At 38.4% G+C, this 143087-nt stretch overlaps 7 protein-coding genes across 13 annotated transcripts; 6 read left to right on the top strand and 1 right to left on the bottom strand.

The window, feature by feature from the left end:
- Positions 1–37604: 37604 nt before the first annotated feature.
- Positions 37605–43527, top strand: LOC138875531 (uncharacterized). The gene is made up of 6 exons (XM_070154367.1): positions 37605–37739; positions 37914–38259; positions 41322–42139; positions 42230–42373; positions 42485–42623; positions 42899–43527. Exons 1-6 carry the CDS (start codon positions 37605–37607, stop codon positions 43525–43527), a joined length of 2211 nt encoding a protein of 736 aa, XP_070010468.1.
- A 13313-nt stretch (positions 43528–56840) lies between these two features.
- LOC138875530 (secreted RxLR effector protein 161-like) lies at positions 56841–57146 on the top strand. Its single transcript, XM_070154366.1, has one exon. It carries the CDS (start codon positions 56841–56843, stop codon positions 57144–57146), a length of 306 nt encoding a protein of 101 aa, XP_070010467.1.
- An 8834-nt stretch (positions 57147–65980) lies between these two features.
- Positions 65981–67081, top strand: LOC138868065 (uncharacterized). The gene has a single exon (XM_009794098.2). It carries the CDS (start codon positions 65981–65983, stop codon positions 67079–67081), a length of 1101 nt encoding a protein of 366 aa, XP_009792400.2.
- On the top strand, positions 67078–68571 carry LOC104239463 (uncharacterized). The gene has a single exon (XM_070154365.1). It carries the CDS (start codon positions 67078–67080, stop codon positions 68569–68571), a length of 1494 nt encoding a protein of 497 aa, XP_070010466.1.
- Positions 68572–76420: 7849 nt separating this feature from the next.
- Positions 76421–85456, top strand: LOC104239464 (uncharacterized). 7 transcript variants are annotated; one of them, XM_070152805.1, is made up of 12 exons: positions 76421–76623; positions 76709–76762; positions 77511–77579; positions 77657–77937; positions 78024–78287; positions 78372–78632; positions 78713–79292; positions 81675–81881; positions 81961–82053; positions 82122–82220; positions 82303–82666; positions 85188–85456. In XM_070152805.1, the coding sequence occupies exons 4-7, from the start codon at positions 77907–77909 to the stop codon at positions 78877–78879; spliced, it is 723 nt and encodes a 240-aa protein (XP_070008906.1). In that variant the 5' UTR covers positions 76421–76623; positions 76709–76762; positions 77511–77579; positions 77657–77906; the 3' UTR covers positions 78880–79292; positions 81675–81881; positions 81961–82053; positions 82122–82220; positions 82303–82666; positions 85188–85456. The 7 variants fall into 7 exon arrangements, with proteins under 7 accessions (XP_070008906.1, XP_070008903.1, XP_070008905.1 ...); XM_070152802.1 differs by having other exon boundaries at positions 76694–76762; XM_070152804.1 differs by lacking the exon at positions 77511–77579 and adding an exon at positions 76890–76968 and having other exon boundaries at positions 76694–76762.
- Positions 85457–94308: 8852 nt separating this feature from the next.
- On the top strand, positions 94309–95615 carry LOC138875529 (uncharacterized). Its single transcript, XM_070154364.1, has 5 exons — positions 94309–94635; positions 94769–94960; positions 95028–95207; positions 95259–95456; positions 95499–95615. The coding sequence occupies exons 1-5, from the start codon at positions 94309–94311 to the stop codon at positions 95613–95615; spliced, it is 1014 nt and encodes a 337-aa protein (XP_070010465.1).
- Positions 95616–100307: 4692 nt separating this feature from the next.
- LOC138875528 (uncharacterized) lies at positions 100308–102402 on the bottom strand. Its single transcript, XM_070154363.1, has 4 exons — positions 101654–102402; positions 100599–100780; positions 100408–100481; positions 100308–100313 (listed from the first exon to the last, which is right to left on the bottom strand). Exons 1-4 carry the CDS (start codon positions 102400–102402, stop codon positions 100308–100310), a joined length of 1011 nt encoding a protein of 336 aa, XP_070010464.1.
- Positions 102403–143087: the final 40685 nt, after the last annotated feature.

Genomic DNA, 143087 nt, shown 5'->3' with positions numbered 1-143087 from the left:
ATTTCTCAAGGATAATTTTCACATGGTATATTAAACATATTTCAATGACTCAAATAAATAGACCATTTTGTGGATCCTACTTATTAATCATAATGCTCAATCCATGAATAGATATAATTTCACATGTACAAATTTACTAAGAATTTTTCATGAGTTCAAATAAACAAACCACTTCAGTGGTAACTATTTATTACTCATAAAATTCTCAATTTACAAGTGAATATATATTTAGCTCATAAAATTATTTTATGGTAGACCATAGCTTAAAAGTCATACCAACATTATAAAACTCATACAACATACCGTCATATTTCACTTAATTAGAACCTCCAATCAGAGAACAAAATTCTTCATCGAAAATCCAAACTAGTAATCACGTAGGGCATGAAAATATAAACTTAAATTTGAGAAATTTTTTATGCACAAACATGCCAAACGCTCCAATCATTAGTCATCCAGGATATCAAATAGAGAAATTTTACTTTCTTACAAAATAATTATATCATTACACAATATGAATTATACCTTGTAAGACCTAGTCAATAAAATCTTACACCTCTATTATTGAATTTAATACAACAACACGTTTATTTGCTAATAGTCAATGTGTAAACCTATTATATGACTAGTATTTAATCATGGGGACCATAGGGAGTCATCCTCAACACCATTGAATTAAAAAGGAATTAAAATTATTAAGAAATAATTTCCAAAAAATAAAAAAAACGTCCAAAACACAGTCCAAACGACCTCAAAACGCCGAAAAATACCATGATTCACTTTAGTGAGTTTTTCTCACCATGGCGTTTCCGATGGACCCGCCAAATTTCAGCTCAATCGGAGTCCGTCAAGTTCGCTGACCTCCAAAAATTCCGGCTATTCGGTCAAAAACAGGTTTTGCGTTTTTCTAGGGTTTACCCCAAAAAATTCAGATAATCTCAATCAAATATCAATAAGAAAACATATATCTCATGATTATAAGAATAATCCATAAATTATGCACAGTTAATTCACAAAACAGCAGTGCAGTTTTTCAGAAAACCACATATATATGTAATTCAAAAAATGCACATAAACACCATATTCTTGTTTCATGAAAAACTTAGTTATCTAATTAGATGTGAGTGAGCTCTGATACCAATTGATGGATTATTATATGCAGCGGAAGCAATCCCAGTATCAAAATCACATGTAATTTAGACAACTAGCATAAACGGGATTTCACGGGTTACCTCTTGAAGCGTGAACATATCTCTTCTACCACGTGAGCCTTCAGTTCCATAACTTCTCAATGGAATCTCCATCACCCGCACAATCGTGATCCTCGAACGTTCCACGGTCTTCTACTGTGTTACCCAAATAATACCCGAAAATAGCAATTTCGTGTGGGCGAAATTTCTAGGAAAACTTGGCTGAAAATTTCAGCCACCATGTACCTCATCCCTCTAGGTGGAAAACCTTATGTATTTATAGCACAAGTTTTAAGGGTTAAGACCCTTTTCCAAAACCTGTTAGGTTTTCTTTTCCACCAGAAAAAGGATTCCTTTATTTCCTATTATTTAGGCACAGTAGGGACCACAGAATTTAATTAGCAAGGCTTTCAATTATGCAATTAATTTGTAATTTTCGAAATTAATATCCACCATAATTAATTACGAATTATTCCACTAAAAATTCGTAATTACACTCCTTATTCAATTTCGAAATTCATCCATTAAATCTTATTTAACTCCCCATGTTAAGATTCAGATACGAATCAATTAAATTAAATTACTGACGATTTAATTTATTGATTATTTCCTTTAGACTTTCGCTTAACTTATTTCATGTGTCGGATACAAAATCCACCGGTCGGGTTTACACATGAAAACTTATAAGCTTTCATAAAGGTATATCATCAATCTCTAAACCGAGACATGGATTCCATCAACTAACTATTACTTCGCCAATGTATATTATTATTATCCAATTTACCAGGCATATTGACCCACGAAAGAATCTCGCCTTTTAATAAATCAAAACAATAATAATATACACAGCTAATAATAATTATATCAAGATTAAGAGTATAAGTACATTTAATGGCTAGAGAGTTTATTTTATTAAGTCAGTATAAAATACTTATCTCTACCTGGTCCGTTCAATACATACAAAATGTACTAGCACAAGAAGTTGGAATTAAACCATTCCCATAATCAAGATTAATTATATTTAATCTTGTGCTACAATCATTCCTGATGGTTTGTCCAATTCCATCATTAGATTGTGAACTCAAACTTTATACTTATAAGAACCGATGATTTAATCTTCCGTGTATAAGCTAAACTCTATACACTAAATCATCTACTATATAAGCAAAGGACACGGACTATTATATGATCTATTTAAAACTTTATTAAAACTGAATAAACAATTATTTCATAATAAATACTATATCTAAACCAAACTCATTGTTAATAGTATATATCCCAACAACTTCCATCTAAACAAAAAGATTAACAAGAAATCAGATAGCAACCAATATGTGGTAGTGCAGTGTACAGCGGATTTACTTATCAGAAGTCCATCAAAATTCAGTGTTCAACCATTTAGTGTAGTAGACACATGTTTGTGGGCATATAACTCCATTGGGTGAACATTGACTAATCCTAGGGCAAGCACCACATGGAATTGAAGCCATTGGCCCTATTGTTTTCGGACCAGTCCCTAAAGCAACTCCGCTTGCAGTTCGATAACAAACTAATCCAACAGGAATAGAATGATATTCTCCCAATTCAGTGCTCTTCACCTCTATAATAGCATTGTCTAGAACCATAGAGTTCAATATTTCCACGATTTGCTGACTTGTGCACTCAACAACTTTCCTTTTCTTCAAGAAGTTGTGGATTCCCTCCACCGTAGCAACTTTCAGCAACTCTATGACCTTGAGGCACGTGTCTCTAAGAACGGTGATGAATTCCTTATCAAGATTTCCCTCAGAGTACCATGAACCACCAGTCAGTTCCTCCGAACATTCAAACTCAACAGCCATGTAATGCTTCTTTCCCTTATTTTGGATATTCACAACTTGTTTTATCAACTTCTTTTTCACGAGTGCGGTCAGGGATTTATCCACAAGAGTTGGTGGGAGGTTTGCCTCCTTTTTCACCTCTGCCACCCAGATGCCCAGATTCTTTTTATTTTTGACCAGACTGAGCACTACACGTTCAGCATCTGGAAGTCCCTGAGTAGGTGAATCCAAGTCTGGTCTTTTCCGCTTCATGGCGGCTGCTTCCCTTGATCGACTCATCTTTGTGAGCATAAAAAGAGCAAATAAAGAGATGAATTTTAGCTTGATTTTTATCACATTAAAGTAGCATGGAGAAAACAACAATTCCAGTTCAGACTCATGTAGTAACTAGGAGTTAGAGCAAAATCAATTCTCTCTGAATAGTCAGTCATGCAACCAAGATCCTAAAACAACAAATGCATAAACACTCTACTCGCATTTCTTATTTCAACCAAAAATACATAGTAAGACAGACTTTTTTTAATGACCGAGAAATCAGTCTGTGGTAGATGACCATCGTATCTCTTGGATATATCAGATATGGTTTAGATGTGTATCTTTTAAATATATTAGATAAGGATTTAGATTACATTGTAAATTCAAATTCCTATAAGTCATAGGTCAGTTATGTTGCGGAAGCCAAATGTATATAGTGTGAATAAGTCACAACTACTATACCAAAAATTATGACAGCCACCAAATAATAAATAAGACAATAAAGCAACAATAAAGGGAACACCAGAATTTACGAGGTTCGGCTAATTTTGCCTACTCCTCGGACACAACCAATATTTTATTCCACTCCAAAAATACAAGTGAAATAATACTAAAGAGAGAAGATACAAATGCCTTAAACAGATGAGAAGGCAAATGAGAGGTGTGTTTAAATCCTAAACATTAAGCCTTCTTTTATAGGGGAAAAATTCCCCCCAAACTTAACTCCCAACCAATGTGGGACTTTGGCATTTTGTCAAACTTCAACAAATCTCCACCTTGGAAAAATTCCACATTTTCAATTCTCTCTCAATAACAAATTTTGGTTGTGTCTTCATCTTCAATCTTCAGTGTTCAACAATGTTGATCAAATCCAAACAATGTTGAAACTTGACCGCAGTCACCACCTTTGTCAGCATATCAGCAGGATTCTCTGTAGTATGAATTTTCTTCACCGTGACTCCACCTTCTTCTATGATTTCTCGTACGAAATGATACCGAACATCAATGTGCTTCGTCCTTGCATGATAAACTTGGTTCTTCGCTAATTGAATAGCACTTTGACTATCACAAAAAATTGTGATACCTTTTTGTTCAACACCAAGCTCCTTTAGCAATCCTTGAAGCCAAATTGCCTCCTTCACAGCCTCTGTAATAGCCATGTACTCTGCCTCTGTTGTAGACAAAGCAACTGTTGACTGCAAAGTAGACTTCCAACTAACTGGTGCCTTTGCAAAAGTAAACACATAACCAGTAGTTGATCTTCGTTTGTCCAGATCACCCGCAAAATCTGAGTCACAATATCCAACTACAGACTGATTGTCTTCCTGCTCAAAAACTAACCCGACATCTACAGTATTATGAATATACCGTAGAATCCACTTCACAGCTTGCCAATGCTCCTTCCCTGGATTGTGCATATATCTGCTAATAACTCCAACAGCTTGTGAAATGTCAGGCCTTGTGCAAACCATTGCATACATCAAGCTACCAACAACATTTGCGTATGGTACCTTTGACATATACTCTCGTTCAGCTTCATCCATTGGCGACATATTAGTACTTAGCTTAAAATGGGGAGCAAGTGGAGTACTAACTGGCTTAGTCTTGTCATCTATGCCAAAACGTTGTAGTACTCTTTTCAAATATTCTTTCTGAGATAAACAGAGTTTCTTTGAACGTCTATCTCTTATTATCTCCATGCCAAGAATTTTCTTTGCCTCACCCAAATCCTTCATCTCGAACTCCTTCTTCAGTTGAATTTTCAACTTATCAATTTCTTCCGAATTCTTGGAAGCTATCAACATATCATCAACATATAGGAGAAGATATACAAGCTTGTGCAAATACACACAATGATCATATTTGCTTCTCTTGTACCCTTGCCGCAACATAAACTTGTCAAATCGCTTGTACCATTGTCTAGAAGATTGTTTCAATCCGTACAACGATTTTTCAAGTTTGCACACCATATTTTCTTTTCCAGCAACTTTGAATCCTTCTGGCTGAGTCATGTAGATTTCCTCCTCCAAGTTTCCATGTAAAAACGCAGTTTTTACATCCATCTGAACTAGTTCCAAATCCAATTGTGCTACCAAAGCCAACATAATTCTAATGGAGGAATGTTTTACAACTGGAGAAAACACTTCATTGTAATCAATTCCCTCCTTTTGAGCATATCCTTTGGCCACCAATCTTGCTTTGTAGCGAACATCTACTTGGTTAGGAAATCCTTCCTTCTTTGCAAATACCCATTTGCACCCAATTGCTTTCTTTCCCTTCGGGAGATTGGCCAATCTCCATGTATGATTCTGATGAAGGGACTGTATTTCATCATTCATGGCAATCCTCCACTTATCTTCTTCTGAACTTTGGACAGCGTCTTTATAAGTAGTAGGAACATCATCAGCTACAATTGAGGTTGCACAAGCAACCGTCTCTATGAGACGAACAGGTTTCGTTATTGTTCTTTTTGGCCTGCTGGTTGCTATTGATTCAAGTTGTTGTTGAGGTTCCTGAGTTGGAATCTCCTCTACTGGCTCTCCTTCCAGAGGGTAATCTTCATTTGTTTCCTCCTCTGCTTCTTGTGTAGGAAAAATAAATTTTCCCTCAAACTCCACCTGCTTAGAAGCACCTTTATTTTGTTTGGTGTCTTCTGTTACCTTATTTACCATAGCAGATTCATCAAAGGTAACATCTCTGCTGAATATTACTTTCTTTGTCATAGGACACCATAAGCGATATCCTTTGACTCCAGAAGTAATTCCCATAAAAATAGCCTTCTTTGCCCTTGGATCCAATTTTGACTCCGTCACATGATAATATGCAGTTGAGCCAAACACGTGCAAAGAGTTATAATCTACAGCAGGTTTTCCGTACCATTTTTCAAATGGTGTCTTGCCATCAATAGCAGCAGATGGTAGACGATTAATGAGGTGGCATGCATATGTAATTGCCTCAGCCCAAAATTCTTTGCCCAAGCCAGCATTGGACAACATACACCGTACCTTCTCCAGCAAGGTCCGGTTCATACGTTCTGCCACTCCATTCTGTTGTGGTGTATGTCTAACAGTGAAGTGTCGGACGATGCCATCATTTTCACAGACCTTATTGAAATGATCATTTTTGTATTCACCTCCATTGTCTGTGCGAATACACTTGATCCTCCTGCCTGTTTGATTTTCCACCATCGTCTTCCATTTGAGAAAAATTCCTAGCACTTCATCTTTGTTTTTCATTGTATACACCCACACTCTTCGAGAAAAATCATCAACAAAGGTTACAAAATAGTGCTTCCCACCCAATGAAGGTGTTTTGGAAGGACCCCAAACATCAGAGTGTACATAATCCAAAATGCCTTTAGTATTATGGATCGCTGTACCAAATTTAACCCTTGTCTGTTTCCCTTTGACACAATGCTCACAAAACTCCAAGTTGCAAGCCTTGACTCCTTTTAACAATCCTTGATCTGATAGAGTTTTCAAGGATTTTCCTCCAGCATGTCCCAAGCGCATGTGCCATAGCTTGGTTGCTTCTGCCTCTTTGTCGTCACTGGATGTCACTGTCGCTGTCCCAATAACTGTACTGCCACAATAGCGGTACATATTATTATTCTTCCGATTAGCCTTCATTACCACTAGTGCACCGGAACATACTCTCATCACTCCATTTTCTGCAATGATTTTAAACCCTTTTGATTCCAGGGCTCCCACAGAGATGAGATTCTTCTTCAAATCCGGTACATATCGAACATCTGTTAATGTTCTGATCATTCCATCATGGTTCCTTAATCGTATTGAACCAATGCCATATGAGGTAAGAGGGGTTGTTATCCGCTGTGTGGACGACTCCATATTCTCCTTCTTGAAATTCCACGAACCAGTCCCTGTTGGGACACATATGATAGCTACAAGCCGAGTCCATCAACCATATGTCTGATGATGTTGATGACTCTGTTGTAACTAATGAGAAATCTGAATCATCACAATCAGCTACATTTGAATCCATAATGGCCTTTCCATTGTTATGTTTGGCCTTATTCTTCAACTTCGGACAGTCTTTCTTCCAGTGCCCTTTTTCTCGACAAAAGGCACATTCATCTTTGTTGGGTCTGGATCTTGACTTGGATCTTCCCTTCTTTGTCCCCGTTTGACTTTGAGGATGACCCCTCACAAATAGTGCTTCTCCTTCTCCGCCCTTCTGTTTTTCTCGCTTTCTTTGTTCATAGCTGTACAAAGCCGAACAAACTTCTCTAAGAGAAACTTCGTCATTTCCATGGAGTAGAGTAGTTTCAAGGTGCTCGTACTCATCAGGAAGTGACGCCAACAACATCAAGGCCAAGTCACCATCATCATAAGTTGTATCCATATTTTGCAAATCTGTGACCAACTTATTGAAACTGGTGATATGTTCATTCATCGTGGTACCAGGAACATAGGTGAAGTGAAACAGTCTCTTCTTCATGTACAATTTATTTTGACTATTTTTCTTCAAAAATTTATCCTCCAGTGCTTTCCATAATTTACTTGCAGAAGTTTCCTTTGTGTATGGATATTTCTGCTCTCTAGCAAGGTAGGATCGAATGGTACCGCAAGCAACACGATTGAGAATCTTCCAATCTTCTTCTCCAATAACATCTGGTTTCTTTTCTTCAATGGCCAGATCTAGCCCTTGTTGAAAAAGGACATCTAGAACCTCGCCTTGCCACATCCCAAAATGCCCGGACCCGTCAAAAATTTCTACCGCAAATTTCGCATTTGACACAATTCTTGTCATAAGCGAAGATGCCAATGATGACGTATTGTTGACACTTGATGTAGATTCTTCTTGTTTATTGTCTCCCATATTTGACACAAATATTATTTAATAGCTGACGACACAAATCAAGATTATTTCCTTTCTGATGTAGAAGATCAGACTAAGCTGCAACCACAGAGCATACTCAGACAGAACCTTGACTCAGTTACCAAGATAAATCTTTTCTGATGTGGAAGATCAGACTATGCTGCAACCACAGAGCATACTTAGACAGTACCTTGGCTCTGATACCAATTGTTGCGGAAGCCAAATGTATATAGTGTGAATAAGTCACAACTACTATACCAAAAATTATGACAGCCACCAAATAATAAATAAGACAATAAAGCAACAATAAAGGGAACACCAGAATTTACGAGGTTCGGCTAATTTTGCCTACTCCTCGGACACAACCAATATTTTATTCCACTCCAAAAATACAAGTGAAATAATACTAAAGAGAGAAGATACAAATGCCTTAAACAGATGAGAAGGCAAATGAGAGGTGTGTTTAAATCCTAAACATTAAGCCTTCTTTTATAGGGGAAAAATCCCCCCAAACTTAACTCCCAACCAATGTGGGACTTTGGCATTTTGTCAAACTTCAACAAGTTAGGCTACTGCGGTACATTTGTTGCTACATATAAACTATCTACAGCCTTGGTGAAAACTCAACCAAAAAGGCTTTACATTTTCACTTCTGCTTCAATCTTAATTTGGTATCAAGAGCCAATTTTTTCTTTTTTTTTCCTGGCACCATGACTATTTCTCCCAGTCCACTGCTAATTCCGCTACAGTTCAGCCATCTTCTTCCACATCAACACACCTTTCTATTATTGATTCCAAATCTCAAACTGTGAGTCCTCCTAGTTTACCAATAAAACTTGATCGGGACAACTATTACCTTTGGCAATCCACTATTTACACTGTGTTTGAAGCCTTCGATTTAGAGGCTCATCTTGACGGATCTGACATTCCTTCCCCCACCATTGCTACATCAAATGCAATAACTTCCGAACCTACAGCTAATCCAGCTTTCAAAGCATGGAAGAAAAGAGACAAAGTTCTCCTCCTTTGGCTCAAAACCACCATTTCCCAGTTCATCCTACCACATTTCATGCACATCCGTACCACTCATAAGGCTTGGTCCTACCTTTCCAACCTTTATCAATCCCAATCACGTGCCCGAGTTATGAAACTTCGCCATCAACTTCAAACCACGACTAAGGGCTCTTCCTCTGTCATGGAATACGTTGACAAGAAACGCACAATTTCCCATAGCCTAGCCCGTGCTGCACGTCCTATCACGGACGAAGAACTAATGAGCTCTATTTTGTTCGGTCAAAACTCTTCATATGGCCCTTTTCGCTCAGCTATTAATGCTCAACTTGAAACCCTCACAACTGATTCTCTTCTTGGTTTACTTCTCCAGGAAGAGGAAAAACTTGCAGAGGAACACAAAGCTTTTCAACTTCAGGCCAATGTCCTCTCTCGCCAATATCCTAGCCGTCCTCCATCCATCGGACAATCCAACCAGCAGTCACGACCAAACAATGGCCAAAGATCCTTTACTCGGACAAATAACAACCTTTCTCGTCCTAATAGTCGTTTCTCTCCTCGCATTATATGTCAGATTTGTGAGAAGCCTAATCACCATGCCCGAAATTGCTACAATTGTAGCAACATTGATGCCTATCCTCCAAACAGATCCTCTAACCACCCACAAGCCAATATGGTCACTCCCTCAGCTAATACAATTTCTCCTTCTGCTATTGTTGACAATTCATGGTTCATTGATTCCAGTGCATCTAATCATGTTACGTCAGATTTATCTCAACTCTCTATTCATACGGGCTATGATGGTGACGAGCAACTTGCTGTAGGTAATGGCCATAAAATGCCTATTCATAACATGGGCTCCTCTGTCCTTCCATGTCCAAATCACCCTCTCCATCTCAATGGCATTCTCCATGTTCCTTCCATCACCAAAAATTTATTAAGTGTCTCTCAATTCACTAGAGATAATAATGTTATTATGGAATTTCACCCTTTTTGTTGTCTTGTGAAGGATCTTCAGGGAAAAATATTGCTTCGAGGGACAATTGATCATGGCTTATACCGTCTGAATGGTGGGGTTCCTGTTGTCTCCTCCAAGTCCTCCTCACCCATGGCTCCTTGCACTTTTATCTGTTCTCGTGCATCGCTCTAAGCGTGGCATGAACGTCTTGGTCATCCTCATGAGCAGCTTTTACGTCGTTTAGTATCTACTTTTGGTCTGCCATTATCGTCAAATAAAATGTCCAGTATCTGTGGATCATGTCAATTAGGAAAAAGCCATAGGCTCCATTTGCCTTCTTCGTCAAGTCGTAGTTCATCTCCCTTTGATTTGGTGTACTCTGATGTGTGGGGACCTACTCCGCATCTCTCAATTAATGGAAATAAGTATTTTGTTCAATTTCTTGATGACGCCACAAAATTCATTTGGATATTTTTCTTGGAGACTAAATCTCAAGTTCTTGATGTCCTCAAATACTTTCATAAAATGGTTGAAACTCAATTTGGCAAGAAAATAAAAAATTTGCAAACTGATTGGGTGGGGAGTATCGCAATATGTCTTCCTATGCTCAATCTATTGGCATTAATCATCGTCTCTCTTGTTCCCATACACATGAACAAAATGGGGCTCCTGAAAGACGCAACCGCACCATTGTTGAAAAAGGGCTCACTCTGCTTGCTCATTCATGTCTTCCCTTCCAGTACTGGGAACATGCTTTTGCCACTGCTACATACTTAAATAACATAACAATCACTCCTATATTATCCTTCAAGTCGTCCTACCAAGCTTTATACCACCGTCCGCCAGACTACCTCCTTCTCCGAAAATTTGGTTGTCTGTGCTATCCTTTTCTTCGTCCTTATAATAATCATAAATTTGACTTTCGTTCTCTTCCATGTGTCTTCTTAGGTTACAGTTCGAAGCACAAAGGTTACTTGTGTCACTATCCTCCCACCAATCGGACATACAATGCTCGCCATGTAATATTTGATGAAAACAAATTTCCTTTTCCTCACTACAACACCCCCACTTCCAGTTCCAATGAAGATTCACAGCTACCATCCTTAACAATTTTACAGTCCATTTCAAATTCCATTGACTCAAATATCAACTCACCATCTCATATCCTTCCTCCACATCCCCCCTCTCCCCTCACAATACCTACTGAAGCATTGCCCACAACTTCTCCACCAGTAGCTTCCCTAACAGCTTCTCCCGTGCCAAACACCACAAATACCTCTACTGTTATCTCAACTCATCTTCCTCTACCGAACCCTCTTCCCACATATTTCCGGCCAGCAACCTCCTCTACTCACCATATGACTACACGAGCTCAAACAAATTCACTTAAACCTAAAGCTCTTGTTGCATCTCATCACCCTATTCCAGCCTCATCTTCGCTCCCCAATGAGCCAAAAACTTACAAGCAAGCTGCTTCCTCCCCTGAGTGGCTTCGTGCCATGGATACAGAATATCAAGCACTGCTCCGTAACCGCACCTGGACACTCACTCCTTGTCCCCCCAATGTAAATGTGGTAAGTTGCAAATGGGTGTATCGTATTAAGCATCGAGCCGATGGCTCCATTGAAAGGTACAAAGCTCGCCTAGTTGCAAAAGGCTTTCATCAAGAAGAAGGTGTTGACTTTCATGATACTTTTAGCCCTGTTGTGAAACCTTCTACTATTTGGCTTGTCCTCTCTCATGCCATATCTAAAGGGTGGGTTCTCAAGCAATTGTATGTCAATAATGCATTCCTAAATGGTGATCTTCGGAGGTTGTTTATATGACTCAACCGCCGGATTTGTTGATAAGTCTCGACCAAATTTTGTATGTCGGCTCTCTAAAGCTTTATACGATCTCAAACAAGCACCCCGTGCTTGGTTTCTCAAGCTCAAAACCTTTCTCATCTCACATGGGTATACATCTTGTTACTCAGATTCATCCCTCTTTGTTCGACATACTATATCTTCTACTACCTACCTCTTGGTCTATGTTGATGATATTATAATAACGGGTAGTGACCCCTCATATTTATCCTCATTCACCAAAGCACTTGACCTTCAGTTCTCCCTTAAAGATCTAGGACATCTCTCTTTTTTCTTGGGTGTTGAAGTTAATCGTATAGGCTCTGGGATACACCTTTCTCAAGCTAATTACATTCGTGACCTACTCACTCGAGCCAAGATGACCGACTGCAAACCTTCTCCTTCTCCAGCGGGCAGCACTATCCAATTAAGCAAACATGGTGAAACCTTTGCTGATCCTTCTGTATATCGGAGCATTGTTGGTGCTCTCCAATATGTGACCATCACCCGACCAGAAATATCCTTTTCTGTGAGTCGTGTATGTCAATATATGCACAATCCTACAATGGATCATTGGAAAGCAGTGAAAAAAATTCTTCGTTATTTGAAAGGTACCCTTACATATGGCCTCTCCATCGCACCATCCACTTCTTCCTCTGTGCATGTTTACTGTGATGCGGGATGGGCTGCTGATCCTGATGATCGACGTTCTCATCATGGTTTCGCTGTATATTATGGGTCTAATCTCATCAGTTGGTCATCGCGGAAACAACAAGTAGTGGCTCGCTCTAGTACCGAAGTCGAATATCGTGCCATTGCTTTTGCCGCATCTGAAGTATCCTGGCTAACCAGTCTGCTTAAGGAGCTCCAGTTACCTTGCCCTCCTGCTCCAGTAGTTTTTTGTGACAATATTAGTGCTATTTATCTCACAAGCCAATCCTGTTTTTCATCAGCGGTCGAAACACATTGAAATTGACTACCATTTTGTCCGAGAAAAGGTTGATCGTGGCCAACTTTCTGTTCGGTACATTCCTTCCACAGATCAAACAGCTAATATATTTACCAAGGCTCTAAGCTCCTCTCGATTTTCTCAGTTACGGTCCAAGCTCAATGTCTCTAAACTCGACATGAGCATGTCGGGGTGTTAGATGACCATCGTATCTCTTGGATATATCAGATATGGTTTAGATGTGTATCTTTTAAATATATTAGATAAGGATTTAGATTACATTGTAAATTCAAATTCCTATAAGTCATAGGTTAGTTAGGCTACTGCGGTACATTTGTTTCTATATATAAATTATCTACAGCCTTGGTGAAAACTCAACCAAAAAGGCTTTACATTTTCACTTTTGCTTCAATCTTAATTGTCTGGACCAACTCCAGCCTTCGAAACTCCGGGATAATGGGTCACCCCTCTACTGTTCTCCACTTAAATATCAGACTTAGTTCTCATGGCACAGGAATTGAACTTGCCCTTGGCCATTGCCACTTGAACTAAGGGGCTTGAATTTGTGACTAAGTCACAACTCCCTCAACCAACCTTTGTCACTTGAATTAAGAAATTTAAATTATTACTTCTGAGAATATTACATTCGAATTTTCCAATAACAAATTGTGACGCCCAAATGCCTAATTTCGATTTTCATTTTGGTTTCTCAGCAACTACAAATTTCTATCCCAAAATTACGCATCATATTCAACCTTTCATTCTTCATTCCTACACCATGAAATATTGGGATCTGGTTGCACGCCACAACAATATTATATTTGGATCGGGTTGCACGCTGCAACAATATTATATTTTGATCGGGTTGCACGCCGCAACAATATTATATTTTGATCGGGTTGCACGCTGCAATAGTGATATATGATTTGGATGGGGTTGCGCGCCGCAACAATAAAGGATAAAAGTGGATATTGATTTGTTCTATTTCCTTATTCCTTTTGCTGCGAATTTTAAATTGTTCTTTACGTTTTCCTCCTGAGTTACTGTTGGCAAATAATATTCCCCCACAGCATGTCCCCTTCCCATCTTTAACTGATAGTTTCCTTTATTATTACTTGCTCTCTCTCTCTCTCTCTCTCTCTCTCTCTCTCTCTCTCTCTCTATATATATATATATATATATATATATATATATATATATATATATATATATATATATATATATATATATATATATGTATATATATGTATATATACTGCACAAGTTTAGTTGGTAGTCTTGTCCTAGCCTCGTCACTACTTCGCCGGGGTTAGGCTAGGCACTTACCAGCACATGAGGTCGGTTGTACTTATACTATACTCTGCACTGTGTGCAGATCCCAGAGCAACAACTTTTGGGCCTTAGCTTGGGTGGCTGCCTTCAGTCCATACGGAGATCCAAGGTAGTCCTGCAGGCGTTCGCAGGCCCTGACGGCTCCCTCTATCTTTTCTTTCTGTTTCACTCATGTAATTCAAAAACAGTGTTGCATTTATTTTTCGGACCTTGTTTGTAGAATTCTTAGACCGTCTGTGGAGTTGTGACACCAGTCTTTGGTAGTTTTTGTTTAAGAAATCATGTTGGAATTATTTAAATGGTTTAATTGTCTCTTCCGCTTGTTTTAAATTTTCACTGTTTATAAACTGTTGATTCACATTTGTTAAAGAGTTAAAATGGGAAAAATGTAATTTGTTCAAATGGTCGGCTTGCCTAGCTTTCACTAGTAGGCGCCATCACGACTCCCGAGGGTGGAAATTCCGGGTCGTGACACTCCATCTCTTCCATCTCCCCCTCCGACGACCACCACAAAAATTAGAAACCACAATTCAAATCAAGAGTTGTCAGATCGTTTAGAAGTAACACTGTGCGGTGATGGTCATAAGAGATAATGTACAGATAATGAGACCTTTAGCATACAGTACAAAGCCCAAAACAAATTCGAATTCATTGACAAAGATAATTCGAAGACAAAAAAAAATCAAAGTTATTGACCAAGATAATTCGAAGACAAAGAAATAAAATCTCAAGAGAAAGCAAAGCAACAGTGAGTCATAAATCTTGACGTGCTCTGCTATGAGATTAACACCAAAAAGTTATAAATTTTCAATTTCATTTTGCCTGAATATTGTGGCACCCAAATTGACGGAGCGGACAACGGTCCTCATAAGCCTCCACTAGTTGTATAATCTCTAATAGCAGCTCCGGCAACATATTCGACCATGATGATGTCGCATCACCAGAATCCAATTGACGGCACTGTCATTTTCAGCTGCTAATTTGTTCGAATCGCTAAAAAATCGAATAGTTGCTAATTTTCTGAATATTATTATAATTAGACGGTGGGTCCAACGAAGAAGACAACAGGCATGGCAAAAAAAAAGAAAAAAATTATAATTTTTGACATATGCACTTACATATACACTTTTAAAACTATTTTATAGTGTTACGCATTTTTTTGCGTGCAAATCACGCGTGTGATACGTACTAAAAAAGGTGTGTCTTTGTTATACTATAGAAATGTTGAGTGTGTAAGCTAATTTTTGTCCGCAAAAAGTATGTAACAGGGATTTGGTCCATAATTCAGGGAGTAACTTATGTATTTTGCCACAAATTTATTCCTCCGAAAATATTCCTCAATTCTTTATGATACCCACATGGTATATACTCCCTCCATTTCAATTTAGATGAGGTAGTTTGACTCGGCACGAAGTTTAAGAAAAAATGAAGACTTTTAAAACTTGTGATCTTAAAAGCTTAAAGGGTAAAAATTTTGTGGGACCATGACATTTGTGTAATTATAAAAACTTCTCATTAATGATAAAATGGGTAAAATAAAGAGTTTAAAGTTGAATTATTTCTAATTGTAGAAATGTGTCATTCTTTTTTAAACAGACTAATAAGAAAAGTGTGTCATTTAAATTGAAACAGAGAGAGTATCATGTACTGATAGAGTATCACATAGGATGGTTTCAGTCCTTCAAAAAAGAAATACTCCTCTCAATCCTCAATGACACTCACATGGTGTATATCACATACCGACAAGGTATCGTAGAAGACTGGTTTATTCCTTTTAAAAAAATAGTCCAGTCCTCTATGATACCAAATTGATACTCCTTCCGTTTCAATTTATGTGAACTCATTTGATTGGGTACAGAGTTTAAGAAAAGAGAGAAGACTTTTGAATTTGTGGTGTAAAATGAGGCACATATATTTTGTGTGACTATAAATTATTGCATAAAAGTAAATTGTTTCCAAATAAGGAAATGGGTCATTCTTTTTGGCATGGACCAAAAAAAAAATAGGTTCATATAAATTAAAACGGAGGGAGTATATATTATATACTGATAGAGTATCATAAAGGACTGGTTCATTCCTTAAAAAAAATATGCATTTGTCTTATTCGCTAGTTTAGTTTAATTTCAACATAAAATTCAAAAATCTACCCAAAATCTCCACCAAATTTATTTAAAATTTAGTCACAACCTCCGGTCAACACTTCAAACGTACTCCAGTCAAAATCACATCAAAATAACTACAAACTCTACAGACTTAGTTTATGAGTTAAAGCTCAAGATTCTTCAATAGTGGATTTAATTTTTTATTTATTTATAATAAAGCTTTGAAAATCTACGTTAACACCATAACCTACACATCAAAGAATAACACCTAATGAATTTAAGTGTAAAACACTTCAAACATACATGAGTACTCAAATCTGATATTTTGATCTCATTTACATGAAGTTTCATTTTTTTTTAATTCAGATCTGAAATTGTATCCACTATTTTGAATTGTTTCTCTACTGAATAATTGGTAGAGACTCGCTAAGAATTTTCTCCTACTCAGTCTCTCATCTATGGAAGATAGAATTTCAGAATATTTATTAATTAAGATTATAGCTCCAACAAATAAATAGATACACACAAAATTCAAATAAATAAAAGCATTTGAGCAGATTTAAACATAAGAAAGAAAAATACAATGGATCCGTGAACTGGTTCAGAACTCACTCCTTCGCATGGATTAGAGAACCAATATGTGCTCCGTTTGAATACATATTTTTTTGGTTCTGTGGGTGGATTGGGTTATAATTATGGATTAGATCGGTATAAATTGAAATTAAATTAAAAAAGGATTTAGACACAGGCACCCACAAAAATAAAACTATTTATTTTTGTTTACCCATTTATTTTTCTACCATAAACTAATTATATTTCCTACCCATAGTAGATTTTGTGGGGAATTTTTTCTTTATTCTCTAATTCTTTTTTATTTCTATGCTTCTTTTCTTTTCTTTTTTCTCGTTTTTTTCTTATTTTTTTCTTTTTTCCTTTTCTAATTTCATTTAGCTTCTTTTTTTTATATTCTTTTTGTCTTTATAATGTCATTTCATTTACTGTTTTCACTATTTTTATTATTATTTTTTATATATTATTACTAAAGAAAAATTAAATTGTGTACCAATTAAATGTAGCTAATACAACAACAAAAAATATTAACTAACATATGATACCAGTATAGTATATAGCTATACTAACAGGGTATACAATTGTACGTAAAGTGTTAAAAAAAATTAATTCAATTATTAAACCGAAATAATATCAGTTGTCAATAAAAATTTCAAAAAATTCTAAAAGGATCTAATTGTAAGAATATACCGTTACATTATATATAATACTATAATATTTATTTTTTTGCATTTTCAATTTGCCCCTCACGTTGGGTAAAAGCTTAAAGCAACTTAAAAGGGAAAAGGCAAGTGAATTTACGTGTAATAAGTATACTATTATAGTATATTGTATATTATTATAGTATACTATAATAATATATTGTATACTATAATAGTATACTGTTGCAATATAACTATATACTCCTATAGTATATTGTATATTATAGTAGTATATTGTTAGGTAACTGTGTTCTTCTTCGATTAATATAATATACCGTCGCAGTATATTGTAAACTATAGTAGTATACTATTTCAGTATAGCTATATACTCCTACAACATATTGTATACCGTACGGTATACTGTAGCTGTGTTCTTCTTGGATTTTCAATTGAAAATTTCGATCTCAATCACCTCAAATCAGCTCCAACTGCTATCAAATTTCAGTATAAACTTCCAGAAGGTACTTTAAGCAATATTTAACAATACCCACTTTGAATATGGGTAAGGTAATAAACAATAGTTGCAATTTGTATAACTTTCTTAGCATAAAAGAACAAAAATAAATTTAAGGATATAAGTTCCATGTTTTGCACTCATCAAACACAAAAGGACAAACTTAATAAAAAAAAAGGTGAAAAAAACAAGAAAGTGATAAAGAAAAACATGAGTGGGGGAAGGGGTTTCACAGCTGAATGGATGATCAGATTCCTAAGGGAATTTTGATAATGCAGTCAAGTGTTACCAAAAGTACTGAACTCTAAGAATAGAAAGATGAAATCTAAACTCTAAGGATGAGCAGCTAACAATCAAGCAATCTAAATTGGAATATACTTGGGAAATAAACTTCAATATGTTGATAACTTCTTTTAGATATTCTGAACAGAAACGAACATCCGTCCTCATCGTTCATACAAATTCACTTGCTCAATTTGGCAAAGAAAGGGGGAGGTTCAAATATCTAGGTCAATGAATAACATGTTTTATGAAAAAATCGGGTAAATAGTTTGGGCCCCATAGGTAGGAGTAGTAAATAGTTTGGGTCTGAGCATTAAAGGGTAAATAGTTTAGGATTAATGGGTATAAAGTGAGATTTTCTCAATTTAAAATAGTTAAAATAGCACGGTCTAGCCAGTTTTCGGACTGGTCATTAAAAAATAGCCAGCGTTTGTCAAGTCATTGAAAAATAGCCATTATTTTGATGCAACAGAGACCGGTGCAGCATAATATACTGGAGTTCGGTGCACCTGTGTATGAACTTCCAACATATTATGCTGGACCGGTATATTTTGCTGGCTCCAATATATTATGTTGGACCGATATATTATACTGGAACTCCAGTATATTATGCTGAAGTATTTTTTCGGATTTTGAATAGCGTTTTCGTTCATATTTATCTTTACATGAAAAGTGGCTAAATTTTGATTATTTTTGAAACTGTGACTATTTTTAAATGATCACTTGTAAATCTGGATATTTTTCAATTTCTCCCTTTAAAATAGGTAATGTGGGTAAAAGTTTTGGGTCGGATAGGTAAATAACGTAGATATCCCCACATTAAAATATAAGTAATTTAAAAAACTTAATTCGAAAATTCAAAAAATTAAATGAAAATTGAACTAATTTCATTTAAGTAAAAAAGTTTCGAATTAATTGTGAATTCACTTTTTGACCTTAAAGTTCTATTTTGTGTTTTATATTTTATTTTTAACCTAAACCTCTCTCCCTAAACACAATCTCGTGTTTTGTGAATTCCCCCGACCGGCAAAGGGCGACGGCATCAGCAATTCGGATTCGGCGACTCCTCTTCTTTCCTCTGTATGTCTCTCTCTTCTTTCCTCTCTTATGTAGTATTATTTTTGTTTTAATTTGCTTCATCCTCGTTTGTTTTAATTTAATATAGTGAATCATTCTTCTATAACTGTCGGCTATGAGTGAATTGGTCAATTCAACACCAATCACAAAAAGAGTTACAGCAAGAGAGCAATAAGAAAACAACAATATTCCGGCAAGGGAATCGACAGTAAGAAGTAAATACGTTCCGACAAGGAAATCATCTATAACCAAACTTGTTCCAACATTTAACTTCACAAAAGAAACCTCAGCTAGAATCAATACTCAACCATAAGCAATTTCCATGAGATTAATCATAACTCTTGCCCAACACAGAGAATCAATAACTTAAGCATTTATAGTACTTATTAAGAACACAATAATTTCAATTTAAGACTCACGGACATGCTTGACACCAACGTATAGATACTCGTCACCATACCTATACGTCGTACTCAACAAATAACACATAGCAAATAGGACACAACTCCTAATCCCTCAAGCTAAGGCTAGACCAAACACTTACCTCAAACTTCCACGGCCAACTCAAACCTCAAATACCGCTTTTCCTTTAGAATTCGCCTCCAAATAACTCGTATCTAGTCCAAATTGATTTAACAACATCAATAAGTGCTAATAATTCAATCCCAAGGCCAAATTATAGGTTTTCTATCATTTTTCCCAAAAAGTCAAAACTCGACCCCGGGCCCGCTTGTTCAAAATACAAGGTTCGGACCAAAATCCGATCACTCATTTATCCACGAGCCCGAATATGTAATTAGTTTCGGAATCCGACCCCAAATCGAGGTCCAAATTCCAATTATTCAAAAAGTCATAACTATACCCCAAATCCCCAATTTTCTACCCTTAAGAACATGATTAAGCCTAGAAATCTAATGAGTGTTAATGGAAATTGAAGAAAACGAGTTTAAGAATATATACCTATGGTTTTTTGGTGAAATCCCTCTTCAAAAATTTCCCAAGTTCGAGTTTAAGTGAAAGAGATGAAAATTTTGAAAAATCTCGTAATTGGTCTGTTTTTAAAAGATTGGGGAAAAATAGGCTATGCGTTCGCGACAAAGCCTATGCGTTCGCATAGGTTTCCCCTCCCCTGCCTTTCGCGTTCACATCACAAGGGATGCGTTCGCATAGAGTTAAAACTACCCAGCCCCCTGACCCATTCCTACTCTATGCGTTCGTAACTGACCGGGTGTGTTCGCGTAGAGTAAATTCCCAAAGCTCCGCATTCGTACAGTGTTACCAAACCCCCTTCCCCATTTGTGCATTGCGTTCACATGGGTTACCATGCGTTCGCATAGAGTAAAGACTCAGACACCAGATACAACAAAGAAACATCATATTTTTCTAAGCCTTAACCACTCTGACACCTATCCAATACTCATCCAAGCCCTCGGGGCTCCAAACCAAACATGCACACCAACCTAAAAATATCATACAGACTTGCTCATGCATTCAAATCACCAAAATAACTATGAATTTAGCATCAAAATTATGAAATCACTTAAGAACATCAAAATTTCCAATTTTCTCAAATACGGTCCGACTCACGTCATTTCAAGTCCGTTTCTTACCAAATTTCACAGACTCAACTTAAATCACATATAAGACCTGTACCGGGCTCCAAAACTATAATACGGGCCCGATACCATCAAATTTCAAACACATTTCATTTCCAAAAACTCATAATTATTCCAGAAAATAATTTTATTTAAAAATTCATTTCTCGGGCTTGGGATCTCGGAATTTGATGCTGGGCATACGCCTAAGTCCCATATATTTCTACGGACCCTCCGGGACCATCAAGTCACGGGTCCGGGACCGTTTACCTAAAATGTTGATCAAAGTCAACTTAAATTCATTTTAAAGGCAAAATTCATTACTTTTTACAGATTTTCACATAATGGCTTTCCGGCTACGTTCTCACACTACACACACAAATCGAGGTTAGTAAAGAGGAGGCTTCTAAGGACTCGAAATGCAGAACTTACTTGTAAATCAAGTGATGACCTTTTGGGTCATCATATCCTCCACCTCTAAAAACAATCGTTCGTCCTCGAACGGACATACGAAGGAAGTACCTAAGTCGGGGAAAAGATGGGGATAACGGCTCCGCATATCGGACTCGGACTCCAAGGTTGATGCCTCAGCAGGCTGACCTCTCCACTGAATACGAACCGAAGGAAAACTCTTCGATCTTAACTTACGAACCTGCTGGTCTAGATTAGTTGTCGGCTCCTCCTCATAGGACAAGTCCTTGCCCAACTGGATAGTGCTAAAATCTAACACTTGGGATGGATTGCCGTGATACTTCCGAAGCATGTACACATGAAACAATGGATGCACGGCTAATAAGCTCGGAGGCAATGCAAGTCTGTAAGCCATCTCTCCTACTCGATCAAGAATCTTAAACGGGCCAATGAACCTAAGGATAAGCTTGCCCTTCTTTCCAAATCTCATCACGCCCTTCATAAGCGATACCCGCTCACTAACTATGAATGCCAAATCACGAACCTTGAGGTTAGCATAACTTTTTTGCCTGGGCTGAGCTGTACAGAACCTATCCTGAATAATCCTGACCTTGTCCAAGGCATCCTGCACTAGAAACGTACCCAACAACCGAGCCTCTCCTGGCTCAAACCATCCAACTGGCGACCGACACCGCCTACCATAAAATGCCTCATAAGGAGCCACCTGGACACTCGAGTGGTAGCTGTTGTTGTAGGCAAACTCTTCTAAAGGCAAAAACTGGTCCCACGAGCCTCCAAAGTCAATGACACAAGCTCAGAGCATATCCTCCAAAATCTGAATGGTCCGCTCGGACTGCCCGTCCGTCTGAGGATGGAATGCTGTGCTCAACTCGACCCATGTGCCCAACTCACGCTAAACTGCTCTCCAGAAATGCAAGGTAAACTGCTTACCTAGGTCCAAAATGATAGACACGGGTACACCATGAAGACGAACAACCTCCCGGATATAGATTTCATCTAACCTCTCAAAATAATAGGAGACTGCCACATGAATGAAATGCGCTGACTTGGTCAGCCTATCAACAATAACCCACACTGCATCGAACTTCCTCTAAGTCTGTGGGAGTCCAACAACAAAGTCCATAGTGATACGCTCCCACTTCTACTCGGGAAGCTCAATCCTCTAAAACAAACCACCAGGTCTCTGATGCTCGTACTTCACCTGCTGACAGTTCAAACACCGAGCCACATATGCAACAATATCCTTCTTCATCCTTCTCCACCAATAATGCTCAAATTCTGATACATCTTAGCGACGCCCGGATGAATAGAGTACCGGGACCTATAGGCCTCCTCTAAAATCAACTCCCAAAGTCCATCCACATTAGGCATACAAATACGACCCTGCATTCTCAAAACTCCATCGTCTCCTAATGTAACCTGCTTAGCACTACTGTGTTGCACCGTGTCTCTGAGGACACACAAATGAGGATCATCATACCGCCGATCTTGGCTCCATTAAAGAAGAACGAGTGACTGTGCAAGCTAACACACGGCTGGGCTCAGAAACATCGAACCTCATGAACTGATTTGCCAAAGCCTGAACATCCAAAGCAAGCGATCTTTCACCGACCAGAATATAAGCAAGACTGCCCATATTGGCTGACTTCCTACTCAAAGCATCAGCCACTACATTGGCCTTTCTCGAATGATATAAGATAGTGATATCATAGTCTTTCAACAGCTCCAACCACTTTCTCTACCTCAAATTTAGCTCTTTCTGCTTGAACAAGTACTGCAGAATCTTGTGATCCGTGAACACCTCACATGCCACGCCATATAGTTAATGCCTCCAAATTTTCAATGCGTGAACAATGGCTACTAACTCCAAATCATGGACCAGATAGTTCTTCTCATGAATCTTCAACTGCTGCGAAGCATAGGCAATGACCTTGTCATCCTGCATCAATACCGCACCAAGTCCAATACGAGATGTGTCATAATAAACTGTATATGGCCCTGAACCTGCGGGCAAAACCAACACCGGCGCCGTAGTCAAAGCTGTCTTGAGCTTCTGGAAGCTCACCTAACACTCGTCCGACCACCTGAACTGGGCACCCTTCTGGGTCAACCTGGTCATCGGGGTTGCAATAGACAAAAATCCCTCCACAAACCGACGATAGTAGCCTGCCAAACCCAAGAAACTCCGGATCTCTATAGCTGATGCGGGTTTAGGCCAATTCTTGACTGCCTTTATCTTCTTCGGATCAACCTGAATACCCTCTACTGATACAACATGACCTAGGAATGCAACTGAACTCAACCAGAACTCGCACTTCGAAAACTTGGCAAACAACTGACTCTCCCTTAAAGTCTAAAGAACCACTCTAAGATGCTGCTCGTGCTCCTCCAGGCTACAGGAATAGATCAAAATATAATCAATGAAGGCTATCACGAACGAATCCAAGTAAGGTCTGAACACTCGGTTCATCAAATCCATAAAAGCTGTTGGGGCATTTGTCAACCCGAATAACATCACCAAGAACTCGTAATGCCCGTACTGAGTGCGGAAAGATGTCTTAGGGATATGCCCTAATCCTCAACTAATGGTAGCTAAATCTCAAGTCAATCTTCGAAAATACCTTGGCACCCTGAAGATGATCAAACAAATCATCAATCCTCAGCAATGGATACTTATTCTTGATTGTAACCTTATTCAATTGTCGGTAATCTATACACATTCGCATCGATCCGTCCTTCTTCTTAACAAACAACATAGGCGCACCCCAATGTGAGACACTAGGTCTAATGAAACCTTTTTCAAGCAAGTCTTGCAACTGCTCTTTCAATTCTTTCAACTCAGGCGGGGCCATACGATACGACGGAATAGAAATTGGCTTGGTGCTCAGAGCCAAATCAATGCAGAAGTCAATATCCTTGTTGGGTGGCATACCTAGTAGGTCTAAAGGAAATACCTCAAGAACTCACGCACAACAAGCATAGAATCAATAGAAGAAACCTCGGCACTAGAATCACGAACATACGCCAAATAGGTCAAACACCCCTTCTCGACCATACGCCGAGCCTTCATATATAAGATAACACTACGAGTAGAATGACCAGAATTCCCTCTCCATTTTAAACGAGGTAAACCCAGCAAGGCTAAGGTCACAGTTTTAGCATGACAATCCAAGATAGCGTGGTAAGATGGTAACTAGTCCATCCCCAATATGACATCAAAATCAACCATGTACAGAAGTAACAAATCTACACGAGTCTCAAGACCCCCAATCACAACTATACACGAACGATGGACTCGATCTACCACAATAGAATTACCCACCAGTGTAGACACATATACAGGAGCACTCAAATAATTCCTAGGCATGACCAGATATGGTGCACAATAAAATGACACATAGGAGTATGTAGACCTTGGATCAAATAGAACTGAAGCATCTCTACTACAAATTAGAACAGTACCTGTGATAACTGCATCGGAAGCTTCAGCCTCAGTCCTGGCTAGAAGAGCATAACATCAGGGCTGAGCCCTTCCACCCTGAACTACATCTCTGGGCTGGCCTGCTGCTGGCTGGCCTCCACTTCTAGCTGCCTGACCTCCACCTCTAGAACCTCTACCCCCACCCCTAGCTAGCGGAGCGGGCGGTGGAACAACTGGCGCCTGAACCATAGCACGGGAACCCTCTTGCTACGACTGAATACCTATTAATCTCGGACAGGCCCTCCGGATATGACCATACTCACTGCACTCAAAGCATCCACCTAAATGCTACGACTGAGCAAATTGAGACTGACCCTGGCGACCTGAATGACCACCCCAAAAACTCTGGAGTGGCAGTGCACTCATAGGAGCTGGTGGTGCACTGTAGGGCTGCTGATCAGAATACTGCATATGAGAACCACGGCCACCTGAAGCGCCGTGAGAAACCTGAAGTGCTGACTGAAAAGGCCTAGGAGGATGGCCTCTACCATACGAATCCCTGCCTCTAAACGAGGCACCACTAAATCTGCTTGAATGACAAGGCCTCTTGTCGGACCCCTGACCACCCCCTGCGACAGAACCATCTCAACTCTCCTGGCCACATTGGCCGCCTCCTAAAAAGAAATCTCACTCCCCGTCTCCTTAGCCATCTGAAGTCGAATAGGCTGAATGAGTCCCTCAATGAACCTCCCCACCCTCTCTCTCTCGGTGGGAAGTATGATAAGAGCATGACGGGCCAAGTTGATGAATCTGGTCTCGTACTGAGTAACAGTCATAGAACCCTACTGGAGACGCTCATACTGCCTCCGATAGATCTCTCTTTGAGTGATCGGGAGAAACTTCTCCAGAAATAGTTGAGTAAACTTCTCTCAAGTCAAAGCTGGTGATCCGGTTGGTCTAGCCAAACAATAATCTCTCCACCAAGTCTTGGCGGATCTAGATAGGTAGAAAGTAACAAAGTCGACCCCATTGGTCTTCACTATCCCCATGTTCCTGAGAACCTCATGACAGTTGTCTAGATAATCTGGGGATCCTCAGAAAATGCACCGCTGAAAGTAGTAGTGAAGAGCTTGGTGAACCTGTCCAATCTCCACAAAGCATCGGCAGACATAGCTGTTCCATCACCGATCTGAGCTACCACACCCGACTGTACTGCTCCAACTGGCTGAGCTGCTAGAGTCTGAAACTGGGGAGCCATCTGTTCTGGAGTGCGAGTAGCAGGAGTGAGGGATCCTCCTCCAGCCTGAGAGACGGCTAGTGCTACAGGAAGCAAACCTGCCCGGGTGACGCTCTCCAAAAGGCCCACTAGATGGACCACAGTATCCTGGAGTACTGGGGTAGCAATGAACCCCTCTGGGACCTGAGCTGGGCCCACCGGAACTGCCTGGGCCAGAACCTCATCATCAAAGTCAACTCGAGGCTTCGCCACTGGAGCTACTGCTCTGGGTTGAGCTCTGCCCCTACCTCGGCCTCTAGCATTGCCTCGACCTCGCCCTCTGCCCCTCGTAGGAGCTGCTGTCGGGGCTCAAGCTGCTGATCGATGGATGAGGAAGCGCGTGTTCTCGCCATCTGCGAAAGAACAGAGTAGAAATTCAATTAACATTGAGAAACCAAACCGCACGACAAGAAAAAATAAATGGGAAGTTTTTCCTAACTCTGTAGCCTCTGGGGAAAAAATACAGACGTCTCCGTACCGATCTCTTAGACTCTACTAAGCTTTTCTATGAATTGTGAGACCCATGTAACCTAGAGCTCCGATACCAACTTGTCACGACTCGGATTTCCTACCCTTGGGAATCGTGATGGCGCCTATTAGTGAAAGCTAGACAAGCCAACCATTTGAACAAATTACCTTTTCCCATTTTAACTCTTTAACAAATGTGAATCAACAGTTTATAAACAGCGGAAATTTAAAACAAGCGGAAGAAAAAATTAAACCATTTAAATAATTCCAACATGATTTCTTAAACAAAAACTACCCAAGACTGGTGTCACAACTCCACGGACGGTCTAAAAATTCTACAAACAATGTCCGAAAAATAAATGCAACACTATTTTTGAATTACATGAGTGAAATAAGAAGAAAAGATAGAGGGAGATGCCAGGGCCTGCGAACACCTGCAAGACTACCATGGATCTCCGTATGGACTGAAGGTAGCCACCCAAGCTAAGGTCCAAAAGTTGTTGCTCCGGGATCTGCACACAGTGTAGAGTATAGTATCAGCACAACCGATCTCATGTGCTGGTAAGTGCCTAGCCTAACCCCGGCGAAGTAGTGACGAGGCTAGGACAAGACTACCAACTAAACTCGTGCAGTTAAAGCATATATATATATATATATATCAAGTAATAATAAAGGAAACTATCAGTTAAAGATGGGAAGGGGACATGCTGTGGGGGAATATCATTTGCCAACAGTAACTCAGGAGGAAAACATAAAGAATAATTTAAAATTCGCAGCAGAAGGAATAAGGAAATAGAACAAATCAATATCCACGTTTATCCTTTATTGTTGCGACGCGCAACCCGATCCAAATCATATATCACTGTTGCGGCGTGCAACCCGAATCCAAATATAATATTGTTGCGGTGTGCAACCCGATCCAAATATAATATTATTGCGGCGTGCAATCCGATCCCAATATACAATTCAACACCATTCACAAAAAGAGTCCCAGCAAGGGAGCAATAAGGAAACAACAATATCCCGACAAGGGAATCGACAGTAAGAAGTAAATACGTCCCGGCAAAGGAATCAACTATAACCAAACTTGTTCCAATATTTAACATCACAAAAGAAACCTCATCTAGAACCAATACTCAACCATAAGCAATTTTCACGAGATTAATCATAGCTCTTGCCCAACACAGAGAATCAACAACTTACGCATTTGTAGTACTTATTAAGAACACAACGATTTCAATTTAAGACTCACGGGTATGCTTTACACCAATGTATAGATACTCGTCACCATGCCTATACGTCGTACTTAACAAATAACACATAGCAAATAGGACACAACTCTTAATCCCTCAAGCTAAGGTTAGACCAAACACTTACCTCAAACTTTCACGACCAACTCAAGCCTCAAACACCGCTTTTCCTTTAGAATTCACCTCCAAATAACCTGTATCTAGTTCAAATTGATTTAACAACATCAATAAGTGCTAAACAATTCAATCCCAAGGCTAAATTATAGGTTTTCTATCATTTTTCCAAAAATTCAAAAATCGACCCCGGGCCCGCTTGATCAAAACACAAGGTTCGGACCAAAACCCGATCACCCATTCACCCACGAGCCCGAGTATGTAATTAGTTTCTGAATCCGACCCCAAATCGAGGTCTAACTTCCAATTATTCAAAAAGCCCTAACTCTACCCCAATTTTCTACCCTTAAGAACATGATTTAAGCCTAGAAATCTAATTGGTGTTAATGGAAATTGAAGAAAACGAGTTTAAGAATACATACATATGGTTTTGTGCTTCAAAAATTGCTCAAGTTCAAGTTTAAGTGAAAAAGTTATGAAAATTTTGAAGAATCCCGTAATTGGTCTGTTTTTAAAAGACTGGGCAAAAATAGGGTATGTGTTCGCGACAAAGCCTCTGCGTTCGCATAGGTTTCCCCTCCCCTGCCCTTCGCGTCCCCATCACAAGGGATGTGTTCGCATAGAGTTAAAACTACCCAGTCCCCAGACCCATTCCTACTCTATGCATTTGTAACTGACCTGGTGTGTTCGCGTAGAGTAAATTCCCAAAGCTCCGCATTTGCACCCAAGTCTGTGCGTTCACACAGTGTTACCCAGCCCCCTTCCCCGTTTGTGCATTGCGTTCGCATGGGTTACCATGCGTCGCATAGAGTAATGACTCAGACACCAGATATAGCAAAGAAACATCAGATTTTCCAAGTCTTAACCACTCCGACACCTATCCAATACTCACCCGAGACCTCGAGGCTCCAAATGCACACCAACTTAAAAACATCATACGGACTTGCTCGTGCATTCAAATCACAAAAATAACATCAACAACTATGAATTTAGCATCAAAATCATGAAATCACTTAAGAACATCAAATTTTTCAATTTTCTCAAATACGGTCCGATTCACGTCATTTCAAGTCCGTTTCTTACCAAATTTTACAGACTCAACTTAAATCACATATAAGACCTGTATCGGGCTCCAAAACTAGAATACGGGCCCGATACCATCAAATTTCAAATACATTTCATTTCAAAAAACTCATAATTATTCCAGAAAATAATTTTCTTTAAAAATTCATTTCTCGGGCTTGGGACCTCGGAATTCAATTCCAGGCATATGCCCAAGTCCCACATTTTCCTATGGACCCTCCGGGACTGTTAAATCACGTGTCCGGATCCATTTACCCAAAATGTTGAGTGAAGTCAACTTAAATTTATTTTAAAGGCAAAATTCATCATTTTTCATAGATTTTCACATAATGGCTTTCCGACTACGTGCCCGAACTGCACACACAAATCGAGGTGAGGAAAGAGGAGGCTTCTAAGGAATCAGAATGCAGGACTTACTCGTAAATCAAGTAATGACCTTTTGGGTCATCACATCGAGTTGAAGAAGACGAGGCTATATGTGTAATTTTATATTATAATTATAAGTATAATTATAATTATTATTTTAAGTTAATGACACGTGTCACGACCTTATTGGTGCGTGACATTAAACATAATTTAGTAAATTGGTCAAGAAAATAAGGTGTGTCTTAGCTACACTTCGAAAAGGTTGAGTGTATAAAGTAATTTTCCTCTGCAAAAAGTATGTAATAGGGATTTGGTCCATAGTTCAGGGGGTAATTTATGTATTTTTCCTAAATATGTCTTCTATAATACCTAGTCAGTATACGATATATACCATGTTAGTATCATAAAGGACTGAGTATTTTTCTGCAAGGAATGAACCAGGCCTCTTTGACACCTTGTAAGTATATGATGTATACCATGTGGGTATCATAAAGGACTAATGAGTATTTTTTACTCGTAAAAATAAACTAGTTCTCTATGATACCCTATTAGTATATGATACATAAATACCATATGGGTAACATAGTATACTATAATAATATACTTCAATTGCTACTAATATATTATTTTTGATATATTATATGCTAGAATAAGTTATTTTCTAATAATTAATATAGAAAAATTTAAAATAAATAAAAAATATGTCCTATATCAGTTATCTTTTTTATGATATAGTGAAAAAGAAAAAGAAAAAAAACAAAAATATAGAAGCCACAAAAGGTGTATAGAATTAGATTATGAAAAATAATAGGAAATAAAAAATATTATCTAATAATAATAATAAATGAAATAAGAAAAAAAATAAAAGGAGCAAACGACAAGACCAAAACATGGATAATGTATAAGTTATTCTAATAATTGTAAGAATTGAACCTACGAATTTGCCAATTATGAGTTGCGCGCTTTAACCTACGAAAACCAAAAAGACTCAGCGAGTGAAATAGGTTTTGGTATTCCTTCTCGAGCTTCTATTTCTTCCGTTAAAGGAGGTTAAGATAAAAAGAAAATGAGAAAAAATACAAAAGATATCAACTATATTATAAAAATGGTGAACAAATACATACTATATCGTTTATCTTTTCTTATTGTATAGAAAAAAAGGAGCAAAAAAAAGTGAATGAAATTAGATTACGGAGAAAAAAAAGTTAAACGGTATTTGAAAAGGAACAAGCAATAAAGAAAATTAACAGAAGGAAAGAAAAGGGAAAAAAAATAAAGCAGTCAAAATTGAATATGGAATTATATTATGATGAAAAAAAGAAAATAAATAATAATATGACTTAGGAAAATAAATAAATAAGCAAAAGGATAAAAAAAAGGAAAAAACAAGAGAAAAGAAAAAAAAATAAAGGAAAAAAACAAGAAAAAGGAAAAGAAGAAAAGAAAGAAAAGAAGAAAAAGAAAAGAAGGGAGAGAAATAAAATAGAAAAGGACAAAAAGAGGCTACCCAGAAAAGTTACAATAGATAAAAAGGGTAATTAGTTTTGTGGGGTCCATCCCATAAATTTAAGAAGACCTTTCTTTCTTTGTTAGTTTTTTCAAAGTTGGCAGCAACTTTTTCTTCTGCATTGTCAAAAAGGGTAGACTGCAAAAGAAAAATGTCAAGTATAGTAGGCGAGACTCTGTCTATAAAAGGAGAGCTTCGGCTTTCATTTCTATACACCAAAAATCTCCGACAAACATCTGAGTGAGAGAGAGCAAGGTATTCCATAGACTATAAAAAAATAGTCTGTGAAGAAAAATAGAGTGTGAGATATTATAGTGGGTGGAAAAAGCAAAAAAGTATTTTTTCTTTTGAGGGTGTAGTGGTCTTAGGAGTATTTGTACTTGTTACTACACAGTATAAAATTCCTTGCTATAGTGATATTAGTCGCTCTTCTTGGCCGTGGTTTTTCCCTTATTCAGAAGGGTTTCCACGTAAAATATTGGAGTCATTTTTGCTGCATTTTTATTCTTGCTGAGTTAACCATAACTTAGTGGTCCGCGTTTATCACTAATACCGTGAATATTATTTTTACGGGGTTTATTCCCAACAAGTGGTATCAGAGCCAGGTTGTGACTGAGTATGCTATGTGGTTGCAGCACAATCTGAACTTCCACATCAGAAAAGAATTACTTTGGTCTCTTAATAAATAGTATTTGTATTTGTAATAAACGATGAAAGCCAACACTAGTAGAATGGTTACTTCGAGTGGCACAAATTATGCCATTTGGAAGGGCAAAATGGAAGATTTGCTCTATGTCAAGAATTTTCATCAACCTGTCTTCGCTACTATAAATCCTGATAATAAATCAGATGAAGAGTGTAATTTGTTACATAGGCAGGTTTGCGGCTTTATTAGACAGTGGGTTGACGATAATATTTTGAACCATATTTCTGGGGAGATACATGCTTGGACCCTATGGGAGCACCTTGAAAGTCTGTATGCTCGGAAAACTGGAAACAACAAGATGTTCTAATAAAGCATAGTTGGGTTTAAAATACCATGATGGTTCCGCGATGACAGACCATCTGAATAATTTTCAGGGGATCATGAACCAGTTATCTGCTATGAGCATTAAATTTGATGAATAAATTCAAGGACTGTTTCTACTTACTTCCCTACCAGATTCTTGGGAAATTCTTAGAACTTCATTATCAAATTCTGCTCCGGATGGTGTGATCTCTATGGATCTTGCTAAGAGTAGCCTTTTAAATGAAGAGATGAGAAGAAAATCTCAAGGTTCCTCTTCATCAGATGTCTTGGTGACTGACTCTAGGGGGGAGAAGCAAGAATCATGGTTCTCAAAATAGAGAACATAATAAAAGCAAATCCAGAAGCAGACTTAAAGATATTGAATGTTATCATTGCGGGAAGAAAGGGCACACAAAGAAGTTCTGCCGAATTTTGAAAAAGGAGAATAGAGATAAGTAAGAACAGAATGAAGATGGAAATCGTGTGGCCACCGTCACTACAGAAGATCTTGTTACTGTCCTTGATGCGGATCTGATAAATATTTCTTGTGATGAGTCAAGCTGGGTTGTGGACAGTGGTGCCGCATCTCATGTGACATCAAGGAAGAAATTTTTCTCATCCTATACTCAGGGTGACTTTGGAACTTTGAGTATGGGTAATGATACATTGTATCTAGGGTGGCTGGTGTTGGAACAATTTGTTTTGAAACTAGTATTGGAACTAAACTAGTTTTAAATAATATAAAGCATGCACTTGATGTTCGTTTGCACTTGATCTCTGTAACGATTTTGGAAACTAGTATTGGAACTAAACTAGTTTTAAATAATGTAAAGCATGCACCTGATGTTCGTTTGCACTTGATCTCTGTTGGTGTTTTGGATGATGAGGGATATGTCAGTACCAATGGTGCTGGAAAGTAGAAGCTCACTAGGGGTTCCATGATTGTGGCTCGTGGGGAAAAGCATCGTGGTCTATACTGGACTACGACCTCTACCTGTGTTGATATGGTGGATGCGGTTGAGAGCAATAACTCTTTACCGTTATGGCATAAGAGGCTTAGCCATATTAGCAAGAAAGGACTAAATGTTTTGGCCAAGAAGAAATTGTTGTCAAATTTTGAAAGTGCAAATTTAGAAAAATGTGAGCACTGTTTGGCTGGAAAACAAAAAAGAGTTTCTTTCTAGTCTCATCCTCCTTTAAGAATGACAGAGTTGCTTGAGTTGGTGAATTCAAATTTATGTGGTCCAATGAAGACAAGGACTTTGGGTGGTGCAACCATTATTGATGACTGCTCAAGGAAACTTTGGGTCTACATCTTGAAGACTAAAGACCATGTGTTGGGTGTCTTTAAGTAGTTTCAGGCTTCAGTTGAAAGAGAAACTGGAAAAAAGCTAAAGTGTATTCGTACTGATAACGGTGGTGAATATTGTGGACCGTTTGACGAATACTACAAGCAACAGGGTATCAGACACTGGAAGACTCCTCTTAAGACTCCTCAGCTTAATGGTTTAGCAGAAAGGATGAATAGGACCTTGATGGAAAGAGTCAGATGTTTGCTTTCTGAAGGAAAGTTGCCGAATTGCTTTTGGGGTGAGGCTTTGTTGACCGCCACACATGTTATTAATCTATCCCCTGTGGTTGCTTTGCAAAGTGATGTTCCAAATAGAGTTTGGTATAACAAGGATGTTTCCTATGACCACTTGAAAGTGTTTGGTTGCAAAGCTTTTGTACATGTACCTAAAGATGAAAGGTCAAAATTAACTGCCAAGACAAGGCAGTGCATCTTCATTGGTTATGGCCTTGATGAGTTTGGTTACAGGCTATATAATCCAATTGAGAAGAAGGTCGTGAGAAGCCGTGATGTTATCTTCATGGAGGATCAAACCATTGAAGATATTAACAAAGCGGAGAAGCTAAAATCTCCGAGTTCTGAAGGTTTAGTTAATCTTGATCAAATTCCTCATACAAATGCGGATGACGTTGGTGGGCTCAATAATGATGGTGATGCCTGTAACGACCCGACTGATCGTTTTACTTTTTAGAACCCCGTCCCCCTAAATAAAATTTCCCGCGCTTTCTTTAACTAATTTATGACCTGCAGGGATGGTTGGTTCGGGATTTGGAAGAGTTTGGGTTGAAATAGGCTCATTTGATTCCTTAAGATTTTCTTAAAAGGCTAAGTTTGACTTTGGTCAATATTTTTAGCAAACGGACCCGAAATTATGTTTTGATGGTCCCGGAGGGTCCGTAGAAAATATGGGACATGGACATATGCCCAGAATCGAATTCCGAGGTCCCTAGCCCGAGTAATGAATTTTTATTAGAAATTGTTAAACTAAAATTCTAAGGATTTAAAGAAATTAACTAATGATTGATCACGTTGGTATCGGGCACGTATGTTGGTTCCGGAGCCCAGTACAGGTCCAATATAATATTTAAGACTTGCCCGCAAAATTTGGTGTCAATCTGAGTAGTATAAGTACGTTTCGGCACGTTAGAAGTGAATTGAAGAACTTGAAGTTCATAAGTTTGATCCAATTGGTTTTAGGGAGTGATTCTTAGATTTAGCATTGTTTCGGGCATTCCGAAGGTTTGATCGGGTCCATTTCATGATTTCAAACTTGTCGGTATGTTCGGGCGGGGCTCGGGATCCCCGAGCGTCAATTCGATGAGGCTCGAGTGAAGTTGGAAAATTTGAGAAGAGCTGAAGCTTCAGGTTGCTGTCATAACCGCACCTCTAGTTGGTCAGCCGTAGGTGAGAGACCGCAGAAACAGTCGTCCTCTCGTAGATGAGGCCAAGGCAGGCTAAGCCAAAGCCGCAGAAGCGGCTGCACAGAAGCGGCTTCAAGACTGCAGAAGCCGTCCCAGCTCTCCTGGCCAATTCTGCAGATGCAGCCTTCCCCTTGCAGAAGCGGGACCGCAGATGTGGAAATCACTGAAGCAGTGAGCTTCATTTAATACGGGCTCTAAGCCATTTTGGCCATTTTTCACTCACCCATTGGGCGATTTTGGAGCTCTTGAGAGAGGACTTTCACGTAGCATCTTGAGGTAAGTGTATCCTACCTATTTCTAGTTTAATACTTAAATCTTGGGTAGATTAACACACAAAAATTAAGGTAAAATCATAGGGTTAGAGCAAAACATATGGTTTTAATAAAAGTTAGATTTAACCACGTAATTTGTTATGAAATGAATTAGAAATCATATATTATTGATCCTTTGGTTATAAAGAATAATTTTCTTCGAAAAATTTCGGAATCTGGGCACGTGGCCCTAGGGTCGGATTTTAGGAAACTTATGTTTAAGGTTGGGAAATTACTTTAGTAATTAAAATGCGAACTCTTGAGCTTGTATTGACTAGTTCCTACCTCGTTTAAATAGTTTCAGATCGTTTAATAGTTTCGGCACGTTCTTGGTATTGGAAGTACACTTTGGAGCGAGGTGAGTCTCCTATCTAACCTTGTAATAGGGAGTTGTCCCCATAGGTGATATAATCAAATAACTTGCCATTAAATGCTGGGGCTACGTACGCACTAGGTGACGAGAGTCCGTGCGTAACTACTATTATGCTAAGTCCGGGTAATCTATGACCCAAAGGCATGCTTTATGTGATATTCTTGTAACTTTATGTTTAATTTGGATTATTTAAAACATGTTGATTATGGTAAATAAGACTAGTAAGAGGAATATTATCTTTCTTTGCCTTTTTAAAGAGAAGTTGACATTTCTGTGAGTAATTGCTCCCCAGATATATATTCTTGTCTGCTTGCTGTTGTGTTTTATTATATTTGACTGCGTCGCATGTCTGATTCATGAGCGGGGTAATAGATGCATCTATGGTTCGCGCCGTTCGACCCTCGACAGTGCACAATTTATTTTTATGTTGGATCGGGTCGTACGACCTAGACACTACTTGCGCATGCTTTTATTCAGTATTTTTCTGTGGATTGAGCTTTGTTATATGCCCTGAAATGTAATTAGCCATATGTGATATTATCTAGGAAAGGACCTATTATTTCTTGCTATAAACTGTTAATTATTTGTACTCTCCATGCTCAGTATAATTCATTTCTCATATTATTTGACTCTAGTAAGTGTCAAATCGACCTCTCGTCTCTACTTCTTCTAGATTAGACAGGATACTTATTGGGTACATATTATTTATGTACATATACTACACTTCTGTACTTAATTGTACAGGATCTGAGGCAGGTACATCTGGTTACCAGTCCGGGGCGCATTCTTAATCAGTGTCCGAAACTTTCACGGTAAGCTGCTCCCTTCCTATGCCGTTCAGCAGCATGATGGAGTCTCTCTTTATTTTGGTTGTCTATTCTATTTCAGACAGTAGGATAGATTTGTTCTTTTGTATATTCTACTAGTTGCCCATAAACTTGTGACATCAGGTCTTGGCACACACATTGGTAGACTATTCTTTTGGGGATTGTATAACTATTTTTGTACATTACTAATTATCACATGCTTTCAACTTCAAATTTAGTAATTTATGTACTTGTTTTAGTAAAGTGAAAATGAAAACTTATTAATACTTACGCGTTGGCTTGCCTGACAAGGCTGTTGGGAGCCATCATGACCTATAATGGAATTGGGTCGTGACAATGCCTAGAACCATATTTCAGATCAGCATATTGATGGTGATGGTGATAACAATGCTAATGCTGATGATGTAAATGCTCCTACTCACGAAGCTGTGGACGAGTTAGATATTCCACTCAGGAGGTCTTCTAGACCTCGTACTCCTTCCTCCTGTTATTCACCCAATGAGTATGTATTACTCACTGATGGGGGAGAACCTGAATGTTATGCGGAGCCTATAGAAGATGAACACAAGGATCAATGGATTGAAGCCATACAAGATGAGATGAAATCTCTACATGAGAACCATACTTATGAGTTGGTGAAATTGCCTAAGGGCATGAGAGCTTTGAAGAACAAGTGGGTATTCAAAGTTAAAGCTGAAGAACATAGTTTGAATCCCAGATATAAAACTAGATTGGTTGTCAAAGGATTTGGTCAAAGGAAAGGTATTGACTTTGACGAAATATTTTCTCCTGTAGTGAAAATGTCCTCCATTCGGACAGGTCTTGGTTTGACTGCCAGTCTTGATTTGGAGATTGAGCAGATGGATGTGAAGATTGCTTTTCTTCACGGTCTTAGAAGAGGAGATTTATATGGAATAACCTGAAGGCTTCAAGGCAAAAGGTAAAGAAAATCTTGTATACAAACTTAAAAAGAGTCTATATGGAGTGAAACAAGCTCCCGGACAGTGGTACAGGAAGTTTGAGTCTGTTATGGGGGAGCAAGGCTACAAAAAGACTTCTTCAGATCACTGTGTGTTTGTACAAAGATTTTCTGATGATGATTTTATCATCCTCTTGCTATATGTGGATGATATGTTGATTGTGGGCATGAATGCTTCCAAGATTGACGAGTTGAAGAAACAGTTGAATAAGTCTTTTGCAATGAAAGACTTGGGTCATGCTAAGTAGATTTTGGGCATGAGAATTACTCGTTCGAGAAACGAAAGAAAGTTTTACTTGTCATAGGAGAAGTACATAGAACGTGTACTGGAGCGCTTCAATATGAAAAGTGCTAAGTTGGTTCGCACACCCCTTCCTGGTCATCTGAAGTTGAGTAAGAAGATGTGTCCTACAATAACGGAGGAAAAAAAGAGAATGGCCAAGATTCCTTACTCCTCTGCTGTTGGAATTTTGATGTATGCAATGGTATGCACTCGACCAGATATTGCTCATGTAGTCGGTGTTGTTAGCAGATTTCTCGAAAATCCAGAAAAAGAGTATTGGGAAGCTGTAAAATAGATACTCAAGTTTCTAAGAGGAAGCTCACGTGAATACTTATGTTTTGGAGGATCAAATCCAATTCTGAAGGGCTATACAGATTCTGCTATGGCAGGTGACCTTGATAACAGAAAATCCACTACTGGATATTTGTTTACTTTTTCAGGGGGAGTTATATCATGACAGTCGAAGTTGCAGAAGTGTGTCACACTATCTACAACTAAAGCGGAGTATATTGCGGCTACTGAAGCTGGCAAAGAGATGATATGGCTCAAGAGATTTCTTCAAGAACTTGGATTACGACGGATGGAGTATGTAGTCTATTACGACAATCAGAGTGCAATAGACCTGAGAAAAAACTCCATGTACCATGCGAGAACAAAATACATCGACGTCAGATATCATTGGATTCGTGAGCAAGTGGAGAACAAATCACTTCAAGTCAAAAAGATTCACACGAGTGAAAATCCTGCAGATATGTTGACAAAAGTAGTACCAAGAGACAAGTTCGAGCTTTGCAAAGAACTTGTCGGCATGCGCTCAATCTAAAATCTTCGGTGTTACCTCCTCCAGGTGAATGAGACTGGAGGGGGAGATTTGTGGGGTCCATCCCATAAATTTAAGAAGAATTTTCTTCCTTTGTTGGTTTTTTCAAAGTTGACAGCAATTTTTTCTTCTGCATTGTCAAAAAGGGTAGGCTGCAAAAGAAAAATATCAAGTGTAGTAGGCGAGGCTCTGCCTATAAAAGGAGAGCTTCGGCTCTCATTTCTATACACCAAAAACCTCAGACAATACATTTGAGTGAGAGAGAGAGAACAAGGTATTCCATAGATTATAAGAAAATAGTATGTGAAGAAAAATAGAGTGTGAGAGATATTATAGCGAGGTGGAAAAAACAAAAGAGTGTTTTTTCTTTTGAGGGTGTAGTAGTCTTAGGAGTATTTGTACTCGTTACTACACTGTGTAAAATTCCTTGCTATAGTGATATCAGTCGTTCTTATTGGCCTTGGTTTTTCCCTTATTAAGAAGGGTTTCCACGTAAAATCTTGGTGTCATTTTTGCTGCATTTTTATTCTTGCTGATTTAACCATAACTTAGTGGTCCGCGTTTATCACGAATACCGTGAATATTATTTTTACGGCGTTTATTCCCAACAGTTTGATGGGTAAAAAAGTAAATAGCTAGGCAAGAGGAATTAGCTTGATTTTTATGGGTAATTATAGAGAGTTTTCCCTAATGCAAGCCTAGGTTAAAATATACTTTAAATTATTTAATTACATCAATTAAAAAAAATTAAAAGTTTACGTAGTATTTGCATTTTGTTCCTTTTTATTTGATACTGCCTGCCATCTTCATTAAAGCACTATCTGGACTCCAAACATTAGTTAGGCGATGTTCCTTTGTATACTAAACCAAGGCATCCACTGCCAATCAAGTTGGCTTCGTCAAAGTTGTTTGTCCCTCGAACAACTTCATAGTAAGAGATCCTCTTATGGGATTGGCCAATCAAATCTGATATAGCAAGTTGTCTATTTCTTTTTCGGTATTTCAGCAGCCAAACCATGAAAATGGTTGTGACTACTAATGCTACTGCAATTAATACAAGAACAAAAGTTAAAGCCCTTCTCTTCTTTCTACTCTTCGGGCTATTGATTATACATTTCACCACGGTGATTTGAGATGTTCCACACAATTTGGTGTTACCCATGAAAGAGTTAGCTGTCAAGTTGCAAAACGTCCTCCACTTGGAATTTTACCAGTGAGGCAGTAGAAGACACATTAAGATAGGTGAGTTGTTTAAGATTCACCAAAGACTCAGGAATCATACCAGAAAGGTTATTTCTAGATAGATCCTAGCTAAGCATGCTAGAGCAACCATGTCTCCGAATGATTCAGGTATAGAACCTTCAAAATTATTCATCGACAATGAAAGATTCACCAAATTCTGTAGTTGTCCAATTGTGCTTGGAATTTGTCTTATGAATTGATTTCTTGATAAATCTAAATCACTAAGACTCCTCAAAATTGGAGGACAAACTCAAAACTGATCATATACCCCTATTAGTACTCCAACAGGGATTTCACCTGTGATGCCATTTACGAAGGCAAGGAACCTTTCAAAAGAATGGACTGTAAGTTATTTTTCTTACGTGTGTGTGGCCCAATAGGTTTAAGGCCCATAATTAATATTTAATTAATTATCAAATTTCATCCGTCCGATTGGTTACTTGATGGGTACCAGATTAAGTGACAACCTCTATAAATTGGTCCTCTCCTCACTCATTAGGGTTACCGTATTTTTATTCCCTCTTCCATCACTAAAGTCGGCAGTAACGTAAAGTTAGGGCAAGGGGCGAGAAACCGATTACCGATTAACGCTTCCGCTTCAAGATAATAGATTCCGCTTCATGTATGTTTTCTATAACAATTTTGTATAAGATTATCATGTTCAAGATCCTGGTGTAAATTAAATTTATGCTTACATGTGGTATCATGAGCCTGGGATTTGAATTGATAATCTTCGATAAAGAATGTAATGCTAAACACATATATGTAATATGTGTGCCACCTTATTACTGTAGCCATGGAAGAAAATTAATGCGCACAATTATTTTCTGTTTTTGTGTTTTATATCCGTTTTCGGACTTCACGTTCTTTGTGCAATTAATAATACAACACTATACTAAGAATTAAAATACTAGTCTCTGTTGGTTTGGTGTTGAAGTGTCGAGATATATTTATTTATATCTTTATCCTTTTCAAATGTGATGTAGCATTGAATGAAGTTATGTTGATTAAAATTACGAAAAATACTGATGATGGTTACTACTTTTAAGTAATTTGGGGCCATGATCTTTATAAATTAAATAAAAGGAGTATTTGATGTTGAATCCCTATACTGCCTATTTGCCTAATGTTAATGTCTATGCAATTGTCTGTTTGATCTCCTTTAGAGTTTCAGTACTATCTAAGGATTAAATATTAGGTGTTTGATCTCCATTAGAGTTTCACTGCCATCTAAGGATTAAATATTAGATAGTTAATGTTATTAGCAGAAAGTGCTTAATTAATGTATATTTTGAAATTATGTAGTTTGTTAGTCACCAAAGGGATCAAACAACATTGTTTAAAATATTCACATGCATAAAATTTCTTGATGCTTATTTTATGTGTGCATTTATGTTTATATAGTTTATTAGTCACCAAAGTGGCCAAACTAGTATGTTCATAAGAAGTTTGCATACATAAAATTATAGTTTATCCATGAAATTAATGAAATGCCTATGATTGAAAATAAATGGATAAATTAATTTTCACTATTGCTAGAACTTAAAGATTTACCCAAAGGTGAATCAATTATTCTATGATTAGTGAATATGATGAGGTAAATTAATATTCTTAGTCAAATATATATTTTCTGTCCAAAGATGGCATATATATTTGGTTAAAAATATTTAATTACCTACTAAAGACTAAACGACACTTAAATTATGATAGTATGTCGTAGTATTTACCCAAAGGAGAATTTTGATATGCTTTAACTGTTTTGTTGAATCCATATTGATTTGTGAGCATGTATTATCTATTTTGTAGCTATCCCTTTTCATTCGCTTGCTTCGTCTGTTACTGTGTTCAACGGATTGAACTTCTCTGAATGGCGTAAACAAGTCCAGTTCCACTTAGGTGTGATGGATCTTGACTTGGGTCTGCTAAATGATAAACCCGTTGCCATTACTAATTCGAGCAGTGCGGATGAGAAGTCTTTCTATAAAATATGGGAACGCTCTAACAGGCTAAGCCTTATGTTTATGCGAATGAATATTGCCAACAATATTAAGAGTACTATTCCACAAACAGAAAGTGCCAGGGAATACCTGAAGTTTGTGGAAGAACGTTTTCGTTCTACAGATAAGTCTCTCGCTGGTACACTAATGGTTGAACTCACGACCATGAAGTTTGATGGGTCGTGTAGTATGCAAAATCATATCATCGAGATGACTAACATTGCAGCAAGACTTCAGACCTTAGGGATGAAAGTGAATGATTCTTTCTTGGTTCAGTTTATTCTGAACTCGTTGCCTCCTGAGTATGGACCTTTTCAAATTAACTATAACACTATTAAAGATAAGTGGAATGTTAGTGAATTGTCCAGTATACTTATTCAGGAGGAGTCAAGACTGAAGAAACAAGGGAGTCATTCAATTAACCTCATGGGTCAAGGAGCTGGTAAAGGACTTAAAGTGAAGGCCAATAAGTTCAAGAAGAAAAAAGCACCCGCTAAAGCTCAACATGATGCTAACAAGGAAAATAAGGCAGATACATGTCGTTTCTGTAACAAGGAAAGACACTATCAGAAAGATTTCCTAAAACGTAAAGCATTGTTTGAAAAGAAAGGTACAATTAGTGCTTTTGTATGTCTCGAATCAAATTTAGTAGAAGTTCCTAATAATACTTGATGTCTTGATTCTGATGCAACTGCTCATGTATCTACTATGTTGCAGGGATTCCTTACGATCCAAACTACAAATCCAAATAAGGATTTCTTGTTCATGGGAAATCGTATGAAGGCTCCAATCGAAGGCATATGGACTTATTGTTTGATCCTAGAGACTGGACGTCACCTTGATCTATTACAGACTCTTTATGTACCTTCAGTTTCTAGGAATTTGATTTCTCTTTCAAGACTTGATGTTTCTGGATTTGGTTTAAAGTTTGGAAATAGATGTTTCAATTTATATAAGAATGCTATTTTTTAGGGTTCTGGTTTTCTTAGTGATGGTTTATATAAATTGAAACTCGATATTGGTTTTTCTGAATCCCTTCTTACTGTTCAATATAATGTTGGAATTAAACGTAGTTCACTAAATGAAAGTTCTACTTACTTGTGGCATAGACGTTTGGGCCATATATACAAAGAAAGGTTAGAAAGATTAGTAAAGAATGAGATTCTTCCAAATCTAAATTTTACTAATCTTACTTTATGTTTGGATTGCATTAAGGGAAAATAAACCAAGCATAGTAAGAAAGGTGCCACAAGAAGCACCCAACTTCTTGAAATTATATACACCGATATTTGTGGACCCTTGGATGTTCCATCTTTGGTGGAGAGAAATATTTTATCACTTTTATCGATGATTTTTAATGTTATGGATACATCTATTTGCTGAAAGAAAAATCTCAAGCAACAGATGCTCTCAAGGTATTTATTAATGAGGTTGAAAGGCAATTAGATAGAAAGGTGAAAATCATTAGGTCAGATAAATGTGGTGAATATTATGGAAAATATAATGAATCAGGACAATGTCCAGGTCCATTTGCAAAGTTCCTCGAGGAACGTGACATATGTGCACAATATACTATGCCAGGAACACCTCAACAAAATGGTGTGGCAGAAAGGCGTAATCAAAAACTTATGGATATGGTTAGGAGCATGATAAGTAATTCCTCATTACCCAAATCATTGTGGATGTATGCTCTTAAAACCGTTGTATATTTATTAAATAGGGTTCCTAGTAAGGCAGTTCCAAAGACCCCTTTTGAACTGTGGACAGGAAAGAAACCTAGTTTAAGGCACCTGCATGTTTGGGGTTGCCTAGCGGAAGCTAGAGTTTATAATCCACAAGAAAAGAAATTAGATTCTCGAATAGTAAGTGGTTACTTTATTGGTTACCCAGAGAAATCTAAAGGGTATGTGTTTTACTGTCCAAACCATAGTTCGAGAATTGTTGAAACCGGTAATGCAAGATTCATTGAGAATGGTGAAGTTAGTGGGAGTGTTGAAAAGCAGTGTGGAAATTAAAGAGGTGAGGGTCAATATTCTATTACCCAGAAATATGCCTACTTCCACATAAATACCAAATATTATTCCAGTTGTTGAAGAACACTTTGACAGCACTGTTGCGACCAAAACACTCACGCAAGTGTACGCGATCGACAAGTAATATAGTAGTAAGTAAAGTATCGTTCCCACGCGGAATTGTGATCAACTTATCGATTGATGTAGACTCAAACAATTATCAATTCAAGCTAAATTATCACAAAATATATAAAGAACCAATTTACAACTTACTTAATAATTGCACAATAATTCAACACAAAATTACTACACCAATTTCACAATATGTTTATAACAATTTGGATAAATATATTCCCGGGTCATGGACTTGCTAGAAATTATGCTACTATTTTAGCTTAAAATGGATTTATTGAATTATCCGGGTTATTGATTATAGGGTTAATAATATTCATAAGAATCTTTCGAGTTCTTATGCATCTATTCAAGTTAAACTAATACCTATATGTCTATGGTATTAATATTAGCAAGAATGCATTTACAACTCCTATTTTTCAACCAAACAAGGCAATTAAGTATATGTCTATCTTAATTGCGAATTCTTCACCCGATGCCCGAGATTCAAAACTTGTTCTATTTGATTCTATATGCAACCAAGAATTTCCTTTTTCAAGTTTAACTCAAGATTCGTAAATAATATTTCACTGTTAGCTACGCAGTAAAATAATTAGAAGCAGAATCAAATAAACAACCCATAACAATAAATTCAATATCTTCAATCTAAGCTTCAAATAACATAATTATCTAACATCCATGACCCAAGAATACTAGAGTTTTTAGCTACTCATAATCATACAAAAATCAACAATAAAAGTTTTAAACATAATATTAACAAGCAAATAGAAGAAAGTTTAGAAGAACTCTTTGAATCCTTGCTCCAAAATGATGTTTGTCCTTCTCTTTCTTAGTTCCAAGCTTGATCTTCAATGGCTTTTCTCTCAAGGATGAATAGTATTTTTCCACTTACTTCCCTCAAAATCTGATTATCCTCCATAATGGAACTTTTACTTTATGGTAGTTTAGTGGATTACTCCCAAATTGACCAATTTACCCATCAATAATTGCTTTTCCGGACAGGACTAGTGCGGGAGCGCATGACCAGCGCACATCCCGTGCATATCGAGTTTCTTTCTGTCCAAATCACTGAACTAGCGCGGGAGCGCATGACCAGCGCATGACCCGCGCTAGTGGGGTTTTCTCTTGTTAAGATGTTGCTGCTCAACTTTTCGTCATTTGACTCCATTTTTCACTTGATTATCATCATAAATACTCATTTGTTTATTGAACTCATGTGAGACATTAAAGTCATGATTAGAGCCAATTTTTGCATTATTTGAACATTTACAATAGTAAACCATCCTTAAGTTGAGCTAAAACATAGGCTATATTGAATAATTTAGCCTATTATCAACACCTCACACTTAGCTTATTGCTAGTCCTCGAGCAATCCACTATATTCTTTTTAGAGAATTCTTCACTCAACCATTTCCCCTCACGCATTACACCTAGAACATTGTACATACTTAACACCTAGCAGTGAACAATCCTAGCCTTAAAGTTACTCTCAAGTGCTATGCAATATTCAAACTTCCTCAACTTACTCTTCACAGAAGTCAAGATTTGCTTTTTTGTCACAAGTCATATGCCCTCAGCATCATGCCAACAAGAAATATTTGGTAATTACTCCGCACATTCAAGTCATATACTTATAATAATCAATTAAAGCACTCACTCTCACAATAGAAGTCACATGCATGCAATGGATACCATAAGTTTGCCCGTAATATAAATCTCTACTAATTTAGGTTAGCTCGACTCAAAATCAATTAGGACTTTTTCATGGTTGTAATGTGGGCTAAGGGACGGGTAGGATGTATTTAGGAATAGTGACTCAACCCCTAAGCACTTTAACACATCACACGAGCAATTTTCAGCGCAAATTCTTCAACCCATTTCTCATTCATACACAATATCATCCCACAAATATGCCCTTCTTCTTTAAGCACTCTATTAATTCATTCCCTCTAGCTAGAGCAAAACACAATGTAATCATCTTTTTTTTTCTTGTCACTCAATTTCTGCTAGTGGTGTATTCGTTTACAACATAAGTGCACCTCTCATCCTTTTATTGGTTCCACTCAAAAACCACCCCACACTTATTTCCTTCTTACTTCTTTTAGCGCTCTTCTCACAATTAAAGTGCTTTAAGAGGTAAAATGATCAAAACACTGTCAATTAAGAACGAAAGGGTATAGGCTTGTAATGCGGGTGCCAAACAAAAAGTCTGAAGGCTCAAAAGGGTTAACTAGGGACAAATTTTATTTGTAATAAGCAATTAAGCTCAAAAAGGTCAAAGAAAGCCTAACATCATTTTTCAAACTGAGCATCACCTCAAATTTCGCTTCAACTCACATACTGGGCAAATTCTTGACACAAGTACAATACATGGACTACACAAATACTCACCACACATGGCATATGACTCATTCCAGATCAACTCATCAAGACACTCCATTACGAGCATTCAATTCAGTACAAGCATTCAAATTAAGGCACTTTCAGTGAGATTCAACAATTAGGACTAAGCGTTACACTCTATGGTCTATTGTGTTCAGGTGTGTCAACGCTATGGGTTTACTTTTCTATAGCTTATAATTCCTTATTTTAGTCTACAAATTAAAAATATAAAAACAGAAATTATAAACTACCTATGCCCAGTTCAAGATAAACCCTTGGAAAAGAACCGTGGCTTAAAGAAAAACCAAGGGGGATTTGTTATACTACCTAAAAATAAAAAATAAAAAGAAAAATCTTTTTGTTGTTTTTTATAAGCTCAGTCCCTCAAGAACTCCTATCTAAAAGAATCCGTCATCGGGCCGCACCAATATAACTACTAAAAAAAATGTTTAAGAACAGACAACAATTACTCCAACAATACTAAATCACCAAAACATTTAAAAACAAAAGTGAAATAGTCACGCAATTCCAAAACATTATATATTGTACCACACCACCAAAACATTCCAACAATCCAAAACAATTGAAACAACCTAAAAATCCATAATAATTACTACCATCCAAAACATTTAAGAACAGTTAAACATATGTTTAAGGGAATCCTCCACCCCACACTTAAAGCGAGACATGTCCCTATGTCTTTCATTATAAACAAGAGATGAAGCAGAGATACTTCCCCGAGGAGTCACTCCTGGTCGGAGACAGAATCGGTATCCACATTGCATGCCCGACCAATTGCACAAAGCCAACCCAAGAGCCAGCTTTCCGTTTTCTTCTGCCAATCTTGCATTTCATCAACACGTCTCCCCAGAACTGTCACTGATGTTTTAATTTCAGTGATTTCCTGCTCCATGCGGTCTATCCTTTGTCCCCGACTAGCCCTAGACGGTCCTGCTGCATCAAAAGCTTGTGGTTGTGCAGGTGGTGCATCTTCTCCCATCTCCACATCGTCAGCTCCTTCTTGTTGGTCCTCTCCTTCCTCATCGTCACTGTCATCAGAATCAGGAGCAACCAATTCAGCTGGATGTAAAACTTCCTTACCTGTGGTGACCATTTTAGTTGTGAAAGGATTGACTTTAGCTAGTCGTCCATCTGCAGCAAGATTGTTTGGTACATTGGCTCGAAGGCATAGTAGGGTGACAAGATATGGTTAATACAACCCGTAGCATTGAATTCTAACCCTCTGGAACATTTCTTTATGTATCAACAATGGCACATCAAACCATGCCCTATTCATGAAACACCATATTAAGCAAGCTCGAGGGATGTTTACTTCAGACAAATTCTTGGAAGGCAAGAGACGGCTGTTGATGAAGTACAACCAACATTTGGCCTCGAACTTCAGGGCATTAGTGTGGAACTTGTTCCCATATTTATACCATTGGATATCTGCATCCGGGCGACAAATTATGTCGGTGAACGTGGACCATAGTATTAGCTTGCTGTTATATGCCTGGAACATATCCATGTAATCTTCCTCCACTGGGGGTAGCCTGTACACATCCCGAATTGTTTCTATAGATGCATTGACTTGTCGCTTTCGGACTGTAACATTGTAGTTATCATGTTCTGGAAGGTTGGCATAATATTCCCTCACTAGCATTACATTCGCCGCGATTGGCTCCTCGAAGAATATGTCAAGCCCACGCCTCCTCAACTCGTTTGCTGTGTTGGGACAATTAATAGCCAAAGCATTTGCATCCATTTCTTGTTCAGGCACTATTGTTTTCTCCTCCTTTTTGTTAAATCTGTCCTGCGCCTTGGCTAACACAAACTTTTGACTATTGAATGACCTAGTATCAACTGATTTTCTGGGCCGTCCACCAACATTTGCTGTAGCTGGGGGTTTACGAGGGTCCATGGTACCTGCAAGTAGTTTAGAGTTAGCCCTATTCACTTGGGTAACCAAACCGGGCTACATAGACTTCACCACATAGTTGGTCACATCACTTCCTCCAAAGAGGCATTTTTTCAAACACATTGTGAGCATGTTGAGTTTCAAGCTTTTTCCAACCCTATGTCACAATGTATTCACCATCAACCAACCCAATTACTACTTTACACCACCATACTCCTAATTTTTCACTTCCTCAACCCAACCAAACATCAAACATATGTTTAAATCTTCTATAAATGCTACATTCTAATGTTAAATAAGAAAAAATTTAAGAAACTATCCTAAAAATATACAATCTTGACAACCACATAATAATGTTACATAATAAAACTAAACAAGGAAAAAAATGAAGACATTATACTAAATATATGCAAAGAAATTGAAAATCGAACAAAAAAATAGAAAATTAAAATTATGTTCACCATAAAAACGAAATTAATCTGAAAATAAAAAAATTAACTAATAAGAAGAAGATGAAGAAGACATACCTTAGAGGAGATGGGGTATGGAGTTAATGAAGAGGTGGGGAGATTTGATGAAGAAGAAGAAGAAGAAGAAGAAGAAAAAGATTAGGGTTTTTAGGTTGTGGGGGGGGGGTATTATTAAGTTAAAGAAGTAAAAAAAAATTTTAAAACGAAGTTATCCGTGACTAGCGCGGGTCGTGCGCTGGTTATGCGCTCCCGCGCTAGTCATTTTTCCCCGAGACAGACTAAAACCCGATTAGCGCGGGCTATGCGCTAGTCATGCGCTCCCGCGCTAATCACTGAAGGTCAGGGCAGACGGAAACCCGATTAGCGCGGGCTATGCGCTAGTCATGCACTCCCGCGCTAATCACTGAACGTTTCTCTTGTGTTTTTTTTTAACATATAGCCTCTCAAGAAGGCCAAGTTATAAATTCTCATTTACAAACTATATTTACAATACATTTGTGGGTTTCCTCCCACACATCGCCTGATTTAATGTCGCGGCACGACGCCATATTGCATTATACATCAATTAAATCTACTGAGGTTTTGTGACGTTGAATGTCACCACCTCAATAGTGTTTAATTCGTTGCCATTTACCAAGAACGTGTCTATTGAATTAATGTTTCGCAATTCAACTGTTCCATGAGGAGTTACACTTACTACAACAAAAGGGCCTGCCCAACGGGACTTAAGCTTTCCAGGAAAGAGCTTTAGCCTTGAGTTGAACAAGAGAACTTCTTGACCCGGCTCAAATTCACGATATTGGATGTGTTTGTCGTGCCACTTCTTGGTCTTTTCTTTATATAACTTGGCATTTTCATAAACATGCAACCGAAACTCATCAAGTTCATTGAGTTGTAGCAGTCTTTTTTCTCCAGCTAAGTCCATATTCATATTTAGCTTTTTGATTGCCCAATAAGCTTTATGTTCTATCTCAACAGGCAAATGACATGCTTTTCCATAAACCAACCTGTATGGAGAAGTACCTATTGGAGTCTTGTATGCAGTTCGGTAAGCCCACAATGCATCTTCTAACTTACCGGACCAATCTTTCCTATTTGCGCTCACAGTTTTCTCCAAAATCTGTTTTACCTCCCTGTTTGACACTTCAACTTGACCACTCGTTTGAGGGTGATATGCAGTAGCAACCTTGTGTCTTACACCATATTTTGCTAGAACATTTTTCAACAATTTGTTGCAAAAGTGTGTTCCTCCATCACTTATCAACACCCTTGGAGTTCCAAAGCGTGTGAAAATGTGCTTCTTCACAAAACTTACCACTACATTCGCATCATTAGTAGGAAGAGCAATGGCTTCAACCCACTTAGACACATAATCCACTGCAATCAAAATATATCTGTGCCCATTGGAATACGGAAATAGTCCCATGAAATCTATTCCCCAGACATCAAAGAGCTCTACTGCCAAAATATTTTGTAAAGGCATCTCGTGCTTCTTCGTGATCGTTCCGGTTCTTTGGCACTTGTCACAATTTTTAACAAAAGCATGTGCATCATTAAATAATTTTGGCCAGTAAAAACCTGATTGCAAAACCTTTTGTGCAGTTCTGTCTCCACCATGATGACCTCCATAAAGAGAAAAATGACAGTCATGCAATATTGCATTCATCTCCTCCTCAGGGACACACCTTCTTACCAATTGATCTGCACATTGCTTGTATATAAAAGGCTAGTCCCACATCTAGAATCTCACATCATGTAAGAACCTTTTTCTATGGTCAGCTGTGAATTCTGTGGAGTCACCCCACTTGCAATGAAATTCACATAATCAGCATACCACGGGGTTTCATCCGAAGTGATGGCTAGCAAATATTCGTCAGGGAATGTTTCTTTGATTGACTCTCCTTCAGTGACATGGCCTCTATTTTCCAGCCTGGATAAATGATCTGCAACTTGATTCTCTGTTCTCTTTCGATCTCGAATCTCCAAATCAAATTCCTGCAAAAGAAGAACCCATCGAATTAACCTTGGCTTGACATCTTTCTTTGCAAATAAATACCTTATAGCTGAGTGATCTATGTAAACTATGACTTTGGTCCCCACTAGATAGGACCTAAACTTATCAAATGCCCATAGTACTGCGAGCAACTCTTTTTCAGTAACAGTGTAATTCATTTGAGATGGATTAAGAGTTCTACTCGCATAGTGAATGGAACAAAATATTTTCTCTTTCCGCTGCCCCAAAACAGCTCCAATGGCTATATCACTTGCATCACACATCAATTCAAATGGAAGTTTCCAATCTGGAGAAATGATAATCGATGCAGTAACTAATCTTCGTTTCAGCTCATCAAATGCTTTCAGACAAGCATCATCAAACTTGAAATATATATCTTTCTAAAGAAGCCGGCACAAAGGAGATGAGATTTTTGAAAAATCCTTGATGAAACAACGGTAAAAACCCGCATGGGCTAAGAAACCGCGAATGCCTCTAACTGATGTCGGTGGAGGTAATTTTTCAATTGCTTCCACCTTTGCTTTATCCACCTGCAATCCATTCTTGGACACTTTATGCCCTAGGACTATGCCTTCTCGTACCATGAAATGACATTTTTCCCAATTTAGTACCAAATTTGTTTCTTTACACCTAGCAAGGACCTTATCAAGATTCATTAAACATTCATCAAAAGAACATCCAAATACAGAAAAATCATCCATAAATACTTCCACAAATCTTTCAACCATATCAGTGAAAATAGCCATCATACACCTTTGAAAAGTCGTAGGTGCATTGCAAAGACCAAATGACATTCTTTTAAATGCATATGTCCCATACAGACATGTAAATGTAGTCTTTTCTTGGTCTTCTGGGGCTATAACAATTTGATTATATCCCGAGTAGCCATCCAAAAAATAGTAGTATTCTTGCCCGGCTAATATATCAAGCATTTGGTCAATAAAGGGAAGGGGAAAATGGTCTTTTCGGGTGGCATTATTCAATTTTCTATAATCTATGCAAATCCTCCACCCAGTAACAGTTCTAATGGGAATCAAATCATTATTTTCATTTGTCACTACGGTCATTCCTCCTTTCTTTGGAACACATTGGACTGGACTTACCCATTTGCTATCAGATATTGGAAATACAATACCTGCATCAAGCCATTTAATCACTTCTTTTCTTACCACCTCTTTCATGTTCGGATTTAGGCGGCGTTGTTGTTCTATGCTTGGCTTGTGCCCTTCCTCCACGAGAATTTTATGCATGCAAAAAGCTGGACTAATACCTCTTATGTTAGACATTGTCCACCCAATTGCTCTTTTATGCTCACGTAGTACTCTTAACAATTTCTCCTCCTGCACTTCAGACAAGTCAGCAGAAATAATAACAGGTAACGTTTCAGAACTACCCAAATAAGCATAATGAAGGTGAGAAAGTAAAGGCTTTAATTCCAATTTGGGAGCTTCTTCAACTGAGGGCTTCAGAGGAGGACCATCTGGCCTGTTCAAAGGTTCAAAGGGATTTAAACCTTTTATATATTCACATATTGCATTCAAAGTATGTTTCATCTCCTCAACCTCATCATTAATCTCCAAACTTTCAAACAACACAATTGCTTTTTCTAAAGAATCCTGCAAATATACACTTGGGGTAATAAGTTGTTCATCAATCTCCATGACATATATCATAGACAATTCTTCATACTGCCGAGGAAGTTGAATTGCTTTATATACATTAAAAACAGCTTCCTCGTTGTCAACTCTCATGATCATTTTTCCTTCTCTTACTTTAATTATAGCATCACCTGTAGCCAAGAGAGGTATTCCCAATATAATAGGAACTTTTTCATCAGCCTGAAAATCCAAGATAATGAAATCAGCCGGGAAAATAAATTTCCCAATTTTCAGTAGCACATCTTCTATCACCCCTTCCGGGTAAGCTATGGACCTGTCTGCTAGTTGCAACATCACCATGGTGGGTTTTGAAGCCCCCAAACCCAATTGTTTGTACAAAGACAATGGCATCAAATTTATGCTTGCTCCCAAATCACAAAGTGCATGGCCTACATCAACATTGCCTATTCTCACAGGGCTAGTAAAGCTGCCAGGGTCCTTAAGCTTTTGAGGAAGCTTATTTTGGACCCTTGAAGTGCACTCTTCAGTAAGTGCAACTGTTTCAAATTCATTCAGTCTCCTCTTGTTAGCCACAATGTCTTTTATGTATTTGGCATATTTTGGAATATCACGAATCGCATCTACCAACGGAATATTCAATTGAATCTGACTCAACATAGAGAGAAATTTGTTGAACATGCGATCGTCATTCTTTTTCTGCAATCTTTGTGGGAAAGGTGGTGGTGGCCTTAGAACATTCAGGTGCTGAAATTGTATCATCTTTCCTTACTTCCTGTGTTGCTTTGGGAATCAATTCACCCTCAGGTACAGGCTTGTCTTTTCTCTTCTTTGGAACTTCTTCTAATTCCCTTCCAGTTCTAAGTGTAATTGCACTAACTTGCGGATTTTTCTCTGTATCACTTGGAAGAGCACCTGCAGGCCTAGTATTTTGATTTGCAGCTAGTTGTCCCAATTGTCTTTCAAGATTTCTAAAATCAGTTCTGAGTTGTTGGTTGTCTTGCAACAATTTCTTCAACAAATCATTTGTACTTTCTTCTGCTTGCTGAGGTGGCCTTTGTGGTTGATTAAAATTTTCTTGGGGTCTATATTGATTCTGATTTGATTGATTTCCACCCCAAGAGAAATTAGGATGATTCTTCCAATTTGCATTGTAAGTGTTCCCATATTGTGCCTGTTGGTTCATCGGCCCTCTGCTTTGTTGCCCTACATAATAAATAGATTCAGGATTCGTTGGGCACATGTCACTTGTGTGATTATCGCCACACATTTCACAACAAATCGACATTTGTTGAACCTGTTGCATTGGTTGTGATGGTCCCATTGTCATTCTGGTCATTTGATTTGCCAATTTTGCTAAATCTGCTCTCATGGCGGAATTGTCATCCAGTTCAAGTAACCCTACTTTCTGTTTCATTGCTCTCCTTGGTTCTCCTTCACCTTGCCAATTATGATCTTTAGAAGTAAAGTTATTCAGCAGAAGTTGTATTTCATTGTATGGTTTTGCCATGCAACTACCTCCACAAGCTGAATCAAGATTCATTTTGGAAGTTTCGTCTAATCCATCAACAAAATTATGGCCCAATACTTCATCAGTTTGACAATGATGAGGACAATCCCGAAGTAGTTTCTTGTATCTTTCCCAAGCTTGGCGAAGAGTTTCACCATCCCGTTGTTGAAACCCAAGAATCTGACTCCGCAAAAACTTTGTCTTTTTGGTGGGGAAAAACTTGATTAGGAATTTCTTTGCTAAATCATCCCAATTGTGGATTGAATTAGCTGGCTCTTTTTGCAACCATTCTCTAGCATCCCCCAATAATGAAAAGGGAAATAAGGTCAGCCTGACATAATCCTTGGAAACATTTGGATAATTGTAAGTATCCGTTATTTCCAAAAAAATTTGAATGTGCCTTTGTGGGTCTTCATGAGATAGACCAACATATTGCCCAGTGGACTGTATCAGCTGCACCATGTACTGTTTAAGCTCAAAGTGACCGGTGATTTCAGGCTTCACAATGGCCTGAGTCATATTAGCAAGGTTTGGCCTTGCTGCTTCTATCACCGCACGTTCTTGATTACCTGCCATCACTGTTGGCTGTGGTTGAACTTGAATGTCCAACTCTCTTTCTGTTCTGTTTCTATCTTCCCACTCCTTCCTGTTCTATGAATTGTTCGTTCAATTTTAGGATCAAAAAGGAAGAGGTTGTTTGTACTTCTACTCCTCCGCATTCAAGAGAAGAGTCTGCGCAACACAAACAAAGTAGATGGAAAATTTAGGTTTTTATTAACAGCTAATAAAATCTTAAAACAGTCAAGTAGCTAATTTCAATTCCCCGGCAACGGCGCCAAAAACTTGTTGCGACCGAAACACTCACGCAAGTATACGCGATCGACAAGTAATATAGTAGTAAGTAAAGTATCGTTCCCACGAGGAATTGTGATCAACTTATCGACTGATGTAGACTCAAACAATTATCAATTCAAGCTAAATTATCACAAAATATATAAAGAACCAATTTACAACTTACTTAATAATTGCACAATAATTCAACACAAAATTACTACACCAATTTCACAATATGTTTATAACAATTTGGATAAATATATTCCCGGGTCATGGACTTGCTAGAAATTATGCTACTATTTTAGCTTAAAATGGATTTATTGAATTATCCGGGTTATTGATTATAGGGTTAATAATATTCATAAGAATCTTTCGAGTTCTTATGCATCTATTCAAGTTAAACTAATACCTATATGTCTATGGTATTAATATTAGCAAGAATGCATTTACAACTCCTATTTTTCAACCAAGCAAGGCAATTAAGTATAGTTCTATCTTAATTGCGAATTCTTCACCCGATGTCCGAGATTCAAAACTTGTTCTATTTGATTCTATATGCAACCAAGAATTTCCTTTTTCAAGTTTAACTCAAGATTCGTAAATAATATTTCACTGTTAGCTACGCAGTAAAATAATTAGAAGCAGAATCAAATAAACAACCCATAACAATAAATTCAATATCTTCAATCTAAGCTTCAAATAACATAATTATCTAACATCCATGACCCAAGAATACTAGAGTTTTTAGCTACTCATAATCATACAAAAATCAACAATAAAAGTTTTAAACATAATATAAACAAACAACAAGAAGAAAGTTTGAAAGAACTCTTTAAACTCTTGATCCAAAATGATGTTTGTCCTTCTCTTTCTTAGCTCCAAGCTTGATCTTCAATGGCTTTTCTCTCAAGGATGAATAGTATTTTTCCACTTACTTCCCTCAAAATCTGATTATCCTCCATAATGGAACTTTTACTTTATGGTAGTTTAGTGGATTACTCCCAAATTGACCAATTTATCCCTCAATAATTACTTTTCCTGACAGGACTAGCGCGGGAGCGCATGACCAACGCACATCCCGCGCATATCGAGTTTCTTTCTGTCCAAATCACTAAACTAGCGCGGGAGCGCATGACCAGCACATGACCCGCGCTAGTGGGGTTTTCTCTTGTTAAGATGTTGCTGCTCAACTTTTCGTCATTTGACTCCATTTTTCACTTGATTACCATCATAAATCCTCATTTGTTTATTGAACTCCTGTGAGACATTAAAGTCATGATTAGAGCCAATTTTTGCATTATTTGAACATTTACAATAGTAAACCATCCTTAAGTTGAGCTAAAACATAGGCTATATTAAACAATTTAGCCTATTATCAAGCACCGAGCAACATTTGGATGAATCACTTTATGAAGAAACTAACTCACAAATATCTGACACAAATGAACCACAAGAAGTGCCATTAAGAAAATCTCAAAGAGTTATAAAATCAGCTATTTCAGATGATTACGTGGTTTATTTGCAAGAGTCAGATTTTGACATTGGTCTTAATAAGGATCCGGTTTTATTTTCACAAGCCATAGAAATTAATGAGTCTGACAAATGGATTGATGCCATGAAGGAAGAGTTAAAACCCATGGAATACAATAAAGTCTAGGATCTTGTTGAATTGACATAAGTTCTAAAAGAATCGGGTGTAGAAGGGTCTTTAAGATCAAACGCGATTCAAATGGCAATATTGAGAGATACAAAGCCAGACTTGTTGCCAAGGGTTATACTCAGAAAGGAGGCATTGATTATAAAGAGACCTTTTCGCCGGTCTCAACGAAAGACTCGTTAAGAATTATTATGACTTTAGTGGCTCATTATGATTTAGAGTTACACCAAATGGATGTGAAAACTGCCTTTCTTAATGGAGACCTCGAGCAGGAAGTTTATATGGACCAACCAGAGGGTTTCTAAACTAAAGGAAAATGTCAAATGGTGTGTAAACTGAAGAAGTCAATATATGAACTTAAACAAGGCTCACGACAATGGTGTATAAAGTTTAATAATACCATAACATCTTTTTGGATATGTGGAAAATACTGTTGATCGGTGTATATACCAAAAGATCAGTGGGAGCAAGTTTATATTTTTAGTCCTATATGTTGATGATATCCTACTTGCTGCTAATGATTTAGGCATATTGCATGAGACTAAAGATTTTCTCTCTAAGAATTTTGAAATGAAAGATATATGTGAGGCATCCTATATGATAGGAATAGAAATATTCCGTGATAGATCACAAGGATTATTGGGATTGTCTTAGAAAGGCTATATCGAAAGAGTTCTAGAGAGATTTAATATGAACAATTGTTCAGCAGGAATTGTTCCAATTCAAAAAGGGGACAAATTTAGTCTTATACAATGCCCTAAGAATGATGTAGAATGAAAAGAAATGGAATCAATTCCTTACTCTTCTATTGTTGGTAGTCTGATGTATGCTCAGACTTGCACAAGACCGGATATTAGTTTTGCGGTCGAAATGCAAGGAAGATATCAGAGTAACCTAGGAATTGATCACTGGAAAGCTGCAAAGAAAGTTTTGAGGTACCTGAAAGGAACAAAGGATTACATGCTCATGTATAGGAGGTCCAAGCATTTAGAAGTTGTTGGATACTCGGATTCAAATTTCGCTGGATGTATTGACACTAGAAAATCCACGTTTGGTTATTTGTTCCAATTAGCTGAAGGAGCAATGTAAGCACGTGATTTTTGCCCTATATGAGAATTACTCCCAAAAATTCAAAATAAAATGATTTTCCTTGGTGTGCAATTTTGAGTATTTTTGTGATATTTTTCGTATTTGTCTGTGTTTGCTTATTTGTTAAATTAATAAAAAATATAAAAATATGTCGCATTTTGCATGTAGGATTTAATTCTACAATTGTTAGTAATTAAATTAGTTTTACAAAAATTAAAATTACAAAAATAGGCATCTTTTGCATTTTTAGCATTTAATGTCCAAATGAACAATTTTATGCTTAATTATTACTTAATTGTGCGTTAATTGTTATTGGGAGTTAATTTGCGATTTTATAACTTAATTTAGTTCTTAATAATAATTTAAGTATTTTTATAATTTAGTTTTAGAAAATAAAAGAAGAAAAGATAACAAAAATACAAATAAAAATCGGATTGGGCCACTTCTTCAATTTTCAACCCCAGGCCCAAACAATTGTCCACGACCCAGTACACTTCACAAGGGTCGACCCGGTCCGCCCCATTAATCCAATACCCAACCCCTTTCTTCATTTTTTGGTCTAAACACAAAAACAAAACAAAAAAAGAACAAGACAAAACCCTAAAAAACTAAGGAAATGATCCGCCTCCCCCCCCCTTGGTTGTCTTCTTCTCCATCACCCAAATGAAGACCTCCCATGGCTGCCTCACCATCATCTTCTTCGCGTACCCTCCGCAATCCGCCATTGTCACTACTTCCTCTGCTTCCCGTTCCACCTTCTTCTTCCTTGACCTCACCTTCTTCTTCTTCTCCGCCATTGTTGCGTCGACCATTGTTGCTGCGTCGACTGCCTCCCCGTCGTCGTCCACCACCCATCACCTCCCTCACGTCCAAACACCTTCGACCAAACAGTCCCCGTCAACCACCATCTTCCCCATCATCGTCACTGTCCAGTCGACGACCAAACAACCACTAAACGCCACTGCCCAGACGACCCCTCGCACCCCCAATGCTCGAACCATCGGACCCCCCTGTCGAGTAGCAGCTATTGATGCTGCTGCTGCATCACTTTCTTCTCCGGCAAAACCCAGAAAACGAACAAGAACGCGTCACCTCCAAGCTACTGCTGTCCGCCATGGCTGCTCCCCATCGTCGACCTCCGACTGCTCCTGTTCTGCCTCACTTCATCTTCCTCCGAGCTACTGTTTCATCTTCTTCAGCTGGTGCTTTATCCTACAGCTCATCCGTTCCGCGCTGCTGCTTCAGCTTCCTTCGTCCTCATCGTCCATGTCGCCGCAGCTTCACCGTCGTTACTGTTGCTACTGCCTTCCTTCCATTTATGAACCAGTCAAGCCCATCACTGCTGCCCGCACCCCAGCTCTTTCACGTAACCAAACGAACCCCCCAACTGCCGATAGTGCCTCGATATGGTTTCGTTTGTTTCTTAGGTTCGTGTTCGTCGACGTTTGGTCGAGCTTTGGTCGAGGTTCATCAAAACAGTCCATACATATTCGTGTCGATCCGGTTAGTAGTTTTTGAGTTTTATTTTATCCGTATTTCGTTTGGATATTTTTCGAATCTGAAATCGGCAAATTTTTGTTTTGTTCATGTCTATGTTTAGATATTTAATTTTTAGTTCATGTTCATGTGTTGTTTGTTAAATTAATTTTTCAGATTCCAAATGAAAGATTAATTACTTGTTTTTCATGTTTATTTCATGTTCGTATTATTGTTGAAGTGAATATTTGTTAGTTTAATGTTTGTTAGATTCAAATTGAAATTTAATTAATTATTTCTTCAATTTGTTTCATGTGTTATGTATTTTCCAGAAAATATTAATGTTGTTTGAATCGTTAGAATCCGTCATGTTTGTTGCTAAAAATAGATTTAATTCATGTTCATCTTTGTTTGAAGTTCATGATTAAATCCAGTGATTTAATGTGAGTTTATGTTTGTCTTTGATTTGTTAATTTAGTATTTTTGTTGTTTGTATTGTTGTGTTCTTGCTCATACATTCATGGTCTAAATTAACCAGGATTGGTTCCCGATATGGTTAATTCATTCCATTAATTTTGAGTTGTGTTGTTCATGGTGTTCATATAATTGTTGTTGAAGATCGTTGAGAAATTGGTCATCTTGATCATATTTTGGTCAAGTTATGATTAATTGAGTGTTTAGAGCTGATGGGGTTAATCTGGTAAATTGCATTGCATTCGGGGGTAGATTTGTAATTGCAATAAGGTCGGAGGGGTAGTTTGGTAATTGAACATTATTTCAATTCTTTATGTTAAGCATGGAGGACAAAATATAATGGGGTGGTGTTTGATATAATTGTTTAACATAATAGGACAAAACATAATGTAATGGACGGGAATATTGTATTTGTTTATGTTAGGCATGGAAGACAAATTGTAATGGGTTGAGGAATCTTGTACTTGTTTAATGTAGGCATGAGGGACATATTGTAATGGGTTGGTAATGTGGCATTTATTTAATGTAGGCATGGAGGACAAAGTTTTAAAATAAAGAAGACATTTGATAGTGGGACAAAGCATGCCATTGAGGGAATAATTTGGGGTTGGGAATTGAAGACTTGTCTTGCTATATATAGAGTCATTCTTGACATTAAAAGGAGGAGACTTGAGAGTTTTAAGGGAGATTTTTTGGGGGGAGAGAAAAAGAGTTGAATATTATTGAGAGGATTTTTAGAGAGAGTTGACAGATTCTTTTTACACTTGAGAGTTGACATACTTTTATACTGGGAGAGAGTTTGTGATAGTAAAAGAGAAAGACAATTTGAACTTTCACTCGAACAATTCTGTTTGCTTTTCTTCGAGTGTCATTCAAAAGTCAGAAACTACTGCATCTCGTATCTTTTCTCTCTTCTGCTTTGACTGCGATTGTACTTTTGCACTGCTGAGTTTTCAATCTGTTACTGGGTTATTCTACTGGTTTTTACTGGTTTTGCGGTGTTGCTGAACCTGCTGTTGCCGCGTTATTACTGTCGCTGACTCCTACTTCTTTTGTTCTTGTACTGCTGTTTCCAGGTACACATTTGTACAATCTCGGCTTGAAGCAAAAAATGAAATATTAATCAGGCTTTGTTCCTGTTGAATCCGAACTGTTTAGATTTGTTGTTTGAATATAATTTTCCTTTCTTTATATAAAAATGTAGTCGATTTATTAATAAGTAATGGATTGCATATGTATAACTTCTTCATCTAATAATGTTAGTTGAATTAATCTGTTTTTGATATTATTGTGTATCTATCTCATGCTCTAGTATTAGTAAATAATAGAATGTAGAATTAAAGCAGTTTTTCCTTGTACAAACGCGATCGCAATTTTCCGTTCACATTAGTCGTAACTTAATAAATAAGTTACGTTTTTCAGCATGTAAATAATTAAGAAATTTTCTTTTATTTTAGAGATGAACTTAATAGAAAATATAGTCACTGTAGGTTTATCCTTTTAAATAAAAATGAGACGAGCCTCGACAAACAAAAATGCACAAGCTGCGGGGCCCTCTAAATGTATATATTAAAATACTTAGAATTCGGGACAGGCCGTTTAGCGAATTTTACGGCCTTCCCAAAATAACAATACGCTAGTTGCTTTAGGCGCACCTTTAATAATTTAACCTTCTTAAACACGGGTGCACATTGATGTGACCCAAATCCGAATCTCAACGGAGTCAAAATGTGTCGACGACCACGGGTGCATTGATTGTGACGTGGTTCGAGATGCATTTTCACGACGTTGCAATTCTATAAAAATAAATGATAATAATAAAAGCGGTTTAAACTTAATAAAAGCACGTAAGTCATAACATATATTTAAATCAGATATTTAGCCATTATAACAATTTAAGCGACCGTGCTAGAACCACGGGATTCGAGGGTGCCTAACACCTTCCCTCGGGTCAACAGAATTCCTTACTTAGAATTTCTGGTTCGCAGACTTCATTTGGAAAAGTCGAATATTTTCCTCGATTTGGGATTCAAGATAAACCGGTGACTTGGGACACCAAAAGCCAAACCTTTCCCAAGTGGCGACTCTGAATTAAATAAATAATCCCATTTCGAATATTGTCACTTAAATTGGAAAAACTCCCTCGCGCATTTAACCCATCGGGGCCGGGCGCGCAAGAAGGAGGTGTGACAAGCAATATCGTGGAAGAGTGCCAAACAGTCTGTTATTGCTACATCCGCGATGGAAACAGAATTTGTGGCATGTTTTGAAGCCACAATTCATGCATTATGGCTGTAAAACTTTATTTTAGGACTTGGGGTTGTCGACACCATTACCAAGCCGCTGAAAATTTACTGTGATAATTTTGCAGAGTATTCTTCTCTAAGAACGATAAGTACTCCAAAGGTGCCAAGCATATGGAATTAAAATACTTTACCGTCAAGGAAGAAGTTCAGAAACAAAGAGTGTCACTTGAGAATATTAGAACAGATCTCATGATTGCAGATCCGTTAACAAAAGGTTTACAACCAAAGATATTTAAAGAACATGTACATTGAATGAGTCTTGGTTGTATTTTTGATTAATGTATTTATGATGTTTTGACACTCTGAGCTCATTTATATGTTTCTGATATACATTAGTGATTTCCTGTTTCTCATAATGGTGTACACATTATTGTTTTGAGATGTTACAGGATAAGTCTCAATGAGACATTATTGTGGACCATAATATTTTATAGCTTATGAATCTGATACGATAAATTACTAATGTTGTAGTATATGGAAGGGAGTATGTAGACAAATTATATATAACCGCCATAACTCACATTCACTAGTTTATCGTATTATGGTATTTATGATGGACATTATAGAAGAGATTTGTTTATGCGCAACTAATGTTCCTATATTAAATATTAATATTATGTGATTATTGGGCCAAGTGGGAGAATGTAAGTTATTTTTCCTATGTGTGTGTGGCCCAATAGGTTTAAAACTCATAATTAATATTTAATTAATTATCAAATCTCATCCGTGCGATTGGTTACTTGATGGACGTACCGGATTAAGTGAGAACCTCTATAAATTGGTCCTCTCCCCACCCATTAGGGTTACCGTATTTTTATTCTCTCTTCCATCACTAAAGTCGGCAGTAACGTAAAGTTAAGGCAATGGGCGAGAAACCGATTACCGATTAACGCTTCCGCTTCAAGATAATGGATTCCGCTTCATGTATGTTTTCGGTAACAATTTTGTATAAGATTATCATGTTCAAGATCCTGGTGTAAATTAAGTTTATGCTTACATGGACCGGCTACTAAATGCTATAATAATTTTGTCCTATTTGTGAATCCCTCAAGTACGCGTGCTTGCAGTTCGACAGGGAAGTAAGGAAACCTAAATCCCATGTGGAAGGATCAATCGTAAATTGATTTTATTGCAAGTTGATCACTTCAAGTTGTTGTAAATTTTCAAGATTCATCGGTACATCCCCAATAAGCAAATTGCGACCCGAATCAAGGATAGTGATCTTGGAGACATTAGAAATAGAACTAGGAATTGTCCCACTGAACTGCTTCAGCCCAAAGGTATAGGCCATTAAGATTTGGAATGTTATGTGCAATGTTAGAAGGTAGAGTTCCAGAAAGCTCATTAGCTATAACTGCAATTATTTCCAAGCCGGAAATGTAGTAGAAAGAGCTAGCTACTACAGGAAAAGAGGTCTTTAACGACCACTTCTTTACGAAAGGAAATTAATCCAGTCGTTATATGTATGCTTATAGCGGCCAATATTTATTCCGGTCGTTAAAGTCATTTTTACTGTATTTTTTATGAGGGAATAATTTCCCGGTCTTTCAAATTATGTCAATCCCCTCGTTATAAATCTGAATAAAATGAAAATTTATGCAGTAATTATTCCCTCCTTTTTTTCCTCAACAACTCCGCCCATATTCCCCAAATTAATCAAAAAAACCCTAAAATCTCTCAATCCAATGTTATCCCAAAACACGTACACCAGATTCAGCAAAGTGGATGCAAAGAATCACGAACAAATAGGCCCTCACTGCAACTGCCCGCTACTCCATTGGCGAGTTCTAGCTTACACTATATATATATAGAGCAAAACTCAACGAAAAATCACAAAACGATTTGGTCTTCTTGCTGTACGCAACTTATAATTTGTGTGCTAATAGCTGGGTGTCAACGCTAATAGCTGGGTGTCAACGCTAATAGCTGGGTTCTGTTATTTGCTGTGCTTATACTTGATTTGTGGGTTCTGTCAACGCAGCTTATACGATTTGGTCTTCTTGCTGTGCTTTCTCGTCAAGGTAAACTCAAGTCACTAAATTTGTAGTTGTAATTATTGTGAAATTGGGCTTTTTGTTATCTCTCTACTTTTCAAGTCGACGCCTTCCAGATTTATATGATAATTGTTCTGTTTTCAGTATATTTCTTGCAATTTTTCAATGCACAGAACCAACTGCTTTCCATCAAAGTTGTTGTTATCCTCATCTTCTACTTTCTCTTCCATTTTATGCTTCTTATTATAATGCACGATAGGTAAAATTTTCGGATTCTTAATATGTTATAGTTTGCGAGAGAGGTCCTATATGCGTTGCAGCTAGTAATTTTTATAAGGGGATTCAGAATTTACACATAATACAAACTTTTATATATGTACAAAAAAATTGTCTCCTATTTGCACATTATAATTTTTCGGCGTAGCGAATTCAATTGAATTATTTGATTACATGTGGCTCTGCATTGCCTGTATGAAAAAAAGAGTAAAATCATATTTGTTTCAGAAGGTGTTCTTTGCCCAATGTTGGAATCGAATATTTTGCCATTCTTCTTCAACTTGCCTATATAGCGTACACCAACCTATTTAGTGGAAGAAAATCATTATTAATAATAAGTGTGCTCCGTACAAGTTCATCAAAGAGAACTCAAAGATTGAGAAACTTAAATCCTGATTGACTTAATTGTGACTACCAAGATTTCATTACTTTCCATGGCAGAGTGAGAGAACAATTTATCACATAGAATCAAAAAAAGAAAACTATACCTAACTTCCTGGGAAAGTTCTTTTCCCATCCGGCTTGCCTATTTCCAACTCCTCTATGACCAATCCATTTCCATAGGTCCTCAATTGAGAAGACTTAGTCGCTTCATTTTCCTCCACCTCGTGTGATTCATTCTTTTTATTTTGTTCAACCTCTGTAGATGCTTTTCCATCATGTTGATTTTTCTTGTTCTTTTTCTTTTTCTTCTTTTTCTCAGTATCCCTGGAAATTTTAGTGAAAAAATAAGGCTTCTTACTAGTAAAAGCAATAGAGTTTGATAAAAGATAACAAACATAGCACATGGAAGCTGGCCAGAATCTAGAAGAACATGTAACTGGATAAAACTTAAAGTTAGATGGTGCCTTTAGTTATGCAAATAACAATCCAGATTCCTCACGAAGCATATCAACCATTAACTTTATTCTTTTCTATTCTAGACTACACTAGATCAGAACTTACTTTTCATCAGTTGACCTCTGAACATACTTTAGTTTTACCTATTGAAAGTGGCTCATCATTAGTGATTAGCCTCTGCATGCTCTGAATTGTTGTTTGATCCATTTTCATGAGCCATGAATCAACGCCAAAATCATAGCGCATATTGCTCCCAAGTAGTGTCTCTTTCACTAATACTTGCTTTTCTTCACTCCATATAGACCAATCCAACATTCAGATAACTTGGAAAATATGAGATTGTCATCATTGAACGTAGTAATTCTAAGAATGGAGGAGGAGAAGAGACTCTGAGCCTGTCAATATATTTTATTTCCTTACTATATAGAGTTTAAAATTACTTTTTATATGACTTACCATCACTAATCACAATAAATAAGTAGTAACTATATATCCTTCAAGATTGCTTGAATCAATGTTACCCACGCAGTTCTGTTACTATTTTTATTTTCAATGCTCATATACGTTGCACATGAAAAGAAGTTTAGTAGCTTATAAATTTATTATGGTAGCATTTCGTTATAAAGTATACAATGTTTTTGATTGAGGATAAAATGGGTATTCAATTTTTTATGGGCATTTTGGTAAATCAAGTTTGACGTTAGGAGCTTCATACTTTTAGTATAACTAGTTTTAGGATACGTGCGTTGCGCGTGAATCCTATCTAAATGAAAACAAATTATTTGAAAAAGTAGATAAATATTATATGAAAATTGTGTTTGACTAAGAAATAAAAGTTAAGGAGAAAATGTAAACTCCTGAAAATTACAATGATCCTATTTAACTAACTCAATAAAGAAAGAAACTTTACCTCACAAAAGGTAATCAGTTATCTCGGTTAATATATTCAACTTGAAATTTATCTCAGTTTAATCATTTTATTGCTTAGACATTACAAACTATCATGCTTCCTTTTTAGTTTTAGTTAGAACACATAGCCTTTGAAGATTTAAGAGCTTTTTCGAAAAAAATTCTTGAGTTATATGTTCAAATGTATTCATAAGTTCATTCTAGAAGACACAACATGTCAGCTAACTCACAAGATTCTTTTTTTTCCCTTCTGGCGAGCAAATGCAACTTGTTCTTGTTCTTGTTCTTTAACTAATACAAAATACTATATAAATTATTTTTAATATTTTAAAATATTATGTTTGTGGGTTGTCTCATTATTAAAAAATTAATTATATTATAATCATGTCTAGTGTAAAATAAATTTTAAATGGTAAAAAAATAAATAATGTTTTACTAAGAGCTTTTTTGTTTTAAATATAATATAATTCTTTGATAAGTTTTCACGTAATATAGGAGTTATTGATGATCCATAAGTTCTTTTAACATATATACATATATATTACACATGCACCAGATTATGGCACCTGATAAGAAATGGATGGAACTTGTCCATGACCGACTTGGTAATGCTTACAAGCTTGGGGTGGAGAGCTTTTTGGATTTTGCTTTTACAAGATTAAGTGAAGCGCGTGTAATACGCTGTCCATGTATCAAATGTTGTAACACATTTTCGGGAACACGTGAGATGGTTAAGTCACATTTAATAGTACATGGAATCATTCAAAATTATACCTTTTGGTATCACCACGAGGAAAAGTTAGGTGAGCCACAATCAACTCCAGAAGATGTAGAAGATGATGACATTGAAGAAGCTGATGGTGAGGATGAAATACATGGGATCCTAAGAGATTTATACCCTGATTTTGATGTAGACAATACGAACACTGATGGTGATGATTTTCTTGAGATGAAACCAAATCTTGAAGCAAAAAAATTCTATAGGCTTTTAAAGGATTTTGAGCAACCATTGTACCAAAATTCAAAAGTTTCTAAACTTTCTACTATGGTTAAATTGCTTCATATCAAAAGTATTGGGCGTTGGAGTCATGAGTCATTTACAATGTTATTGAAGATGTTGAAGGAAGATCTATTACCTGACGAATCAAACTTACCAGATTCATATTACGAGGCAAAGAAGATAATTCGGGATCTTGGACTTTCTTATAGGAAGATTGATGCTTGTAAGAATAATTGTATGTTATATTGGAAGGATGACAAGTTTCTTGAATCTTGCAAAGTTTGTGGAGCATCTAGATGGAAAGAGGATAAACATAGTGGAGAAACTAAATTTAAGAGTGGGAAAAAGATAGCGCACAAGATTTTACGTTATTTTCCCTTAAAGCCAAGACTCCAAAGGTTGTTTATGTCCTCAAAGATATCATCCTTAATGACATGTCATCATGACAAAAGAGTTAACGATGGAATAATGAGGCACCCAGCTGACTCAATGGCATGGAAAAAGTTTGATGAACTTCACCAATCTTTCGCCGATGAACCTCGTAATGTTCGACTTGGACTTGCTAGTGTGGTTTTCAACCATTTGGAAGTTCTAGAACTCCGTATAGCATTTGTCCTGTTGTACTTATTCCTTATAATTTACCACCTTGGCTATGTATGAAGCAAGAGAATTTTATTTTGTCGATGCTTATTCCTGGTCCTGAAAGTCCAGGAGACGCAATTGATGTTTTTCTTCAGCCTTTGATGGATGAATTAAAGGAATTATGGGAAACTGGAGTGGAGACCTTTGATGCGTCAACTAAACATAACTTTATGTTGTACGCAACTTTATTATGGACCATTAATGACTTTCCGGCTTATGCAAACTTATCTGGATGGAGTACAAAAGGAAAATTGGCTTGCCCATGTTGCAATAAAGAAACATCCTCAATTAGGTTAGAAAATGGTAAAAAGCAGTATTATATGGGTCATAGGCTCTTTCTTCCTCTTATTCACAAATGGAGGAATGATAAAGAGTCATTTGATGGCACTAAGGAGCGAAGACTACCACCCGAAATTTTATCCGGTGAGGATATACTTGATCAAGTGGCTGATTTAGATAGTTTACCACTAACAAAGGATCCAAAGAAAAAGATTAAAATATCACATGAGAGTAGGAGTGATAATTGGAATAAGAAGAGTATTTTCTTTGATCTTCCCTATTGGAAAACTCTATTGTTGCGACATAATTTAGATGTGATGCATATTGAGAAAAATGTATGTGACAATATTTTGGGGACAATCTTAAATGTCAAAGGAAAAACCAAAGATACCATAAAAGCTCGATTGGATTTGCAAGCAATGAACATAAGGAAAGAATTGCATCCAATTAAAAGTGGGGATAAATATGAGCTACCAACAGCATGTTACACGTTATCTCTGGAAGAGAAAAACAAATTTCTCAGATTCCTAAAGAACTTAACGGTCCCAGATGGATATTTATCAAATATATCTCAGTGTGTCAACACTAAAGATCGCAAAATTTCAGGCCTAAAAAGTCATGATTGCCATGGTCTTCTACAACATTTACTTCCACTTGCTATACGTGGTATGCTTTGCAAATCTATATGTGAACCTCTTATTGAGTTATCTTTATTTTTCAACTTGCTTGGAGCAAAATGTTTAAGAATAGATGACTTAGAACAGATAGCAGCTCAAATTCCTATAACTCTGTGCAAGTTAGAAAAGGTATTCCCTCCTTCATTTTTTGATGTAATGGTACACTTGCCGATTCATTTAGCTAATGAAGCTATGATTGCTGGACCTATTCAATATCGATGGATGTATCCAGTGGAGAAATGGCTATACTTTTTGAAATCTTTAGTTGGAAATAGTGCTTGCCCAGAAGGTTCTATCGCGGAGGGATATTTGGCAACTGAATGTTTGACTCTATGCTCAAGGTACTTGCATACAATGGAAACAAAGTTTAATCTCCTTGAGCGGAATTATGATGGTGGTGTTATTGAATCTGATGGAGGTTTAACAATTTTTTCTCAACCTGGAAAAGAATTAAGAGATGGAAAATTGGACAAACTTAATCCACATGAATTAGAGAAAGCACATATTTATATTTTGAAGAACTGTGATGAAATTCAACCATTTCTCGAGTAAGTATTGATACGACATAATAATTCACATATACTTTATCCATGATTTCAATTAAAATGACATTTTATTTTGTAATTTTTTGTAGAGAGTTTTCAGAAATTCCAGGTGATACCTCTCAAAAACATTCAGATAGGGAGTTCATTAGTTGGTTAAAAGAAAAAGATTAGTACTAGTTATACACTATTGCTATTTTTTAAAACATAATTTTTTATATAGTATTTGCTAATTAAATTATATAATTGATTTTGATAGGTTGTCGAATTGTACAAATGTGATAACAGTAAGAAAATGGAAGATTTGCTCACTTTGTCACGTGGTCCCCTGCTATATGTGAAACGTCTCAAAGGTTACATTATTAATGGATATAGGTTTCATGTGGAAGACTATGACAAGGGTTTGAGAACTCAAAATTGCGGGGTGGTTGTAGTTGGTGAGACAGATGAAGAGAATAAAAATATTGATTATTATGGAGAACTCACTGAGATTCTTGAATTGCAATTTATGGGAGGAAAAACAGTGATCTTGTTTAGATGTATGTGGTTTGATGTGTATGACCAAGAAAAGGGAGTTAAAATGGATGAATATGGCTTTGTGAGTGTTAATCCTCAGCGATTATTGAAAACTAATGAGCCATTTGTATTAGCAAACCAAGCATTACAAGTATTTTATGTCGATGATCCTTCAAATAAAGGCTGGCATGTTGTAAGAAAAGTTTTGCCTCATGATACTTTTGACATTTTGCAAGAAAAGGATGATGATTTGGAGAATTTAGAGAATTCTACACAAATGAAAAGGAAAAGAACTCATGAAGGTTTTTAATCTTTATAGTGGTTGCTATTAATATTTATTTCATCCGGCCTCTTGCTTCTTGCTTTTCTAGGCATAACTCGTTTACAGTATGTCAAAATTTGGCTAATAACTTGAGAAAAGAAGTTTTCTGATTTAGTTTTTATGCATCACTGTTACTTGGTATGCATTTTCAATATTTGGCTTGTAATGTGAGTGTTGTTTATATGCCCTTTCTGAAAGTTTTCCTTAGGATTTTGATCTTTCGCTGACTTGTTGACTGCATAATGGAGAGCTTTATTCTGTGTGTATTCTGTACCAACAATTTTAATGTTAATTCTCTGAAGAATCTTATTGCTGTAGAGACATGTCTTCATTCTAACTTTATGGTTTCTGTTTCTTTGCCTTCCTCTATCTCACCTACATCTTCATATCTTCTCTGTTACTTTTCTCTCTGAAATGAAAAGGATTTTGTTGCATGTTGTTTTTCGGAAATTGGTCTAAAGCTTTAGGTCGCACCTCCAAGATTCTGGACAACTCCGGTGAGCATTGCTTGCGTTTCCATGGTCTTGCTTTATTGCTATCAATAGTTATTTTGAATATAGTTTTAGCTAAATTTTGTTACATGATAGTAATTGTACCTGATTTACATTAATAATTGTACCCGATTTACACACTCATTGTCACTTTGATGAATTTTTTCTTAAGGTATCAAAAGTAATTGTAATTTTGAAGTGGACTTTGCACTCATGTGTTTGATGATATATCTAAGTCATCTTCTCTGGAGTATTCTGTTGTCCTCCTCCTATTTGGGGTACAATAGTGAAATCTCTAGGGGCGTCTGAGCAAGGACTCATTTAGAAGAAAGTATTATCTTTCTTTGAGCATTCTGGGGCCAATTTATGGACTCGAGTAACTATCTGACTGTTACCATCTTCCACACGCTAAAGATGTAGGGTATGATTGTTAGTTACATGTTATTGATATTATTTTTTTCTTTGTTTGGTAAGTTGTTCTACCTTATCCCTTTGAAATTGCAGAACAGTAAGAGTACACGAATAATCCAGTGTAGTATTAATGGCCGCTTTGCGCACTAGCCCTTTTTTGTTCTTATAGACTTAATTACTCACCTGAGAAAATCTGAGGAACATCTTGATACTGAAAATACTGTAAAAATTACAGATGATATAATAGACTCCCATCGACCTTTTTGTTTTTCCTTTGGAATTGGAATACTACAAGCTTGAATTTCTTTTGATTTCTTATGCATTGCACTTAGAAATATACTTTCTCTGTGAAAAATATTCCTCCTTGTTATTCATTTGAAGGGATCCATTGCAGGCGATGGTCTTTCTTCATGATTCTATTATAATTTTCTTCATCTTAAAGTCAGTGATTCATTTGCTTTGATTTTGCTTCTTCCAGACCTATTTCCAAGCCAAAAGAGGAAGAATTTGCCTCCTTTTCGCTTAAGAGTTGATGGAAAATGTGGTTCCATCAAATTTCTTTTACAAGTTTATTTAATTGAGAGATTTCTTCTATTCAATCATATTTACCTCTTGGATTATATTCATGTACAGTGACTGAACTTCTGCATAGGGTGATAATAGCATAAAGATAAGCTTAGCTTAAATAGCTGGTGACCATACGAGATATAGCCTACATTCCGAGTTTCTTCGCCTTGTACGTTGTGAAAATTGCCTTTTCCCCTCTCCTATGTGTTATTTTGAGCTTAAATTTTTCTGCTCCTCATATCTCAAGGATGTAGTTGAAGTTTCTTAAAATAGTTCTGTAGATTTAATCTTTTGCTAACTCAGGAGTATAAAAATAATTTCTTTTAACAAATTATGGAAACTTTTAGTGGTCTTTTTTGTGTTTCCAGAGCATTTTTTTCTTTGTCATAGTTGTTGCGGAAGCCAAATGTATATAGTGTGAATAAGTCACAACTACTATACCAAAAATTATGACAGCCACCAAATAATAAATAAGACAATAAAACAACAATAAAGGGAACACCAGAATTTACGAGGTTCGGCTAATTTTGCCTACTCCTCGGACACAACCAATATTTTATTTCACTCCAAAAATACAAGTGAAATAATACTAAAGAGAGAAGATACAAATGCCTTAAACAGATGAGAAGGCAAATGAGAGGTGTATTTCAATCCTAAACATTAGGCCTTCTTTTATAGGGGAAAAATCCCCCCCAAACTTAACTCCCAACCAATGTGGGACTTTGGCATTTTGCCAAACTTCAACAAATCTCCACCTTGGCAAAATTCCACATTTTCAATTCTCTCTCAATAACAAATTTTGGTTGTGTCTTCATCTTCAATCTTCAGTGTTCAACAATGTTGATCAAATCCAAACAATGTTGAAACTTGACCGCAGTCACCACCTTTGTCAGCATATCAGCAGGATTCTCTGTAGTATGAATTTTCTTCACCGTGACTCCACCTTCTTCTATGATTTCTCGTACGAAATGATACCGAACATCAATGTGCTTCGTCCTTGCATGATAAACTTGGTTCTTCGCTAATTGAATAGCACTTTGACTATCACAAAAAATTGTGATACCTTTTTGTTCAACACCAAGCTCCTTTAGCAATCCTTGAAGCCAAATTGCCTCTTTCACAGCATCTGTAATAGCCATGTACTCTGCCTCTGTTGTAGACAAAGCAACTGTTGACTGCAAAGTAGACTTCCAACTAACTGGTGCCTTTGCAAAAGTAAACACATAACCAGTAGTTGATCTTCGTTTGTCCATATCACCCGCAAAATCTGAGTCACAATATCCAACTACAAACTGATTGTCTTCCTGCTCAAAAACTAACCCGACATCTACAGTATTATGAATATACCGTAGAATCCACTTCACAGCTTGCCAATGCTCCTGCCCTGGATTGTGCATATATCTGCTAATAACTCCAACAGCTTGTGAAATGTCAGGCCTTGTGCAAACCATTGCATACATCAAGCTACCAACAGCATTTGCGTATGGTACCTTTGACATATACTCTCGTTCAGCTTCATCCATTGGCGACATAGTAGTACTTAGCTTAAAATGGGAAGCAAGTGGAGTACTAACTGGCTTAGTCTTGTCATCTATGCCAAAACGTTGAAGTACTCTCTTCAAATATTCCTTTTGAGATAAACAGAGTTTTTTTGAACGTCTATCTCTAATTATCTCCATGCCAAGAATTTTCTTTGCCTCACCCAAATCCTTCATCTCGAACTCCTTCTTCAGTTGAATCTTCAACTTATCAATTTCTTCCGAATTCTTGGAAGCTATCAACATATCATCAACATATAGGAGAAGATATACAAAGGAACCATCTTTAAGCTTGTGCAAATACACACAATGATCGTATTTGCTTCTCTTGTACCCTTGCCGCAACATAAACTCGTCAAATCGCTTGTACCATTGTCTAGAAGATTGTTTCAATCCGTACAACGATTTTTCAAGTTTGCACACCATATTTTCTTTTCCAGCAACTTTGAATCCTTCTGGCTGAGTCATGTAGATTTCCTCCTCCAAGTTTCCATGTAAAAACGCAGTTTTTACATCCATCTGAACTAGTTCCAAATCCAATTGTGCTACCAAAGCCAACATAATTCTAATGGAGGAATGTTTTACAACTGGAGAAAACACTTCATTGTAATCAATTCCCTCCTTTTGAGCATATCCTTTGGCCACCAATCTTGCTTTGTAGCGAACATCTACTTGGTTAGGAAATCCTTCCTTCTTTGCAAATACCCATTTGCACCCAATTGCTTTCTTTCCCTTCGGGAGATTGGCCAATCTCCATGTATGATTCTGATGAAGGGACTGTATTTCATCATTCATGGCAATCCTCCACTTATCTTCTTCTGAACTTTGGACAGCGTCTTTATAAGTAGTAGGAACATCATCAGCTACAATTGAGGTTGCACAAGCAACCGTCTCTATGAGACGAACAGGTTTCGTTATTGTTCTTTTTGGCCTGCTGGTTGCTATTGATTCAAGTTGTTGTTGAGATTCCTGAGTTGGAATCTCCTCTACTGGCTCTCCTTCCAGAGGGTAATCTTCATTTGTTTCCTCCTCTGCTTCTTGTGTAGGAAAAATAAATTTTCCCTCAAACTCCACCTGCTTAGAAGCACCTTCATTTTGTTTGGTATCTTCTGTTACCTTATTTACCATAGCAAATTCATCAAAGGTAACATCTCTGCTGAATATTACTTTCTTTGTCATAGGGCACCATAAGCGATATCCTTTGACTCCAGAAGTAATTCCCATAAAAATAGCCTTCTTTGCCCTTGGATCCAATTTTGACTCCGTCACATGATAATATGCAGTTGAGCCAAACACGTGCAAAGAGTTATAATCTACAGCAGGTTTTCCGTACCATTTTTCAAATGGTGTTTTGCCATCAATAGCAGCAGATGGTAGACGATTAATGAGGTGACATGCATATGTAATTGCCTCAGCCCAAAATTCTTTGCCCAAGCCAGCATTGGACAACATACACCGTACCTTCTCCAGCAAGGTCCGGTTCATACGTTCTGCCACTCCATTCTGTTGTGGTGTATGTCTAACAGTGAAGTGTCGGACGATGCCATCATTTTCACAGACCTTATTGAAATGATCATTTTTGTATTCACCTCCATTGTCTGTGCGAATACACTTGATCCTCCTGCCTGTTTGATTCTCCACCATCGTCTTCCATTTGAGAAAAATTCCCAGCACTTCATCCTTGTTTTTCATTGTATACACCCACACTCTTCGAGAAAAATCATCAACAAAGGTTACAAAATAGTGCTTCCCACCCAATGAAGGTGTTTTGGAAGGACCCCAAACATCAGAGTGTACATAATCCAAAATGCCTTTAGTATTATGGATCGTTGTACCAAATTTAACCCTTGTCTGTTTCCCTTTGACACAATGCTCACAAAACTCCAAGTTGCAAGCCTTTACTCCTTTTAACAATCCTTGATCTGATAGAGTTTTCAAGGATTTTCCTCCAGCATGTCCCAAGCGCATGTGCCATAGCTTGGTTGCTTCTGCCTCTTTGTCGTCACTGGATGTTACTGTCGCTGTCCCAATAACTGTACTGCCACGATAGCGGTACATATTATTATTCTTCCGATTAGCCTTCATTACCACTAGTGCACCGGAGCATACTCTCATCACTCCATTTTCTGCAATGATTTTGAACCCTTTTGATTCTAGGGCTCCCACAGAGATGAGATTCTTCTTCAAATCCGGTACATATCGAACATCTATCAATGTTCTGATCATTCCATCATGGTTCCTTAATCGTATTGAACCAATGCCATATGAGGTAAGAGGGCTGTTATCCGCTGTGTGGATGACTCCATATTCTCCTTCTTGAAATTCCATGAACCAGTCCCTGTTGGGACACATATGATAGCTACAAGCCGAGTCCATCAACCATATGTCTGATGATGTTGATGACTCTGTTGTAACTAATGAGAAGTCTGAATCATCACAATCAGCTACATTTGAATCCATAATAGCCTTTCCATTGTTATGTTTGGCCTTATTCTTCAACTTCGGACAGTCTTTCTTCCAGTGCCCTTTTTCTCGACAAAAGGCACATTCATCTTTACTGGGTCTGGATCTTGACTTGGATCTTCCCTTCTTTGTCCTCGTTTGATTTTGAGGACGACCCCTCACAAACAGTGCTTCTCCTTCTCCGCCCTTCTGTTTTTCTCGCTTTCTTTGTTCATAGCTGTACAAAGCTGAACAAACTTCTCTGAGAGAAATTTCGTCATTTCCATGGAGTAGAGTAGTTTCAAGGTGCTCGTACTCATCAGGAAGTGACGCCAACAACATTAAGGCCAAGTCACCATCATCATAAGTTGTATCCATATTTTGCAAATCTGTGACCAACTTATTGAAACTGGTGATATGTTCATTCATCGTGGTACCAGGAACATAGGTGAAGTGAAACAGTCTCTTCTTCATGTACAATTTATTTTGACTGTTTTTCTTCAAAAATTTATCCTCCAGTGCTTTCCATAATTTACTTGCAGAAGTTTCCTTTGTGTATGGATATTTCTGCTCTCTAGCAAGGTAGGATCGAATGGTACCGCAAGCAACACGGTTGATAATTCTCCAATCTTCTTCTCCAATAACATCTGGTTTCTTTTCTTCAATGGCCAGATCTAGCCCTTGTTGAAAAAGGACATCTAGAACCTCGCCTTGCCACATCCCAAAATGTCCGGACCCGTCAAAAATTTCTACCGCAAATTTCGCATTTGACACAATTCTTGTCATAAGCGAAGATGCCAATGATGACGTATTGTTGACACTTGATGTAGATTCTTCTTGTTTATTGTCCCCCATATTTGACACAAATATTATTTAATAGCTGACGACACAAATCAAGATTATTTCCTTTCTGATGTAGAAGATCAGACTAAGCTGCAACTACAGAGCATACTCAGACAGAACCTTGACTCAGTTACCAAGATAAATCTTTTCTGATGTGGAAGATCAGACTATGCTGCAACCACAGAGCATACTTAGACAGTACCTTGGCTCTGATACCAATTGTTGCGGAAGCCAAATGTATATAGTGTGAATAAGTCACAACTACTATACCAAAAATTATGACAGCCACCAAATAATAAATAAGACAATAAAACAACAATAAAGGGAACACCAGAATTTACGAGGTTCGGCTAATTTTGCCTACTCCTCGGACACAACCAATATTTTATTTCACTCCAAAAATACAAGTAAAATAATACTAAAGAGAGAAGATACAAATGCCTTAAACAGATGAGAAGGCAAATGAGAGGTGTATTTCAATCCTAAACATTAGGCCTTCTTTTATAGGGGAAAAATCCCCCCAAACTTAACTCCCAACCAATGTGGGACTTTGGCATTTTGCCAAACTTCAACAATAGTGACATGTATTTTAAATGTATTTGTGTCATGCCATCAACATAGTAGACGTACAGTTTAAATAGAAATGAGAGTTTGGGTGTACGAACATGGGTAGTTTTGAATTGTTAATTCAGATTAAATTCATACTTTAGTCTTAGGATGTAATGTCAACAGCTGTAAAACACGTGTCTTTACCCTTTACCCAATAAACAAAGAAGTAGTTTTATCAATACACCTCATTTAAATCCTAAACCAGATAGTATTCTAATGTCAATTTCTATTATATAGAAAAAGCAACAGATTTGGGTGAATCTCTAGGCCTCTATCCGGTCTAGATGACAAATAGACAGTCGAAATTCATCAGCTGAAGCTCGGTAAGCTTTTCCTATTAGCTTTTGTGTTGATAATTCTATTTATTCATAGCAAAACGATTTCCAATATCAGGCTAAGAATTGCTAGGTGTTTCACAAGAAGACATCACTCATTGAGGCTCCACCTTTCTTGCCTTCTCTGGTGAGTGACAATTGAGTTTTCTCCCTTTGCTTTATTGTTATAAATTTTGGCTACTGGATGTGCTCTGTCTTCTGCTTTGAGTGAATTGAATTGTAAAGTAGCCCCTTTCATCAACTTGCAAGGGAAGATAGAAAGTGAAAACAAGCAAATGGGGGTATTGAAGTTGGTATTAATGTGTTGCAATTATTGTGTTCGAGGAATTACATGTAAGAACAAATGTGTTGTTGCACTATTCAAATTTTCTATATTTTATTAGGATGCTTTCGTGTTGCATGTTCTAATCCCGTCTCAAAATAAAATTTTAGAGTTAGATTTTTCATAATTTTCATCTGCTTGAGAGTAAATCACGAAAGTTAGATATTTGCTCTAATTCTATGTAGTACTGATGATTTTTGCTAATCTGTGCCATATAATGAGATTGGTTGATTTTCGGTGAAACTGAAAATCTTTCTACTCCAGTCCTGTTTTAGAAAATAATGCAGTTAGATCGCTGGAAGGCAGTATGGTGAAAAAGCTACCTTAAAAGTAGCTTGCTGTAGTTGAAATAACCTATGGAGCAACTTTGACATGTTGCTAATGTGTTGTTGCACTATTCAAATTCTCTGCTTATTGAATGTTGAATGCATGTGGTTAGTTTTCTGCTAATGGTTATGCACGTGTAAAAGGAAAATAATAGGTAAAGTTATTATCTTTACTTTAATATGTGATACTATTTATGGTTGGATACTAACTGGGGTTTTGACTTCAGGTTCATATAGTAGCCTGTTTTGGGTATATCAGGAAACTTAACAAGATGGAATTTTGGAATGGTGCCTGTGTATGTAAAAGAGGTCTACTATTTTCTTTGACTTTTCTTCTCAGCTAACAGTTACTCCATACTTTTATTTATTTTAGGTTGACATGAATCCATCAAAGTCTGAAAGGGGAGCAACTTCAAAGAATGTACATCATGCATATATTCAACCTGGTGTTTTAGCAAGGGGAAGAGGACACAACTTTGGATCTTTGGGATCTGTAAAAATAAGTATTGGAAAAAGAACTCTTATTGGTGAAAGTAAAAATCACAACTCAATAGCTTTTGAGCAGAATAAGCTTGCACATACTAATAATCTTGTGCCCCCTGGTTTCGCTTCGATGGAAGACGATGCTCCCCTTGCTCAAGATGCTGAAGCGAAGTAAGGTCTCTTAAGTTTTAACTTTTTTTTTTGTTTCTTATTGAACCGGTATTGGTTTTATGTTTCACATAAATCAAAATTTGCAGAAACAGGAGGAGCTTTGAAGAATGTAAATCTTGCATACATTCAACCTGCGTCTTTAGCAAGGGGACGAGGGCAAAGCTTTCGATCTTTAGGCTCTGCAAAAGTAAATGTTGGCAAAAAAAATCTGTTTGGAGAGATTAAAAATTACAACTCAGGGGCTTCTAAGCAGAATAAGCTAGCACATAATAGTAATAACCTTATGCCTCCTGGTTTTGATAGGATGGAAGAAGATATTCCCTTCACTCAAGAAGCTGAAATGATGCAAGGTCTCAAGTTTTAATTATTTTTTTTTTGTTTGTTATAAGACTGGAAGTTATTTTATGCTTTACTCAAATCAAAATCTGCAAAAGTTGGAGCTACTTCGAAGAATGTACGAGACACTTGCAGTCAACCTGGTGCTTTAGCAAGGGGACGAGGGCAAAGCTTTCGATCTTTGGGTTCGACAAAAGGAAATGTTGGCAAAAAAAATCTGTTTGGAGAGATTAAAAATTACAACTCAGGGGCTTCTAAGCAGAATAAGCTAGCACATAATAGTAATAATCTTATGCCTCCTGGTTTTGATATGATGGAAGAAGATATTCCCTTCACTCAAGAAGCTGAAATGATGCAAGGTCTCAAGCTTTAATTATTCTTTTTTGTTTGTTATAAGACTAGAAGTTTTTTTATGCTTTACTCTAATCAAAATCTGCAGAAACTATAGCTACTTCGAAGAATGTACAAGACACTTACAGTCAACCCGGCGCTTTAGCAAGGGTACGCGGGCAAAACGTTAGATCTGTGGTCTCGGTAAAAGGAAGCGTTGGAAAGAGAAATCTTGTTAGGGAAAGTAAAAATCACAACTCAGCAGCTTCTGAGTAGAATAAGCTAGCACATAATAGTAATAATCTTATGCCTCCTAGTTTCGATCCGATGGAAGACGATGTTTCTCTCGCTCAAGAAGATGAAATGATGCAAGGTATCAAGTTTAATGTTTTTTTTATATAAGATTGGAATTTAATTTATGTTAAAAATTAAAATTTGCATATCTATGAGAATCTGAGAACCCAAAAAAGGTGAGAGGAAAGAATAGGAATAAAGATGTTGCGGGACTCAAACCTGGAGAAACATTTAGAGTCCACTTTTACCACAATCGGGTTGTTGGGAAGCATCAATCCTCATTTTCGAGACACTTGGGTATATTAGTTCGTGATTGTAATATCTGTCCGTTGCAAGTACATTCGTGGAAGGACATCAGAAAAGATAAGTTGGAACACATGTGGCGAGCTGTTACGGTAAGAATCTAAAGCACTATAAAGCAATATTTTAATTGAAAGTACTTGAAATTTTTGTTACCGTTCCTACTTTGTTTATGGTCTATGTTAGATATGCTGATGCTAGCTGGAAATTTTTGTTAAAGTAGTTCTAATCAATGCTAATTCCACAAATGATCTGTTGCATTTTATATTCAATTAGTTTCACTGCATCCCTTGTCGGGATCACTTCTTGAATCTCTAGGTCTAACTTAGACAGTGTGTTATGTGACTATGTAGTGTTATCTAATTAAGATGTTAGTTAGAATTTTAAAAAAATCTCAAATAGATCTTTTTGTATCACCATTGTTGCCCCAACTTTGAACATAATGAATCCAGTGAATCTTCCAAATTAATGTCCAAACCTGCATCTGCATCTTCCTTGAGTGTGTGCGTAAGCAATTTTTGCATCTTGCATTATCCAGATTTGTGGTGATGAGCTGAAGAAGCCACGATCATTATATCCTTTGTGTTGTATATGATTAATGCAAGTGCATTGTACCAGCTGTAGCACCTTGTGATCCACCACAAATGCTCTGTAAAATATGACGTCTTTATACCAGCAGTTGTGCGCATCAGTGAGTTTGCATAGTTTGCTGCAGATCTCTTATGATTTTGGGCAAAATTCTGAGACCAACTTTGTTCGGTAGCCTTCCTGGTATATGGGGGTAATGAAGTGCACTGAGATTTTAGTCCAGAATGCACTCATCGATCCCATTTTTGAACACCAAAATCCCATGTCATAGCTGATCATTCAGCACCTGGCAGTAGTTGTTCTTGTTGAGTAATTCTTCTGGTGTGAGAGTTAAGCTGCATTTTATTGACACAATGGTATGATGCCCCTTATGTCTTATTGACACAAAGGTATGATGCCCCTAAGTGCAGATGTTTCTCCCTTAGAAAGTCCCAAATGGTTCCTACTGTACTAGAAATTATCGAGACAATACAATTTCAGAACTTGTGGACATCAGAAAATGCTAGGATATAAGCATACAATATTCCAAATCAAACAAGTTTGGGCAGACATGAAGAGAATCTTTACTCACCATTGTTCCTTTGACCTGAGTGGTAATGTGACCCCTTTCAAAGTCACCTAGAAGCTTGGACAAACCAAAATCAGCAACTTTTGTATTTAGGTGCTCATCCAGCAAGATGTTGTTGGACTTGATGTCTCTGTGTATGATAGGGGATTAACAAGGTCATGAAGATACTGCAAACCTCGGGTTGCTCCAAGGGCTATCTTCAGTCTCCTCATCCAATCTAACCTGATCCCAGTCTTGCCTACAAGTACAAATCCAATTACATTTTCCAGAGGTTCATTCCCCTTTTGGCAAATTATAATGATCCAGTTTTAAGGAATCAATAAGAAGGAAAAATCTAAGGTGCTAGTCAAGGAGCATGTTTCTTATTCTCTAGATAGAACTCTATAGGAAGCAAAACTGTTGGAGATTTTAGTGTTCCTTGCCCTAATTACATGTTCCAGATCTCATGAAAAATGGTTCAGCACTTCCACTCCTAATTTTAAATATTGGTTTCTTGTTAATGACACCATATGTAGTATTTTGCAACAACTAATCGTAATAACTTCTTGGACTTTCCAGAATGTAGGTAACAGGTAATACAGCAAGCACCTCTATAGTCTTCTCACAATAATGGTGTTAGTGAATTATTACATATATTGTAATGTTTTGTTGTAAAGCTGCAGCCTTTAGTGCAAGTTTTTTGTGTATCTCTTAGTTTGTAAGGTCACATTCAATGTCAAAACTTCTACTTGATTACATTTGTTAAGTGACTAACATGAAGGCTCTCTATAGTTTCTCAATGTGTACCTAGCACAGTGACACTTGCTTCTACATTACCGTTCTGCACGGGGTATTTGGGTGTGGAGGGGAATTAGTTTGATTCTCTGCATGTGATTTGATTATAAGTTACTGCTTCAAATAGTGTTATGACTTATGAGGGTTAGGCTAAAAAGGGAAGAGAATGTTACATTTGATTACTTGGCATATATTTGTTATTTCTACTTAAAATCCAAGAATTTGCATACTGGAAGCTGGGTTTATAGCACTGTAAAGTACTAGAGCTTATTGGTTGTTGACTTTCTGTTGCCTCTTATAGAATGTTTGATCACAATAAGTCATTTTTTGTATATATTATTGGCGTGTAGTTTCTAAGGCATGTTGCTGCTCTGAAGTCTCTAAGCTCTACATAATTTAGAAAATGCTTTACTTATGAATGCTGAAGATCCTAGGTCTTAAGCAATGTAACTGAAAACAGACACATTTTGTTTGAAATAGCAAAAACTATCTTTAGTTTACATGAAATTTTTTACTTTCTTGATTAATGATTTTGCAAAATATTTAGGACAAATTTGACAGTGATGACATGAATCATCAAAGAGATCATGTGTTAAATCATATGAGAAAGTTACGGAACAATTGGAGAGGATCATTGCACAAGTATGTGAAGTTTAAGTCATTGCATGAAGCACTAAAAGATGTCCCGGATGAGGTAGACAAGAGTGATTGAGAATGGTTGGTCAAGCAACATATTTTAAGTGAAAATTTTAAGGTAAGACTTCATAACTACTTTTAACTTCTTATTATTGTAAGTAATATCTCATGATTTCAATGGTTTGTTCTTAATATAGGAAACAAGTATTAGAAACTCGATCAATAGGTCTAAGTTGAGAATGCCTCATCGTACGGGTAGCAAGCCGATTAGAGAAATTATTTACGAACTGGTAAGTGCACAGTGCAATACTATAAAAAAAATCTCGTCTTTGTTTGACTTGTTTATTTAAATGTGAAGGGAAGCAAAGACGGTAATCCACCAAACATGGCGACTATCTTCTTTGAGACTCACAAGAAAAATGACACGCTTGTAGAACCTGAAGCTGGTGAAAAATATGTATGCTTATTGATGAACTTCATTTTACATCATTCATTTTTTTGATGTATTTTATTATTTTAATTTTTCTTGTATTTTATAGGGTGAGATACAAGAACTAGTACAATCTGAGCCATCTCTTACGAATATCGAGGTAGTAGAAAGATGCTTCGGACCTCAAAATAAGAGTCACATGGTTGGATTAGGGGGTGGTATAACCACTAAGGAGTTGAAAGGTGGTAGCTCCTCAAAGGCTGCAATATTGGCTGAGCTGAATGCAGTTCGAAAAGAAAAAGAATCACTACAGACTGAGCTGAATGCAACTAAAAAAGCAAAAGAATCACTAGAAATACGTATGGACGACATAGATTCTAAGTATGCACATATTATCAGCTTACTGGGTGATCAACCTTCATCAGCACCATCTTCAAGTCAACAAAGTACAAGCTAAAATTAGTATTTAACAGGTTCGTACGCTTTCTACCAACTATGACCTAATGAATATCCTTAAATAAATTTAGTGAAGTCTTTTGTTGTTAGTTAAATAAAGTACTAACCTTGACATATGTACAGTTACTCTGATATTGAAATCTAATTAGATATGTGCATCTCAGATTCATTGTTTGAACGTATAACATTATTTGAAATTTGAGGTCCAGATCTATTTTCCGTTGCTTGCAGAGATAGCCAAATCCTTTTTGCAAAATGTTGATCAATGTGTAGGTTAGTGACAATGAAATAGTTAAACATCTGGGTGGCACTGATGTGCAGGGTGCAAATGTACTTAGAAATTAAAGTTTTTCTTAGAAATTACACCAGAAAATAGGCAATAACAAGAAAACAAGGAGCAAAATATGAAACGCTCTTTGCGGAGAGGAAAGGGAAGGGTGTATGAAGTTATTGAAATCAAGTGATACTTTACAGAAAGTAAAAGTTAAGCCACCAACCTGACTAAAGTAGTCATCCAAAAACATTATAGCATGATCGTCCTATCCAGTACTTTATTTGAAAGTACGTATAACTCTTTCCCTCCTAAGTGACTGTGACATAGATACTCAAAACATCTCATTAGCTGTTACAGTTAGATGCAATGCAGACAAATGAGAGACTGCAAAATGCAAAAGAGAACTTCAGAAGGTGTAAATTGAAATGTAATTGGTCATCAAAACTCAAAACGAGGTCTACAAGCTATTCATGACAGACTCAACAACCAGTAGAAATTGCTGCACCCACAAGATGCAATTATACCAAATTCATTGGACCACATTTTGTGCAAAAATAATCTTACTTAAGGCAGAGATGACTTAAAGAGCAAACTCATGAAACTCCCTTCGTTGAGATTCTAATGTCATTTCTATTGCCTTTCCATTCCTGCTGCTCCATTTTTCCTCCTAGTAGTTCTTGCATATGTAGTAAAGAATAGTTCTGCCCTACATACTGTTGAGTAAGTTTACTGTACAACAACGAACCGGTACACTATATTTGCGATCATTTTTGTGTGTCATCTCTCTGCTTCCCCTGGAAACTTTTGCATGTATTCCATATTGGTTTGGTGTAATAGCATGTTGCATTGGTATTTATTCCACTTTGTATCCAATGTGCTTGAATTGTATTGCCAAAGACTGTATAGCAAGTTTTCTGCCCAACATTGTTCAGTGGTGATGCTTAGCCAAGCAGAACAACAGACACTGAACTAACCGTCCAAATTGAGTTCATTAAATGATAGTGTAACTCTCCCCATACTGTGATACAAGAACTGGTACAATCTGATAAAGCTTAATATTCAGGAGTCATTTTATTGGGTTAGAGGGGGGAACAAAACTGTTGTCATGAAAAGAGGACTCCATTTTCTTCTAATTGCATGAAAGAAACTTCCAAAAAGAACAATACCCCAACATGACAACTCATTGGAAATGGAAGGAAGTATAAAAATGCTCTCTTCTTTTGTTATATTTTGATCAGTACTTACTGTGCAACTTTTTTCTACCTTTATTTACAGAAGCCCTATTTTTCTTCATTTGCCAGACCCCTTCTGCCCTTCATATTGTTCACTAAGTGTTCTTTGATAAATCAGAAGTAATCATTACTACTACACTAAATAGAGTGGAAAAACATGCACAAGATATGGATGCGGCTCAACCACAATTTTCTGTCAAATCTATACCACGTAACTGGTTTGATCCAGTAGGAATTTAAACTAGTTGCAGGTATTGATGCACTAAAGAATGGAAGGAATGCAGCTCAATAAAGGTCATAAAAAGGGCACGGAACACTAATATCATAGAAGTTCAGGATCTGGGTGAAGGAAACATGTATGGACTAGGAGACACTTTGAGAAGTGCATGTAGTTACTTCAAGTAATTAAGAAGATGAAGCAGCCTCACTTAAATGCATCAGAATCTCTGCAATGAAGATTTCTTAATCTCCGTTGCAATGGTGTTGCCTTTTTGAAGGTGCACACGAAATGATGGATACAAAGTGGAATAAATACCAATGCAACATGAAATGATGGTGATACTTCCTTTAATTGCCCTACTTCAATGCCCAATGTTGACCCTTTTAGTGATTCTGGTTGGGATCCACTTCTGTCATTGAATCAAAAGGAGAGTTTTAAAGGATCTTCAGTTGTCTGTTGTCTGCTAGTTTATTGAACTGCAGAAATGGTACCTGTATACAGGCTGCTGCTGGCAGCTCATACTACAATTTATATGTGTCTCTTGGCCTACTTTGCAGACATTCATAGATACAGGAAAGAGAAGACTTCAGTTTAGAGGGTGAATGCTCATTCTCGTTACATATGCATACTGATTGATAGAAAATATAATTGTAAAAAAGGTGGATTTAGTAATGTAGTTGTAAGAAGCACTGATTGTTCATAGTATTTTGAGATGCTCTTCGCTTCGTGGTTTTACATTTTACTGTGTTGTAGCAACTTATCAATCTTAAATCTTGTTTTCTTACTCAACTAATATGAACCTTTTTTAACAGATCAGATAAAGGGCCTGAAGTTTGAAGAATTTTCCATAAAGATAGTTCCGAGCAAGTTGAAGCAGCTAGAATTGTTGAAGAACAAGGAAAATCTATTATGTTTTATTAGGAGTTGTAGTCGTCATCCGTACAAACTACTATTTTACTTTCTCTTTAATTTTTTTGTTTTCTTTAAGGAATTGAAAACATGGATCATGCAATTTGGATGTAATATTAGTGCTACTTTGATTAGTTCTCTATCTATAATTAAAAAAGATGTTTTATGTCAATATTGACATCATTCTTTGTATGATTTCGAATGCGTGTAATATATTTATTACTTAAAAGTTCACATTTGGAAAGGAAAATTTTGGTTTTTAGAAAAGTATGTCGTTAAAAGTACATACAATTAACGAATGGAATTCCGGTCGCCATACACTAACAACGACTGAAAATTAGTTATCGTTAGCGAAGGTTTTAATGACTGGGACGACATATAACGATAGGAAAATCCCCTCGCTAATCTTGGTATAACGACTGGATTCCTTGCCATCGTTAAAAGAGTTTTTACGAAGGGATCAAAATTCGGTCGTTTATCTTTAACGTCGGAGGCACTAACGACCGGCGACGACCGGTTTTTATCCCATCGTAATTGACTGATAACGACCGGATTTGGAGTTTTAACGACCGAATTTCCCATCGCTAAAGACCTATTTTCCTGTAGTAGGAATTTGCTTGTTTGAACCAAGATATATTTCTTTCAGATTAACAAGATTTCCAAATTCTATATGAATTTTTCCATTAAGATTATTGGCACCAATATCCATCATCACCAAATTCGATAAACTCCCCATATATAGAAGGTGGAATTATCCACCAAAACGTTTTTTATCTTTTGAATTGCTGGCAGATTGTGAACTTCACTTGGAATGTTTCCTCGAAATTTATATCAGATTTTTGGAGTTGGACACTTAAGAGCCAAATTCTTATTTTGTAGTATAAAGAAACTAGACCAAACTATATTAGTATTGTTTAGTTATTACGAGAAAATGTACGGGCAGGGGAGTGGAGATACGTAGAGCAAGTAATGGGATAATGGTTGGAATTTCCTAAGGTGAATGGGGAACCTACTAAGTCTTTAGATGCTGCAAGGTGACTAAGGCAGGGAGATTTCTTTTTGCAATTGTTATGGAGTATTTGAGTGAGGGCTTAAATGGACTGAAAGATGAAAAAGAGTTTAAATTTCATCCAAAATTAGGCATCACGCTCACCTAAGTTTTGCAGATGATCTTCTACTCTTTGCCAAAGGAGACATTAAATGTATGCACTTGCTACATGACAGATCTGGTAGATTCTCAGCTGCTTGTGGTTTAGAAGCAAAATTGGCTAAAAATTGTGTGTATTTTGGAGGTATGTATAATGATGAGGGAAGGAAAATATTGCAGACTGTGTGATATGTACAAGGAGAGATTTTAAATACCTGGGGATTCCAAGAAACTGAACCTGGCGCAGTGGCAGCCTCTCATTGAAAAGATAGTGACAAAGATATCTTCATGGACTGCAAAAAAAGCTTTCTTGTGCGGGTAGGACTCAACTGTAATTTTTGGTATACAGGCAGTCTCATTGGGCACAACACAACTGTTCATTATTCCTAGGTGATGGATGTAACAGAAGCATATTGTATAAGTTATGTTATGTGCGGTCTGAGAGTAATACTATCACCCCGGTGGCTTGGGATAAGTTAAGTGTGTCTACGAAAAGCAGCTGGTGGTTTCAGTTATGGAATAGAGTTGCAGTAGCAAATTAAGGCATGCTGGGACTTGGCAAGCAAAAAAGACAAGCTGCAGGAAATAAACTAGCTGGGTACGTAGTAAGAAAGGTACTCAACCATATTCAGACACTAGGGGGGCTTTGGGGGGCAAGAGGGCAAGAATAAGAGCATGATAAGGCATATTTATCAAAGGATGATTGGTGATCTACCTAAAATGCACTTCAAGTGTCTGATGTATCATAATTCTGCTCGACCAAGGGCAATTTTAATTATTCTCTATGTGGTCATAGGTGCTCGGAAGGTTATTCATAGTGGATAGATTAGAGAAGTGGTGGATAGCAGTTGATCCAATATGCTCAATGTGTAAAACAGACAAGGAATCACTTATTTGCTGAGAGTTTATGGGGTAATTAAGTTGATGCAATGGATTCAGATACAACACTCACCCGGGAATAATTTGAATCAAATACTCAAAATGGCCTACGCAGAATATATCCAAGCTTTGTGGACTGAACGAAGCGCTAGAATCTTTGAGAAGAAAGAGAGACAGATCAACAATATGCAAAGAAATTGCTTTGCGTGAGAGCAGCAGGACCATATTACAAGGGCTGAAATTCTAGGCTACAAGTTCATATGATTTCTGTGAGATAGAATACTGCAGATGTTGTAGATGTTTACTTGTTACAGTGATTTTCGTTTTTCTTTAAGAATAGCAGACTGTGTTTGGTCTGAGCTAGGTTTTTAAAAATATACTGGGCGATTAATAAAATACCTAATTACCCCATAAAAAAATTGTATACATGCAATACGCGTATTGACCATGTGTGATTTTGTATTTTGTCAGCAAAAATGATACTAAAATAGATGGATATCAGTGTCAATATCCTATACTACAGTTTATTTTAACACAAGAATCTTATAAAATGTGGTGGTCGTTATAGTCTTCTCTCTGTTTGACTTAGAAAAGTCTTATGAAGCAGCAATTTCCCTAAAGCTTTTTTTTCCTTCAGAAAGAGGGCTTAAAGAGTCAAATTAAGTAGTAATTGAATATTAATTCTTCAATCGTAAGAACAAGGAAATTCATTTGTTTTTTTTTTCCTCCTTGTATCTCTTGGCTTGGCCTAAGAAATTGACTAAAGGCTAATGGTTGGCAAGACTGAAGTAAATTCAAAATATTAACGTAGTGAGTAACCGAAACCACTTTCAACGCTCTAGGCATGCAAGAATGTATTTGGAGAATGGGATCCCAGCAAGGTTGTTAGTTGACAGTTTCTTTTCTATTGGATTCAGATATATATAGAGGTGCTGCTAAGTGAGAAAAAGAAAAGTTAATTGACGTTAATCACTCCGTATTGGTACGCAAAAAGTTTAATGACTATGTACCAGCTAGAATCTAAAGATTCAAACTAAAATATTCCAGAAGTTTTAAACTGGAGAAGTCAAATCTGTATATTATCAAGGACAAATATTCAATTGCATACCTTTCAATTCATTCCATCCAAGAAACATATATTCAACCTTTGATATGTTCCAGTTGTCTTTTGGTAAATTTTGCTATATCAAAATACAGCTAGGTTTGTTACCTGTGAATCTGTTATAAGACGAAGACAAATATGTAAGTTGGGTGCATTTATCTAAACCACTCGGAAGTTCACCCACTGCGTTGTCCATGAATAAATTTTTCAAACATTGGCAGATTACTGCAAATGTCATTTGGCGTGAGATCTTTCAAAGCCAAATCATCAATGATCTTTAAAGAGGAGATATCGATGATAGACAGCGGAACATGTTCATATAGATGCAATTTCTGAAAAGATCAAGCAGTTCAAGCCTTGGGAGTTCACCAACAAAAGTGTTATTGCTAATAAATTTCCAAGAAACTAAGGAATGAGAGTTTCTTTTGGGATGACCCTCTTAATCTTAGGCTCTTGAGGTTTAGTGTGACAACTACTCTTTGATGCCTTGTGCTACAAAAAACACCAATCCAACTACAACTTATAGTCCTTTAATTAATTGTGTCCAGTTTTTGGACAGAGTTTCATTACGGTCCCAACTCGTATAAAGGGGTCCGAAACCTATTTTGGAGGAGGGGACCACATTTTTTTAGAGGACTTTTTAACTAAGGGAGAGCACAAAGCCGATGTGGAGGCTGGGTTTCATCTTTTCTTCCACCAAACATAGTAATTTTTATGTTTCTTTGTATGATTTGTTACTTTGCTACCATGTTTATGTGGAGCTAAGTTTCACGTTCTAGGGTTATGGTTCTTTCATGACTATGATTATTCAAATATTGATTTTGATTTCTTATTTTATCGCATTGGTTTATTTATTCAATCTTGCGCTTAATTATTTAATTGCTTGATCACCAATTGAATACTATCTACGAATCTAGAATTGACCTTGAAGTGGGAATTCTAGATTGCACATAGGATTGAGTAGAGCAAGTTCTTGAACCTAGGCATCGAGAAACGGATTCGCCATTACGATAGACATATACCTAATTGCCTTGCTTGGTTGATTTACAGGAATTACAAATGCGTTCTTGCTAGTTCTAACTCCATAGACATATAGGCGTTAGGTTAGCTTAATAGGCGAGTAAGAACTCGATAGATTCTTATGAGCAATATTAACTCTGTCAACCAATAAGCTAGATAAATTAGTTAGTTAATTTAATTGAAGAATACAATAGGAATGTTAGATAGCCCATAACCCTAGATCGTTTTCATAACATTGATAACATAAAATCTACTCTTCCTTGGTTCAGAATTCATTATTTGTTTTCTTTTTTATTTTATTTTAATTAGATTAGAGTCATATACTTCTAGGTTTAATTCTTATTTAGATAATTAGGATAGTCTAATTTAATTAATAGTTAATTATAAGTCCTCGTGGGTTCAACATCTGACTTTTAGTCTCTTTAATACTTGATGACCGTGTATACTTGCTTGTTTGGCCGGAATAAATTTTTGGTGCCGTTGCCGGGGACTTAGAAATTAGCTGTTTTTCTAGATTAGACTTTTAATTTTATCCATTTTTTGTATATATTTTTATTTTTATAAATATTTGATATTTTCTCGTAGTGTGTTTCTAGTTCTTGCATCATGACATCTGGGGATGAAATATACGGAGGTAAGGTTATTATGATAAACACGCTTGGTTGGTGGAAGACTTTTATGGCCCGTAATTTTGGGCTTGTCATGACCTGACCTCTTGGAAGTCTAAATTCGAATATGGAAGTAAGGGTTGGTATTGTGACGAATATTATCGATTAAGGGAATATGCGAAACAACGTTGTCTTCTAACAACATTGGTGAATGATTGTTCGAAGGAGAGAGTTGAGCTTGCACATAAAATTGATAATTTTGGCATGGGTGTGCATAACTTGGATGCAGATTTGAGTGTAAAGGTTGATGCGTGTAATGCCCAATAATTTAATGATGAGTTGTGTGAAGCTAAAAAAAATCTTCTAGACCAAATTGAGGGGTTAAAACGAGAATACCAATCATTAGACCATGTTTTTATTGAGGATGCCAATGTTGAGAATAGTGTTCTAGAGTCACATGAGGGGGCATATAACATTACTTTGGGAGACTTAAGTGTGTGTATATATGGGGATGTAAATAGCAGCACAATTCACGAGTTAGGGCATATTAGACCTCATTCCAATCATTTTTCCACATTGTGTTTAGATAATGAGATACTAATCAAACCATCTGAGCCTATGTGGGAGTCAAAGGGTGAGGATGGGAGTGCCTATATTCTTGAATTTGTTGTGCCAAAAAATAAAAATTACATTCCTCATCTAAACACCGAGAAGTGTAGAGTGAAATTTTATTGCTTGGCCTGGTTATCTTTGTATCCCCACCACTGGAGCATTGTCGTAGACTGGATGCCATGTTAAGAGTATAATTTATAAGTTCGAGATGGAGGAAAAAGTGGTTCACGTCGTGCCGCGACGTTAGATTAGGCGCTTGTTGGGAGGCAACCCAACTATACTACTTTCTTTTAGTTTAATTTTTTTCTTTTTGTATTATTTTTGTAGTGTTTTTTTAATTTTGTAGGATCTTGAGCATAGGAAGCAAGGCCATAGGAAGTGTGCAAAAGTGAGCCAGATGGTTGGAACTAAGTGTGGGGTGCCCGCACAAATGACCATCCTTGGAGAAGTTTGAGTACCTTGTGAGTTGCTATTGCTTCGACCTTTGGCCTTTCAGAGAGTTTCTTGTCCACCCTTTTTATTTTTACTTTATTTGTGCATTGGGGGCTGTCTTTGAATTATTAGTAGTGGTTTGTTAGTAAAAATATTAACTTCTTATTTTAAATTTAGCTTCTTATTTTTGTTTTTTTGGCAGTGGTTAGGCCTGCCATGTTGTATGGGACCGAGTGTTGGCCGGTTAAGAACTCACACATCCAGAAGATGAAAGTAGCAGAGATGAGGATGTTGAGGTGGATGTGCGGGCATACAAGGATGGATAAGATTAGGAATGGAGATATTCGAGAGAAGGTGGGCGTGGCCTCCATGGAGGACAAGATGCGGGAAGCACGACTCAGATGGTTCGGGCACATTCAGAGGAGGAGCACTGATGCACCAGTGAGAAGGTGTGAGCGACTGGCTGTGGTGGGCACGAGTAGAGGTAGAATGAGACCTAAGAAGTATTGGGGAGAGGTGATCAGGCATGACATGACGCATCTTAGGATTACTGAGGACATGGCCCTTGATAGGGAATTGTGGAGGTCGACCATTAAAGTTGTAGGATAGGGGAAGTTGTGGATATTTCTACAGCTCACTAGAGTGAGACTAGCCAGTTAGGAGTTAATCTTAGGATGTTACTGATCAGCTACTGATACATGGATTTATCTGTTGTATATTAGTATACCTTCCATCTTTTTCGTATTTCCTATATTTCTTATATTGCTGTTATTTTGTTATTTTATATTATGTTATGTATTTTATGTTATTTTAGTATGAGTCTATTGATAGTACTAATGTATCGTCTCTTGTTGCTGTCTTGAGCCGAGGGTCTCCTGGAAACAGCCTCCCTGCCCCTCGGGGTAGGGGTAAGGTCTGCGTACATGTTACCCTCCCCAGACCCCACTTGTGGGATTATACTGGGTTGTTGTTGTTGTTGTTGTTGTCTTCTTATTCTTTTTTGTAGTTGTGTAGTAATTTAGTAGTAGTTTTAGTAGCTTAATGTTTTATTCTTTTTCTTTAAATGTGAAAATAAGAAAAATAAAAAAAAAGTAAAAAAAAATTTGGACTTTTCCCGACGATGGATGTCCTAGACAGTTTTCTTGAGGGATTAAAGTCTAACCAAAAAACATAAAAAAAAAATAAAAAAACATAAAAAACATGTCTTTTTTTGTAGCAATAATTCCCCGTGCAACCCTAAATAAGGTATATTTCTATTTACAGTAAAGAATCTTATTGGTACAACTGTCTAACCGCCTAGTACAGAATCGTACAATCCTATTTCGGGATTTGCGCCATGATTTTGGGGACATGGAAGGAATCTTGCTCATTCTATCAAAAATCCATAACGGCATTATTTTGGGGTCGAGGATACTTAGTCTCGATGTTCATTGCATCTGATCCTCGGGCATTGCATCCTATCTTCCAGCTCAGATCTAATCCATTGGGCTCGAACACGACCTTGTTTGAACTCGGGCTTAAGACGGACCCTCGAGCCTATAAATCAGAGGCATATGATTTTGACCGTATGCATATAGTCCTTGCATTTCTTAGAGTAGGTCGATAAGAAACAACTTGACCTTCAATGCTCCGACGCCTCGATCCTGATGTCAATCTCGTGATGTCAGCAGTTGAAGTGATTGAAAGGTTGCTTTTATGCAGTTCCCAGAGTCATTAATTAGAGGCGGCTGACGGGATGTCAGCAGTTGAAGTGATTGAAAGGTTGCTTTTATGCAGTTCCCAGAGTCATTAATTAGAGGCGGCTGACGGTCGGCTATTTGGCTTCCCCTATATGCTTGAGCGACCTCTATAAATAGGCCAACTTCACCATTTTACAAACTTTACTTCTCTAATCATTTTGAAAATTTCATTAGCTCCTTCAACTTCTCTGAGTTCATCCTCCTCTTTAATTTGCCTTTACTTTGCCATCAACCCCTCCTCTTTGAATTTCTACATCATAATGGCTAAAACATTTAAATCCGTTCCCCAAAAAGAAAAAGCCTCATCATCATCGCGTCCAGCCATAAGTAAAATGGTGGTGCTACCTCGAATCGATGAGTGTATTCCCCCTCCGTGTGAAACAATATCCGATTTCAAAATTGAAAAACCTATATCTACACCAGGCCGATGTAAGCCCATGTCCCGATACATCTGCCTGATAACCGAAGATGAGCTTGAGCAGGTAAAAAAGGACTGCAACTAGGAGAACAAAGATGTGGTGATCCATTCTGCCGGGGAGGACATCACTACTCATAAAGCGGGGTACTTAAACATGTATACCTACCCATTCACGTTGGGTTCCGCAGATCCAGCTCTAGGTCCCATAAACCCAGTAATTCTTGATTTTTTCCAATAATACCAAGTGACGCTCGTCCAGATCTACCCTTCATTCTGGCAAATCGTCAATTTGATCAGATACTTCTCGATCCAGGTCGAGGGGATGCCTTTTACCCTCGACCATCTAATTAGGCTGTATAGCCCTCGCCTTTATTGAGGCAACCTAATAAAGCTGCAACACCGATCCTCGAAATCTCTCTTCTCCAGCATCGATGAGGACAAAAATTGAGGATGGATGAGCCGATTTGTCCGATTTAGGACCTCTGACCTGATTCCTGCCAAGAGGATGCCATTCCTCAAGGAATGGAACATGAAATGTAAGTATATGCATATCGATGGTAACTTTATACCCTGCTTCCCCTTTTCTTCATCTTTTTCTCGATATAATCTCTTTTCGATGGTGCAGTTGTTGCTTGGTTTCCTGGTGCGGTCCCAGATCTCAAAGGTTGGGTCCGAAAATTGGCCTCTACTTCCTCATACGCGGAGCGTTACTGGCGTGACTTGGTCAAGGGTCGATGGAAGGCTAAAAACCATGGTGAGATCTCTTGTTTGTTTACTTGTGTTTCTCAGTGAAATACTTACTTTGTGGTATATGCAGGCCTCAGAGACGTTGTTGCCATGCGACCGCCCTCCTCCGGTGAAGAAGAGATCCCAAAGCCTTCCAAAGAAAAGAAGAGAAAGAGGGTGTCGCCTGCAAATACCCCGAAGCCGAAGAAGAGCATGGCTCAAAATCCCAAAGCTGATACTGTGGCCCTATCTTTCGGAAATGGCCCAACGCCTTTGGGACGAGGATGAAGAAGAAGATGACGACTGCCGATTGGTAGTTTGGAAAAAGGGAAGCACTACCAATGGTGGATGATGCAGTTCACTCTAGGACCAAAGATATCTCCGAGGGGAGCTCGAGCAAAGTCCCCGAGCCATCGGTCAATAAAAGAGCACCTCGTCTTGGAGGTCATTTGGAGGGTGAGACTGAGGGGCCCGGTCCTGAGGCCCTTCAAAGAGATGAGAATGCCCCGAGTGGGTCACTTGGGGTAATTAACGTGGATGATTTGCCACCTGGTCCTGAGTTCTTCGAAGGGCAATTCCGAGATGCTCGGAACATGAGAACTCCCGATGTGGGGACTAGCCATGAAGGGCATGATATCTTTCGAGAATGCCTTGCAAGGATCGAAGATGTCCCCGTCCCAGATGCTTTTTTATTTTCAACAAGGCCCATCGGCTCTTCAAATAGGTACGTTTTTGTCCTTTAAAATTATGCTTGCGCTTTATCCTTTTTGTTCTGAGTCTAACTTTTCCCTTTTTGTGAAGGCTGTGATGCTCCATAAAGAAGCATTCTCCACGTCTCGAGTTGAGCTCTCTCGACGTGAGGCCGAGCTTAAGAAAATCTCGAAAGAGAGGGACAGTCTTAAAACCCTCTATGTCAAGAAAGAGGAGGAGATTAGCGATCTTCGAGCCGAACTGGAAAAGGCTCGTCAAAAACAGACCGATCTTATCGAAAAGGTAGTATACCCTTTGAGGTTTTGTTATGCATTTGCCCGATTGATCGGCTAATATTTTAACTTTGCAGGCTCAACAAAAGGGCGAGCTGGTGGAGCAGCTCCGAGAGGAGCTCAGGATGAAGGAGGCCGAGACCCTAGGGTGGAGGCAAGGCATGGATTGTCTCGCCTCAGAGAAAGATACTCTTCGGGAGCAGCTAGCTTTAATCGAATGCCAATTTCAAAGTGTGAAGGAGGAGATCTTGGCTCGGGTCCTCAAAATCGAGTAGCTTAAAGCTAAATCTGCTGTTGAGCTTGCCAAGGCCAAATCTGAAGCAAAGGCGTTTATATCTTCATACCGAGCTGACGCTGAAGCAGCTAACACCCGAGCAAAGGATATCTTTGTTGTAGCCGAAGTTAAGTTATCATGTGCACTTGACCATGCTAGGCGACAGTCCCGGAGAGAAACCCTCGAGGAGGTGCTTGCTCGCGGCTTTGATCTCTCAGCCGATATTGAAAAGGCAAAGACCTTAGAATAAGAGGCTGCCGCTTTGCTTTCTGAGGAAGAGGATTCACCCAGTGGCTCCGAGAGTGGAGGAGATGAAGATGAAGTCCCTGAGGATGAGGCTCCCGAAGACGCGGCTCCCGGAGATGCAACTGCCGAAGATGTGGTTGAGTAGGTTTAGGTTTCTTTTATTTTGTTTCAGTGTTTTTGTGCAAGGACCCCTCGTGGGTATTGTAGAATATCTTTTTTAAGCCTCCCTTGTAAATATAAAGAATCTTTTTGCTTCATCTTTGATTTGTGTCGAATTCCATTTTGTCTTCATTTTGTGAAAAATTTGATGTCTTCAAATTACCAAGTGAACCTTGGCTCGGACTCTGAATATAACAATCCTTAGGTTTTTTAGTGATCAACGTGTGATCTTCGAACTTAGAATGGACTACCTCTAAGGTTTTTGTTAGTCTTCGAGCTATGCTCAAGTTGATTTGGCGCGAGCTCGGGATGTCAGGATTTTGAGTCCGAATTAGGTGAGAGCAAGATCTTGAACCCTATATATTTTGGCCCTTAGGCTCTTCTAGATTGGCCCTTAGGCTCTTTAAGTTGGGCCGATTCGGCCTCTAAAATGGCTATAATTCTGCCTTTTTTTTCGGCTAAAAGACTTAGTGAAATGTTTTGTATGCCTTAGCATGTGTTTTTTGTACCCGTTGGCTTTTTCAAAGGTTCGATCGATTGGAACCTCATTTATAACTTGTTTGTGTAAACATAATTGAATACCTCTTAGGGTTTTTTTTGAAGGCTGGTGTTATCAAAGCCTCTAAATTATTCGAGGGCTGATTTTATCAAACCTCTTTATCTTTGCTTTTGCCGAGGGTAGCCTAATTTAATCGGTTTTTTCAAAGTGTTTGAAGGCCTTTAATTTTATGGCAGAAGTGGGACGTCTCCGAGCCGCATTATCTTGGCTGTAGCCTTTTTATATGACTGTAGTATTTAATATGGTCGTTGCCTTCGGGCATGTCTATTGGACTTGTTTCCCGATAACCTTTTGAACTTTTTCGGAAGGTTAGTCCCCGAGTATACTGGCCTTGGCCTTTATATCAAGGAGATGCCTCTTTGAGGTCTTATGAGTCCAAGTTTTTGATGACTCGGATGCATTAACTGTCGATGACAGTTCCCGAGTATGCTGGCCTTGGCCTTTATATCGAGGGGATGCCTCTTTGAGTTCTTATGAGTCCGAGTTTTTGATGACTCGGATGCATTGACTGTCAATGACAGTCCTCGAGTATTTGGGGGCTGCTTTTCCATTCTGGCTATTAAGCCGTTTCCCATAGTATTATAAGTTTAGAGCTCGTATAATAGTAGACTTTTTCGAGACACAAAGTGTTTTTGATATAAACAGAATGCTTCTTGAGATAATTGATACATGCGTACATGTTTTGCTGTCGGGGCTTGACTATTCCTATATGGACACGGTTCATCTGACCGTTTGGTCCATTACAAAGTTCTCATATAGAGGCCCTCTTTGGCATGAAGTAAAGTATTTTCTTCGAAAATATAACCTCCGAGGGTAATGCCCCCCAGTATTCGAGGTTGATTGAAAAGAAGCCTTGGATACTATTGAGTTCTCCTTAGGTAGAACATAGTTGGTGCCTCTTTAAAAACCTTGTCGGTAAAACCCATTTGGGACAAAATCCGATCTAAGGGAAAAAGAGTGCAACGCATGCTTTAAAACCTAAGGCCTTCGTGTAAAAAGGGTGCCTTCAATAGCTTTGATCGAAAATCTACAATGAGTTAGTTTTAAACTTAAATGGACAAAAGGTAAGTCATACCTTAGCAGTAGTATCATTTGAGTAATGATATGTTCTAATTGTTTGGCAGTTGTTCACCTTCCATTGTGCTAACTTTGTAAGATCCTTTACTGACAACTCCGAGGACTCGGTACGGTACTTCCCAATTCGGTCCTAGTTTCCCCTTCATTCAGGTTTCGAGTATTGAGGGTGACCTTTCGTAGAACTAAGTCCCTGATTCCGAAGTGCCGAAGGTTAGTCCTTTTATTGTAGTATCTTTCGATCCTTTGCTTCTGCGCGGCCATCCGAACAATCACTGCTTCTCGTTTTTCATCTAATAGCTCGAGGCTAGTATTCATAGCCTCGTGATTTGACTCTTCCGATGTATGTCGAAACTTGGGAGCCATAAACTAAAGAGAACGGAGTATCCCCCGTGCTAGACTTTGATGTTGTTCGATATGCCAAAGGACCTCGGGTAGAACTTCTCTCCATTTTCCCTTCGCATCGTCCAACCTCTTTTTTAGATTTTGAATTATAGTTTTGTTTGTGGACTCGGCCTGTCCATTTCCAGTTAGGTGGTACGACATCGATAAAATCCTCTTTATTTTATGTGCCTCAAGGAACACCGTCACCTTGCTACCAATGAATTGTTTTCCATTGTCACATACAATCTCGGCAGGTATCCTGAATCGGCATATGATATGGTCCCAGATGAAGTCAATAACTTCTTTTTCTCTGACCTTCTCGAAGGCTTGTGCTTCCACCCACTTAGAAAAATAATCAGTCATAAACAAAATAAATTTAGCTTTACCTGGAGCCATTGGTAGAGGGCTGACTATATCTATTCCCCATTCATGAAATGCCACGAGGATGGACTGAATGGAGTTGTTATCCCGGTTGATAGATCATCGGTGCAAATCGTTGACACTTATCACACGTTTTGACAAATTCCTTAGTATCTTTTTCCATGCTATCCCAGTAATACCCTGCTTTGATAATTTTACAAACCAAAGACTCGGCGCCGGAGTTATTTCCACAAGTACCTTCGTGGACCTCACGTAAAACATAATCGGTGCCCTTGGCCCTAGACATACTGCCAATATCCCATCGAGTGTTCTCCTGTGCAATGTTCTGCCCTCATCTAATGCAAACCTAGCGGCCTTGGTTCGTAAGGTCCTCGATTCTTTATGGTCCAATGGGAGTTTGCCATCTTTCAAATAATAGATGTACTTATTCCTCTAGTCCCAAGTCAAACTTGTTGAATTTACCTCGGCATGGCCCTCTTCAACCACATGCCTCGATAACTGGACGACAATCCCCAGGACTATATCGTCTTCTTCAACCGAGGATCCCAAATTAGCAAGTGCATCGGCCTCACTATTTTGCTCTTGAGGCACATGATCCAGGGTCCATTCCTTGAAGCGATGCAATGTTACCTGTAGTTTATCTTAGTATCGTTGCATCTTATCCTCACGAACTTTAAAACTTTTGTTTATTTGGTTTACCACCAACAGTGAATCACATTTGGCTTCAACGACTTCTGCTCCCAAGCTTTTGGCTAGCTCGAGACCTGCAATCATGGCCTCATTCAGGGCCTCATTATTAGTTAACCTAGAAGTTTTGATAGATTGTCTAATGGTACCACCCGTAGGTAGCTTCAAGACAATGCCAAGCCCGGACCCTTTCACATTCGAGGCATCGTCCGTGAAAAGGGTCCATACCCCTAATGATGTACCCGAACAGAGCAAGAGTTCTTTCTCCACTTTGGGTATGAGGGTCGGCACAAAATCTGCCACAAAGTCAGCTAGGATTTGAGACTTGATGGCGGTTCGGGGATGATATTTGATATCGTACCCACTAAGTTCGACGGCCTATTTGGCCAATCGGCCCGATAATTCAGGTTTATGCAAAATATTTCGAAGGGGGTATGTGGTTAATACACATATGGGATGACATTGAAAATATGGCTTTAGCTTCCTAGATGTGCTTATCAATGATAGTGCTAATTTTTCTAAGTGAGGGTACCTGGTTTCAACATCTCCTAAGGTTTGGCTTACATAATAAATAGGGAATTGCGTACCTTGCTCTTCTCGAACTAGTACCCCACTTACCGCTATCTTGGATACTATCAAATATAGGTAAAGTTTTTCATCTACCTTTGGGGTGTGAAGCAAAGGCGAGCTCGATAAGTATCGCTTCAGTTCTTCCAAGGCTTGTTGGCATTCCAGGGTCCATGCGAAATCCTTTTCTTTTTAAGCAAGGAGAAGAACCAGTGACTTCGATATGAAGACCTCGAAATGAATCGACCCAAAGCAGCTATTCGACCTGTTAGCCTTTGCACGACCTTCACACTATCCACGATCGTGATATCCTCGATGGCCTTGATTTTATCAGGGTTAATTTCAATGCCTTGATTCGACACCATGAAACCGAGGAACTTACCCGAGCCTACTCCGAAGGCACATTTCTCCGGGTTAAGCTTCATGTTGTATTTGCTTAAGATTTTGAATGTTTCATGCAAATGCGCTAAATGGTTCTTTGCACGCAAGGACTTAACCAACATATCATTAATGTAAACTTCCATTGTTTTACCTATTTGTTCTTCAAACATTTTGTTAACTAGGCGTTGGTATGTAGCTCCTACATTTTTTAGCCCGAAGGGCAACATTGTAACAATAAGTTCCAAATTTAGTAATAAACAAAGTCTTTTCCTGGTCCTCTGAGTTTATCTGAATCTGATTGTATCCGGTGTAGGCATCGAGAAGAGTTAGGATCTCGTGGCCGGCCGTGGCGTCGATCATACGATTGATGTTGGGCAGTGGGAAAGAATCTTTCAGGCATGCTTTGTTCAAATCCTTGTAATCTACACACATTCTGAGTTTCTTTCCTTTTTGGGAACTATGACTACATTGGCTAACCATTCGGTGTATTTTACCTCCCGAATAGACCCTATTTTAAGAAGTTTGGTTACCTCGTCCTTTATGAATGCATGCTGCACCTCGGACTGAGGCCTCCTTTTTGTTTCACCGGTTTGAACCTGGGGTCGAGGCTAAGCCGGTGCGTAGTTATTTCCTGTGGGATCCCTGTCATATCTAAATGGGACCAAGAAAAACAATTCATATTATCAATAAGAAATTGAATGAGTTTTTTCCTGAGTTCGGGGGTTAACCTCGTTCTCAGGTATACCTTTCTCTGGGGCAAGTACTCGACCAATATGACCTGCTCCAGTTCCTCAATCGTTGACTTAGTTGCATCGGACTCTTCGGGAACGATGAAGGTTCAAGGAATAAGGAAATCCTCTTCTTCGTCTTTGATTACCTATTGCTCCGATTCCATCAAGGCTGGAGGCGGTGATTGATATTTGGTCGCTTGCTTACCTTTGGTGTTCAACTTTTCCGAGTTCGAAGGCTCTGGTATCAGTGTCACTTCATCGACAACAAACATCTTCTTTGCAGTGTGTTGCTCTCCGTAGACCTTTTTTACTCCATCCTCTGTAGGGAACTTCAACATCTGATTAAGAGTTGAAGGTACTGCCCTCATGTTGTGTATCCACGGTCTCCTGAGGAGTGCGTTAACTTCATGTCACCTTATGACATGGAACTTCGTATCTTGTAAGGTCCCGACTACGTTTACTAGCAGGATAATCTCTCCCTTTGTTGTTTCATTTGCCATGTTGAAGCCATTTAGGGCCCGGGATGCAGGTACAATTTGATCTGACAAGCCGAGCTGTTCTACGACCCTCGATCTAATTATGTTTGTTGTGCTACCTGGATCCACTAAAACACATTTAGCTTGAATTTTATTTAAAAGGATAGAAACTACCAGGGCGTTGTTGTATGGCTGAGATATGCCTTCTGCTTCTTCGTCATGGAACGATAAGGTGTCCTCGGGCACATAGCTCCGAGTCCATTTTTATCTGGTGATTGATGCCTTGGTGCATTTGAATACAGGTCATTGGGGGACATCGACTCCGCCAACGATCATATGGATTACATGTTGTGGTTCCTCTTGCTCATTTTTCCTTGCATCTCTTTACTTGAAGTGGTTCTTAGCTCGATCACTTAGAAGTTCTCGAAGGTAAACTTCGTTGAACAACCGAGCTACCTCCTCTCTTAGCTACCTGCAATCTTCGGTTCTATGACCATGCGTGCCATGATACTTGCACATCTTTGGGTTCCTTTGAGAAGGATCGGTTTGTATGGGCCTAGGCCACCTGGTGTCTTTGATCCTTCCAATAGCTGACATGATCCCCGATGCATGTACGCTGAAGTTATACTCTAACAATCGAGGTGCCTCCGCAGGGTCGGTATGCTTATCGAACCCTCTCTTACTCATGAGTCCTAAAGAACCTTGGCCTCGATCATTTTTTCGATTATTTTGAGGGGCGTTACGGCTCGAGCCGTTGTTTCTTCGATCGACATATGGCTGGTACCGTTCCTTGTTCGATCTTGATTCCCTGTCTGCATCCCTCGGGGGCTTGGCTGCGAATCTATTAAGATGAACTGAACCCGAGGTTGCTCCCAACTGGTCATCCTCGACCCTGATTTTTGATTGATAACAATTGTGCACATCTGACCATGTCACAGCTGGATACTCGATCAGATTCTGCTTTAACTGTCGAGACGCAATCGAGCTCCTTTCATTCAAGCCCTGCATAAAAGCTTGTACTGCCCAGTCATCCGAGACCGGTGGTAATTCTATTCGCTCCATCTGAAACCTAGACACGAACTCCTTCAACATCTCATTGTTCCTTTGTTTTATCTTGAAGACGTTCGATTTCCTTGTATCCACCTTTATGGCTCCGGTGTGTGCTTTCACGAAGAAGTCTGCTAACATAGCAAACGAATCAATAGAGTTAGGAGGCAAGTTATGGTACCAAATCATGGCTCCTTTCGACAATGTTTCCCCAAACTTTTTCAATAATACTGATTCGATCTCATCGTCATTCAAGTCATTTCCTTTGATCCCATAAGTGTATGAAGTAATATGCTCGTTAGGGTCGGTTTTCCCGTTATATTTGGGTATATAGGGCATGCAAAAGTTTTTGGTAATGTGCGTCGGAGCCGCGCTCTGAGGGAATGGTTTTTGTATGAACTTTTTGGCATCTAAACCTTTCAAAACTGGAGGTACCCCCAATATTTGGTCAACACGGAAGTTATATGTTTCCACCTTTTTTATCATTGTCCTCAATCTTCTTTTCCCTAGTTTCGATCCTCTTGGTGAGCTCTTCGAGCATCCTCATAATGGTGGGTTCAGCCCCCGAGCCGTTCTCGTTTGATCTTTCTGGTACCGGCTCAGTACGTCAAGTGTTTCCTGGTTCGACTATACATGGAGTTCTATTCTGACTCTGAAGTTGAGCGATGATAAATTGTTGAGCTTGTAGCATCTCGAATATCACTTGGAGGCTGATTCCCCCATCTCCCATTCCTTGTGCTCACTGGCCACCAGATCGGGCTTCCCTGTGTATATTCCCTCCGGGGTTTATGCCTAAATCCGCGTTTAGAGCAATGTGTGAACTAACATCAACTGGTTCCATATTTGGAGCTTCCCTTGGGTTTATTGGTGCTACAACGACCCCTGCATTGCTGTTTTCTCCAAGACCTTCGTTTTCATGAATAGGTGCATTTTGTGACCTAGACGTGTTTCAGCCTGAAAATTAAAAAACTTGACAAGAAAAAGTGTAAAAACAACGTGTGTAATGAGAATCAATAAAGAAATAATAACTATTATCTTTAGCCCCACGTTGGACGTCAAACTATTTACCTCAAAAATACGAGTAATAATTAAATTTGGTTAGTGGTTTTAAATATACGTGATTTAGTTCAATACCAATTAATGATAAAAAAATATGAAGTAGAAATGAAAGAAATAACTGAATCAAACCGATATTACTCAGCAGTGGTGACCTCGAGCTTAGTGACTTCGAGACAAATGAAGAGAAATAAAGTAAGAACAATAAGTGTAAAGGACAATTGTGATGAACAGTAAGAGAGAAAAGTAGGATAGTATATTCTTGTTAATGATTAGATGATGTTACAAATGATTGGGTCCCCTTTATATAATAGGGGAACCCTAAATAAGGTACATTTTCATTTATAGTAAAGAATCTTATAGGTACAACTGTCTAACCGCCTAGTACGGAATCGTACAATCCTATTTCCGGATTTGTGCCATGATTTTGAGAACATGGCAGGAATCTCACTCATCCTATCAAAAATCCATAACGGCATTATTTCGGGGTCGAGCATACTCGGCCTCGATGTCCATTGCATTCTGATCCTCGGGCATTGCATCCTATCTTCGAGCTCGGATCTGATCCATCGGGCTCGAACACTGCCTCGTCTGAACTCGGGCTTAAGACGGACCCTCGACCCTATAAATCGGGAGGTATATGATTTTGACCGTATACACCCATAACCCTAGATCGGTTTCATAACATTATAACATAAAAATTTACTCTTCCTTGGTTCGGAGTTTATTATTTGTTTTATTTTATTTTAATTAGATTAGAGTCATATACTTCTAGGTTTAATTCTTATTTAGATAATTAGGATAGTCTAATTTAGTTAATAGTTAATCATAAGTCCTCGTGGGTTTGACATCCGACTTTTAATCTCTTTAATACTTGACGACCACGTATACTTGCGTATGCGTTTGGCCGCAATACTGACTCCTCATAAGACAAGCCAACAAGTGTTTTAGCTAGTCTATCTGTACAATAATGTCTGGACACTCTCGAGATATTTGTAAGATGAGGCATTTCTTTTGGTTATCTGTAGTGAGGTCCATTTTATTTGTATACGCACATGCCTATTTCACAACCAACCTTGGAGCCACAGAAAGATTGGAGGAGAATAATTTCTCCTCTTATAGCAAAATTGGAACCAACCTTCTTTTCTCCTATAAAAGGAGATCAATTGTCCCTTTTCAAAACGCACCAATTCAAGAGCCTTTCATCCTCGTCTTTCTCTCCTTCTTTATTTATTGAGAGTATTTATAAGAGAGTTGGGTGTTAAAAAATAGTTGTATGAACCCTTTCTTTAATGTGATCTTGTGAGGTTATTCTCTTGAGTTATCGAAGGGTAATTAGAGTATTTACTCTAATTTTAATTTTGTATTCTCTTTGGTACTCTTGTTGGCATATATAATTGCTCCTCTCTATTTGTAGACATAGGTCACCTTGTCGAACCACATTAAATTTGTGCTTTCTTTCGTTTTAATCACCGTTATTATTAAATTGCATTGTTTTTGTTATTATCATTATAATATTGTTTGGCTAAATTCTACTATACCCAAATTCCCAATCCTAACAATATCATTTTTTCCAGTTTAAAAATTGAACCAAGCATTAAATTAAATCTCAATAGCCGCAATCATTGCCTCTTTTTAATAAAAGCAGTTTGTTTACTTACTCAACATTACAAGTTACTTAGCAGTTTGTTTATTATATATATATATATATAATAAAAATATTGCATTTGCAGAATTGTGCGAGTAAATTTTTTTCCCCTCTAGTATACGTAAGATAAAGGTAAAGGATTTACAATAATATAGATGCAGGATGAAAGTTATTCAATAGCTTATCCGTTCCATTGCCATCCTTATGCGACCACCTTGTTAGATTACTTGTTTGTGCATTAAGGGGTGGTTTGGTAGGATGTATAAGAATAATGCGGAATAAGGTGTATTAATAATGAATGGATTAGTAATGCATGTGTTAGTAATACAAGTATTAGTTGTGCATATATTATTTCTTATCTACTGTTTGGTGTGGTGTATTAAAATTATAATGCATTACATAATTTTTAAGAAAAATAGTTGTTTACAAAAATACGCTCCATATTCTCTAGCTTTAAAGGACTTTAAGGATAATTTTGTCTTTAAATATACTAATGCATGCATTAATAGCCTTGGTATCACTAATACCATGGTTGTCTATGCATTACTAATACATAGGATAATACCAAGTATGATGTATAATTAATACAAGTATTAGTTATATACATGTTAAAAAAATGTACCAAACAAGATATTAGTAATGCATAAAGCTAATGCTTGTATTAGTTTTTCTAATACCTACTACCAAACGAGCCCTAAAAGTTTATAGACTTAAAGGTAAAAACGTACGTACTACTTATTATTCTCGTATATGTAAAGTCAATAAGACAACGACCTCTTTAACATGTAGTCCACATTTACTATTCAATGTCGTCATTCTTCTCGGCTGGGAAGATGGAGGCATTAAAGATAGACAATGATAGAGCAAATTGCTACGTCTTTGTTGTATACGGTAAAAATCGGTGGTCCGATTTCACGATCATTAAGGCGCCTTGTGGAGACTGCATCCAGAAGGCTCGAAGCTCAGCTCAGGGTTTCGACCCCGAAGATTTCAATGATCGGCCTCGAGGCACTGTAAATCAGCGACTATGGTGGATCGATGTGAGGTTCCCAAGGCACGTGATTAGAGTTGACAAAGTCTATTATGCTAGTTCAAACCCTTATCATGGAATTAAATGGTTGTACCGACCCCATATCTTTGTAATAAATGCATTTGTACTATGTTGAGATTCCCCCTCATATATAAAGAAGATCCTTGTTATTTCGCAAGGGCGACATCATCTGATACATAATATTAAATATACAAGAACATTCTCTCTGTTCCCTAACTTAACATATTCTCTTCATTCCACTACTTACATTTATTGCTTACATTTATTGTATTCTATTTATTGCTCATTATTGGTCATAAAGAGCCGCCATCAAATTTATCATAATTGTTAATCCTCCATCGATCGCCCTTAGCCGGGCACCCGACTCGACCTCGAGGCCCCGATTTTCAGCCATTCGGTTTGATTATTACACTATCTACAAGTTCTTATCTTATTATCTAATCTTTAATTTAACATCTATTGCCTAACAACTAGCATAAAAACAGATCACGTATTTTTAGAACCATAAAATCAAATCTAATTATAATTACTATTTTCAAGGTAAACATTGGCCTTTGCTATTTTTGTCTAAAGACTTCATACCATTTGATGATTTGTGAAATCATTGAAGTATAGTTGTAAGTTACAATCTCATAAACCAAATAAGCTGAAAAGAGAAGTTCAAGTTGGCAATGACCTTTTGCATTATTACATGACAAATTAATGCATTGATCTTACTAATAGTAATTAAAGATCAGTATTGATGATGAAAACCATAGATATTCATGAATGGAGTTGGAATTACTTAAAGGATGTAGGTGTCAATTGTCTTTGTAGTTTGTCGTTATAAATATCTACATCTTTTATTAGCGGAAAGAAAGACCAAATATAGAACTCTGCAGACTGAAGTAGTCAAAACCTTTGCCAAAATTGTAGAATTAACTTTCAACTAAACCAAAACACCATTCCCAATCCCAAATCGGTTTATTTGCAAATTCGAAATATCTCTCCCATTATATCTTTCAAAAACTCTTTTCCAGAATTTCGAACAAACATAAAATGCCTGCAGATATAAGTATACTATTTGCTATTTTTGTCGAGTAGACCAAACAGTTTGCATATATTGCACAATATATTGGTAGAGGCATAAATTAAAGCGAAAGACAGGAATTACCCTTTGATAGCATCCACGTTAGCTTAACAATATTAAGATAAGGATGAAGCTTTAAAAGTTCCAAGTAGGCGCATGACAAAATCTCAAACAAAAAAATTTCAAGACAAGTTCAATGAGTTTCAATTAGCAATTAAAAGTGTCTTATAGTGGAAGAAGAGCTCCGCCCAAGAAAAATCTTTTGGTCAAGTCTTACAATTATTTGGAGGCTTAAATTGAAGTCCAAAAAGAGGTGAAATAGGGCCCAAATCTGCCAAAAAAGGAGCAATTACAGTCCAAAACTAGTATTTAACCTAGTCTCTAGAATTCAACTTTAAGACTTGTTTTAATCTAGGTGGACAACTTTATAGCTTATTGAACAAAGTGTGAGTAGTCTTTTATGCACCTATTTTCTATTTATTTTTATTTTGACCAGCCCCCTTCCTTACTGTATGGGTCAAAATCTGATCAGATAAGAATCGGCGTGGGGAGAGACGGCGAAAAGTTATTTGGGATTGTCGTACCCACACCGTGCTGTAACGAAACGCACCTCGGCCACGACCGAGGTTATATATTCAGAACGCCTAAGAGGCGAAGTGGGTGTTACAACACTTCAAGAGGTCAGCCTGTAATATAGTCAATGGCTTAAGTGCTATGGTTAATGACCGTTGGGTAAAAGAGAAGGCCTAATATATAAGCTGCGTGAGAAGAAGTAGAAAGGGGGGCTGAAGCGAATCCAAAGCGAGATATGTTCTCTGAGAAGAGGATGGATCTTCATCTCTCTCCATAAAGGAGACAAGAGCAAGGAAGCTCAGATCCTCAATACTTGTCGTTAGTCTCATCACATCAAATGTATGAGGTTATGTCTTGTTAAAGATCAATGACCTTTTCCCATCCATGTATTCTTCATTGTTGTTTAATGTTATGGAAATCGCCATCCTTTTATTATATAACGGAATTTAATCAATATTACAGTTAAATCTTATGCTTGCTTTGTTAGCTTATTTATATCTTCTATCTTAGATCTAGAGTAAATTATTTCTGGCCGGGATTTACTCAAAACTCTCTTATTTAATTAGTTTAACAAAAAGCTCAACACTTTTTGGTCAAATAATTTGGCGGCGTCTGTGGAAATTTCTTAGCCAAAATTTTTAGTTTCCTTTAGATCTAAAGCCAGCCAAAGTATCGCTTCCCGGTTGTCATAGCCTTACCATCTCAGTATAAACACAAACTTGAAAAAAATGGGAGACAGGATTTTGAAATAACCAAACCAATCAGGGTCGGGTTTTTGCATGAAATTGAAATTATGTCCGATCTGTACAAAATCCGCGTCTCATTGTAGCAATGAGTTTGGTATGTCGTACGAGTACCCAAAGAGGGATTACGGTCACTACACACTTAGCATGTGCGCAACCCTATTCGCTATATTAACGTTATATATCGATCTATACTTCCACCTCTTAGGAAAGGATGATAGCCTACTGTGTGATTCTTTGAAACAACCAGTTCATCCTGCCTTACTTTTGTACCCATATGCACAATGAATAATTTATGTATGGAGTGTAACTTATGTTTCCCTTATTTTTGTGCACATCGGACGTGATAGGACCGAGATCCGAGCTTGAGATCCCAATGGGCAAAGCATGTTCAGCCTATAAAAAACCTAGACACGACCAACGGCAAAGCCAAACACGAGGTTAACGAATCTGAAACCGCTTTTCGAGCATGGGATAAAATGAGTCATCCTACGACGTCCTTCTCCCTTCGCTGACTTATTAGGTCAAGGTAATAAGAAATTTCATTTGGGCTTAACTTGTCATTTTTCCTTTTTTTTGGATCGAGATAGGAATACGAGCACTCTCACAGGCACGCCAACAAGGAACAAACACTACTGAACACATCAGGATAACGTTCTGTACCATACCATCAGGCAGGCAATGATAGAGCAAAACCCTCCACACCGTACCATATTAAAAATAACGGACAAACGTCTTAGAACAAGCCAAAATTATCAAAAATATATCTCCATGACCCGGGACTAGTCAGTGAGCACATAGAACTTACAGTCTCTCCAACACAGGCAGAACATAAGCGCAAAAAGCCTGCACAGCCTCTCGCCATGGCAATCCTATGCCAATTTAACCGACTAGATATTACAAATCACGCCCGAACTTCGTTCGAAATCGATCAAGTCCCAGGGTGTCCAGAAGCACTAGCGACAAAATTCGTCACCCATCCCGTCAAAGAAGAGGCTAGATAGACTAGGACTCACCCCGATGCCTAGCACTCTCCATTGAAAGAGAAATTAAACAAACTAGGACTCACCCCGACGCACAGTACTCTCCAATGAACGCGAAATTAAGCAAACCGGGACTCACCCCGACACACGCATAAACAATACAACAACGAATAATGTTCTCCAATAAAAGTAATGCAACGTGCAAATCTCACCATCCCACCAAGCCAGCACATCGCCAAATGAAATCAAAGTTCGACTTCGTTCGAACTCACAACGGGTTACAATTTTGACCTCGCTCGAATTCACACCCTTACGGCCATCGGCCATGTTACACCCCGCAATATTTTGATGATATTACGTCCTGCAGTAATATATTATGATGATGTTACACCTTAAACTATTACATTGTGATGATGTTACGCTTTGCAGTATTAAGCTATGACAATGTTGCACCCTGCAATATTACATTACGGTGATGTTACGCTTCACAGTATTAAGTTACAACGATGTTGCACCCTGTAGTATTGTACGTTGAATTTGCCGTAAGGTAATTGACATTAGTCCAAGTAAAAGATTATTTGGAGATTATAAGGATTATGTTATTTCACAAGTAATGAGTAAATCCGTGAAGGTGAAAGGGGAAGCAAGTCAAAGAAAATGAATTTTCGTCAAAGTTTGGCATTTTGGGGAAAAATAAGGCCCGAGATAAAATATCTGGTATTTATGGACTAGTAACATATAAGGTACCCAATGGCCATGATAGTAAGGTGTATAAGGTATATTAAAAATGGATAGTATTTTAAGTACTTTGTGATAATTTCTAATTATTTGAATAATTGGATAATTATTGGTTAATAGGAGATTAACAAATTAATCAAGTAATTAGTGGATAATTAATCCAAATATTTGGATAAGTGTTACATCTACTAACGTGGCAGCCAATAAAAGTCAAGAGAATGACTGTTGAATTAAGAAGAAACATGGCACAATTGGAAAGTTAAAGGAGGCTAAGTCATCAAAAAATTAGTGGGACCTACCAACTAATATTTTTACAATTCATTTTTAAAGTGAGTTCAACCAACTTATGGATGAGACTTCATTTTTAGACTTACAGATGAGACTCCATTTCTAAACTTACGGATGAGACATCAGAACTCAACCAAAATATTCCTTATCATCTTCCAACATTTCCTTCAAAACATGACATTTTAAACATCTTCAACAATTCATGAAGATAGGAGTGGAAACGTTACTATTCCAGCAAAGAGTTCATACGGATTTTTCCTACTCCAGGTATGTTAAGGCCATCCCTTCTTTCTTTTTGGCATGATCAATATGACACAAACGAAACGAGCAAATACACAAATTCCATAAATGACTCTATTCATAAAAGTATTAGAGATATCTATGTTCTTGAATTTCCCTGTGTCATAATATTCTATCATCTGTTCATAGGACTCAGAAAAATACGAAAGTTGAAAAGATTTTACTTTATGATATTACTCAAAGGCAAAATGGTCTTATGACATTCTGAAAGATTTTATTAACGTACTTTTCATGCATTGCATTCATGTACATTGATCCATGACCAGATGACGTTATATATGCGTATATATGTATGTATATATATGTATATGAGATATGGGAAAGGTTATGACATTATATACGCACCACCACTTGATCAACTGGTATACGTTGATGATTTTGCCCATAGTGGCCGAGATGATATAATGGGACGCCGTCAGAGGCTGATGATGTTATGAAACATGTATCTATGCACGACATGACATTCATATGCATATGCATAACACTAAAATTATTTCATGATTTACAATGTTATCCAGACTTACAGGTGGAGTCATATACTTTATATTTCCTCCATGTCTGTTATGTACTTATTTATTTACCTTACATACTCAGTACATTATTCGTACTGACGTCCCTTTTTGCCTAGGGATACTGCGTTTCATGCCCACAGGTCCTGATAGATAGGTCAAGAGCCTTCCAAGTAGGCTATCAACTCAGAGGAAGATGTTGGTGCGCTCCATTTGCTTCGGAGTTGCTTGCTTGGTTAGTATGAGTTAGATGTGTATTGTTTGGTATGGCGGGACTCTGTCCCGACCTTTATGAAAATTATGTATTTTTAGAGGCTACTAGACAGATGCCATGTACGTAAAAGATCATATGACCTTGTCAGCCTATGTTCAATGTTAAAGTGGTTATTTTAGTCTTAGAGACCCGTATGTCTTATGTATAAGTTGGCATTACTTGTTGTATTCTACCTATTTCATGGCAGCCTCTCTAGCTCAGTTATCTATAATAGTATGACATGAAAAGATACGTTATATTGGTACTCGGTTGAGTAAGGTACCAGGTTCCCGTTGCGGCCCATCGGTTTAGGTCGTGACAAAAGTGGTATCAGAGCAGGTCTGTCCTAGGGATTCTACAAGCCGTGTCTGGTAGAGTGTTGTTTATGGGTGTGTCGTGCACCACACTTATAAGCAAAAGGATATATGGAATTTAGGACTATCACTCTTTCTTCTTACTCTAGATCGTGTGGTAGAGCTCACTTATAAGAATTCAAAATTTCAAAATTCTATTTTATTCGTAATAAGATGATACCTACATCTGGAAAGAAGGTTGGAAAGAGAGATAGTTGTGGAAGAGCTGAGTCAGAGGAATTGGATTTTTGTGTGATGCCTACGATAAGTAAATGTGAGGTCTTTGGCAGATCATGGGTGTACTGAAAGGTGTAAGCTTCCTAATAAGAAGCCTTAAGGCAAGAATACCTATACACCTTAATGGTAAAAGGTAATGAGAGATTCAGAAGATAAATACAAGTTTCAACAAGAAAAAGAAGCAAGATGAAGAAGAGTACGAGGTGTCCAATTAATGAAGATTAACAGTGTTTATAATTCAGGCAGAGGAATATAAGCTTTTTGAGTTATATTCAATAGTAACATGAGGTATGTATAATCGGCCGTACCCATCTCAATTATGTCCTATGAGGGCTAACAGATGTAGTTTAAGAAAAAGACAGAACATCAAGATCCGGCTAGGGTTAGAGTAACCCAAAATGGTGAATGAATTGTTTGTGTTAGTTGACATTTCCGAAGGGTATTACAAATGTGCCGATAGATCTTCTTGTGAGACACCCAGATGGTGCACTCTAGAATATTACGATTAGATGTGAATACTAACATGAAAAAAAAATTTAGAAGATAGGCACTGAAAGCCTGGATGGGATAAATATTACCTTACTGTGACTCTCGTCCCTAGTAGAGCGAGGACGTTGAGCAACCCGAAGAGCCGATGAATAAAGCAATGAGAGCTAAAAGCAAAAGAATGTCGTGTTGAAATTTTCACAAGAAAAGGGATATGCAGAAATATTAGCAGAGTAATGAGAAGAGAGATAAGGAAGCATTATGAATAAGGCGTGATACATGGATAACGACGGTAGGAAAAAAAGAAAGAAGAAATGACAGTATTACAGAGTCTAGTCAAGTGAATGAAGAGACTAGAGATGACAGGCCTTAGGACAACAAAAAAATATAGGCCCTGAAGTCATATCCTCATTTTAAGAAGTAAGTTCGTGTCTCTAACGTGATTACCAATAGGAAAAACTAGACCCCAAAATAATAGAGATCAGTATGGGCTGGTGAACGAGATAAAGTAAACATGAATTAGGGATTTAGTGATTTGATAATGGTCGATATCTTGAGAAATTTAGATTTCGTGCCGGCAATAATAGAATGGACAATAGAAGAAGATTCATGAGAAATTCAGAGAATGGTCATTCTGGAAGATGCTTTCCTAAAGCAAGCAATGCGAGCAAAGTTAAGCTTAAGCGACTGTATGTACCAGTTACACTAAATGTCACCATCGTGATTGAGGAATTTTGTTATCCTTGGTACAGAAGGATTACTGCAAGGTGAGTAAGGGTCATTGATGATGTGAAGGGACGCCAAAAATAAAGAGGAAAAACATCTATATGCAGGTCGTCATAGCTCCAAGTCTTAGTACTCCCCTAAAGGGGGGAATATGGAATGATAAAGGAAGAATGCGATAAAAATGAGAAAGGGATGAGATTGCACCTATACAGATGTTATAGATATGCTATGATTCTAGAACGTTATGTAAGCACGACATTAAAAAAAGGGAAGTAAGGGTTCTTGCCCGGGATGTTATTGATAGATAAGGAGCCAGTACGTGAGGTAAGTTAAGACAAGAAAATAACCCAAGAAAGATTACACGGAATATGGATATGGGAATGGGCCGACGAGTAGTTAGTAGTTGATTTAGGAAGAGCCTAGTCATGACTAGACAAGAAGTTGCAGACAAATCAGCAGATCATGCAAGATAAATATATTAAACCCCAACATGGAGAATTTAGCCTCGCAGTAATGTCATTATAATACTTGAGAAATATTCAAATAGATTCGGGGTAGTTAAAGGCACCGTATGAGTGTTACAGGGATAAAAGAAAATGCCATTGGGAAGGCAGTCAAAATATTAGTTCAGAAGCAACCCTACAAGAATGAGGGCACGGAGGTACAAAACTACAAATAATTATAGGCAAGGAAGGACATCAAAAGGTCTATAATAAGCTCACAAATTTACGAGAGTCAAGGGTTCTCCCTAAGTACTATAACGAAAGACTAGCTAAGTAAATAAGGAAGAAGGCTTCAACCAAAGCGCAGAGACCTAAATAGGAAAGGGTTGTGTAACAACAGTCTAACTACAAAATTGTATGCACTCCAAAAGAAAGTTGCACCTACCATGGATAATGAGTGGGGAGTAAAAACCAAAAGTAATATTCAAGACCATATGAGTTGCACAAAAACTTCGGCATGCGTGAGAACTCAGATAAGCTAAGTATGCACACAAAAAGGTGAAAAAAGACCAGGAAAAGGAATTGCTTACATTTGTAGAAAGCTAAAATGGAAAGAAAGAAATTATTCAATTAATGATCAGTCGTAGAAGACTCCGGTATAAGCTAAAAGAAGGAATTGGGTCCAGGTCATAGACAACGGATTGAATCATTAGAAGATTATATCATGGTTTTCCATAGCATCCATAAAAGGCTAAAGTAATAACTAAATTCCATGAGCCACAGATCGGAAGATAGCTTGAGCCTACATAAAGGCTTATCAAAAGAAAGAGTAAACTAAAGAGTTACATCACCCAGGTAAATCAGGAGTTTGATTATTAGACCCAGAAAAATAGAAACATCATGATCGAGAACATTGCAGGATCTCCCTTAAAATTAGAGGTACACGAGAGATAGTACAACAATCATAGTCTATAACGGCTCTATGATAAAACTAGCTAATAAAGTAACAGCCTCATAAGAAGTCAGTATGAAGCTCTCATCGGATTGTAGTATTATAATAGAGCTTCAAGTTGTGGTGTGAATCATACATACGTGGAAGAGAGGTTATGAAGGAGATAGAAGATATGATGCAAGATTTTAAGTAAGTAAGGTAAAGGTGAACAACGTACAAGATACCCAAATGCAGAAAGTTGTGAATAGTCCATACTTCGGATAGAAGGCTAGAAGCACAGGGATTCAATATCTAGGAACGATAGAGGCATTGTTAGTGGCATATCTCATAGCCTATGGTTTCTAGGCATCGATGAGGTTAATTAAGACAGTAAAGAAGAGTTAGAGATGATGTGATGTCTCGCTTAATGTTTCAGAGTGACATAAGAAAACCTATGATACAAGGAAGTTGTAGGAAGGTTGCGAGTAATATAAATAAATATGGGTAGGTCGCGATCTTAAGTATGGCAAAAAGACAAGGTTTTAGGAAGGCAAGAGTAAGGATACGAAAGGGCGAGTGAGAAGGTGACGAGAATGGATAAGTTCTCAAGATTAACCCCATGAAAACAAGTGAGTTAATGGTTTCTCTAAGTCATAGAAAGCTCAGTATAGCCTGAATGAACTCAAATAAGTCTAAGACTAATATCATTTGAAAGAGATGGGGCTGTAATTGTGGTAGATAAAGAATGACATTTGGACCTTCGTTTGAATAATAATTTTGAAAAAAAAAAGAAGGAGAAAAGATTTCACTGATGGCACGAGATTAGGATACCCCACCATAAGGTGAATTACATTGAGACACTATGAAATACGATTATGGAAATCACTTCAAATATTCCTCAATGCAACATAAGCCCTAGCAACAATGTATTACGTAAGAAGTTTCAAATATTCAAGTAGAGGATTGTAGATTAACATTGAGGTGAATCAACAATAGACAAATACAAGTTACAAAGTATGACATGAGATTACGCCATCCTTCTTAAGATAAACGATAAAGAAGGAGCATTAAAGGATTGAGATTTATACCTAAAGGATAGGCAACAAAAGTAATTGGGAGTTTGGTAAGCATACCACAATAACGATAAATTGAAGTAAAAAAATTATGGTATAGTATGACCCATGTAGATGCAGTAAAGTCATATGAATGGATGATCAGATCTATGAAATAAGATATGGCCATATACGCAAGTTCTACAAAGTATCGAGAAAAGAACTTCAGTACACCTATAGATGTCTCTCTAACTAGATCTATGAAATAAGATATGGCCATATACGCAAGTTCTACAAAGTATCGAACGAAGAACTTTAGTACACCTATAGATGCCCAGAGAGGCATCCTATTAAGCCTTGTATATGTTTACAAAGTAAGGCCTAGAGACTGACTAAAAGCTAAAAGGTAAAAGAAAAAATGAATCGCATAAGCACACTTACAAAGCTAGGGTCATACAGGCTGCATGATAGGAGGTAGCAGCAATTGCGAGGTTAGAAAGATTTCGACCACAAGTCATGATATGCGCAAAAAGACTAAAGGGGGGAATACCTTAGACTTTGGATTTATTCACAGAGCAACTACTTAAATGGCAAGGAGAGTATTAAGATATTCACAGGAGCTATAAGTTATGAAAATGATAAGAGCATCAGTCAATATTTGAGGATGAATGTTCCAAAGGGGGAATGATGTTACACCCCGCAATATTCCGATGATGTTACGTACTACAGTATTATATTACGATGATGTTACACCTTGCAGTATTACATTACGATGATGTTACGCTTCACAGTATTAAGTTACGATAATATTTCACCCTATAGTATTACATTACGGTGATGTTACACTTTGAAGTATTAAGTTACGACGATATTGCACCCTGTAGTATTGTACGTTGAATTTGTCGTAAGGTAATTGACATCAGTCCAAGTTAAAGATTATTTGGAGATTATAGGATTATGCTATATCAAAAGTAATGAGTAAATTCGTGAAGGTGAAAGGGGAAGCAAGTCAAAGAAAAAGAATTTCGTCAAAGTTTGGCATTTTGGGACAAAATATGGCCCGAGATAAAATATCCAATTTTTGTGGACTAGTACCATACAAGATACCCCATAACCGTGATAGTAAGGTATATAAGGTGTGTTAAAAGTGGGTAGTATTTTAAGAAATTTGAGATAATTCCTAATTATGTGGATAATTGAATAATTATTAATTAATGAGAGATTAACAAATTAATCAAGTGATTAGTGGATAATTAATCCAAATATTTGGATAAGTGTTACATCCACCCAATGTGGCAGCCAATAAAATCAAGAGAATGACTCTTGAATTAAGAAGAGACATGGAACAATTGGAAGGTTAAGGAGGCTAAGTCATCAAAAAATTAGTGGGACCTACCAACTAATATTTTTCACAATTCACTTTTAAAGTGAGTTCAACCAACTTATGGATGAGACTTCATTTTTAGACTTACAGATGAGCCTCCATTTCTAAACTTACGGATGAGACTTCAAAACTCAACCAAAATATTCCTTATCATTTCCAACATTTCCTTCAAAACATGACATTTTAAACATCTTCAACAATTCATGAAGATATGAGTGGAAACGTTACTGTTCCAGCAAAGAATTCATACGTATTTTTCCCTACTCCAGGTATGTTAAGGCCACCCCTTCTTTCTTTTTGGCATGATCTATATCACACAAACGAAATGAGCAAATGCACAAATTTCATAAATGACTCTATTAGACATATCTACGTTCTTGAATTTTCCTGTGTCATAATGTTCTATCATCTGTTCATGGGTCTCAGAAAAATACGTAAGTTGAAAAGAGTTTACTTTATGATATTACTCAAAGGCAAAATGGTCTTATGACATTCCGAAAGATTTTATTAACGTACTTTTCATGCATTGCATTTATGTACATTGACCCATGACCAGATGGCATTATATACGCATATATATGTATGTATATATATGTATATGAGATATGAAAAAGGTTATGGCGTTATATACGCATCACCACCTAATCAGCTGGTATACATTGATGATTTTGCCCACAGTGGCCAAGATAATATGATGGGACGCCCTCAGAGGCTGATGATGTTATGAGACATGTACCTATGCACGATATGACATTCATACATATATGCATAACACTATTATTATTTCATGATTTGCAAAGTTATCTAGACTTATAGGTAGAGTCATTTACTCTATATTTTCTCCATGTCTATTATGTACTTATTTATGTGCCTTACATACTCAGTACATTATTCGTACTGACGTCCCTTTTGCCCGGGGACGCTGCGTTTTATGCTCGCAGGTCCCAACAGACAGGTCGAGAGCCCTTCATGTAGGCTATCAGCTCAGCGAAACATGTTGGTGCGCTCTATTTGCTTTGGAGTTGCTTGTCTGGTTAGTATGAGTTAGATGTGTATTGTTTGGTATGGTAATACTCTGTCCCGACCTTTATGAAAATTATGTATTCTTAGAGGCTTGTAGACATATGTCATGTACGTAAAAGATTGTATGACCTTGTCGGCCTATGTTCAGTGTTCAAGTGGTTATTTTGGTCTTAGAGGCCCATATGTCTTATGTATAAGTTGGCATTACTTGTATTCTACCTATTTTATGGCAGCCTCTCCGGCTCAGTTATTTATGATAGTATGACATGAAAAGATACGTTATGTTGGTACTCGGTTAAGTAAGGTACCGGGTGCCCGTCGCGGCCCATCGGTTTAAGTCATGACATGCCATCATCAAATGAAATCAAAGTTCAACTTCGTTCGAACTCGCAACGGGTTATAATTTCAACCTCGCTCGAATTTACACCCTTACGGCCATCGGCCATCACCAAATGAAATCAAAGTTCAACTTCATTCGAACTCACAATGGGTTATAATTTTGACCTCACTCGAATTTACACCCTTACGACCATCGGCCATCTCCAAATAAAATCAAAGTTCGACTCTGCTCGATCTCACAACGGGTTACAATTTTGACCTCGCTCGAATTTACACCCTTACGGCCCCCGGCCATTGCTAGGCAGAAGTCTGAATTCGACCTCGCTCAAATATACAAGTCAAAACTGACTTCACCCAAGTTAGCAAATCTGAATTCGACCTCGCTCGAATATACAAGTCAAAATAGACTTCGCCCAAGATTGGCAAGTCTGAATTCGACTTCGTTCGAATATGCAAGTCGAAACTGAATTCACCAAGTTGGAGAGTCTAAATTTGACCTCATTCGAATGTACAAGTCAAAAGTGACTTCTCCCAAGTTGGCAAATCTGAATTTGACCTCGTTCGAATATACAATCAAAATTGACTTAGCCTAAGATTGGCAAGTCTGAATTCAACCTCGTTCAAATATACAAGCCGGAACTGACTTCGCCCAAGTTGGCAAGTCTGAATTCAACCTCATTCAAATATACAAGTCAAAACTGACTTCGCCCAAGATTGGCAAGTTTGAATTTGACCGCGTTCGAAAATACAAGTCGGAACTGACTTCGCCCAAGTTGGCAAGTCTGAATTTGACCTCATTCGAATATTTAAGTCAAAACAGATTTCACCTAAATTGGCAAATCAGAAGTCAACCTTGCTTGAACTTGCAGATCATTAGTGACTTCATTCGAACTCACAAAACGAGATCCGATCTCGCTCGGATCAAGCGAACAAAATTCGACCTTGTTCGAATTCCCAATTAAAAATCAGGGACTCATCACGAAGAAATCCGGAGATCCTTTAAAAAAAAGAGTAAGAGAGAAAGTCAAAAGATATGTAATCAACGACAAAGCAACTATTTTATTCAAATGTACATGCGCAACAACCGCACCTTACAAAAGGCCAAAAACGCCCCCCTAAGAAAAAGATGAAAACAAATAACAAAAGAACAAAAAAGGCTGCAACAAATTTTCACTCGGCATCATCTCCAGTGCTATTCTCCCCAGCATCGTCGTCATCAAAAGGAAGCCCATCTTCAATTTTAGCACCCTCACCGGCCTCCGGTATCGCAGGGTTATAACCGCAGGCAAGACGAGCGTCACGTGCCTTCTCCCGAGAGTCTTCTAAAGCGGCCTCAGGAATGCTCCCCGCCTCCCACAAGCCCTTATATATATATATATATCTCGCAAAGACAACACTTTCGCTTGAAGGTCTTCGCATTCTGCCGCAACCCCCTTGCCCAATTCGAGCTCCTCGTTTTTGAAATGGAGTAACTCCTCGAGCTTACTGCATCTGTGGATAGACCGCATCAATTCCTCATCCCTTTTCTCCAACTCATCCCTAACGGATTGAGTGCTATCATCCACCCTAAGTTGCACGTGCATCTCACCGCACTTGGTACGATATGGACAATACTTCGTGGCCATTTTCAGAAAGACTTTGGCCCTGGTCTCAGCCCTGCTAACACTCTCGATCTCTAACATATAAGTCTAAATAAAAAATAAAAAGAGGGGAGGAATCAACGAAAGCAAAATAGCGTAAAACAAAGAAAAAGGTGAAAGGAAACTCACCCTCAAGGCCATCCTGGTCACACCACGTGACAAAGCAGAATCATTGATCTCCCGAAGAGATGCACTTTCAGCGGCGGAACACATAAGGTCAAATGGAGGCACCAACTCCACCGTGTCCCCCAACAGGTTAAAATCTGATGGACTCTCGAGCACACGAGAAGGACCTTCCTCCCTCACATCGACCCTGTTAAATCCTTCCTCGAACATCCTCATGTCCTCAGGATTAATGTCGCAATCCGACTCATAATCATCCACAACCACACTCTTCAACCTCTCATTTGCCGAAGAGGAGGTGCAGCCCTGCCGAGATGATGATGGACCACTCGGAACAATTGCAACGACCCCTAAACTTTGTCCCCCTACCATGGTAGTCTCCTCCACAACCAAAATAGGCATCGCCTCTGCACCCAGGTCAGTGTCACCGCTAGCATCAGATACCTCCACAGTAGGGACGCCCCTAGAGGACGTCTCAACCAAAGATGCCCCCTCTGCCAACCTCCGCCTCTTTGATGGTGCCTCTTCATACCCAGAAGAAAATGGGGGCGAAGAGGTGAAGCATGTGTCGTCGAGAAATTCCTTGACCGGCCAGCTCTACATACTTGATGAGCATAAGGAAACTTTTGTATACGTACGGACAAAGTTAAGATGGACACACCTTATAGAAGCAGCAGAAGTACACCACCAAGGAAGGAAGGGGAAGCGTGTACCCGATGACAAAGAGATACACATAAAATGCGCAGTAGCCCGAACGGTGTAAATGAACTATGTCATGATCTGCGGAACTAGTTCAATGTGGTCAGGGATCCCCCATTCTGCTTTGAACACCATGAGCGCCGCAACATCCATCGTAGAAAGAACGGGCTCCGACTCATCTCCAACAGGGCTATTGAAGTCAGTCCTTGCCTTCCCTAGGCGGGGAACCACCTCATCCACTGTCAGAAAACCCTCGTCCTCCATTATCTCCACTCTCTCTTTGATCAGGGGCACATCATTTTCCGGCACCTGAGAACTAACAGCTCTGTCGGAGTTGGAAAAAGCGCTGGCCATCTTTTTTTTGGTTAAAAGAATGAGAGTGATAAGGAAAAGGGGTAGTGGTCACAACAAATCCTAACAGAGGCAAAAAATATGAGAAGCTAAAGAAGAAGAAGAAGAGTTGCAGAAAATCTCCCTTGAGCGACTAAGAAGCGTTACATTCAAATGAAAGACCCTCCCCCATTTATAAGGATATAAATGCCCTGAGCGGGAAAACCAAATGCCTCCATTTAGAAAATAGGAAGGGCACAGGAAATGATGCAATGCATAGAAAACGTGTGCCACAATGATGCATGATAAGTGTTAATGACATTCTAAACTAACGTAATGGTCTGATGCAGATCCTGAAATTTCACGTCATTACTTCTCCATGAGGTGCTCATCTCTCCCATAAATCGCTCAGATTTCACCTAATTTTTGAATCAACAGAGTCCTCCCATCGAGCTTGCTAAGAGGAGACCCCAACAAGAGAAGGGACTAACTGTATGGGTCAAAATCTGACCAGACTGTGAAAAGTTACTTGGGATTATCGTACCTACGATGTGCTGTAACGACACGCACCTCAGTCACGGCCGAGGTTATGTATTCAGAACTCCTAAGAGGTGAAGTGGGTGTTACGACACTTCAAGGGGTCAGCCCGTAATATAGTCAATGACTTAAGTGCTATGGTTAATGAACATTTGGTAAAAGAGAAGGCTTAGTATATCAGCTAAGTGAGAAGAAGAAGAAAGGGGGGCTAAAACGAATCCAAAGAGAGATATGTTCTCTGAGAAGATGAGAGATCTTCATCTCTCTCCATGAAAGGAGACAGGAGAAAGGAAGCTCAGATCCTCAATACTTGTTATTAGCCTCATCACATCAAATGTATGAGGTAATGTCATCTTAAAGATCGGTGACCTTTTCCCATCTGTATATGGCTAAAATCAGAGAGTCTGATTTTTGGACCATCATGGTATTCCATAGCTCGTTGCCAGAAGGCTCGAGGCACAACTCGAGGTTTGATGAACCAGAAGGCTCGAGGCACAGCTCGACCTCGGGGCAGTACAAATCGGTGGCTATGATGAACGAGTGGGAGATTCCCAAGGCGAGTGGTTAGAGCTGACCAAGTCCACAAGAATAGTACAAGCCCGTACCATGGCATTAAATGGCTGTACCAGCCGTATACCTTTGTAATAAATACATATATACTATGTTGGGATTCCCCCTCCTATATAAAGGGGACCCTTGTTATTTTTTGCACACATGATATTCAATACAAGAACAAGAACATTCTCTGCTCTCTAACTTAAACACATTCTATTGTCTTTCCTTTGATTTATTGCTTATATTTATTGCGTTTCATTTATTATTCTTCATTTATTACTCATCATTGATCATAAAGATCCATCATTAAGACCTTTAGGACTATTAGTCCCCCATCGATCGGCCCTAGTCAAACATTTAGCTCGACTTTGAGGCCCTGCTTAGGCCAGCCCAAGGCCTCGATCCACAGCTGTTTGGTTTGGATAGTAATGCTGCTCTTTACTCTTACTTTACTTTCCTAACTCACACGTAGCATTTCTTGCCTAACAACTAGCATTAAAATAAATCACCTATTTTTAGAACCACAAAATCAAATCTAATTGTAATTACCATTTTTGAGGTAAACAGTTTAGTGCCCACCGTGGGGCTAAAAAATAATAGTGATTGTTTTCGTGCTGGTTTACTGAAAATACAAAGTTATACTTTACACTTTTTCTTGCCCAAGAATCTTTGATTTGTTGTCAAAATGTCTAACTCAGTGAATGCACATGAAAACAACAGTCTTGAAGACCATGGAGAGAATGGTGTAGCTGTTCCAGGCGTCGATGTACCACTGCGAAACCCTGAGGATGCACCAGAGCCAATCCCCGCGGACATGGTCTCACACAATGCTCAACATGTCGATATAAGCTCCCTCGCTAATAGGAGTATACGCGAAGAAAACCAACAAGAAGCTCAGAAAATCCCAGCTCGAGGGGAATAAGAGGTTAGCCTTCACGTCATTTTTGAGATGTTGCAGGCACAACAGCTGGCGATTGCTCAACTGCAAAGCCACCAAAAAACTCCAAGCACAGTAGCACCGGAAATAGCCCCTCAGGATGAACAGGTGCCGGAATGATCGAGCAACGACAAGGTCAGCAACCGACCCCACTATTATGTAGATGCTCGAGGACAGAGGATTGAGTCAGGTGAAAAGAAGATAGAAGCTAATGATAAAAAGGTGAAGAACTACAATTTAAGGGACGATCAGATCCTGGGCGCACCCCAGATCCTGAAAGGTGTCGATTCAAAGAAATTAGTACAAAAGCCATTCCCATAAAGTGCGGCTCCGTAGCCCATCCCGAAGAAATTCAAAATGACCGATCTCCTGAAGTATAACGGAACCTCAGATCCCAACGAGCACGTCACTGCCTACCCTTGTGCCGTAAAGGGAAATGACCTGAAGGACGATGAAATTGAATCCGTCCTGTTGAAGAAATTTAGGGAAACACTTTCAAAAGGGGCCATGATGTGGTATCACAACCTATCCCCGAATTCGATAGTCTCATTTGCCATGCTGGCAGATTCTTTTATTAAGGCACATGCCGGTGCCATCAAGGTTGCTACAAGGAAGTTTGACATCTTCAAAATCAAACACAGAGAAAATGAGATGTTATAGGAGTTTGTATCTTGCTTTCAGATGGAGCGAATGGAGTTACCACCAGTCTCCGATGACTGGGCAGTGCAGGCCTTCACCCAAGGCTTAAATGAACAAAGCTTGGTAGCTTTGAAGAAACTAAAGAAGAACTTGGTTGAATATCCCACTGTGACTTGGGAGGATGTACACAACCGATATCAATCAAATATTAGGGTCGAGACACCACATGACCAAAACCCGTACTATCAGACCCGTCACAAAGGAATCCTAACCTGACATGCGAATTTCACGGCACACACAGTCATAGGACCGAAGATTGCAGACAGCTCTGAGAAGAAGTAGCCCGACTACATAGCAAAGGGCACCTCCAAGAGTTCCTCAGTGACCGAGACAAAAACCAATTTTGGGAAAGAGAGGCAAACATGAAAAATGAAACAGAAGAACCACAACATGTCATCCACATGATTGTTGGGGGAGTCGACATCCCACAGGAACCCATTGTCAAATGAAAAAAAATATCCATCATTAGGGAAAAGTGAACTCGAGGTTACATACCCGTGGATGCTCTCACATTCAGCAACGAGGACATCGAGACCCTGTCTCAGCCTTATAATGATGCATTGGTAATTTATTTTCTTGTGAATACATTTCAAATTAAATGTGTGCTTGTGGATCCAGGTAGCTCGACCAACATTATCAGGTCGAGGTGGTGGAGCATCTCAGACTGCTCGACCAGATTATGCCCGCCTCTCGCGTCCTCAAAGGATTCAACATGGCAAGCGAGGAAACGAAAGAGGAAATCACCCTCCCAGTCAACGTGGCCGACACAACCCAAAACATCAAGTTTCATGTCATCGAAGGAGACATGAGATACAATGCCTTACTCGAAAGGCCATGGATACACTGTATGAGAGAAGTACCATCAACCCTTCATCAAATGATGAAATTTCCAAAAAAAGGATGGAATAAAAACGGTATACGGGGAACAACATGTAGCAAGAGAGATATTCGTGGTGCACGACGTGGCACCGGCATCAACACCTTCAGCATAGAAAGAGCCAAACGATAAGCAAACAGCGAAGTAACAATTACAAGCTATATGCTCGGCTGCACCCGAGTAAATAAGCGAAGGACCGTACCGCATCCCCGAAGAGAGCGGTTGAAGCATATCGAGGCTCGTGCGCCATCACAGCTAAGGTATAACCATCTTCCTTTTTATTTACATTTCATACTAACCTTTGCGCAGGTGTTCGATTAATAAGAATCAAAGCACCTTCCAGCTTAAAGGCCTTAGGTTTTAAAGCATGTGTTGCACTCTTTTCCTTCGATGGGATTTTATCCCAATAAGGGTTTTACCGGCAAGGTTTTTAACGAGGCGACATCTCTATGCTACCTAAGGAGAACTTAACAAGTATTCAAGGCTCCTCTTCAATCAACCTCGAATACTGGGGGGCATCCCCCCAGGAGGTCATCTCCCCGGAGAAATCAAGACGAGCCAAAGAGGGTCTCAATAGAAAAAAATAATGTATCGGGCCAAACGGTCAAAAGAACCGTGTTCGCATAGAACAATCGAACCCTCAGCGGTGAAGACTATGTATACTTGTACCAAGTAATCAAGGAATATTTTTTCATTTTTTACCATCAAAACACTCTGCGCTTCAAAAAAGTTTGCTATTTTTACAAGAAACGGCCCTAGAGCCGCTCGAAGCCGTAAGACCTTCGAGCCGGAAAACTTCGAGCTCATAAGCCCTATACGAGGCAACATCAAAGTTCACAACAAACGGCTCTAGAGCAAAAAGAATGCTCAATGTCTCGGGGAATGTCACCGACTATCACCCATCGAGCTGTGAAAAACCCGAGGCCATAAGGCCCTGTGCGGGCAACCCCGAGCTCATAAGACGTCCAAAAGGAAACACCAAACTGTAAAACCTCATGCAAGGCATGAATCACACTTGTACCACGAATCTGTAAGACCTCAAGCAAGGTATGAATCACACTTGTACCAAGAATCTGTAAGACCTCAAGCAAGACATAAATTATACTTGTGCCAAGTAACCTATCTGTAAGAACTCAAGTAAGGCATGTTAAAATTTATAAGACCTTACAAAAGGCATAATCCAGATCTTAAAGTTAAGTCTATATGTTCGAACTTGTAAGACTCCTAAAAAGGCATACCCTCGATATAGATGCCGAAGCTACTTCACTTGGGGACTAAAAGGCTACGGCCAAACATAATGGCTATGGTCATAAGGCTCCGGCCAAACTAACGCAACTCGGGGACACTCGACCGTCGCCATAAAATCACAGGCCTTCAATTACTTCGAAAAACACTGGTTAATCAGGCTACCCTCGGCATAAGCAAAAGAGCTTCGATAATATTAGCTCAAAATAATGAAAAGGCTTCGAAACAATTCAGCCATTGAGCGAAACCTCCCGAGGTGCTCATTGATTGTCACATAACGACTCACAATCGAGGTCTTTATCGAACCGTCGAAGAGATAGATGAACACAAAAATAGCAAAAAGTCTTTGACGAGGGAAAAATAAAGCCTATATTAGAGGTCGCACCGACCCAACGCGTAAAGGCCAATGTTGATAGCTTAAATAAGGGTCGTACCGACCCAACAGATAAGAGCCACTATCGCCAGCTTAAATTAAGGGTCGTACCGACCCAACGCATAAGAGCCACTGTCGCCAGCTTAAGTTAAAGGTCATACCGACCCAATGCATAAGAGCCACTGTCGCCAGCTTAAGTTAAAGGTCATACCGACCCAATGCGTAAGAGCCTACGGGCCAGCCTAACAAGCCTCAGGGCCAATTCATCTGGCTAATCATTGACAAACGTCAAAATACAAGACAAATAAAGACACACAGAAGCAAAGGGAAATGCGTGAAAAATGAAACTGAAAGGCTTTCTTATATATGAATATGTGAAATAGTGCAAGGCTACATTTGCAATGCTCTTTGAGAGTCCTATACACAGAATCAGAAAAGAATAGCCTATTCTACTTTCTCCTTGGGGACTGCGGCTCCGTCGGCCTCTCCCTCATTATATTCATCATCAGATACGGGGAACTTGGCATCATATTCATCCGCCTTAGCCTGCTCAATCTCTTCCGAGAGATCGAAGCCCCTAGCATGGACTTCCTCAAGGTTTTCCCTTGGGGATTTGCATGGGGCATACTCATTGCTTCTGCTCTCCTGATCGGAATCCCCTCTCAACTCAGCCCGAGCATCGACAACATCTTTTAAATAGATGGCCACTTTCTTGTCAACCCTAGCTCGAATCTCTTAAGCTTCAGCCCAGGCGTCCACAACCTCGGCCTTCATCTTCAAAAGGTCAGACTCGAGACTGCAATCTTGCTTACCTGGACCAAGCTATTTTCGCGAGCGTTCCAGAATTGCACCTCGAGGGTAGAAGCGTTAGCCAAAGCATTCTTCTTGGCCGCAACTTGTGTATCTATCTGAGCCTTTAGCTTATCACACTCATACTTGGCCTGGCCAACTTCGCCCTAAAGGCATTCCAGGTCCTTCGTCTTTCTCTGCAACTGAAATATCAAAATGTTAATCTTCAAAGATAAGAGAAAAAGCACGCATCCCCTTGAAACAAAGGTTACATGTTTCTCGAGGTGGCCCTCGTAGTTTAGGCTTAGATTCATCTCGTACCGAAGGTGTCTCAACTTCTTTCCCCTTTTATCACAAAGAAGCCTGAGGGATTTCTCCTCGTCTAAGGCTTTTCGTAGCCTGGCTCCACGGCGGAGCAACTCGGATTTGAGCTTGTCAAAGGCCTATGAAAACGAAGGTCAATGAGAAAATGAAAATGTAAAATCAAAAAACCAACAAAGTCAACAAAAGCTCACCACAGAACAAAGCTGCTGAGCCTCCTCAAAAGTTGAGTGTGCATCTACTAGCCTAGTCTCACCGGCCCCAATTGAACCGATCTCGGTGGGGACATGGTCGCTCGAGACCCTGTTTGATTCAGGCAGCCCCTGGCCTCGAACATCCCTCAAAGTACCTTCGACAGGAGGTGAAGATGGCAGTAGAAAACCTGTTTCCCTCGAAGTAACTTTGATAGGAGACGAAGACGACGACAGAAAACCTGTATCCCTCGAAGTACCTTTGATGGGAAAAGAAGACGGCGGCAAAGAAGGAGCCATTCTTCCGAGGCTAGAAGCCTCAGGTGCTGCAAGCTCAGCCAGTACATCTCCTTTGAGCCTCCGAGCAAGGCTTGCCTTTCTATGAGCATCTTCATCATTCGAAAATTCCTTCCATTTGTTATCATTCCTCGGCCCTGAAGCCGACGATCCTTCCTCCTCTCCAAGGGGGCACGGTTCATCTCAGAAAAGTCTCCAATACCTGTGGTGATGGAGTTATTACACATAAAAGAAAGTGTATTTCAAAGAAAATCGGCCACACAGCACGTACCGCGGTGTTTGGCCTCCCATCTACCTTTGGATAGATCTCGCCACTTATGCTCATCGTAAGTTGAGCAAGTTGCCAGTTTTTAAGTCCAATCCGCCAGATCAGGGACCTCGTATGGTAACCACGGGATCGCTACAGAGAAGGAAAGGAAGACATCTTTATGGAGTCAGCCTCTACCATGAACAAAATGATAAAAACATACGTGTACCACTCATGTGTGAAATTCCATTTCTCAGGAAATGGCACGAACTCTGCAGGGATAATATCGACAGTCCGCACTCAAACAAATCGACTCATCCACTCTCGGTTATCGTCTTCTTCATTACTAGCAATAAAGGGCCAGGTGGATCGACATCGTAGAGTAATCAGGCCTAGATAATGTAAGGGCCGGTACAATCTAACAAGGTAGCCAAGGGTAAACTTGAGCCCGACTTTATCCGTAAAGTACCTTATCATCAACACTATCCTCCAAAATGACGGGTGAACCTGTGCTAGGGTAACCCGATATCTTCTGCGAAACTCGAGCACGATTCTGTCAAGAGGGCCAAACGTAAAAGTGTATGTGTATACATTCAAAAACCCCTCTACATGAGTCATGACACTCTCTTCCCTGGATGGTGCCTGTAGTACCACCTTTTCTCCTCATCCGCAGTCTCTTCTAACCGCCTCGAGGTGTTCCTCTCCTATTGATGAGATAAACCTCGATGCATGTTCCCGATGGCCCTGAATATTGGGCGGACTCTCTAATGAAAAGTCCTTCCTCGAGACAAAGCATATAGAGGTTAGCTCACCGGAAGCCGGCGATGTACCACCGACCGAGTGGGAAGCAGAGGTGGAACTCTCCTCTTTTTGGTGGACAAATTTGGGCATACGAACCATAACTAGGGTGAAACAAGAAGAAGGAGATGATAGCTTAAACAAAAGCTTTGAACTAAAACGATGGAAGCACTGATGCAAGGAGGAAAAGCTCTACAAAAATAGCAAATTCCTCAAATAAGAGGAAAGTAAGCTCATAAATAGAGCAAGCAGCAACTGCTTGCCTACCCTAAAGGCCAATTAACTCTAACTAGGCCATTATCACTTTTGGGGAAGTGTACCGGCGGGACCACCTCGGGCCACTTCATGGCCATGTCATACGAATGATGCTGTCATAGGACGTTCGAGGGGTTAAGATTCCCATATCAATTTAGCCTCGAGATGGTGCCCGATCTTGAGGAGCTCTGTCGCTATGACTATAGGCTCTAAGGAGCCATCAATATCAATTTAAGCCTCGAGATGGTGCCCGATCTTGAGGAGCTCTGTCGCTATGACTATAGGCTCTAAGGAGCCATCAATATCAATTTAAGCCTCGAGATGGTGCCCGATCTCGAGGAGATCTATCGCTATGACTATAGGCTCTAAGGAGCCATCAATATCAATTTAAGCCTCGAGATGGTGCCCGATCTCAGGCATCTCTTTCAAAATGAAAATAATCTCTAAGAAGCTATCGATATCAATCTAGCCTCAAGATGGTGCCGATCTCGAGGACCTTTGATACTAAAAAATGGGCTCTAAATGGGGATCAACCTAGCCCCGGGATGGTGCCCGATCTCGGGGTCCCTATTATAAAAAGTATGGGATCTAAGGAGCCGAACATCAAAATTCAAAAGACTAGCTTTGCATAGGCACTGAAAATAAAAGACATGAAACAAAAGGGTCTCTTTGCATTTCAAAAAATATGTTTACAGATTGTATCTTTATAAAACTTCCCCGAGGAGCCCATATACAAAAGGAAGAAAAGAAGAAGCAGAAAGGATGACACGAGACTATTCCTCACCCTCGCTACCATCTGAATCACTTCTAGAGTCCTCATCCGAAGTAGTTGAAGGTGCTGATCTTTCCTCCAAAGTCCTGGCCTTCTCGATCTCAACAGAGAGATCATCACCTTCAGCGTTTGCTTCCTCGAAATCCTACCTCCGATCTTGAAGACGAGCATAATCAATGGCCCGAGCCAACTTCTGCCCGACCTTCTCGGATATCTCCTTGGCTCGAGCATTTGAAGTGGCGACATCTCTCTTGTATGAGGACGCATCTTCATCAGCACATGCCTTAGCTGCAGATAATGCAGTGACCTCCTTCTGAGCAGTTCGAAGAAGATCCTGGGTCGAGGACAACTCTCCCTATAAAAGATCTCTCTCCAAGGTCATGATCTCATTTTGCCTCTTCAGCTCAAGGATCTCCGTGTCTCTAGCTACAGCCTTTTCCCGAAGTTTCCCTACCAGGGCATCCTTTTGCCCAATCTGCAAAGGCGGAACAAGATAGTAAGCATCAATTCATAAGAATGTAAAAGATGAAAATACAAATGCTGTGTTACCTGCTCGGGAAAGCTAGTCCTTTCATGGTGCACCCCCTCCAAGCTTGCCCGAAACTCACCCAACTCCTCTTCCTTTCGAGTAGAGGAAGCCTCCGACTTCTTTAGCTCCAAGGTGAGCCTCTCAAGTTCCTTATCATAGCCTGAAAGCTCATGATGGAGCGTATAAAAGGCATGGTCATACAACTTCTTGACCTTCAACAAAAGCAGAAATGTTGAGAAGACAAGCTAAAAACTTGAAGCGCAAATGGTATGTCGAGAATATTACCTGTTGTTGAAGCTTCTCGGCCTCCTGGAGAGTGATGCGGGCATCAAGGTCTATGTCCACGTCGATGCCGACGAATTAGTCCTCGAGCATATCTTCCTCTCCATGAGAGGCCCCTACACCGGCGGTACCCGTATCCTGGGCATCCCTAATTTCCCCTGGTGAAAATGAAGGGCCCAATTTAAAGCCACCTAGGGAATCAATTTTTGTAAGGGTTTCATCTCGACCTCAAGAAACTTCAGTTTCATGCCCTTTGGAATCACCAACAGAGGTTTCATCGGTACTAACTGTACCATGTACGACTTGAGGCTCAGGGACTGCGCCCAAACCTTCCTCGAAGGTCTCTCCAGTACGAGTTTAGCCCGCATCGACCATTCCCGACCCAGCGACCTTATAACCAACAACTTGTGGAGCATCAACACTCCGTCTTGCCCTTTGTACCAAAGGGCGATCATCATCGCCATCATCATCCTCACAAATACTTGCCGCAGTAGTCGAAGTCAGGACCGCGACGTTAGTCTTAGTTGGAGACTCGGTTGAAGTCTCTCTCTTCCTCTTCTTACCCTTGACGGGTTTTGAGTTTCCTTCTTCACCAAGAGGAGGCATCCTCATTGACACACCTTTCCCAAGGCTTACACAAGTATGACGTATTAAACTCAGTGCCACAAAGAGTACTCGTAAAAAATTTGGCAAAGACAGTAAGAAGTTCTTACCATGGTTCTTACCTGCCACTGCATCTTGGCCAAATCATGCCAAGCACGCTCATTGTAAGGAAAGGCAGAGTCTAGCTGTCTGATCCATCCCGAAAGGTTCTGAACTGCATCAGGGTACCAAACGGTAGCTGCATAGTCAAAAGAAGATCATTCCAGAAGGGGAAAGAAGGGGCAATAAAACGTACTCGAGATAGGGACATTTATGCTTCATGTTCCATTCCTCTGGGAATGGCATCCTATTAGCCGGGATGATGCCCGATGTCCTTACTCTGATAAACCGACTTATCCACCCCCGATCCTTGTCCTCATCGATGCTCTAAAAGAATATCCTCACGGATCGAGGATGAAGCTTGATCAAACCTCGAAAGAGACGATGGCTGTACAACCTGACCAAGTGATCGAGGGTAAAGGTCATTCCCTCAACCCAATTGGAGAAATATCAGAGCATGTAAATGATTCTCCAAAAAGAGGGATAGACTTAACCGAGTGTCACTCGGTACTTATGCAAAAATCAAGAATCACCGGATTTATCTTCGGGGAATAAGGATCTACAGGACCTAGAGTGAATGGGTATGTATATACGCTGAGGAAGCCAGCTTTTGGTCTACTATACTTTCCTCGGGCTTGGGGATCTCTACTTGCATTGCCTCCCCCCATGGACAGTCTTCTTTTACCCTCTTTGTGTCGGTCACCACGTTGATGTACCGAGATACGGGCTCGCATCGGCCCGGTGTATTGGGGGGTTTTCTATGTTGAAATAAGATACATTATCAAAGTGACCCGGGGTACACTGTTCAATGCTCGGATGTACTTTTGGTTTGCCCCTAGACGAGCGTGATGAAGAAGCGACTCCCTTTTTATGAGGTACCGTTCTGGAGGTTCTAGCCATAACTATAAAAAGGGTTTATAAGAAAGAGGATGAAGAGGCAAGCATAGAAAGGAGATGAATGCAGAAGATGGTGAACTTAGCCCTAAAAACTTGATGTTGTAAAAGTGTAAATGGAAAAATAAATTTAAGTATTTATAGAAGCCATTTGGGCGATGTTTGAGGAGCCGAAAGGTCGAACCAAAGACGGTTTGTGGTTTTCTCGATAATCGTGCTGACAATGACCTCTACACAGCCTTTGAGTCATGGCATTTAATGCTCTAATGGGCTGACGTCATAGCTGGAATATCGAAGCGGCAAGAATTCAAGACCGTTTCTTATCTTTTTACTCTAAGAAACGCGGGGACTATCTGTATACGGCTAAAATCGGAGAGTCCGATTTTAGGACCATCATAGCATTCCATAGCTCGTTGCCAGAAGGCTCGTGGCACAGCTTGAGGTTTGATGAACCAGAAGGCTCGAGGCACAGCTCGACCTCGGGGTAGTACAAATCGGTGACGATGATGAATGAGTGGGAGATTCCCAAGGCGAGTGGTTAGAGCTGACCAAGTCCATATGAATAGTACAAGCCCGTACCATGTCATTAAATGGTGGTACCAGCTGCATATCTTTGTAATAAATGCATATGTACTATGTTGGGATTCCCCCTCCTATATAAAGGGGACCCTTGTTATTTTTTACACACATTATATTCAATACAAGAATAAGAACATTCTCTGCTCTCTAACTTAAATACTCTCTATTGTCTTTTATTTGATTTATTGCTTACATTTATTGCGTTTCATTTATTTTTCTTCATTTATATCATTGATCATAAAGAGCCGTCATCAAGGTCCTTAGGACTGTTAGTCCCCCATCGATCGACCCCAGTCAAGCATTTATCTCGACTTCGAGGCCCTGCTTAGGCCAACCCAAGGCCTCGATTCATAACTGTTTGGTTTGGATAATAATGATGCTCTCGACTCTTACTTAACATTCCTAAGTCACACTTAGCATCTGTTACCTAACAACTAGCATTAAAATAAATCACGTATTTTTAGAACCACAAAATCAAATCTAATTGTAATTATCATTTTCGAGGTAAACACCATCCATGTATTCTTTATTATTGTTTAATGTTATGGATATCACCATCCTTTTCTTACATAATGGAATTTAATCAATATTACAGTTAAATCTTATGCTTGCTTTGTTAGCTTATTCATATCTTCTATCTTAGATCTAGAGTAAATTATTTCTGGCTGGGATTTACTCGAAACTCTCTTATTTAATTAGTTTAATGAAAAGCTCAACACTTTTTGGCCAAACACTTACCACTATATAGAGGGGTGGTTTGTTCCTTTATTGTAACTGAGATTGAAGATTAATATTGAAATCAACAACCTTTGTATTTGTAAAGACCTTATAAGGTTCTCTTTGGATTTGCCCTTTTTGTTCTACATTGAACCATTACTTAGATTCCTTCAATTGTAAGCTTCCTTGTTTGACTTCCTTCCCTTATATTCTTCTTCTTGTTGGAAGAACAGATTATCTACTTCTGTTACTACTAAACAAGGTTTCAAGTTTCAAACACTTGAGCTTATACACTTTTCTTATCAAACCTTCTATCTTTCCATCTTCTTACTAAAAGTCTTCGCCTATCCCTGTTGTTATCACCCTCCAATTCGAGCAAGCCACTGGAATGTTTATTTAAGCTGAGCAGCCACCCTAACACTAAAATTTTGATGCACACTACATTGTCATTGCTTGTCGAGTTTGAGATCACAGTTTCAACTAATTTTGTCCCTTTCTTTTTCTTGTCCTTTAATTCTTTCCTTTCTTCCATACCTTTCTCGGAAAAGGTAAAATTTATTTATGTATTATCTCATCTGGTCTATTATTAGCCCAACATCAGAAAAAATTCTTATATTTTCCCTTGAATCTATTAGATGTCCAATCTAAAGATAATTTTAAACCATATTCTATAGTTGAGAGATAGCTTTAACATTTTTTTCTTAAAACATTTGGACATATTGTTTACATGTAAAAGTACAGTTGAATTTATATGTGGTTTCTAGATAAGAGAATTAATTCAATCCTGAAATAATATAATAATTGAAGAAATACACAATACTTAGCCTTGAAGTGAAGATAAATTAGCAGAAACAGTAATTACGGGAGCAGGGCTACCGGGCATAACAACAATTTAATCGAGGAATAAGAAGATAAAATTTATATAAAGCTTTGAATCGATTATAGTATAAGTTTGCCAGAAAAGTCGCGCCCTTTACAATGATAACAAAGCTCATTATTTATAGATGCACCTAAGAAACAAGGTCCTAGGATCATGCCCCTCTTTAATGTCAATTATGAGGGCCATTGAAGAAGGTGTAACGATGAGAATAAATGATAAATTCTCTATAATGTACAGTGTACTAAATGTTGTGGAATATTCTCCATTAAATTCTACTGGGAGGAGGATATTTATTGCATATTTATGAGTGTCATCCTTTTCGATGACAAACGGGATGGTTGCCTTCGGTTTTAACTACCCCCCGCCTTAGGCTCCACGTGTCACTCTCTTAAGCGGCCACTTATCATAGCATATTTTACTCTATACAGATAATCCCCCTACATTTCGGTGACATAATTTGTGTTAATAGGAAGTTGGTAGAAATACTCTTTCCGGCATGTATTACTATAATTCTCTCTGAAAAGCTTCTGACGGTTGATTAAACGCATGTCTCTTTGCATTTAATACCCCGAACACGCGTCATCCCACGATTTAGAATAACCTTTGCCGGTATCAAGGTAATCATGGCCACCAATTCAGCCGCCTAAACCTTTACTTATACGCATCAACCTCCTTCATTCACACTCCATAATTCTCCAAACTCTCTAAAACTATTTTTGTTCAACTTGTGTCATGTTATTCACCCTTGCTTTAACTCTCTTCAAATGAAAAAGCTTTTCCTTCTTCCATAACATATAATGGCTTCTTCTTCAACAAATACTAGTTCTTCAAAGAACAAGAAGAAAGCCAAGGACGTTGCTCCTCCAACAGTGAGCACCATCACCCATAGAAGTCTTGTTACAACAAAAGACTTCGAAGAGAAATTTCCTTCTATTAACCCTCGTACATGGGCCGTTTGCAGGTATCCTTCTTCCATTCGTCCTTCTACCATTCCTGCTATGAAGAAAGATTGTTGTTGCCAGGACTCCAACATTATCTCTCCCGACCTGGCGGAGCGGGTAACCTTATCCAATAAAGGTTTTACGTACTTCTATACATATCCCTTCACTTTTGGGGACATTTTCTCTGAGTGGAGAGCTGGACTCTGTCATTGAGGAGTTTTGCCTCTGCTATCAAGTGTGTTTGGCACAGGTGAGTCCCACCGTGTGGAGGACGATTTCTTGCCTTCTGTGCATGTGCCAGGAAACACTTGAGGAGCTAACTTTAGCTCATGCGATGAACATTTATTCCCCTAAGATCTTTCGTGGGGGGGGGGGATGATAAACTTCTGCAAGTAGGGCCACCATGCATTATTGTCCAGCATGGATGTTTATAACAACTGTGGGTGGATATAATAGTTTGTTTCAGTTGCCACTAGTGATATCATCCGAGTCTTGGCTCCTTCCTTCCCGAAACTGTGGAACCGCATTCGTAAGTATACAATCTACTTATTTCCCGGTAAAGATCATTTCCTCGTTATTATTAACTTTTCTTCCTTTTCCTACCTTAGTGCCTCGATGGGTTCCCTCTAGGATTGAGGGCTTGGACCAATGGGTTCAGAAGATTTTAGATGTTATCATTCCAGAAACCCGCTCGTGGAAAGAGTTATCCCTGAAATACGAGTGGAAGGCCAAAAATCATGGTAAGTTTAACTCTATGTCCTTACCTTTTTCTTATGAGAAAGTTATTTGACTCCTTTCCCCTGTTGAATATAGGTCTATCCCAACACTCAGTTGTTGTCCCCGAGGAAGACATTTTGGCTGATCCTACTGATACGACGAGGTTACTGCAGAAAGCTTTTTTTACAGACAGGTGTCTCGGGGCCTCCTTATGGTGCAAGTGCTTCTTCTCGGAGTCCCCGGTAGGAGAACAAGCAACCAAAAATAAGATGTTCCTCTACAGCCGGGGAAATGAATAAGAAGGCAAAGAATGTTGCCCCCAAGTCGTCTTTAGAAATCGTGGTAACGAGCCCTCTACTTGGGCCAACTATAGACACCATGATGATTGACGATGATGGACAAGCTAGCGAGAAGGGAGCTTTTCTACATAGAAGATGACGACCTTCCTCCACTCAATAGACCGCTCAATCTGTTGAGTTAGTTATACTAACCGAGGACGATGTCTCGGTTCTCTGGAGGAGTATGAAATGGTGGAAAATGCCAACTCCCGCTTTCGGGTCCTAATTGTTGCGCCTAATATTTTGGGGCTGAGTACCTGGCCCTTTCCGTCTTCGGTTGATGAACAACCAACAACCAGCATTGCGTTTGTCACAGTTGCTTCTCACCCTTCAACACCATCAGCTTTGTCTCCATCTTCACCAATACCAGCAACTGCTACATCATCTCTGGCTTCGTCAAATCTTCCACCAATAACTGCTACATCATCTTCACCGGCTGCATCTGCCCGAGATGGGGATGTCCTTCTCCCCAATCCCCAGTTCATGGGAATTTGGGGCAAAACTATGCTCCCCCTGAAGATCCGCAAATGAGGAGGAGCGCTGCTCTCTTAGTCTCCACTGGATGCAATTTGCTATCCTCGCTGGTGGAACTTGCTAACTATCTGAAAGCTTTAGAAAAAGACGGGCAAAAATACAAGCTCTTTCGGGAGAGTTCTTGCTAAACAGTGCCACGTACAATGCCGCAGTGGTACATTCTTTACTTCCTTTGTTACTTCTTCTGTCTTTGACTGAAAATATCTTGAGTTATGCCTTTCTTGTTTTCTAGGCCAACTTTCTTGCTTCCGAGGGCCTCCAAAGATTGATTTAGGAAGAAGAAGAACTGGGCCTCCAAAGGTTGATTCGGGAATAAGAAGAACTTACCTCCGTACGGGATCAACCTTTGGCCGAGCGGGAGAAAATTGTTGCTCGCCTCTCAGAATTGGAAGCCAAAGCTGCTGAGGCCATTGTATTGGAGACTTGTTTGCAACAAAGCAAGCAAGAAGTAGTAACCCTTAGCCCAGAAATTGGCTCGTTAAGGGTTAAATTTGACGAAGCCAGGGCCTAATGGGCTTTAGTCCATAATGTTGTTCTTGCTGCAACCGACTTTGAGGCTGCCTCCGCTGAAAGATTGAACAACTTAGAGGCAGCCTTGAACTCTAAAAGTGAAGAGCTTGCTGCTGCGAGGGTGAAGCATGCCCAGTTGGAGGAGAAGTATAGGAATACTATTGAGCATAATAGGCTCTTTATCTCAACTGTTCGTGTCCTCGATGTTAACCTCAAATACATTAGATCCGTTAAACCTTTTCTAAACTGACATGTTGCCCCAAAAAGGCACTTCTCCATCTTACAACCAAATAAAACCAGTTCTTTTCTTCAAAGCCAAAAATCAACCTTAACTCAAAATAATACTTCTTTCCAAATATGCCAGAACTGATATAAGCCCAACTCTCTCACTTTCCAAAAACCTAACTCCATCAGAATCAAAACCCAAGAATTCTTTGGTAGATTTTGAGGGAAGTTTAACTGAAAGGGAACAGGGCAAATCTAACATTCTAGAGCATGAGGTTGAAGTTATTGCTGGATTTGTGGAATCCTTGAAGGATGGAGAAATTGGTAAATGTGAAAACTGAATGAGGGACTTGATCCCTCAAGTCCTTCTCATGAAGTTAATGATGATCTTTTTCTCTTTGAGTTTTGTGTATAAATGAACTTTCGATCCAGTAAAAAGGATTGATGAAAAGTAGGTTGATTGATGATGAAGTTGTGTGAGCTGCTGATGTTATTGTGGAAGAGTGAATGAAATTAAATCTTTACCTATGAGAAAGAATTTAAAAAAAAGAGGTTGGCTAAGAAAGATGCAGTAGATGATAAGGGTAAACAGACTGAGAAGAAGAAGAGGGAGACATGGCTGCTCAGGGATATAAAAGGGTAGTGTAAGTGAGGAACTTGGTTCCTTACGGAAGCAAAAGGTTGAGCCATTAGGTTTGGAGGGAGAAGACTTTGAAGTCTCAAAAAGTGCTATAAGGCAGAGTGTTGACTCTGATATTGCTGAAAAATGGAGGAATTTCTGTATATTATTGAGTTCCAAAAATAGAATCACCTCTTTGTTCCTCCAAGTCCCAATATTTATGAAGAATAAGTAAAATGTTCTATGTTTTATGTGATACTATGATGCTATATGTGCATGGGACTGAGTTTGTTATTGATGAGACGAAGTTTGGGGAGATTCTTGGTGATTTAATTGATGGTTCAACCTACTTAGATAGGTTGAGAATCTAGTCCTCGAACACTCTCGGCTGAATAGAATGTTATGTTGAAGGGTGAGAATGCAATATTGAGGAAACAGATAGAGGAACTGAGAAAACAGATGATCCTTGATCAAAGGAGAGTAAATAAACGAATGGACAAGCTCATCAAGGCCTTAGCCCCTTACTTTTGCTCCTGCCCAGTGATCCATGTCTTTCACTCCTTCCAAATTCCCTTGAATTCTTATCCTCTTTTGATCCCTATATTTGATGACATTGGCACTTCAATTGTTTAAATTGTCATATTATGTATAGTTAAAGCTACTGTGCTTTTATCATCATTACTTCACTATGGGCAATCACTCTATGTTGTGCACTGATATTCACTTGTTGTTCTTGTTATTGTTTATGTTGTGTTGCCCAAGTGGCCTGATTTAATATTGCTGAACTTCTTTTTGGTAGTACTTCTTCTGTTATTCTTTTTGATGATGCCAAAAGGGGGAAGTTATATAGGTGTCAACATGGGAGGAACAAAATCAATCGTTGTGCATGAAAGATGGATTTGCTTCGCAGGGGGAACGTTGCTGATAATGCAGGGAAACATATGAGGAATCTGGTTCTCTAGTTCTCAAGAGATAGCTCTGCTTCAGAGGGGGAACATTGCTGATAATATGTTGATTATAGGTTTGATCCGTAGGAAACATATGCAGAATCTGGTTCTCAAGAGGAATATTAATTCTGGGTTTATCATCATCAAAAAGGGGGAAATATTGATAAGTTATGGAACTTTGAGTTTTGATGATTTGCCAAACAGTCTTGAGGAACCAGTTGTGATCGGCTCCTTAGGTTCGGTTTTCATGGGTAATATAGCTGATTCGTAGGGGGAACAATATGGTGATCTTTTTCTCAGGGGAATATCAATTCTAAGTTTGCCGTCATAAAAAAGGGGGAAATTGATAGGTTACAAGTACTTTGGGCACAAGTACTTTGGGCACAAGTACTTTACTTTATATTTTGATGATCTAACAAACTTACCATTCAGAACCAGACAAAAAACCTATTACACATCTACAAGACCTTGAGATCACAAAGTTCCAGATTGGGATACAGCCCTTGGGAAAGCAAGGTGAATGCTATTACTGAATCAAAGGACCTGCAGGATCTGACCATAGAAGAGCTGGTTGGAAATCTGAAGACCTACGAGATGAAGAGGAAGATAGACAGTTAAAGAACAGAACCAAAGAAAGAAAAGAACATGGTACTCAAAGATGATAGCAATGATTCAAGCGAGGAAGAGTAGAAGGAACAACTTAGGGAACAGGTCCCTACCAGTTCCTGAGGAGACTGTATGAAGTCAACTCTCCAGCAGGAAAGTTATTGCCTGCACACACTATTGTACACTATTGTACAGGAACAATGTAGCAGTCAACTTTCTATGGAAGGCTTTTTACCTACCTTGCTTATATCATTGTAAGTGATGTCACACACGTATAAATACAATCAAGGAAGGTAAAATGACTTACTTCATGAGAGAACCAGATAAAGAACCTGAATCATGTTTGGTACAATCATTCAAGTTAATCGGCTCAATATAATCTGGGCAGTGTTCTTTAGATTCACAATAACCAAATTAGGGACCTGATACATTGGTGCTCCCCTGATAGAAGTATAAGTCAACTGTACAACTGGAAAGCAACTGCAGAAAGTGACTGCCTGCAACAATACAGCAGACAGTGTAACACTCACTTCCCATTGAGATTGGACATCACTAAGGTAATGTCTTTTGTAGTATAAACCTTATGCAAGTCACAAGATTCAGGTTCCAAGACTTGAAAATCAGAAACGGAAATCCTCTCTCAAGACTTGCAACAACCTCTCTCAATAACAAAGCTGCTGCAACCTCAAGGACTTGATCCAAGATAAAAAATATCTTAAGTAGGTTTGTTGAGTTTTTGTTATTTGTTCTTCATTGTAACTCTTATCTTGCTTTCTTAGAAGCTGTTTTTTAGGAAACCCAAAATCTGTAAACTCTTCAGTTTATGTTGTGACTAGGTTTAATCATAAGTTAAAGTCTTGATAACTAGAGCATTGCAAATTGGCTTGTAATAAGTTTTATTACAAGTTAGAGTGAGTAAAAGCCTTTGTAACTGTAAAGTGACAAAGTGGCTTGTGGTGAGAGCATCACAAGTTAGTTAAATTCTTTGTAACTATGGAGTCACAAAATGGCTTGTGGTAAGAGTACCACAAGTTAGTTGAATTCTTTGTAATAGAGTCATTACAAAATGGCTTGTTATAATTGTTTACAAGGTAGTAAAGTTTAAAGCCTACAAGTGTAGGTCGTGGATTTTGTCCCCTTGAGTTGGGATTTTTCCACGTAAAAATCATATGTGTTCTTTACTTACTGTCGTGCTACTATGGAACAATTAGAGAACCCGATTCCCTATACTGGTTAATTTTATAGCATGTTGCTTACAGTGGGAGCTGATAGAGAATTTGGTTCTCTATACAGTAGGAACTTATCATGTGTCTCATTTGCATATTAGTTCAGTAGTTATCACTGTGAGAACTGATATAGGACCAGATCGCTATACGGTTCGGGTCATTAGTATCCTTACTGGAAACTCATAAAGAACCCGGTTCTCTATATAATTTGGTAGACTCTTAGTTTCTAATAATATAATTGTGGCCAGTTTGCAAAGAACAACTGATTAAACATAAGACTCAGCACAAAGTAATGCATTCAAAGGAAATGAACGATTTTATAAGAGTTTTGGTATAGTACCAAAGCAAGGCACGAAGAGGATTCTATAACTAACAACAAATAGTCAGTTTCATTAAAGAAGACATACAATAGGCATGCATTGAAACTCAAAGCTCAAACATGTTCAGATGCTAAGAAAAACATAGAGGTATGGAACTGATTCCAGAGGAAAACAAGAAAAACAAACATAGAAGTGCAGGATATAGTGAAGAATACATATTAGCCTAACAAAAACTAAGAACAAACTGGAATCTATCACATGTACTAAAATGCATTAAACTATCAAAGAATATAGAATGATAGGGAGGAGGGTATCATAGTAGTGCAGTATCAAGGATTTAGAACTAACAAAAGAATTAAATCATGCTCACGGAATTTTAAGCATCCTTAATATCTAGAACACAGAGAGATATACAAAAGGAAAAATAATGAACATTACAAGAGTTAAGGCACTAATCAGTAGAAAAGTTAGACGAGCAAAAGAATAAGAATTTTAGAATACTAGTAGCAAGAACCCCACATCTCCGATGCTTCAGAGTTCACAAGAGCCTTGTAAGGGCCCCAAGTATTGGTTGCACTGGAGGAGGTTGATAATATTATGGCCTTGCCTTTCAGTCGGCCAAAGAGCCAAGGGTTTCAAAGAAGATGAATGAGTGAGGAAAGTATATTGAGTGCAATAGCAGTGAAAACTTAGGTCTCCCTACAAGGGAATTGGGGAGGTGTTTATATAGTGGTAGGAATTGAACAAACAAACAAGGAAAACAATCATAAATAAGGGAAGAAAATACCACATGCAATCAGTAATGGAACGGGTAAAAGGAAAAAGTATAAAATTTCAAACCCTAGTTCAATAAAAATCAGAGAATAGACCAAAGATCTTGGTGAATCGGACCCATATAGCCTTGCTACAAATGTACATAGATGAAATATCGTCTGGATCTCAACGATTGAAACCTATTACCTTTGATTCGAAGATTTATACTTTCCAAAATAGAGCAAGTACTATATAATACCGTAAAGAAGCAACCAGTAGCGTAGGAACACCAATATGGTAAGCAAATAATGGGTGAATCCCATTGTTAACGGGATTAGGAGAGGGATTAGAAAGGGCGGCGATTAGGGTTCTTTAGAGAAAAATGGGAGATTCTATGGACTTCAAGGGCGGTGGGTTGCTACGAATGGATTAAAGTTTTGGGTAAGAGGAAATATAAAGAATCGGGTAGGTTTGTTATGGGTCGTTGATCATTTGAGATCAACGGCTAGGGTCGCAAAGGGAACGAGGTGGGTTATTTGAAACGGGTTCTAGCTGAGTTAAGGTTAAGTGATCGTTTGGCTTGGTCTTGGGGATTGGGCCAGGGATTTGGGTCTGTTTGATCCGAAATAATTAGCTCAAAATTGGGCCAACTTTTGAATAAGAGATTAAAGGGGAATAATTAAATAAAATAGTTAAACAAAAATATAAAAATTTTATTTATGCAACGTATCAATTTAAAATAGTAGCAGAAGATTAGAAGAAAATGTAAAATATTATTTTGACTTTGAATAAAATGACAAATACAGTAGATTACAAAATATAGGCTATTATTGCAAGATTGTGCAAATAGCCTAAAGATACTAATATAATTATCTGAAATGAAGTAAAAATATTTGGAAAATATATATTAATGCGAATAATAGTTTGGATAATTAAGTTATCACAAAAATAATTTGAAGGAGTAATTAATAAATATTCAAGT

This window comes from Nicotiana sylvestris, chromosome 8 (assembly GCF_000393655.2).
Source record: "Nicotiana sylvestris chromosome 8, ASM39365v2, whole genome shotgun sequence".
Lineage (NCBI taxonomy): Eukaryota > Viridiplantae > Streptophyta > Magnoliopsida > Solanales > Solanaceae > Nicotiana > Nicotiana sylvestris.
This window is presented reverse-complemented; position numbering and strand designations above follow the sequence as displayed.

Excerpts from the sequence above, each read along its gene's own strand:
- LOC104239464 (XM_070152800.1), top strand. The coding sequence starts at position 77,907 with ATGCTCCCCTTGCTCAAGATGCTGAAGCGAA. Across the intron at positions 78,288-78,371 it reads AGAAGCTGAAATGATGCAAG|TTGGAGCTACTTCGAAGAAT; the intron begins GTCTCAAGTTTT and ends AATCTGCAAAAG. Across the intron at positions 78,633-78,712 it reads AGAAGCTGAAATGATGCAAG|AAACTATAGCTACTTCGAAG; the intron begins GTCTCAAGCTTT and ends CAAAATCTGCAG.
- LOC138875529 (XM_070154364.1), top strand. The coding sequence starts at position 94,309 with ATGGTGGATGATGCAGTTCACTCTAGGACCAAAGATATCTCCGAGGGG. Across the intron at positions 94,636-94,768 it reads GCCTTGCAAGGATCGAAGAT|GCTGTGATGCTCCATAAAGA; the intron begins GTCCCCGTCCCA and ends CTTTTTGTGAAG. Across the intron at positions 94,961-95,027 it reads AGACCGATCTTATCGAAAAG|GCTCAACAAAAGGGCGAGCT; the intron begins GTAGTATACCCT and ends TTAACTTTGCAG.
- LOC104239463 (XM_070154365.1), top strand. The coding sequence starts at position 67,078 with ATGAAGCAAGAGAATTTTATTTTGTCGATGCTTATTCCTGGTCCTGAA.
- LOC138875530 (XM_070154366.1), top strand. The coding sequence starts at position 56,841 with ATGGAATCAATTCCTTACTCTTCTATTGTTGGTAGTCTGATGTATGCT.
- LOC138868065 (XM_009794098.2), top strand. The coding sequence starts at position 65,981 with ATGGCACCTGATAAGAAATGGATGGAACTTGTCCATGACCGACTTGGT.
- LOC138875531 (XM_070154367.1), top strand. The coding sequence starts at position 37,605 with ATGGCCAAGATTCCTTACTCCTCTGCTGTTGGAATTTTGATGTATGCA. Across the intron at positions 37,740-37,913 it reads AAAAAGAGTATTGGGAAGCT|TCGAAGTTGCAGAAGTGTGT; the intron begins GTAAAATAGATA and ends ATATCATGACAG. Across the intron at positions 42,374-42,484 it reads ATCTATTACAGACTCTTTAT|GGTTCTGGTTTTCTTAGTGA; the intron begins GTACCTTCAGTT and ends GCTATTTTTTAG.
- LOC138875528 (XM_070154363.1), bottom strand. The coding sequence starts at position 102,402 with ATGATAAAAAAGGTGGAAACATATAACTTCCGTGTTGACCAAATATTG. Across the intron at positions 100,781-101,653 it reads TCAAGATCGAACAAGGAACG|GAGACCGTGGATACACAACA; the intron begins GTACCAGCCATA and ends CGCACTCCTCAG. Across the intron at positions 100,482-100,598 it reads GGAAAAGTTGAACACCAAAG|AGTCCGATGCAACTAAGTCA; the intron begins GTAAGCAAGCGA and ends TCGTTCCCGAAG.